Here is a 101,289-nt window from a genome sequence, read left to right on the forward strand (position 1 = left end):
CAGTGGGGGTTATTAGCAAACGGGACGAGGTAGAGTAACCTCATCCCAGCTGAAACGCCAAGACCCTACCCTGCTCCAGAAAGAGCCTTGCAATCCTTCCTCCAGTTCTTATAGTTTATTCGGGGATTCAGACTTAGCGGCTCTGTTGAGGGGGGGTGGGGGGCAGGGGGGTGACCTCACTCTCTGGAAGGTGGAGCGCCTCCTTTGTGCGCTAAGCACACACAGATGGGGGAATACCCCGGGGGAGAGCAGGACCACACCGTCTGGCCAAACTTAAGACTCGGGCCAAAACCGAATCCAAACCCCCAACCCCCTGCGTGGACCAGCGATGGCTTTTCAAAGGGTAGAGCTGGGTCAGTACTCCGCCGGGAATCGCAGACTTCATCAGAAGGCCCGTAAAACAAAAACAATCCCGCAGTGTCAATAGTCATCGTGTTCTGTATACCCCTGCTTTTTAAGCAAACGTGAACTTGGCAGCACAGTTATATAACAGCAGAGGGCCAGAGTAAAACAAACCATGGAAAACAGGGGGTTATTATATAAGATGTACAGCGGAAAAATGTCTTGTTTCCTCTTTATTTTCTCCCTTGGAATCTTCGGTTGTGTCTCTCAAACCAGTCTTCGGCCTGAACCTGTGTGTGTGGGGCAGTGGAGATATAAAGAGCAGGCATTGCTCCAAATCACTCAACCGACTCAACCCAGGATTTAGTGCTGTTCAGAGGATTCATATATTTAGCGCTTGCTTACGAGAGCTGTTGATCTGAGGACATCTGTTGACTCGTAGGCAGGAACTGCAGTGGTAACCCAAGAAAACCCTGGGCCAACGTATATACAACATAGCCATGACCAGGCCAATTACCCCACACTGTTGTGAGCTACCAAGTTTTAAGTAGCCAATGACTTGGTAGGGGATTGAACCTGTGAATATGGGACCTGAACTTGTGCTCATAGCTAGTGCCTGTATTGAAGTGTCTTATGTACTGTAAAACACATCTACAGTAAAGGCAAGGGGACGTGACCTTTACCGCAGATGTGTTTCACGGTACGTAAGAGGTAGCCCCTCTACAAAGGATGAAAAACAAACAAACGCACAAGAGAGGAAATGACTTCATGCGCTGTCCTCAGTACGCGTTTTTCAAAACCGCCCCTTGAAGTCTGCAGATGGAGGGTTCATTACTCCCTCTTATAATGGAAATGCCCCAGATACCCCACAGTTACTCAGAAAGTGCCTCTTTCATCCACAGCCCGGTAACAATGGAACAGGAAAAAACATTCTTCCCTTTCAACTTGTTCCCATTGTGCTGGTCCATTGTATCAGCGTCACCAGAATAAAAACGTCCAGAAAACCAAACGAGATTTCAGAATTTCCCCATGAGCTGGTGGAACTGGTCCGCTCTTTAACAGCGGACGTTCAAGCACATGTCAGTGACTCAGAAAGCCTGTCCGGCTGTCCGTTTGTGAACCTGACTGGTCTTGGAACGCAGCTGGTTTTTGCATTCCTGATTCTTCTTTAAAAAAAAAGTAATCAGAACCACTGAAGCCATGACCTGTAATGATGACAAGCAACAACAAAAAAAATAATTAAATTCTGTGCAATGGACCGGAAAATAAACTTCAATAACCCTGATTCTCCAAAAATCAAAAAAAAAAAGGAATTTCTTTTCCTGGCATTCTATTTGGAGATTCATGCCAAATAATGCTAGTGTGTGACAGCCAAAGCACTTTTTAACTCCTGCTTGCTAACCAACAGCAGATGCTGCATCTTGACATCAAGTGTGTACAGTTAGAGGGCATCCCTCTGAGGCTACGGAGGGAACAACAGATCAACAAACTCAGTTATGTCTAAATAGGCAAAAGTCATTTGTATGTGCGCTCGTTTCTAAATAGAATTGCACAGACAGTTTGCACCCGGTCTATTTTGAATAGCATAGCTGTCCCTTGTTTGACTGTTTGTGTCTTTTTGGGGAGAAGCAAAACTGCAAATGTTGCTGCTCACCCCATCTCCCTCCTGATCTGATTTTAAAGAAAGAAAGACTGACTTTGTGCATTGATTACGCAATCTGTTCCCTGATGGGGGGAAAGTGGGAAATGAGCTGATTTTGAAAAAAAATTTGACTTGCATTGAAATTGTCTTGCTTTTGCTCTGCTGTGCGTGGTGTGCAAGGACCTTTGGGGTACGGTCTGGGTTAAATGTCCAAATAACAGATTGTCAAAACCCTAACTCTCTCCTCTCTCCCCCCCCCTCCCCCCTCCCCCAGGACTTCTTCCTCCAGCACTGCTGCTGTGGGGCGGCCAGCCTGGCCTTCCAGGAGCTGAAGAGACACTCCAGGAGCGAGTTCTACAACATAAGCGCCTCCAACGCCACGTTGTCCGACCTGTCCACCATCCCGGAGGTCACCAGGCATCCCGGCGCCAGGCATCCCGGCAGCAGGACCGGAACGCCAGGTGTGTGCACAACGGACCAATCCCCAGCTCATCTGTATACCTCTAACCTGCTAATTCATTCCGCTTAAACTTGCACTGATTCGGGTCAACAATGTTTGTCTCTAAGTCTGGATTAAGAATAAATGCCAAAGTTGTTCAATAGAGAGAGTATGGTGAGTTAATCAATCCAACACGTTGTTGTCACCCATGTTTTGGTGCCTGTGGTTACCCTAATTATTTGTCTTAAATACTACCTGCTACTAACTAGCTTAAACTAAGGCTGAGCTGAATAACCCCAATCCTATTCCATCACCATGCCTGCATTTCAATATTAGGTATACACAAGCATGGGATACTATTCACTGATTGCTTTCCTTCATTTATGAAACTTCCATATTTAAATATCTCCACTACCCCTCAGTCTCTGATAACAAAATTGTACCATGAGAGGTTGTTCAGCAGGGGCGACGTGCCCATTTGAACAGATTTGTTGACCCCACTTTAGGTCTACCATCACTCCAGCTACCCTAATACCACCCCTCTCCCCATTTTATCAAAACTGTATGCATTTTCTTGTAGTTATACAACAGCCATTTACATATCTGTGTGTATATGTATGTGTATATGTGAATGTACACATACACATGTTTGTGTGTGTGTGTGTGTGTGTATTTGCTTCTAAATGAACCATAGTAACACACCAAGCTCACTTTCACAGAAACATATTAATAATGCCCTCCGGAGAGCCTTAGGTGTTATTTCACCTCACTTTCACCTTTGGATTCACATTCTTCACACCAGGTAGTCCCACCAGTGTTCCCACTGCTCCCCCGTCATTCCCCCCCCCCCAAACAAAACGCTTTCTCGCCCGCTTGTTTTCGAAAGCGGCTCGTGTTCTCCTCAGGTGGGTGGACCAGGGCAGCCGGTCCCGCGGGACGGAGAATATTACCTTAGCGAGAGGGGAATTCCTGGTATTCCGTTTATTGAAGCAACACGCAGCGTCCCACGGATTCAGGAATTCCTTGCCCCCTCAGATTGGCAGGAAACCGGAGCTGGAGGGAGGGAAGCGGCCGTCCTCGCGCTAAGATAACAGCAACAGGGGGGGGGGGGGGTGAAGGGGTGGGGGGAATGGCACAAGGAGAGGGGGGGGAGGGGTAGACGAGTGCAGGAGGTGATTGAGGTCCCCAGCTCCGGGTGATTCATATCGCTGCATAAATTCCCCCCCCCCCCCAAAACAAAAAAAAAAAAAAAAAAACGGGAATTTCCATATTTCCGTGTGCTGGTCTTCGGAGGCTAACAAGATGCTATCTTCAACATTTGGGCATTTCAGAGGGGGAGAACGGATGCCACCCCGTCGTCCCGCTGTGGAGGAAAGGCTTGAATCGGAGGAGCTACACGGAGGGGGAGGCGCGGTACCTCAGCGACAGCACGGAGGCGCTCTCCGTTCCGCACAGGAGGGTGAGTAACACACCTCCCCCCCAGGCTACACTGCACTACACCCCTGATAAGCCAGAGCACACACAGGGCCAAAAACAGCTACTCCCAAGAACATCCACTTCCAGTTCCCAAAACAGATACCACTTTTAATTTTCTTACAAGAGCAAAAACATTGGAGCGGCCATGGCTTGTGATTGAACCAATTCTAATGATCGACAAGAAAATATTACCCCATATTCCATTATAATGTGGTGCAGTAAATCTACATCATTTGAATTATTGGACATAATTTATTAAGTTTAGCAAGAGTGATGTATGGCATATCTCCTACAAGAACTAATTTGGAACTCCACTGGAAAAGGCTATATTTCCCAGAATCCACTCAGTGATGTCTCTCTTCAGGCTGTTGAATGATGGAATTTGTCACTTTTTTCTTGGGTTTCTCCAGCTGAGTGAGAACTACACGTGGGGCAGAGTGAAGGAGCTGGTGAAGAAGACCAGGCTGAAGAACCAGAACAGGCTGGGCCTGACGTCCAACTCCCTCAAGAGGTCCTGCCCCCAGCTCTACCAGTGAGTTCCTCAGCCAATTATAGCAGTTGTATTCCTCATGAAGCCCCGCCCCCCCAGCTCTACTGAAACACACTCCCAACCAATACAAAACGCTCATTCCACCAGGGAATTTAAACATCACATTTCAGGGTATTTTCTTGGCTGAGAAAACAGTATGCTCTCAATACATCGTTGTAATGTTGTTTGTCTTCAACAAGCACAACAAATAAATAAAACAGGGCACCACAGAGATTATAGCAATTTTTCTGTGCAGCTGAGACATCGCACTTTGACACCATTGGAAGGGGAGGTTTCTTCGGTGAGGGTTTTTTTTGGAATTACATGGGCAGCGCGTGCCCGGATCCAAGCGGACGGGCCGCCTCTCCCATTGTTTGAGGTTTTTGGGAGTGGGTGAAATCCTGTGGGAGTCGAGGGGCTGATCGCAGAAACAGCCATCCCTCAATCCTCCGCCTCTCTCCGACCGCTGAGATACGGCCTGGCCTTCTCGCGCGGGGAGAGCTTGGCTGGAGGCCCAGAGAGGGATAGCGAAGGGGGCTGTTGTGTCAGCTTGGGAGGGGTTCGGGAGAGTTCCTGAGGTGCTTTAGAGCAATCAGCGCAGATATGGCAGCTATGCGGGGCTCTCTGTCGAAGGAAGAGCCCCTCCCTCCCCAACAGAACAGCGGGGGAGGAAATCCTCAGAGACCTTTCCGCGAGCTCGTCGTGCCGCCCCACATTTTTCACCTCCCTTCCCTCGCCCCGACTCGACAGGTTACTGTATGGATCTTTTGTTTGGCTTGAGCTTAGGCAACGTCATCATCATCATTCAAAGAAGGGGGAATTTGCGGCTGTGCTCGATAGCGCTGAGCTAAGCTCCCTGCCCTGAGATGTGGCCACGCCCCTTTTTTTTTTTTTGGACGGCAAAACCCCCTAGCGCTGTCCGTGATCTCTGATCGAGCTCTCGGACGGGAACACATTGACTTTGTTTACAGTAGGCAGGAATGCGAACCAAGCCCCATTTTACACATCCATGGGACACTCTGCAGTCCAGAACACTCAGCACTGAAGGGAACAGGTGCATGCCTCACTGACAACAACTCATGTCCCCGTGGCCACCCAGCCTTTCCTTGCAGAGATGAAGTACGGCGGTCGTCCAAGAAATAATGTTAGCCTGTCGAGCAATGAGATCCGGTTTGTACAGTTCATGAGTTCAATGAGATCCGGTCCACACAGTTCATCAAGAGTTCATGCCTACCTCTGCTCTTTATTTCATTACTTATTCAACAATATTTTACTTTATTGGACATTTTGATAAGGTCATGATTCATGACTAATACATGTAGACATGTTTTTCTGGATGTACCATTGGAGCCACTAGGAAGCCCAGTTGCATTTTAGTTTAGTGATCCTTAACACAGAACTACATGGGCCTCAAATGCCACCACAAGTTCAAAAACAAAAAGCAGGGTCCATAGGCCACATATTAATGGCAATTACTGTCAATATTTCATATTGTTTGCAGAATTTCAATTCTGTTTCATTTCTGTACAGCATACTTCGCACAGAGGTGTCCATTTGCATTCTCCCTGCCCCCTCTCATAACCAGCCAATCAGATTTCTCTCTCTCTCTTCCACAGGCCTGACCTGGGACCAGTGGACCTGCCCAAGAGAGACAGGAACTCCATGATAGCGCTGGGCCACCAAACCAAAGCCGAATTCAGTTGGCCTCAGTAGCCCCTAAACAGGTGAGTTACACCACATGACCACAACTCTCATAGTGTCTGTGAGGCATGGTGGTGTGAAGGCGTTGTCATGGGCTGTGAATCCTGAGCTAGAGGGTTCACACCCCTTGAGCAAGGTACTCAACCTGCGTTGCTTCAGTATATATCCAGCTGTATAAATGGATACAATGTAAATGCTATGTAAAGAAAAGTTGTGTAAGTCACTCTGGATAAGAGCGTCTGCTAAATGTCTGTAATGTAATGTAATGTAATGTAATGTAACACCTGCTTCACTCAGATCCTCTTTGTAGCTGTTTATTATGCGTTATGATGCTCCCTATGCCACAGTGACTTTCAAAACGTCAGAGTGAAAGATTCGCATTTTCAGCTTTGCAAAAATGTTCTTCATTCAGAGCAATCGGGAAAATGAAAGGAAGGCCAAGTAATACATTTTGGAAAGTATTCCAAGTGACATGAAGGATATTAAGCCACTGTTTGAGATATAAATAAAGCATAACTCTACAAGTATTACATCACATAATATTATATCGCAGTATTATCATTGGCAGTACATTCATGTATCCAACATAGTGTTAAGGGGGGTCATTACTGAGAGCATATATGACAGCTATTGCACATTTGAGATCCTTCTATATTGACCCTAATTGAGCAACCTTAGCACCCCCAGAAATGTATTTAATTTTTCTGAACTTTCAGTTTCCTCCATTCTGAGAGAACCATCTCCTGCACCTAAAATGGATGTGGTTTTTCTATCTTTATTGCCTTTTTCATATACATAAATTCTCTTTATTATTATATACATTTATAAATTATCCAAGAAAGCGGACTTTCGCAGCAAAAGGGTGTGAGCAGTTATAAGACTATAAGACAGCTATAAAAACTGATAAGAGCCATTCTTATCTTACTCCTAGATTTACCTTTTTTTTCCTTCGAAAAATATACTGCTTGACCTTTATATTCCCCATCAGACAACGAAACAAAGTGCAGCATTATCCTTTAATCGACTCGTGGAAGCAGTAACTCGCAGCCGGAGCGATGCACCGCACGCTGCGCTTTGAACCAGTGTTTACCTTAGCCGCGAGGAGCGGATTTATAGTCGCGGGGTCGTGTTTTAAAGGTCTGGGGAAATAAAGCGGTGATACGATTTGGGCGAAGCTCATAACCTCTGCCTTATTTTTTTTTCTCAGTCGCACGCAGAGCGGATGGGCCGCGAGGGAGAGAAGGGAGTCCAGAAGACACGGACCAAGTCAAGTCGTACGGAGGAAGGAAAGAAAAGAAAGGACGGAATGTGGGAACGATGGGAAACCGTGTAAAGTAACACGTTTTAGAGTGTGAAAAAATGTGTAAAGTCTACGAAGAAGAGTTGCCTTAAAGCCAAGCACGAAGAGGGGAAGGGGGGCTTTTAAAAACGAAGACCAGTTCATCAGAGGTTTTATTGTTTTATATAAACAGGGAAATGATGATGGTTTATTCCAAATGTAGAAGGTATACATACATGTATTACAGTTTTTTTTTAATGACTTCTTGTTTCTAAACTTCAACCAGTATTTCCGGACACCCTGTATCGCACCACAGCAACATCCAGTCCTCAATATCGAGTTCATGTTTTTTTAAAAAGATTTTTATTCAAACTGCTGTGTTGTGTTATACAAATATAAAATAAGCCATAGAGCACACGATCTCTTTTACGTCTGAGCCATTTATTTTTTATATAGTCATACTTACAGCCGTGTGTATATAGTGTGAATGTGTTGAGGCATCACCTGAGTGGAGTCCTCTTCAAAACTCTCACGTCCAGTTTATGATATGCATGCACTTACCCTCTCAGTTGTCATTTCCTAAACACCGTCTGGCTTTGGTAAAACAAAACAACGACGGGTCCACTACATCCTACCACATTTGTTGGTAATTAGAGAGGCATGTGGATCTGATTCTATATTGGTCTTTAAGAAGCTTCCATACCACTATTTGGATCATGCACTTTATTCTGTGGATCTTTTTTTTTTTTTTAACACATCTGGGAGCATATTATTTCTGCAATCTGATGTTCTGATTATAAGATCAATGAGCTTTTCTTCTCAAATTCTGTCTGGCTCGGTTACACACTCATCTTTTGGATCGACTGCAAAAAAAAAAAACAGTAATAAATGTGTGTCCTACAAAACAAATGTAAAATCACACCAATGTATGATATGCTAATATGTGCATCCTTTATAAACGTATCATTTTTTATAAATTTGTATTTGGAGAATGAAAAGCCTGTCTGTTTAAGTGTACTGTCTCTTCAGAGTGATGCAAATCTGCTTTCCCAAATGTTTTTTTCTTTTTTTTGCCATTTTCCAGTTTGATACAAACATACATTCACACCAGCATGAAACGAGGCAAGGAAAAAAACACCTCTCAAAGCTCCTTCGTCACAGGAAACTTAAAGAACGGAAACTGAGATCACATGTTTACGCCTTTGCCTCTTTAAAAATCGTGGTCACCTTTCTGGGACAAATACCCTTAATGTGACCTTCTAGTCTCAAACGCAATACATTTTTTTCTGAAACGGTTTTGGTTTACAATTGAAGTGAAGCTAGTAGAAGGGGATTTTTTTATTTCAAGAATGAGAGGTGACAGTGCTTAAGAATGTATAAAACTCCAATTCAAACGATGAAACTGGTAATGACTGAGAACAGAGCAAAGCCCATGGCCTGTTGCATTCAGACAAGCCCACTTGTCAGCATCATATTTTTTGCGGGATTTGGTTTCGACAGGTCTACATCTGCAGTTCAAAAAGTGCATTTTTATTTTAATTTTTTTAAAAGTAGAAGCCACATCACATTCAGAGGGACTGCAGATGTTTAAAGTTGGTCCCAAATGGCTACCACTATCATTGCTGCCTCCTGTCCCTTTATGCATATCTTGAAGTTGGACAGGAGTCATCCATCCAGATAAGATTTTTTTCTTAAAATCATTTACACCCTAAAAGGCATTCCTCTCAGCAGTCTGAGTCGAAGATTAGCATCAGAATGGTTTACATGTCGGCTCGCCGCAGGAAGTGCATTAAGTTCCGCTAAATCCTGTTTAATCAAGCGTGAAATAATCCCTGTTTGCTTGAGCACAATATTGGAAACCAGCCTCGTTTAAGCTGTCAATACAACGGCCAGAGAAAATGACTTATTAGATAACATGGAAGAAGAATGTCTTCATTTGCATGGGCTACATTTACCAAATAATTCTGCTTCTTCTTTTGTCTGGAAAACTCAGTTTACATATTTCAGGTACAATGTAATTTAATGAACTGAACCTTCAGTAATATATATATGATTTGAAACCATCATTTAGAGTAGAGGGAGTATATATTGACGTTGTCCCCCAAGCACTCAAAAACAAAATTACGTTCAGAAAATTTTGAGCATTTCTCCAGCGTGAGTTTTATTTAAGATATGTGGCATCAGCGGGAGAAATGCTGGGTGTATTATGGAAATAATGAAACAAAGAAATGGTTTGCAGGGCACAGCAGGCTAAATGCTCTAAGAGGAGATTTTGACTGTTATCCAGATTTCACTTTTTCACTGCTTTTTTTTTTTTTTTTTTGTCTTGTGTAATGACTTGAGTTTAATTACGGGCCAATACTAAAAGTTGCCTAGGAGCTAAATCTCCTCAAATGCATTCGACGAATTATGCCAGTCTCAATAACCCAGCAGCGAGAACCCTGGTACAGTAGTCTAGGATATAGTGAATGAGTACATACCATTATCCAGGGCTGATGGAGCCATCAGCGAATGCTGCAGAAATGCACTTTGAGCCTTAAGCCCTGTTAATCAAGGCTTGGATAACAAGGCCGTAGGGTTACACGCCCTTGTGTAATATTTCACACCATACCATATCAAGAACCGAGAGAAAGGGTAAATGAGAATGAAAGTGAACAGAGATCATTTTTAAACTGTAAAATTGTATCCCTTATATACGAAGCAGGTATGTATTGTTAGCCTGAGTGCATTGTAACACTAAGTTTAAAAGACATAATTCATACTGCATATTGTCATATTACATTCATATTGTATATTTATCTGTGGCATCTGAGTTTTTTTTTCTTTTTTGTCCAGTTGAAGGATGAAAATGCAACTGTCCTGTTTTTTTACGCAATGTACACTCGAGCTAAAGAATGGAACATTACTATGTGCATATCACTACTCCAGAATTATTTTTCAAAAATAAAGTAGAAATATTTCTAAACTGCATCTGCTCTTGCATATTTTGCAAATCCTGCTATTGAAGCACGCCTTCAACATCCATGCTAAAGATGACACAACAGGACCAAGGGCACTGTGTGGCCGAGTAGTGATCCGATAGCAGTCACCCAGGGAGGGAGGGTTTCAGTATGAACGGTTGCACCGTTACGGTCTCATTGTGCAAATGTGACTCCTACAGTCAGTCAAACGGCAGTTATTTCGCCTCTGCCAGGTGTGAACTAAGATTAAATCTCACGTACAATGACTGTGCATATTGCAGATGGTGGGCCGCTGAGTGACTGGAATTGGCCCCATTCAGAATGCAACTCAGAGTCAGCTCTACTTGAATGCTCTTTTTCCCCACACTTGTCAATTCCAGCTGCATTTCTGCTTCAGATGACACTCCCATGTGCGTATGTACATTTTCACATAATTTCATCTCAGTCAAATTAAGCGTCAGTACGTATAGTACGTACTTGGATAAAAATGGCTTCTTCGACTGTGGAGAAAGCATCAAGTTGTAAGAAGGGGGGGGGGGAGTCGAAGAGGAGTGCAAGCTGATCTCATATTGGGGAGTCATGAATAACGTACGTAAACAGCATTCTGTGACCTCAACCTGATGGTCCAGGGGAGACATATTCCTGCTCACACAGTGGTTCACATTTTGCAGCCGTAAGTGACGTCTACTTGATGTTTACCACCAACCTGCTGCAGTCCAATGAGATGAAGCTAAAGAATGCTGGGCCTGAAATCACAGAGCTGCTTCTGGAGTTCACCTGTACGACCCTAATTTCCCTCAAAAGGGCAGTAATGGTCAAACCTTACTGGATGCTGCTAATCAGGGATGCCTAGGAGGAGCTGGGCTTGTAACCTAAAGGTCACAGGTTCGATTCCCAGGTAGGACACTGCCGTTGTACCCTTGAGCAAGGTACTTAACCTGCATTGCTTCAGCATAGATCCAGCTGTATAAATGGATACAATGTAAATGCTATGTAAAAAGTTGTGTAAGTCGCTCTGCTAAATGCCTGTAATGTAATGGGATGAGTGTACTGGCAGTTCCTAGACCAGGGGTGCACAGCTCTGGTCCTGAAGGGCCAGTCTGCTTGCTGACTTTTTGTTCCAACCAATTATCTTAGGTCTACCTTTGACAGCTCAAGCACATGCTGGTTCACTCCTGTACGTGAACGCAGTAAAACCCTTTGGGATACACTTGCAGTCAACAGCTGCAGATGTTTGCTCGTAGAAATGCCAGATCAAGATATAATTCAGCTAACTAAATAAGAGCAGAAGCTAGAACAAATCCTGAAGTGGATCAGTGGTTTAAAAAGCAACATTCTCCATTAAGGATGCTTAAAATGACCTACTCCCCAAAACTACTCTCCGTCACCCCAAGACTTGGAACATTCTCCCGGGAACCCCTCTATATCAGGACTTGGAACGTGCCATGTCTGGTTCCGCAGTTCGGGGTCTAAAACAGAAGGACGACGTGAATAATAAGTGCAGCAGAGAAAGAGATGTAGCTGAGCTAACAAACAATCACACGACGCGTTTACATATATCCCCAATAAATAAAAATGTGGAGGAAAAACTGCTTTCACGTCAAAAAAATATATGTACCTAAGTGTGCTAACGCTGTACGCTATTGCTCATGTTATTGTCGGTAGGCCTGCCACTACCTGAAGTGTACCGTGCCGGCCAAGTGGGGCCTTGAAAGTTTAATTCTCAGTAGGCTACTCACTCTAGTTGTTTGTCTCTTGAAGTTTATTCAACAGTTTCAACCAGATTCTTACTCCTTCAATTGCTCTAGACTCATAGCCTCTTCGGCTACTGTAGGAGTCTTACAGACGGGTACAATAACAGCCCTGTGGACATTTTAGCCCGGCTAGCGAGAGACGTGGCGCACAGGCCTAGGCTAACCGGCTTCAGGAAGAGAAACGAAACCGTATGAAAAGCAAAACTGCGGCGTACAGGACAGATGACGACCAGTCTTCATGACAAATAAGACAACATGACCCTGAAAAGAAGTACTTCTTTTTAATCAAAGGGAGACGACAGCATCGACGGAGTGTTTGAACCAGCCGTAAGTATTCCTTCCACTAACTGCAATTTGTTGTTGTAAAAACTGTATGAGAGCGAGGCATATTTTGAAAATAATTAATGGAGATTAATGGGGATTTAAGCGAATATTTTATTATTCGTTATTGTCATTTATCCTTGACTGCTACAACATTTGGATAGTTCATTTAAAACTGTTACTTCATGATAAATATTACATCCATTGGTCACTCTGCTTACTAACATCTTTTTAGTTGGGCTGGTTTCAAAAAAACTTTGAGCTCTGGACAGTGGTGTTGTAGCCTAGTTAACACATTTGGTTTGTAATCATTGGGCTAGGGGTCTGCGTGAACTGGACTTGATGTGCATGGCTATGGACAACTGATACTTTATGAGAATTGTGTGTTTTGTGGTTGTTCCAATGACCTTCGGTGTGCACTTATTGTACATTGCCTTGGACAAAAGGATCCGCCAAATAAAATGTAATACAGGAGTAATGTGGGAGCACAGTGTAAAAACCTTTTTAAATTATTGTGAATATTTTTTTCTATAATTGCTTTGGTCTAGTCTATATCATATTTAAAAGTCATTATTTAGGTCTGTGTATCATGTGGATTTTTTTTTCCAGCTGTAAAAATGCATGGGTTTATTTTTGCCTTTGTGCTAAAGCATGAATATTGTCCATGTCAAATAAACGTAGCGATAAACAAATAGATAGATGCTTGGTAGAAACCCCCCAAGCGGGCAGTCACACTCTTTGGTCCTGCTCTGTGGTCTGAAAGGCCACCCACAACTCTACACATCACTGGACTTGTGTGGCTAGACGCTTTGTACAGATGGCAGCAGGATCCACGGGGGGTTCCTGGAGAGCAGCTCAGGACTAAACTTAGACTCAGGAATGCGTGCAGGACTCACGGGTCCAGACATAGGAAAGGCACGCCAAAATCTCCAAAATCACAGAATTAATCATGAATTAATTTTTTTTTAAAAGCGTTGATAATTGAGGCGTCGATGTGAGCGTCCACAAGAGTTTCATTTTGGGCTCTCCTAGCCCCTTGTAAATGTTTCCTGCTTCTAGAATGTGCAACGTTCGAGCCACTTTACCTTCGCGCAGAATCGATCAATCAACCTTTGTTTAATTCTTTGAAGACACGTTGAGGGAACGAGCCCTTGTTTTACAATCGTGAAGAAGCTACGGAATACATTAAAACATACAACAGTAATAAAAACAGTAAAACATATTTTTAAATAAAATAATAAATTAAACAGTGTTATTACTATTTTGTTATTTCTAACAATGAATACATATCAAAGAAATACCTTAGTAAAAGTTCACAACGGACAATTAAATAGAGAAATAAAAATAATTTATGAAAGCCGTTACACTCAATTGTGACTAAGGTTGAGACTTTAAATGAACAAGTGTTTAAACGGAGTGAAGTTTCAGTTCCTTATGCAATATGAAATAATGTTCATCATGAAGTTTTCAATCAGTTATTTCTGATGATGTTTTGATGGTTGGTCAGCCATTTTGATCTTTAGTGACACCTTCTGGGAAGAAGTGGTATCACACCATTGCAGGTGTTGGAATCAGGGCATCCTAACCTTAACCAGGTACTTCTTTAAACCTTGGCCTCGATCCACATGGCACCCCTCAACCCCTTATCTCCTACTCTGTAACAGCCAAGGATGCATAATAGATGTTTATCAGATCCAGAATGGTAGTGAATTATTTTACATGAATAGCAAAGTAAATTGCATTCAAACGATTAACTGGAAGCACTGCTCTGGTACACCTGTCATAACCTGTCACAACATTGTATTACAGCTTGCAAACAGATATAACAATCATAATATGTGGCGTGAGAATTTATTTTGAAATGTCTCTTGTAAAATTCATTGCAATACTTGCATTATGGTGCTGTTTTTTTTTTTACATTTGCCCTGAGCAGTATGACTGTTTACGACAGATGTTGGACATGTCTTGGCTGTGTTGTATAGGCTGTATTGGGCACAGTTCCAAGTACTGCAAGTTATTTGGAACACATAGGTTATGTAAGCATAAAAACATAAACATAAAATATAGCCTGCTGCGATTGTCAAAAGTATGTTTCAGGCTAAAACTATCTTGTTTTATTATCATGAGTATCAGTACCCTTCAGTTTCTCAGTCATTATTGTACATTGAAATGTTGGACACACGGAAGAGGACATGTTTGTTTTTTTTTTTTGTTTTTTTAAACCTGCGGTTGTGCCTTTGCTTCACGCTCTCCGTAGTCCGAGGGGTCGGTTAGGAGGCTAGCAGAACGTGCTCGCCGCCCCCCCGTCTTCAGCACAATGAGCCCATTAAACATGTCACAGGAGCCCAGCGCCTGCATCTGGAGATAAAAAATGAAAAAAAAAAACGGCCAGGATCTCTGCGCTCCGGGGTTGACATACGGGGGGGGGGGCATTGTTCTGATGGGTGATTTACAGCCGGGCCCCTCAGGACCCGGGTCCAGTTGGGTCGCAGTGCGGCCAGTTTTCTGGAACCCGCCTTCGTAACCGCCGGCAGTTGGGAAATCGGGGGAGAAGCGGGAGATGGATGACTTGAACGGGGGGGGTGGGGGGGTGGACGCTGGCTGGGGGGGGTGGGGGGGAGGGCTAAGGGGCCCAGGTGTGGTGCTTTCCTGATCGTGTGCCAGAGTCTCTCACTTACAGGGCCCCTCCAGGGGGGGACGGTGTCACTGAGGACTCGACAGGCGTCTACAGGAAGTGCGCAATCAGTGATTGATTTTTCACAAAGACGGAACGAAATGTGAGAACATTTTTCTCTTCCTCGACCTGTACGTACGCTGAGGTGACCTTAATGTGAACGGGAAGTATGCAGCAAGGAATCATTTTTTTCTTCCCCCCCCAAAAAAAAACAACAGAACACAATGTGCAAGGAGTTGTTTGCTTTTACGTGTGCAAAATAAGTTCCCCTCTGGACAAAGCTGATCTTGAGACCGCTATTAATTATTGACTGTCATCCCTGTCATTAGTCATATAAATGCGCAGAACTGTTTGTATGGGGAACACACAGAACCGCTGGCATCATTGCGGATGTTAGGGTGGACATTTGAAGTCCGGTTTTTCAAGAAAGCAGTCGAGTGCAGTCGTAGCCCTGAGGCTCCCTGTGGACCTCCAGGAGCGGGGTGTTTTGGTCCTGACCATAGAGCGAGGACTATAGAGCGGACCCAGAAGTTCCATAAAAGAAGAAAGCCCATTAGACTCACATAGGAGACCCTCAGATACGGGCTGGGATGGCTACCAGCCGGGTAAAGAAAATGATGAAGAGGAGAGGTGGAAGAAGAGTGCCAGAAGAAGCAGTGACAGGAAAGCAGCGCAGTTTATATTTATGGTTTGCTCTTGAACTGCAGTTATAGAACTTTCACCATATGAACAATGCTACATTTTGTGAACTGGTTTTAATCAGTATTTACTCCCATGTATTACCCAGTCAGAATAGAGATACGCAATTCACTCCATCTATTACCCATTTAGAATGAAGAAGTGCCATTTGCTCCGTGTATTACCCAATCAGAATAAAGATAAGCCATTCACTCTATGTATTACCCAATCAGAATAGACATGCCATTCTCTGTATCTATTACCCATATTAGGGTAGCATAGTGTGAGCCCTCTTTGTGTAAAAATCCTGTGTCCCATAGGATTAAAGCAGTCCTTACATTACATTACAGGCATTTAGCAGGTGCTCTTATCCAGAGCGACTTACCCAACATAGCATTTACATTGCATCCATTTATACAGCTGGATATATAACTGAAGCAATGCAGGTTAAGTACCTTGCCCAAGGGTACAACGGCAGTGGCCTACCCGGGAATCAAACTTGCAACCTTGAGGTTACAAGACCAGCTCCTTACGCATTATACTACCCTGTCACCCAGTCCTCTGTGCAAGGTTATTATCCCTCCCTGCCGGATCCAGACGGATCTTTCCTGTGCTGTTCAGGAAGCCTCTAGTCCCCGTGCGTCCGATGATAAGCCGGGGCAGGCTTTCGTAAGAGGAGCGAGGCTCTGGGATGCCTTCGTCAGCCTTGGCCCGCGGTCACAACTTGGGACGACCGCTTACTGGCAGCCTGGAGCTCGACCTTGACCTTGACCTTGAGGTCTGCTTCCTTCCTGTACTCTACCTGGCAGGCTGTTTTTGGGCAGAAGTGGTACCGGGAGCAAACGGTCACAGGAAGTCGGCTGCAGCTACTGCTGAGGCTCAGTGATCACAAAACCTACAATAGCAGACACTTACTATTCATAAGGGAAATTACATACAGATATTGGTGTGCCATAAATTATTGACTAATAAATATTTTTAAAGCTGAACACAAACATTGTGGGTTTTTTTTCAGAATTGCTTTCACATACCTGTTCCAATTCATTTAATGTAAAAAAATAATTGGCTGTAAGGTTGAATTGATGTATGTAGATTTGAGAGGGCATTCTGTGTTCCTTTCCCTCATCATATTTGCTCTAGAAACGGCATCCAGACTTCAATTCAATTCAATGTAAATGTAAATCTTTCAAGTCATATGACAAGGGCTTGGTGGATTGCATTCATTGTTGAAAGCGTTTAGGGGAGTAAGAATATTTAACAGCATATCATTATGCACTAGCACCTCCTGCTGGTGAGTTGGGTGCCTGCAAGTCTGCCTGTTAAGCTGTGTTAAGATCATGTCTTCCTATGACACTTCTCAGTGTGAGCCAAAGTCGTGGATTTTTTTTTTTTTTTTTTTTTTTTTGCTGTAAAAAGCAGGGTCATTGGTAAATACCAATGGAATTCATTCTGTTTGCAAAATTGAAAAATGCTCATAATATTCTATGAGGAATTCACAAATTGAATTAGAATTGACTCCAACCCCGGTTTTCTTTATGTTGTGTGTATGTCCCATGAATTACCACAAGAGGGTGTCCTCACTCCAATAAACAGGAGGACTGAGTGACTGTTCTTTAAAGGTAATCTTGTTTATAGGGACATTTCTGCTTGTAACCACATCTAGGAGTGATGTTGAGTAGGAGAAAGTAAGTAAAATACATATATACTGTAAAAATATTAAACGTCAAATGAAAAATAACAAAATTCACATTACCTTCTTTGAAAGGGGCATATAAAAAATATTTTCTGAAAGTATTCATAAAATACCTTGATACAGAAAATAGTTTACACTCGTATATTAAAATACTTTAAATGTTTATGCTGACATTATTTCTATGACTGTGGGAGTACCATCAGTAGATAAAAGCAAAAAAAAACGTAATCACCTGGGTCCACTTTAGTAAAAGCTTTGGTTCTTTTATTATAAATACAAAATATTAACAATTAAGGACATGATGTTGATGAACATCTCATATTTACAAAAGCACGGCCTAATGCTACAGTAATTTGGAGAATTTCTCCAGTACCTTAACACTGTATCATAATATTGTTCCTTTCTCATGTAAATTCAGTGTAAACCAATCAGTATAGGCGTTTAAGGGAATTCAATGACAGTTCAAAAGGCCAAGTTGAGATTGTAAGGCCACTGAAAATCCTCCATTAAGATGAACGTGCAAGAGCGTTTATTATTAATAAAGTATTATTCAGGATTAGATTCCATGGTCTAGAAGTCCCATTACCCAGATCCCAATCCACTTCCTTATAATTTTGATCATCCGGGGGAATAGGAGAAAATAGGGTTAGGCTCCAGAAGTGGTTGGTAAATGGCTTTGATTTGTTTGAATCTGTAACACCGCATGTACTGTTTTGGTGCATTGGGGTGAGTGCTGGAGCTCACAGGTTGTACATGAGAACACAACATGCTATTCAGTCCACCATGGCTTGTCCTTTTTCCTGCAGTCTAGAGAGTACCCAGATAATGATTAGCCATTCAGTGCATTCCCTACTACATGTGGAAAAGTCCAAAATTGGTCCTACTGAAAAGCCTGAAATTTCTATTATGCACATCTAATTAATTATTAAAACTGCTGTACATGGTAGTGGTTTCTGAAGAGCCAAGTGTTCCAGGTCTGGATAAGAAAATCAGTCCGCATAATAAACAGGTAATATGCCAAATTTAAAATCAACCAGAGGTTCAGATTCAGCTTTGAACATAGATTAACAGATATATGACAGCTAGCTTTGATTGTTACAAAAAATAGTCGCACTATATTGCTAAACATGAAGCATATGCACATGTAAGCCTGCATCCAAGAATAAAATATTCACTGAATTCAAGGAATTATGCCAACAAGGAAATAAAGCCATTGCAATAATATAACATTAAAAAAATATGAACACCAATAAGTGCCAGTGGTGGGTTCTGGGCCATACATATGCTAAAGAAGTCAATGACTTCTGTACACATATAAATGTGTGCCCATATGTTAAAGAATACAAATGCATTTGAGGACGAACTCTCTTTTTTGATCTGGATGCAGTTATAGATGCATTTGCGTCAGATTTACAGAGCTGAGACCATATGAAATGACAAACGACACGGATGCAGAAATGTTCCGATGCTGCTGATGCAGGGCCTGAGATTCAGGATCGGTACTATGCTGATAACTCTGCGATACAGATCATGGGTTACTATGCGATACGATATGTGGTACAGCTGCAGTAACTATGCTGATACAGATTAATGTGGTTACTATGCCGATACAGATTAATGTGGTAACTATGCTGCAGTAACTACGCCGATACAGATTAATGCGGTAACTATGCTGCAGTAACTATGCCGATACAGATTAATGTGGTAACTATGCTGCAGTAACTATGCCGATACAGATTAATGCAGTAACCATGCCGATGCAGATTAATACTTACCCTCTGTGTCCTGAGGCTAGGTATTTTGATACAAACATATTGTGTGAAAGCTTTCACTAAGAGGGTCGTCCCTGTCACTGTGGTGCTTGGAGTGATATTCTGTTACCCTTTTCCCCGTCACTCCCACTTCTGCTCTGAACGAAAGTATCAAAAGACGTCTCCTCAAATCCTTGTGTGTTGTCCTCCCAGACACAGTTTAGGTCTCTCATTGTCTCATCCATGTTGGTTGATAGTTGTCCTCATCCAATGAGATGTTGCTGAGAGAAGTGCTGGATTGGAAGGTAAAAGCTCCTCCTTGGGGTCGGACTGTATGTGTGTGTCCAGGGGTCTCAGAAGTCCTTATCCCAGCCAGACAGTTCATCTGGGGGTTCCTCTGCTTCAGGGGGGAAGATATCAAAATGGCTGTGGTCCAATGGGCCCTTCAGCTAGAAAGAACACCACAGCCGACTTGAAGTTAAAAAGCTAGCTAAATAAGTTATTCATATAATAAAATAAAACATTCCTTGAAATAATACGCGCTCACATTTAGATTTGATAGTATGAACCGAGGAAAAATAGTTTTTGTTTTTATATTGAACTTGATATGGTTTTATGTTTGTATATGTAGTTTCGCTGATAAGATCAATGTTGAGATAAAGCAAGCTTATGTAGCTTACTGTCACTGCATAACTGATACGGAAGCTGCTGATGCCCTGTCCCTTCTTAACATGAACATGGCATCTATCATTACTCATAACAATTAACATTAACTGTCTCATAAACAATTTTTCATATTCATGAATTATGAATGGCATGAACACCGCTAATGAAGCTACCATCAAGTGTCTCTGCACGTAGTTACCCAGTTAATATATCTGTTTAACTGAACTTGAGTTCCACTTATCTTTATGTGATATGGGGTGTTTCTGTTCCAGGAGCTGGGTAAGAAATCCTCTCTATGCAGAATGAAAATACTTCACCTCTCTCTTTAGAGGGGATGTCAGCTTCTGGCGTCTCAGTCCTTCCCAGTTGAATCCCTGGAACCACCTAGATAAATGGTAAATGGTAAATGGACTGCATTTATATAGCGCTTTTATCCAAAGCGCTTTACAATTGATGCCTGTCATTCGCCAGAGCAGTTAGGGGTTAGGTGTCTTGCTCAAGGACACTTCGACACGCCCAGAGCGGGGTTTGAACCGGCAACCCTCCGACTGCCAGATAATCGGTCTTACCTCCTGAGCTATGTCACCCCATAAGGCAAAGAAAGTATCAGGACCCCGGTCTTTAGCCCTGACCCAACCCGTCAAAGTGCAACATCCCCCCGTGACCTCAGTCAACCTCCTGAGCACTATTTAACCACAGCTGAGCTGGCTACAAATTAAAAATGGCAAACTGCAAAAACCCTTAACTACTGCGCGTGACTGGAAGGAGACAGCACTGTGTGTATTTAGCAATGGACGCTAACACGTGTGCCATTAGTTTAAAAGCAGCGTCATTAGCGAGAGACAAACGGGTATTGAAAAAGACAGAGCGCTTTCGCGTCGTTAAGTGACCTGAAAGCAGACGACGGGAAGTGTCTGCATGAAGTGTCCTTGTCTCGGAAACATCCGGGTTTTCCGTTGTTGTGTCTGCGTATTGTTCGGCGATGAGGACGGTGTGTTTGTAGCCTTCTCTCTGTTTTGTATTCTGCCCATTAAACCCTCTCAACACATCCTGTCTCATCCCTCCTCTGCCATTTCAATTCAGTTTCATTCAGAGGAAACATCACAGCTGCTGTGTTGCGTACAAAGCCCTTTAATACAACCAGTGTGTCATTGTTTCTGAGATTTCAAAACCCACGTTAAACTGAATGAAACACCCTTTGCACATGGTCAGGAGCTGACCATGAAAACAAAAAAATATTTCATTTATTTTCACTCAGCAGCCCAGCTAACATTAGGTCATTTACCACTTGATAAATGATTAAAAATGCATATGCCTCCTGTTTTTTTTTTTTGCTACAGTTAAGAGTAGCCCAAAGTTTTGCATTTGCACTGTCTGGTATCTGAACCTTTTCTGTAAAACAGGCTATACAGTCTCACTAGGCATGGAGTTGTGGGGCTGATGGCGGCTTGAAGCAGGACTTCCAATCGAGGGGAGCCTCTAGTCATTCTGTACTGTACAAATAGTACTACATGGCTGGATGTTTTATATAGACTGGTAATAATAAGACATCACAATTTACGACGTGCGTCCATGTTCAAGTGCCTTAAATACAGCTGTATAGCAGCCTGTAGTGGGTGTTGGATGTAGGTGTGGACAGAAATCCGTTTCTGGGGATCTATTGATTGGGGGGTCCTCAGCCACAGGCGTGTGCATTTTAGGAGGCCTTGAGGGAAGAGTTTGGGGGGTCCTCAGCCACAGGCGTGTGCATTTTAGGAAGCCTTGAGGTAAGAGTTTGGGGAGCCATGGCGCTTGGCTGTTTGGGTGATGCGGGACATTACTTGTGCTTCTTGATGTCGATGATCCCGTTCTTCTTGTTCCCCAGCCTCTCTGCTGGGTTGAGCCTGTGTGTGGGAGCGGAGAAACGCATCAGACACTTTAAACCAGCTCTCAGATCTTATCTGAAAAGGGCCGGTGTGGGTGCAGGTGTGTGTTTCAGCCCAGCACTACGACACCTCATTCAACTAATTGACCAATCATGGTCTTCAGTCAAGACCTTGATAAGTAGAATCAGGTGTCACAGTGCGGATAAGAGTGGACACCCCTGCACCACAGCCACATGACATCAGCGTAGGGTGCTGACCAGCCAGCAATTTCTGACAAAACTGCCTGTTTATGTAGGCTACACTTTTATGTACTCTGTAAATTAAGTTACTGGGGCTAATATGATGCACAAAGCAAGCTGCACAATCCTGGCACAATACATAATAACACACATTAGAATGACACATAAAACCATGTGAAAAAAGCTTGAAAGTATTCTGGAATGCAGTCTGTCACCAGCTAACATTGCAGAACCACAGAACCATGGAAATTGAAGGAGCAAGGTTCTGAAAGATGGATAAACAGATACTAAAAGAGAGAGAGAGAGAGAGAGAGACATGCAGACCTACTTCCTTTTACCTCAGCTAAATTTAGTTAGTCACACAACACTGTTGAGTCATCAAGGAAAACTGAATGGCATTTGTGGAGAAACGCACTTGCACAGTCTTCTGATAAGGTCCTCCGGTCGCTTGCTGATGCGCTTGGGAAAGTCAACTTTCTCAATCCCGTGTAGCACCGTGGTGTAGATTTTAATGGGGTCTGATCCAGAGAAAGGGGGGCTGAGGGGGGAAAAAATGGAAAAGAAAAAAACGGTTCAGGTTTTAAATCAGTTTTATCCCCCTGATTTTTTCTCATTTCCTTGCGATTCTAAATGCCCGTTCACATTTGGAGGCCCATCTCTCATCTTAGATCTTTCTCAGTTCTGGAGAGTTTAGTAATTTTAACAGTCTACCTGCTGAGTTGTGCAGTCACTGCACTGGATGCGAGGCTGGTGCAGGCAGAACGCAGTACCCTAATCGCCCACAGGGGTCACTCTTGTGCAATGAGATGGGGACAGTCCCCCCTCCTTGTGGAACGTTATGACTGATGCGCCATAAACCATCATAATTTTTATGGTGATTGCCACTAAAATTATGGGATCGCACAATGGCAAAATATCTGGAAAGATTTATTTCAGATTATATAATCATCATGGGTCGTTGCTTGATTGGGTTCTCGACCTAAACTGTGAATTCAAAACAGCCAAAACAGACTTAGAAAATATCATGGCGAAAAGAGGCCTAGGTGTTTAATGAGGAGTACATCTATGAATAATTTATTATCAAAACTGCGGAGTTGTGAAACGTGGTCATATAGTCAGCCAGATGGATGCACAGAGAAGACGGTAAAGTCCAGTACTCTTCACCGTCTTCCCTCCACACTTTTCAACCCTGTTACCTTGGCAACCTCCTGTGATCTCAGCTGCATCGGTCGTGAATGGTGTCTTGATGGCTCATTCCAATTGGCTCATTTGGACTGAAGGGCCTGTACAGGCCACTGTCGAGAGCCTCTGTCATGCATGCAATTTCAGAGCATTGCCCACGCTGCTCCCAAGTCCCTCTGTTGACTTTACACCGCCCTTGAAATTTGCCATAAAAACCGGCGTTGCTTGTTTATTCTTAACTGTGTTATTGCTACACATAAGAGTCTCTAGCATTAATTCATCATTTGTTCCTGTACTTCCTCACTAGAACGACAGTGAAATATCTCATGATTTTAGGACCCGTGTGTCTGTGCTGAGGGGGTGCTTTCCTACCTGCCCGTGAGCAGCTCAAAGATGAGGATCCCCAGGGACCAGCAGTCGGCCCCAAAGTCGTGGCCCTTGTTCATGATCACCTCAGGGGCCACGTACTCGGGCGTGCCGCAGAAGGTCCAGGTTTTCTTCCCCAGGCCGATCTTCTTGGCGAAGCCGAAATCCGCCTGGAAACACAGACCAACACGATCAACTGCTTTCTGATGATGTCACAGTGAGAATTCTCACGGGCTGCCTTAGCAGACCTTATTCCCCTTTACGCACGTAAACCACAAACTCTAGCAAAGGTCTGTTTTACTTAATGGCCTAACATATCTGTGCATTTTGGAAATGACAATTCTTGCAAGTTAAATATTCCGATAGTTGATTGCAATTATCCAGTAATTAAAGATTCATTGGGTTCCCTGATCTGAGAAAACACTGAGAATAAATTAAGTTAAAATTGGATATGAGACATGAATTAAATTCTATGAAAGTCTCCCCCCGCAGTCCGTATCTGCCGTGGTACCATTTTCACGTAGCCGTGACTGTCCAGTAGCAGGTTCTCTGGCTTGAGGTCACGGTACACCACCCCCCGTCCGTGCAGGTAGTCGAAGGCCTCCAGGACACAGCCGATGCAGAACCGAGCGACGGACTCCTCGAAGAAACTCCTGCAAGACACACAGCAGGACAAACAGGCCGTAAGCTACATCCCTTCACATACAGCTCACTGTTGCGGTCAGCAAAGCCATGCACCCTGGAAGCCCTTATCACAGGGATCCCCCAACCTGACCTTGAAAACTACATGCTCTGGCTGGTGTTCTTGTTGAATTTTTACAATTAATCTGCCTCCTATCTAGCACTAAGAAACCACGTACGGTGAGTTACCTGTGCAGTCAGACACATCCATTCATCAAGTAAGTACTGAACAATCAGGAAAAGTAGCACACATTACAGCGGTTCTAGGTTGGAGATATTTTGGGCATATAGCAGACATTCTTATCCAGAGCAACTTGAATACATTACATTTCTACAGCTGTATATTTTTACTGAGGCAATTCAGGGTGCAAAAAGCAGTGTCCCAAATGGAAATCAAGTCCGCAAGCTTGCTGAGACGGGCCTCAAAAAGGCATCCGTCCGTATGCATGCTGTATTTTAACTTAGGTAAATGTTTATGAACGGGGGGTTTTAAATTCAAGACGTTTTAGGTAGCAAGCAGGTGAAAAAAGAATTGTGGGAAATTTTGTTCTTACACGACTCTGTACTGAGGACAGCAGTACTATGGTTAAGCGAAGTGGGCCCAAAGCAATCACCTAATGGGCCGTCTTTGGCTAAATCTGCCGGCACTCCAGCGTCTTGCAATTGGGCACTCCAGTGGTCGGGCTAGCGGCCGGACCATTAGCAGGCTATTTTCTGCCTTCGACAGCCTCAATTTGACCCGTCTATTTGTAGCCCTAACTGTAGTGCAGAGTGCAAAAAAGCTGGTTGGGTCGACAGCTGATGGAACAGCCGGTTTCTAATTGGGCCCCACTGCGTGCTTGCTAGCTGGGGTTTGTCATTTTGAGGAAAGCAAGAGAGTGCAGAGAATTAATGCTCTCTATAAAGTGTTCAACAGGGCTATCTGTCAATCAAAACAAAAACAAAAAAAGTCAGTTAATTTTTTAAAATTCATTCAGTTAACACATCAGTTAATTGGTGTATTCATCAGATGTTGACCTTTCTCCGTGGTGTTTTATTCTGGTTGTTCCTAGGAAATTCCTAAGTTAAAAGAGGGCGGCCTTCAGTGTGCAGATACACAGATTGAATTGCTCAGAACATGGAACAGTTGTAAATCCAAATGGAATATGTGACAAAAGATTTCGTCAGAAGTGGACACTTAATGTGCAGCATACACAGGCAGACGGTGGGTGCTGTGTTGACCAGAAGGGGGCGCTGGTGTGCGATGAAATGAAAATCGAAGACCCACAGAGATGCAATGCCCAGTAACACACCCACTGTGACACTGTTGGCCTCAGCCTGGACACACTGGAATCATGGGCCCCATCAACATTCTAGAACAGTGTTTTAATGGAATGTGAGGTACCTAGCAGCCCACACCATGCTTGACTTCAACTGTCCTATGTTCTTCTAAATCTAAATATTTATTAAGTACTTATATTTAATGCCATTTTCAATCAAGTTTGTCGTTTTCAATCAAGTTCAGTAAAGTTTCCTTTTTTCTATCATTCCGACGCTGCACTTGTTAAAAAAACAGACTTTGTGACAGACCTGGGTCAAATACGTATTAGTTTTGGATTCAAATACTTTTCTACGCTTACTGATCTTGTCTGGTGTATTGGAACCAATGAAATACTAATAATAATATTAGCAGGCTCAGTTACGCCAGGCAAGATCAATAGAGCACAGAAAAGTATTTGAATCCAAAACAAATTCTTTTTTTACGTATTTGACCCAGGTCTGCTTTGTAATACTCTTGCTGTAACAGAAAGAAATCCATGTCCCCACTACGTGTGCAGTAGTTTTGAGGTGCAGCGCTTTTTTTATTTATTTAAAAAAGAGACCTACACTCACATGTCCCTGAGCGTGCTCCACAGCTCCCCCCCGAGGCAGGCCTCCAGCAGCATGTACACGTACCGGGCGTCCCGGAACGTCCGGAATAACCTGGAACGGGAGCCGGAACGTCGTGTTAATAACGGGAGCAGGGCACTGAGGGGATGCCGCACACAGATAGAGAGAGAGAGCGCAGGGATTCAAACGTCAGAAGGGAAAATAAACAATTAAATTAACAATCAAAAAGTAATCCAGTAAAAAAAAATAAAAAAATAAACATAAATGGAAAAACAACCCGGCAAATCTAAACCTAAAATTGAAAATGGCGTACTCTCTGGAAAGGTGCCATCATGATGTGAATGCCTGAAAGTAGGCAGAGTCATTGGTGTGTATTAGGACTCTGACTTTGTAAGGAATTTAGACTGTGAATCAAGGACTACTTTATACAGTAGATGTGTATATATTTATGAAATATAGGCATGCAAGTATTTCCACTTATTATAAAGGCACTGATGCCCTTTAAAAGTGTTGCTCACAGGACTAGATGTTGAGTTTAGCCTCTCTGTACAGGCTCTTTATTGCCACAGGATGAGCATGCGTTAAGCCTTGCATCCAGCTTATTTAACACCTTGAGCTCACCGATGTAATCGGCCGCAAGCTCATCCTACGCTGCTCGCTCGTAGATCAATCAAAGCTTGTTGTACATTTGATGTTCTGAGGCACTTTAACTAAGATGGTGACTCTTAAAACAATTTCTGTTGTGGCTCTCAGTTCCTTTGGGCAAGTTTGAGCCAGCTGGTGCCCCCTGGAATGCTTTCGATATATATGAGAGAGAGAGAGAGAGAGAGAGAGAGAGAGGTTGGGATGGGAGTACTCTTTGCCCCTGAGAGCCTTAGGAGTAGCTGTGGGGCGCTCTTTGTCCTCGAATGTCACCTGTCAGATAAATCACGGATGTGAGAGTGTGACATCACCGCCTTCTAAACTGCCTAGCAACACCCGTCTGGTTAGGAAGACGCATGAAAGGAACCCCTTGGGTAAGGGAGAAGTAATTCCTACTTTGTGGTGAATGCCCTTTCTCAGTGCTTGACGTTGTGTCAACATCACTGTGAAATTGTAGCCGAAACGTATAACCCATTTCCCTTCCGGAATGATACAGATGGTGAAAGTGCCCTGTTTACTGGGTAAAAAAAAAAAAACCAAAATCGTGTGCTAACTGCTTCCCTGGTGGATTGTCAGGTCCTTACATGGCATGCTTGGGTGGGCAAGGGCCCTAGCGCCCAAGTCAACCACATCTCTGCTTCAGTTAGAATGAGCCTATGGGAACACACATCTGTCTGTTACTATGCCAACATACTAATCAATTAGAGAGCTCGCAGCTTGGGGAGGTATCTTTGTTGATCCGTCCCGTAGCATTTCTATGTAGCAAAATCTGACACAGATCACCAAACATGTGCTATGTGTATGTTATTTCTTCTGTGAACAATATTCAATCTAGTAACTTGCCACATAATTAAGAACAGTTATAAACCCATTGTGGGAGGTAAGGAGAAAAAGAAAACGTAAAGACAGCTGAAACTATCCGCTACAAATACTGTAAGGTATTGAATGTGCTACCTGCGTACACATCACTCACCAGAACATGGTCTCCGCACCTCTATCAATAGTAGCTGCCGCTTAGCAAGCCGTGGGACACAATCTTGTCATGGCGGCTGTAAATATGAGTCTAAAACAGAGTGCCAGACCGAGAGCAATGCCCGATGCAGCAATAGACATGAGGATAAGGACTGTTATTTCTGGTGTGAATAAAACTGAATGTTACCCTGCCAAGGACTGATTCATTAGCGTATTTTCAAAAGGGAAACTGAAAGGGATGCAAAGTGTTCGGCTACGTCCGTCACCTCCATTCGCTCCGCCATTGTGCGAAACAGTTGGAGGTCACTCTTTTAGACAATGTATTATTCATTTGTTCCAACGTTACAATAAATATCAATTTTCATAATAACCACATGATGACATCCTCATCACAGCCTCAGCAATCCACAATTGAGTCCTCCTTGCCTCAAATGCTCTTTTGTGCATTGTATGGATATTAATGAAAACGTGTTCATTCGACAATGCACAATACATAAATTATTTGTACCATTTTATATAACAGCGTATTCATACAAATCAACACTTAGTCTTCACAAAGGTGAAGTTTATCGTATATACCCACCCCACCCCATCAATACCTGATGAGGACCTTCTCTAAAAACATTTACCAAGGTGCTGAATGTGATTCAGTTGAATTAACCACAAAAATCTACTTTCACTCTTTTTAATTTTTTTTTTCTGATTTATCATTCACTCTCACTCCTTAATATTGACTTTAAAATGGAGGGTACAGGACTTAGTCATTTGCAGATTCAGCTTGGCAAGGTCTTCAATCCTGATTGCTTCACTAAATATCCAGGGACATACAGTAAGAGAAAATATGCACAGCTGATAAACCGGTCTGACCTGATGATGAAGTGAGAATTAGTCTGCTGCAGGATGTTCTTCTCAGAGTAGATGTGCTCCTGCTGTCTGGTCTCCACTATGTGCTTCTTTTTGATGCACTTCAAGGCAAATGTCGTGTCCTCGTCCTTCAGTTTCACCTAAAGGTGAAATGGGAACTTTGATAAGCAACAGGCACTTTCCCAAAGTCTGCCTCTTTGTCCTCTGGCATATTACATAAAATTTCACGTAGCGCTACTTTCCGAAATCTTTTACATTTTATGTCCAAAAAGTAGTTTAACTTTCAGTTGTCATGTATAAGTACATCTATTGAGAAGCCGAGGATATTTCTGTGCAAGAACTCCGTACTATTTTAAGTATTTGAATATAAACCTCTGGGTAAGTGAAATTACAAGTTTGTTACCCAAGAAAACACTTTCCTGGAAGATCACAGAAACAGCCCTGAAAAGACGTATTTGTAAATAATGGGCAATATCGAAAATTATAAATTTAATATTTAAAAAATTTAAATTTTTAGTTTGTGCACTACCCAAGTTGTGTGTCTTCAGACATTTAAAAAAAAAAATTCAGCTTTATTTGGCAGGACAGTGTAGAGAGACAGGAAGAACAGGGGAAAGAGAGAGGGAGAGACGCGCGACAAAGCTCGCGTTGCCTGATTGAAACTGCTCGTAATGAGCATGTGGACAGTGCTCTACAGGCTACGCCATGAGTCACCTGTCTGCAGACATTTAACCGAACCACAAAAAAAGCATTCCTTTAAGAACACGTGCGGTAGCAGAGCACAAGGGACAAGCTCACCAGCTCCACCCGGCCAAAGCCTCCCATGCCCAGGGTGGCCACCACCTGCAGCTCCTGGAACGGCGAGCCGGCCGGCAGGTGGCGCACCTTCTCCCGCAGCCTGTGAAGCTCCCGGCCCTCAGGAGAGGTGTCCACCTGCGGGGACTGGGGCCTGTTAACACAACCCAGCAAAAGAAATGCAGTGTCAATTAGGGTCGGTCAACGTATCATTCATTTAGCTTTACATTTACATCACATTACAGGCATTTAGCAGACGCTCTTATCCAGAGCGACTTACGCAACTTTTACATTGCATCCATTTATACAGCTGGATATAAACTGAAGCAATACCGGTTAAGTACCTTTCTCAAGGGTTCAATTTCCTACCCGGGAATCGAACCTGTGACCTTCAGGTTACAAGACCAGCTCCTTACCCATTATACTACACTGCTGCCCACAAAGCTTTAAGTCTTTTAGTCTCAGGCTGGATAATAGATGTAGCCCTGTTGCATTTGTATTATTACTGAATGTTAGCAAGTTCGGTAGAATATACTTAGGGCTTATTGGTCATAAAAAACCTTTGTTGGGATAGTGTGGAGCAATGGCCAATAATTCAAGACAAAGAATATAAGAAAACCTTTTATTTTCATTCATGACAACTATGTCCTAAAGTCCCTGTGTATTTGTACAAGGCACAAATTTCACAGGAGACTTAAGTTATGATCTACGGCTAAACAGACAAGATGTGCACAGTGCGCCTTGTGCACTTGATAATATTTTGCCACAGAATGACGAAGCCCGTCACCGTGGGATCTAGAACGTTCCGCCTCCGAGCTGCACTCACATCGCGTTCCTCTGTTCGTCGCCGCGGGAGAGCTGCTCCACGTACTCCCTCAGGTAGGCCTGCAGCTCCTCGTACGTCCCCACCATCTGGTTGAAGTTGCTGAAAAAAATAATAAAAAATAGCCCATCACGTGTGAAACTATTACAAATTACAGGCATTTTTAGGAGACGCTCTTATCCAGAGCGACTTACACAACATTTTACGTAGCATTTACGTAGCATTATTGTTTTACGTGTCCATTTATACAGCTGGATCTATACTGAAGCAATGCAGGTTATGTACCTTTCTCAAGGGTACAACGGCAGTGTCCTACCTGGGAATTGAACCTGTGAACTTTAGGTTAAAAGACCAATGCTTTAGCCATTATACTACACTGCCACCTAACTAAGAATGCCTTGGTCCTAAAATAGAAACTTCACTCCAGCTCCTTTATTCAAAAATAAACTAAATAGTGATTTTTTCCCCTTAATTCTGAGACCGCAACTGTGGATTATTTATATTGCTAATTGTAATTATTAACATATGTACCTTTGGGGGAAAAAACTGACATTGTGAAAGTCCTTTTACTGACATTGTGCATAGGTTGATTTAGGGCTACGTTCAGTGTTGAGAGTCGTGCCAAGGTACACATTGCAGGAAGGTGACAGAAGCACTCACTCTCTGTCCACCACTAGGCACTGCGTGTCGTTCTCCTTGGAGATGATGTTTGCCGAGCGGACATCCTCGCTGCAAAGCAGAATTGTAATCCCAAAGTCACATTTACATAAATAAATAGCAGGCTTGGCCATCCGCTGGTATGCCAACTGTGGGTGGTAATGTGGCCAAGTTGCTAAGGAGCTGCACTGTATGGCCCTAAAAATCCATCTGCCTACATGGTTAAGGGATAAGGGCCTCTGATGTTCTATAGTAAACATATTATATAGTATGTTAAGTCTCACTGGTGTATCTACCATTGCAGTAAGACTGTGGTCTAAAACGATGTTTTGCCAATGCTTCTTTTTTACATCGTAAACAGGACACATTTGCACTCTTGCTATTAACTTTATATACCTCTCCGCCATTGGTGCAGAAACAGAATCAGTCGTTAGCTGTGACTTCCCATAAGGCTGAAGTTACGGTACCTGATGAGCGCTTTCTCCCCAAAGTAGTCCCCTACGCCCAGAGTCTTTATCTCCTGGGGCTCCAGGCAGCCCTCTGTGGTTTGTGTGACAGACACCTGCCAAAAGAACCGAGACCAGGTTTTATAACTCGCACGTAGCAGGAACAAATCCCAGCTGTGGCTCTACTATTGTACCTTTTTTATAAAAAACATCTGAGGAGACTGCGTTAGTAAAATACCCTGCTGTTTCTCACTTCACAAAGGTGTCCGTTAAACCAAGGAGAAATATCATTTAATTACATTCCCTCAGGCAAATTTCTATGGCATTTTTACTGAAGGGAACTATTCTGTTGGGTGTACCCAGGGGCGCCTAATGTGCGTGGTGGTGGGTGGTGGGGGGGGGTAGTTAGGACAATTCCGAGGCCCCTGACTGACAAGGGGCCTCAAAAATATTACAACATAGGATTTTCTGGGGCGGTGGGGCCCAATGTGGTGCCCCTGGATGCATAAGTGGCCAAAAATCAGTCTGGTAAGGGCAACTGATTTGTGCTTTTGTTGTGCCCTGTTGCCTTACCTGTCCTTTGGCTATAATGAAGAATGTGTTCCCTTCTTCTCCCTCGCGGATGATGTATTCCCCTTCATCAAAGTAGTCCTGACAGTAATGTATGGTAATCATTATCATGTAGTATACACTTGTGCTCACAGACGTGCACACACACACACACACGCACACACATTGATTTTCTCAAGACCAAAAAGAGTGAATAATTTTATTGAAATTTTTTTTTTAAGTCAATCATTATATATTTTCTTAGATGAAAAAACACTTACCACTTCCAGACAGTCAACAATCTTTGAAAGCTTCTCCTCTGGCAAGTCTTTTAGTAGAGACACACTATAGGATCGGGCAACAGAAAATAGCAATTTATTACATAGTCACTCTAGATAAAGAAATATATTCAGAAAAAGAATGAAAAAGCATGCTTAAAAGGCATCAAGCATTGTACTGCAAGAAACCAAGGAATGTATTTTGTACCAATATACTATAAATCAGCGTTGTAAAGGCTATTGATTTGATATGTGCTTAATAATCTCAAACAAACATGGCGACCACTCTCCCTGGTACAGAGTAAGTATCTCCGGGTGGATTTACCTGCGCAGGAAGCTGAAGTATTCTTCATTTCGGGCCTGTGTGGACCTCATCATGATGCTCTGAAACATCTGTCGGTCCAGGGCCCAGATATGGGACTGGTAAACGGCTGTTCAGAGAGAGAGAGAGTTCAGCATGCCAAAGACCTCATACACCACCAACTCTGCAGTACATGCAGTACATAGTAACAGAGCACGATACATGATATACAATTAAACCATCAACCTGCCCAGGGACTACAGATGAAAATTAGCCTGTACGGCTAAATCTGGCACATTTACATGGTGCATCTAAGTTCTCATGTTCATTAATGTGCACTGTCCCTTTCTTAAATAAAATAAACCTTAAACCTTAATATGCTTTACCCGGAAAAATGATTTATTCTATTTTAAATCATTTCGGAGAAATATAGAAACCAAAGAATGGCCTCTTAATATCCTCTGTTCATAAAATATTTTGGACACATAAAATATTAAGCTTTTGCCACATCATTACTTTGTACATAATGTAGAATTTCTATATTGTTTTCCCAGTACCTTGATTCAATATTTGAACATAGCTGATGCACCATACAAATACAAACTGAAAATATTAATAGCAAAATGAAAATGACTCTGAAGACAATTCAGTGCATCAAAACTATATTCACCAACTGTGCTTATAGATGAAGGGAAAAAAGCAGTTTTAAAATATGGTTAAATTCTAAGCAAAGCATATGCAGGTATGGACTGAACACTCTTGAGATAAACTTCTCTGCTCATTGTACTTTGAAATGTAAATTGTAGTATTCATTAGTGGGTCTTCAAATATCCATATGACTGCTTTGATGAGCTGTGTGCTTGTGTTTCACACATGGATAAGCCACAAAAATCAAATGCCTCAATTCCCCTACACAGAATACACAACACGGGGGATTCCTTGCTTATAAATTCTCGCAGACAGACAGGCCACAGCTTGAGTTTAACCCTTAGTGTTTTAAGAGGAAACAACAGATCTGTTCTTCCAGGCATTCTATGGTGATAGGAAGAAGGCAAAACACTTGCTGCACATTTGCATGTATTCCTGTACCGGACACATGTTAAAACCAATGTACACAGCCATTATCACAAACAACACTGAGAGCAAATGCCCTTTAAATATTCCTTTCAATTAGCAGGAAATGTAGGCCATGATTTGTGGACTGAATTGGTGAAATACCCCAAAAAATCAAGACACTTTAGCCCTCCAGGACTGCAGTCTCCTGCACTTATGTAGTTGTGTCAATGGCGGGGGGGGAGGGGGGGGAGGGATTATGTTACAATTAAAAACTATGGGTGCATGGCAGGTCCCTCTCACCTTTGACTGAGGCGGTCCTCTTGCAGTTGTACAGTATGGCCAACTCCCCAAATGCTGTCCCCGTACGCATCTGCCCAAGTAACTTGCCATTCTGTATGACTTCCAGCAAGCCATCTACAGCATGACACAGCGATGTCCGTCAGGAATTCAACAGCACAAAGCATACAGTGACTTATATTATAAATCATACAATACAGGCCTTTAACAGTAACTCAGCAAGAGTAAACAATAACTGCAACAGTAAAATAGTAGTGAGAGCAATAGCAAATATCAGTAATATTAAACAGTAATAGAAGCAGAAACAGTAAACATGCTAACCATGGCAGAATCCTTGTCTAAGTGCATTTTTTTCTAATTAAATATTCACCAGCTCCCTGCCATTTGGTGCTGCTGCATTATACTGATCTGTCTTTTCTGAGGAATGCAGACGATATAAACAGAAATGTGAAAGGCTAAAGAAGCCTTTTGAAAGTTAAAACCATCAAAAGTTGTATTTTATTAAATTGAGCATTCGTATACTGTGGTAAACATAGCGCAAAATGGCAGCTACTTCACAGTTTTAATGCACAGCGTGAACATAGTGTGTGAGGGCTTTTTTTTTTCTTCTTCTTTTAAATACACGGTGTCCACCTTCCAGCAAGCAAAGCACCTATAGGACTGCTGTCAGAAACAGCAGTTGCCACGACAGCTGGTGGACCAACGGTCTAATAGGTGGTTGCTGGCTAGCACCACGCCGACCCAAAGCACCATTACATTTTGCACGCATTTTATAAGCGCAGGCATGGAGAGAGAGAGAGAGAGAGAGAGAGGCGTGAGAGAAGAATAAGAGCTCTGTATATGACCTGCCAGCACGTAGAGGTGGTTCCCCGGCTCCCCTTCCTGGATGACCAGCTGGTCCTCGGTGTAGATCTTCTCGTACATGCAGTCCACCATCTCCCGCATGTGCTGGGGCTCCAGCTTCTTCAGGAAGTCGTTGTTCATGATGGCATCGTTGATCAGCTTTTTGGTGCTGGTAGTAGCAGGGGAGAGAGGAAAAGGAAAAGGACCACAATTTGTCAGTCCATGACTGTACAAAATGAGACACGCCTGCCCAAAACAGAATGGGAGAGACGCGTGAGCATCTTGAATTTGCTTTCTGACATTTACTGCATAATGTGTATTCTGTAAATAAATCAACTTCTCATAATCAAGGGAATGCTGTACACTGGAGTTTGTGATGGGTTTGTTACTGAAGTGATCTAGCAGCTTTAGGTGTTCACCTTTGAAAGGCCCCATTTCCCAATACCCCATTTTGTTATGCTTTGAAAAAACTGTGTAGTGTCAAAGTTGGGAAAATAATGGAAACCATTACGGTTTCAAAATTCATCTTTCTCCTGGGAAATCCAAATACATCTTCAAGAATTGCCTGATTAAACTGCCATTTTGTGAAAATGAAATTGTTGCAATTGCGTTTCCCTGCTTTCACATTCCTTGTGGTAATAGGCACTTAAAATATGCATAAAACATATGCACACATACAGTATTGGGGGGGGGGGGCTGGTTTTTACAAGCTTGCCTATACCGTGCTGCACGCAGTTAAAACTGATGAGCTCGTATGAAACTGAGACCGCCATCTTTAAGGTGGCTTGTTTTTACGCGGCGGTTCTCCGGAACAGGAGGCTTCTCATTTGCACATCTGAAAGAATGGGGAGAAATCCGCCAAGCTGGCACTTGTGAATGCATTAGTCTATAAGAGTAGCAGCAGGGCAGCGAATGCCTTGTTAATTAAAGCTGTAATTATCTACCCTATGCATATACATGGGACTGGCTTTTGTCGTCCCCTTCTACCGTTTCATTTCTCCGGGTGTATTATGTTAATGTGAGCTTTTAATTCTTCTTCTGGTTGCTGCCACTACAAAGGCTTGCTGGGACCTTCTTTTTTTACCCAGAAAAGGCAGTCACCCCAGTTACCCCAGTTACCCCAGCAGAAAGTTACTGTTGTAAAAGGGAAAAACCCCAAACATCATATCTACTCTGTGGGCATACCCCTTAAAGAATGGAATATGCATATGCATATAGGTTTGAGGTGCAGACCACCACAGGGAACATACGTTTAAACAGAACCACCATAGCAAAAATAATAATAATAAAACAGAAACCACCATTTTCAAAAAATTCATTTTTTTTCCGCATTTTTTGTTATTTGCTGAACTCCTTGTTTGTAAATTCAATGGATCAATACTATGACATTGCTGGCTCAAAAATATGTCTTCCCTTAGTGTGTGCCATTGGCATATTTGTCATATTGAATACATGAGCTTCAGAATACAGTCACGTCAAACAGCAAGTACAGATTAAAGAATGTGGTTTAAATTGTTGCTCATAATGACTGTCAACAGGTGGACTCTCCCTTTAAAATAAGTCTGCACACACTTATTAACCCCTAAAATATACATTTGACACATTGCGAACCCTGATTCAGCCTTGGAGATGTGGGCAAAAATGTTTTTTTGTTTTTTTTTCTACACATAAATTAAACTAATTAACTTTTGGGGTGAATAATTGTGCTGCCTTATTTTAACTTCTTCGATTGTCCTGAGCAGAAAATAATTTTGTCAATATATGGCGACACTTCACAGTATGTGGCCAAATATAGCATGAGTAATGTAATGGTTTTTTTCTTTGAGGGGGGTTGGGGGGGGTCCTGTCTTTAGTGTCATTTTGTTATACAATGGACCTACACGGGGTTGAAGTTAGTGAGGTCCAAAGACGCATTTTACAAATCATTGCCACTTTATATATTGCAATGCATGTTATTTTAAATACATATCAATATATGTTCGAATTTTCTATGCGTGAAAAAAAATCCATATGTTTCCGATATATCATACAGGTGATTTCCGTTAGCCACGCCCCCTCACCTGGAGTCCTTGCGGACGCGCGCCCGCTCGAAGGACAGGTGCTGGGCCTTGAACCCGCCGCAGTAGCGGGCGGAGGTGGGCTCGGCGGACACGCCCTCCTTGGCCTTGAGCCGGCGGTGCACCTCCACGGCCACGCGGTGGAAGCGGCTGGGGCCCTGGTTGATGACGCTCAGCAGCCGGCGGCTGGGCCGCAGCGGGGCCGGCGGCGACCGGCCCAGGCTGTTGTAGCCGATGGCGTCCTGGAGCTTGTCGATCTGCGACACCTTGGCGGCGAGCTCCTTCCGCAGGGCGCGCAGCTCCTGCTCCCGCGCTCGCAGCTGCTCCTCCCGCTGGCTCAGCTCATCCTCCAGGCGCGCCACGCGAGCTTTCAGGGGCTCCGCCGCCGCCTCTGCCTCCCAGGCCGCCGGTTCCTTCAGGCTGGAGGCCATGCAGCTCTCCTCCAGTCGCGGGGTTTTGATCGAACCGTTGCCCATGGCGTGCCGTTGGCTGGACACCATAGGAAAGCCCTTTAAAAAATAAAAGGCACATCGTTAAAAAGGCATGTTATGTACTGCAGGTATCAAGCAGTACTGTTGCCAGCAATGATGCTTTTTATTTGTGCAGTGAAAATCTCAAAGTGGTTTCCATGGACAACGTAATTGGTTTAAAATATATATTAATTTGTAGCCTATTCATTGTATCTATAGTGCTAAAGCTAAAATAGTACGTTGTGTTTAGACAGAGATTAAAATGAATGTTAATACGCTAAATTTTGAAGCGAGAAAAATAAATAAGTAAATAAATAAATAAAAATTCAGATCATCTTACTAGGAAGCCTTCTAGCTTGTGGAGGACACCCAAAGGTTTTTATCATGGAATAGGCTATCAATGATTATGTAATGTGATCTAATGTAATAATTATCTAAATTTGCATGTGAGGAAGCGCACAAAATTTGCAATATTTTACCGAAACGTCCCGTACACTCAGTGTGTGTGAGAACTCTATAAGCAGGTCCCCCCCTTCACAGCGCGCTCTCTCAAACACTGCACTGTCGTAGTCACGCACAATTCATATAGACTGTGAGGAGAGAACAGCCTATATGTTGCCCCATTGCTCTAAATGGAAAACTCTACAGGAGCATATGTCCACTGGTTTTAATTCCAGCCGTTCACCTTAATTAAGTTGGTTCAGTTAATTGTTTAAATACATTAGCGAATGTGCAGTTAATTTTAAGATAACGCTGTTCGGCACAGAAACGGAAACCAGTACATTTTCAGTTCTACGAAATATGCTCTTTTTTTTTGGAAATTCTGAAAAGTTGTAAGACCCGCGATAATAATTTGTCCAATCGATGGCATGGCAAAGATTTTGGGTGGAACAAAAACTAGGGGAACCCCTTACCTTCTAGGAACGGAGTTTCCTACCCATATAATAGGCAGTGTTATGAAAATTACCGATGCGTTTTTTTTTTACAATCTTAAATCCCAAATTCCACAAATCTGAGCCCAATGTTGATGTAGCCACTGCGTATATACTCATTGTTCAAAGAAGAGTTTACATTTTTTTAAATCGATATAGCTACTTACGTCCTGCCGCTGTCGTTCACAAATTCTGTTTTATAAATCCATCCGGCACTGCTGCGATATGATGTAGTCGACACAATAGTCAATGAAGGGTCAAGTTTTTTTTTTTGAGAGTTTCTGGTAAGGAGCCTGTTTCCACTATTCCAACAAGCGTTAGCGAAGCTGTGAAAGCAGGTGCAAAAAAAAAAACCAACTCATGTCCTTCTCAAGCAGGCGATTTTCTACGGGTTTGTCGCCTGGCAGGGAACAAAACCTGCGTGTGCTATCTAGCACCCCCTAGAGGAGTGAAAAGGAATATCAAATATATTCATCTCCGGTGTTCTGCTCAAATCCGATTCTTATATTTTGCCACTCCAGACTGGTACTTTAAAGTAAATTAAACGTCCTCTAATCTATAGTTTAGAAAACTTTTTTCAAGCAAAAGACGTAGGCCTAATAAATGTTCTGTATTGGGCTTCAAAATAGCATACCCATATTACACTCAGTGGAGTAACTTGAGCTAAAAACATTGTCTTTTTATTAGGCAACATTAGAATAATTAAAATTCAAATACATTGTCAACCCTTTTGGAATTATTGATATGATTTTCTCATTGCACATTGCATTTTCATATTTATTTGTTTCAGAACTTGGCATTCAGTGATTTACTCAGCTGCCTTCTCTGGTTAAAAAACACATTGGTAAAGAAAATACATTTCTGGAAAGGAAATAAAAATATTTCTATGTATATATTTACATTGGATTTGTTAAATTCTACATGCATCTAACAAAGATACATTTACACTGATTGAATTCAGAATTTTACATTCTTACTGATCCTCTGTCCTACCACTGAATTTGAATTGCTTTTTTTTTTTTAATCTAGAAGAAAAGTTCCATTTGAACTTATTTTCCAGTACTGAAGAATCAGCAAGGCCAAAAAAGAAAGCAACTAACAATTAAATAGTTGTGGTTGTGTTGACAGGGCTTATAAAACATGTACCTTTTGAAATACTTTGGTTAAAAAATAAAAATGGCACCGTCTGAAATATGACAGTTTAAAAAAAATGTAAATATAATGAATAGTGCACTGTTTTAAACAACATAACAACAACATGCAAGTGATCGGCTGATCAAGAAATTGTCATCAAATGCATTGAAATAAATGCCCTCATTGTTTCTCAGTCAGTAATACTGAAAATTACAGTAATACAAATCATCACACAAACATTCAGAATATTACACATCTTCATCACAACACACATATTGTGTATTCGACTGATATTTAAGATCTAACAAAATACATACTTAGACAGTGGATGTCCTATAGAGTATTTAAATGCTTTGTTTTTTAAATAATTTACTCTATAGCTCTTTATATTATAGTAAAAATACAATAAATGTTTTTAATATACAAAATCAACAGCTAATTCCATTACAAATTAGAATGCATTGAACAGACTGGCTTATAAAACACATTTCAGACGGGAGAAATATTTCCTATCATAAAGTTTACATAAATGATTTAATTAATATCGCATGATAGTAATTATTATACATAAAGTTGTTTTTTTTTTCTGAAGAAAACCAGTGTGTTCATCATAAAACAGAGTAAGCACACGTATAATGGCTACTGGTACCCAATGAAGCAAGACACTACTGCAGTCTTTTTCGACTGTAAATCATTGCTTTTCAAGTTCAACATCCAAATTCTAGAAGTGTAATTTTGTCATTTCAATGCAATGCTAGTGTCTTTTCAATGGAATTTAGGCAGCAGACACACAAACTGACCTCTGCCCAAATGAACAATTTGCTAAATATTAAATCAAAAATCTAGAGTAAATAGATCAAACCAGATTTGAATTCAGATTGTCTGATAAAGAATTACATGAAAAACATATTGTACATACAAACAATAATTAGACAGAGACAATATCTCTTGTCCACAGTACATTATTTACAAAAGAAAATAGAATCTACATATCTAATGTCATACGATCTTCTATAGAGTCTTGGCAAGATACCAAATACTGCAATCGATGTGCAAATATCAATATCAGTAATAAGCAAACACGCCTTTATGCTTTCTGAAATTACAAAGATGTCCCTATATAAACTGCGCTAAGGCAATAGGTGACTGCTCATCTAGCTAAAGACATTTAAAAAATGATAAATCCAAATGGATCGTTTGGACTTGGGAACATCTTCAGTAAGTTAAATGTGTTTGCATGTAAAAGGAGTGCTCACTCAAAATGTGTGGGCAGAAATTAAAAACATTTTTGCAGAGAAGAACAGTGCTTCATACTGCATGCACCGTTCGATGAGGTCTGCACTGGGATAATATAAATTAAAATTAAATTAAATTATAGTCAAAACATTATATTATGCACCTGTTTGCACAGTTTTCAAAGCACCAGTTATATATTGCATTAGTACAAATCAAGTGATTGCTCACTGTTGTACTTTGACTAAAGAAATGCAATAAATAACCATTTTGGATGGTTGAACACATGCCATATCCAGTAGGATTATGTTGGATACAGGAATTATAAATTAATTGTACATAGAATACTGATGTTTATCCTCTAACCACTTCTCCATAACATTGAAGCCCTTGTTATACTTTAAGGTTTTCAAAGAAATCTACAAAAATATGTAAATAAATTCTCAAAAGATATACCTCAAAAATGAACACCTACTTAAGGTTATTTTGTTCTTAAAATCATGTGTTGACTTTCATTGAAACATACAGTAGTATATACTGCATATATATACTGGAGGAATTGGGGGGGGGGGGGGGGTTGGCAAATGAACTATAAAAGCAAAAGTGAAGCTTTGAGATTTTTCTGTAAATTAACTCTTCTGACCATGTTGGCAGCTTGCAGCTCTCGCTAGGGGGCTGGCAGTGTACAATTACTCGAAAAAGGGCATTTGAATTTGTGACATGAAAATATGCTTCAAATACATGCACTTGCAAAGCTGCCCCACCAAGCTGTGTAGAGCTCTTTCTCTGTTAACATGCGTCCATGCGGGTCCCTTGAAAATTGTGGAAATTAATGCCAAAAAAAAAGTGCATCACAACTTTGATATCAGTCTTCAAACCATATATACATAGACAGTGTTATCAGTTGCATAGTTGTATGTGCATTTGAGTATTCAACATTGCTTTGGCAGATAGTGAGCTTGCGCAATCGCAGATCAATTTCTGCCATTGGCTACGCTGCACACCTGTGAGAACTGAACTTCCATTAGAACCAACATTAGTGATTACAAATGATGTAAAGGTCTTAATTTATCATCACTTATGCATCATATGACAAATATATTTTTTCTTTCTTTGTCTACCTTTGAAAATTATGTATGTGCTTTTATGTTCTACTGTACAAGTTGTAGTTGTATGAAAATATTTCATTGAGGAAACGGACAATCCGAGAACGTGATTCTTACTATTTACAATTTTCCTTGTTTTTATGAATACTGTCGATGCGCATTGTGATAAGTTATAGAGATTCACGATTAAATTATCATGAGATGAGGAATGCTTGAGTGGACATTGTTAATGCATTGCCTTTTAAACAAAAACCAAGTCAAGAAATTAAAACTGGTGAGAGTGATTGCCATGGGATATGAGGGTTTGGTGTGTCATTCTCTAGACCTCTCCTTGCTGAAGCATATTATTTCTCTGAGAGACATGACTAGATGCTCGCATAAGTTATATTTTGGTTAGATTGTTGCATATAGAAAGTGTCACACACACAAACAGGCCTTATGGTGTCTATTTTGATCTTTTCGTTTAGTTAAGGAAAGCCCTAAATCTAATTGTTACAGTCTCAGATGTGTATTGTAAGGTAAAGCACAACTTTAAAACATGTCTCTCTCTTCCAGCTGATAGCTTATCCCTTGCTGCGATAAGGTAGTTATTTTACTGGTTTATAAATATAGCTATGTCTATGCCTTCCCTGGTAAAGGACCATAATTCTCCCCTGGAATGGTCATGGGCAAGGCCAGCTAGTAGAGTTCCGGTACTAGGAGGTGGGGTGTTAGATTGTTAGTTAAAATATATATTTGGTGTTATTAATTTGGATAAGCTGCATATAGCTGTATTTTGGATAATCGCATATTGTTCTTAATGTTGTGGTTGATGTCACTCATAGGATTACTCCCGATTATAATGATATACAAATTCAAAAAGCAAATAAATATGTGAGTAAAAAATATGTTTCTGATGAGAAAACTGGTTACTGAAATGAAATCCAAATATACTATATGAGTGCCACATCACAGGAACATCTGACACATTCTTAGTGTTAGTAAGCACAGGCAGACAAATGCATGGTCTCTATATGAATTAGTGTTGTAAAAAAAAAAAACAGCACAGTGGCTGTACTTTTATGACTTGTTTACTTAAATGTAAAGCCCTTAAAATTAAACTAATTCAATGACTTTCAAAATGAGCTTTGATAATGCAAAAATATCCGACCAAGCCCGCATGCGATTACTTGGCTAATTTGTAAATTTGTGATTACCAAAAATAATTGTAATATATGAGGTCTATCCCTCAGACACATACATATGTGTTTATGTGTAGGCTACAGTATGTGCATTCAGTTCCCATGCATAGTAGCTGCCGTTGATATAAATTCACAACATTCCAGAACACTCTTTTCATAATGGAATCATTGGGGGTCCAAACACAGGGAAGCTACTATTTTCTTAAATACTAAAAAATGCTCGTTAACTTAATGGAGCTGGTAAACTCATTTAGCTATAGCGCGGTACAATCACCGCAAGTTAAAACCATAATTACGCTGGAGTGACACCTAAGAAGTTATTCTCCATTGCCCTGCAGCGAGTTTCCAAAAGTATATAATTTTCACTGTTACTACCGCAAGGGAAACGACTGGACACAAGCATGTGTGCATATGATACATCATACATAAACAAACAAACAACTCAACTGTATTTTTATGCAAACAGCGGAAGTGTCGTAGTGCACATTTTAAATACCTACGTATATATGTATTAATTCCTCAGTCATGTACACATTTGCAATTATGTTGGTAATTCCTTGGCCATGTGTATATGCATTTATGTTGATGTTACGTCACGTCCGGAGATAAAGGCACAGAGTTACGGCCTGATATCCCGGGTCAGTAACGGTCGGCAGTGAGAGAATCAAGTCAGGAATCATCAAAATCAGTGTCTGGTGGAAAAACCCCACGCACGCCATGAAGGCGCTTCAGTTCAGTGAGCTGCGCAGAATTCCGGGATCGCAGCCGTTAGCGTCGAAGAAAAACAAACAGGAAGTACGCTATAAAAAAGTTCATGTTTCTTTCACATAGTGAATAAAAAATTTAAAAAGGCATACAAAAACTCAAGAAATGTATCTGTAACCCCGGTCCTCGATCCCTTTTCATTTGTGATGTCTTCAACAGCCAAATGAATATAAGAAAAGAAAAGAAAAAAAAATGTCTTGTTGAAGTCAATCTGCCCACTGCTGCCCCCCTCTGGAGAGTCCAGAATTACAGGGTTGTACATCCACTGGGTACATTTGAAAATCTTCAAAAGGGAGATAACTCAAAGATATCTCAGAATTTCTTCAAGTTTCCTCGCGCAGCATCAAACGGCTCCTTTCCAATCGATTCTTCCCGTGCCGTTACCTCTTGGCCAGGGAAATGGAGGCTCAGTGTCCCCCTTTTGAGGATAAAAACAAAGTTTATTTTTCAACGCCATCAACACTTTCCAAATGACCATCCTTTGGGGAAAAGCTTAAAGCAAATGATTTTCGCGTTTATTTTTTCTTCATATGTGTGGGCCCGTAAGGATGAATGGCGATTGAGATATCAGTCTCTAACAGTGAGGTCCACCACTGCTTACTGTATGATGAAAACAAAGCCTAGTGGTAGGTATATAGCCTGAAGCAATGTGTAAGAAAGAAACACCATGAACTGAACATTGACAAGTTAGTACCAAAAAATACATGTATTTGGCTATTTTATATTTAACTGTATTTTTTCAATGACTTGCCCAAATTCATCATCTTGCTATAAGCGTTGCCCCTCAGTTCACACCTTAATGATTATTTTTTAGATTCATCACATGCTGTTTAAGAAGTGGGACAAAAAATAAAAATAATAATTTTGCAGGCCATATGTAATAATATACCCAATACATTTTATGGGAGATACAGTGTATAGCTTGTTATATAGGTAGCTTTTGCTAGGGCATGTCAGAATGTTTGTTACAAAGTAAAAATGCAATTAATGTTGAATTAAGACATCAAGCTTTAACTGTGTAATATAAAAATATAAAAATAATGAATTAATGTTCCTAATCTTTTGTGAACTATTTCTGACTTCATGCCATGCCATTGTTAACTTTCCACATATACATGCTAGTTATGGTGGTCAAATATCACACACGTGTTATGCAAAATGATTAAAAAGGGTTTCAAGGCTGTGTTGATTTAAATGATTGTTGAGTTACATGAAGCCGTCTTTTTTTACAGACATGGTAAAATTTTAATAGAGTGATTCTGAAAACATGAACAACAAGGCAGGTAAAGGCACTCGATGGTACATGACATTAAAGCACTCGTAAACAGCACACAGTGATAGTCTGACATCGTCATTAATGGCACTTTTCACAAGCTAAATTAAACACTGGATGGCAAGCTTAACTTTCCAAAACAATCAGCATTACTGCATTTCTGGAATATCTCAGCAAGGGACAACAAATCAAACAAATTCCAACAAACATTTAGTAATTTTCTGAAGCATTAACACAAGGAACCATGTCTACTACCGTTCCCTGGAAGTATCAATAGCTGTGAATAAGAAGTCTGAACGTTTTTTTTACGAGATCAGCGTGTCCATAAATAGTTTTTTAAATCTGCTATTTCTAACATTTAAATAAGTGAATGAGGTACATTTGCAGCAAAGTAGCAAAACAACTGTCTCCACAGCTGGCCTGACAGTGAGCAGCAATTCCTGTTTTTATTTTTATTTTTTATTAAAAGTTCAGATTTCTTGTTACAATAGGTTAAATTCATTACATTACTTCAAAAACAAAACAAAACAGCAAAACATAGCAGTGCGAGAGCTTGATTGTTAAAAAGCAATACGTGCGCAGTATTTACATTAGACCACAACATGAGAGTAGTATCTAAAAAATGATTAGATATCAAGCCAGAGCTTATATGATTTGCATTAACGAGAATTGACTTTACTGTCTTGGTGAAAGAACAATAACCTCCAGATTTTTCTTATGTTAAATCCCTCTTGGTCAGATTACAGAAAAAAAAAACAGTCCAAGAAAGAGAACACAACTGCTTAAATAAATCCAGATTAAAAACTACTGATAATAAAGGACTTTGGGCTGATTTAATGCAAACAAACAGGCCATTAGAGACCTCTACTGTGTGGCATCCTATGTGAGACAGGAGGAATTACTTCCTGTATACAGTGCGCACACTTCAGAGTACGTGTGAGGAATTGGTGTGGTAGAGCTCGCCAAGTAGGCATCAGCTGCTCAACTAGCATCCAGAACAATGAGCCATTTCTAAAGGCAGCAGGCAGAAATGCGGGTCTCCTGTGCTTAGGCTGAGCGCGTCACGTCCCAACGCCACAGAAGATTTAAGCTGAGCGCGTCACGTCCCAACGCCACAGAAGATTTAAGCTGACCGTCGCCAACGCAAGAAGAGTTCCGCGTAGCCAGCCCATATGTTTTGGGGAGAACGTGACACCGAGTCGACCTTCGTTTGTCCTTCAGCGAGGGTTTTAACAGAGAAAAACTGAACCTTCATCTTTCCAGCCCCACAATTCAGTGCAGCGTGGTCCACAAAACAAAAAGAAACAAACCAAAAAAAAAAAAAACACTATGATACAATAAGTTAATAGGCAATGTCCCTTCACATTATGCACAAATATCATGCAAATGCAGTAACAGCATAGTTCTTCCTTTAAACAGACATATTAAAATAATGTATAGGAATATAAAAATCCATTACACAGTAAGAAAAACATTACCAGTAATAAAAAATAAACAGTCTGTACAAAAAGTCCTGCGCATTTTTTTTTTTTTAAATGTTGTTTTTTTTCTTTCTTTCTTTTTATTATCCGTAACAAGGGAGCACAATATAAAAAGTACAAAAATAAATATTCTATGTACAATCACTCATGCTTCTCCAGAATTAGAGTCACTGCAAAAGAAACAAGGCGAGAACAAAAGACATGTTAGTTCGTGCAATTCACACAATAGTGAGGGCTGTACAGCTTTCAAATAAGCACAATCTGAAATGAACTTCCCCTTACGTTGTTCCTGAAGCAAATACAAAACGATCTCAACAAATAATTGATAATTGCTTTAGGAATGTTCTATATAGCACTGTCGATGTAGATAATGACAATATCGATAAACAATTATAGGTACTTTTTTTATCTTGTATGCTTTTATTGAGTAACTTTACCAAATTAATTTAAATTATTTACACATTGTAACCTCAAGTGTCTGACCGGGCAAAAATGCATCGTAGAAATTCCATTAGTACGTTGAAATATGATGAAAAGTGCAGCAATTTGAATGTTGGCTTGGGTTAGGCCAAGCAAATCGAAATGCTGGTCTTTTAGGCACTTGTCAACACAAGATGCACATAAGTACACAGCAGAAGGTTTAAACATGCAGGTGTGACTTACTTTATTCCAACAGCCAGGTACAGGTAACCCATCCTCCCCCTGTGGAAAGAGAGAGGGCCACAATCAATACGCAGTTACCACCAATCAACACCAGGGGCCACTCAACACTGTTTTCTCAATCGGTATTGATTAAATTGTTTGTGTGTGTGTGTGCGCACACGTGTTTGTATGCATGCGAGTGTGTGTGTGTGCGCACGTGCATGTGCGTGTGTATGCATGCGAGTGTGTGTGTGTGCACGTGCATGTGCGTGTGAGTGTGTGTGTGTGCGCGCACGTGTGTATGCATGCGAGTGTGTGTGTGTGCGCGTGCATGTGCGTGTGAGTGTGTGTGTGCGCATGTGCGTGTGTGTGCATGTGTGTGTTGTGTGTGTGTGCATGTGTGTGTGTGTGATTCTACAGTACATTTGAGGTACGGTATGTGAGGATGTGACTGTATGTGTAAACATATATTAGAGACTCAAATCCACTTTTGCTCAAGCAAAGCAGTGGTCACCATGCGTTATGACATGATATGATAACAGACACGAAAAAGCAATGCAGTTTTGAGAAAACATTCCAGCCTTTGGTTTCATATAACGCTTAGCGGCATTATATATTGGAGTGAGATGAAATGAGATGAATCCCAAAGAAAATTATACATACTAGTGTCAGCCTTGCTGTGGACTAGGCCTGCATTTGGCCTATCCAGTAAGGCCATTTCCCTGGGATTCATTTCATTTTTATTTTCATTTTCAACTGCTACATAGTTTGATAATTATTCAGATTCGACCAGACGGATTTAGTCACCACTTGGTCTGCTCCTTACCTGACCTAAGAGGTCATACAGGGGAAGCCTCCAGCTTCATCTACACCTGGGTTAATGTACTGTAACAGGGTGTGATATATTCTCCTATTGGTGTCAAAAAAACTCCACATGTCTAAATGGACACTTTACAAATGGTTTGTCACCAAAGTTTGGACATTTCAGTTGTTTTAACCCTGGTATTGAGGTCCAGACCAAATGACTGTGACCAAGACTGATGGGTTTCACTATGCACACCGCGGCCCATGTACACTTTAGGCCTTTAACAAAACCCAGCCTAGACTACAGGCGGGCACACCCGGTCCTGAAGGACCAGTGAGTATGTAGGATTCCCCTGGCTCAATGTGCAAATTAGCCATATTACACCAATGCCGGTTCATTTGCAAATTAGATCACAGTAAAACATTTCACATCGGGAAACAATACTAGTCTTTAACCGTCATTCTTGTGCTCGTCAAGAATGTCAGAGGCTGTAAATGGTTGGGCTAATTAGCCAAGAGGTAACTGTGGCATGAAATACAGAAACGGATACAGCTCTCCTTGCAATGTGTGCCCCTACAGTACATACTTAAATGACCTGTGCAAAAGTACACTCAAGAGTATTAGGAGAAGGAAAATTGGAATAAGGAAATTCTAGCAGAGATAGTCACTTTGACCCAGCTGAAGGAAGCATACACCCTTCCACACAAATATGGCATGGATACTCACTCAACCTTGCCCTTGAGGCCAGTAGTGCTGCTGGTTTTCTTTACTACCTGATAGTTCATTGATTGATTAATGCCACTGATCAACCAGAGATTGAACTCATCAGGTGTCCCAGGTTTGGAGGGGAAGAATGAAAAGCAGCAGTACTGCTGGCCTCGAGGGCCAGATTTCGAGTATCCCTGGAATTGGGTATGGAGTGGTTGTTAGGGTTACAGTTTCATCCAAGGTTAGGGCGGGATGCTTTGCCACTTGCGTCTTTAACGTAACGATGGTTACACGGCATTTTAGCATGCAGCTGTGGCACGCCTCTGTGTTCACTGGCTGCCATGGTGCCAAGAACATGGTGTTAAATTAACCATTAAAATGCAATGAAACTATGTGAAAGGTGTTGCTATATATTCATTGATTGTTTGAAGCGTAAGTAGTTCTACTGTTAGAGTTAGCAAAGGCGTGACTCATGGTTAAAAAAAGCATGTGTTATTTTGTATTCTTTCAAGCCTATTCAACAGCTTTCCAAAGAGTCAGGACAAACTGAGAAAAAGTTCAAGCAGATCTGCAACAGCAAAGCAATGTCTACATTCTTTGGGGGAATAATTTTATGTATTATTAATGTCAAGCTCCATTTAGGTATAAATGTTAAATGATAATTACAGATATGAGCTAGTTAAATCATCAGAAATTTAAATTCTTAATGTAAGGGATTCAATGTTATATTTCTAATGAAAACAATGAGTAGTTCCAACACTGTCCATTCCTCCTAGCCTCTGGGTGGCGGTAGAGCGAGTGAGATGTTAGGGAAGCCATGCTTGCGAGAGACAGAGAGAGAGAGGGAAGGGAGAGAGCACCATACCACAGGGCAAGGAGCATCCAGCCCGTCCAGGCCTGGCATGCCCGGATCACCTTTCTCCCCCTTAAATCCACGGAAGCCCTGTTCGTAAAATCAACCTGTATCAAAATCCACCTGCAGCCCTCTGCAGCCAAAACTGCAGTCCACAGGGAGGAGCTAAAACTGCTCGGGGGGCAGGGCCTGCGGTCGGTGCATGCTCAGACGTGTGGGCCCGAGTTGCCCCCCCCCTGACTGACAGGAAAGAGGCTCACTGGGACCGGGGAGTGGGGATGTCAAGGAGAGAAGGCCAAGTCAAGGCCAGGCTTTGGAAAAGGAAATGGCCAGCACTCTGAAGTCAAGGGCTTGGGGCGTGGGAAGAATAATCGGTTATTTTGAATTCGTCATTTCAACCCAAACTCAGCTTCTGGTCTGCAGTGAATCCCAAGTTCCTATCAGTTTTTGTCCTGAAAAGGAATCCCTCAGGCAAGTCGTGGTCCCTGGTGCTGATGTACAGTTTTCAGTACAATCCAGTATAACTAAAGAGTTAATAATCATAATAATAATAATAATAATATCTAAATTGGCATAGAGATTTATGTATTTATTTAGAATAATTCAAATAAGTATTTGGTATCATTTGTTCTTTCTTTCTTCCGGAATATGGCACTGAAAAATACACAATACAGCACACTCTGGCACCGTGACCTTCTGGGGTTTAATTAGTTCCACATCAGACACAAAAGGAAGGAGACTTCAGTAGGGAGCTTTTCAACAATATATGATATGTTTCAATAAATAAGATTTATCCAAATTATGCCTTAACAGGCTGTTTAACTGCAATGAAATGATATGCAAATTTGTGCGGTATCTAAAAAACCATCAAATGAAAAATGAGATTATATTTCAAAAACTGACACGCCAATTATATTGATATAATGGCATCTGAATTACAAAATAGCGCAGTAGTGTCCCTGCTCCCCCCTAAATAAACAGAAATCCAAACACAACTGTTTTTAGATACCACTGTTTCGGATGCTAATAACCGTTTGTTTTTTTCGTCGCGTGCGTCTTTGGGCCAGCGAACAGCCAGACCGCCAATAACGACGAGACCCACTGACTCTCCTTCCTTTTGTCTCCGCAGCTGCACATTGAACGAATGACATACCAACGGACAGGGTGCATCTAATCCAGGCGCTCCTTGGTCTCCCTTATCCCCCTTGGCCCCCCTGTTGCCTTTCTTGCCCCTCTCCCCCTGCAAACAGTGCATTCAAAAAGACAGGGTTAAGTCCTCCTCGCTCACGAACACATACGCAAATTAATTCTATTTTTTTTTGTCGTCGAGAAAACAGAGATCCATCAGATCAACTCAATATCTGAATAGAATTTCAATGTCTTTATTGGGAGATACAAAAAAAGAAGGATGTACTTTTCTTTTGGGCTGAATAAAAACATTAGAAGGATAGCTAAAGAGAGGAAGGGGAGGTGACATTTAAAGAAATACCGTAAGAATTTAGTGATCAGGAGGATTAAGTGGTGGGAAGCAAAGATGGTTTACCCGTTAGAAGTTGGGGGATACAGACCAATGCTATTGGTGAGTGGATACTTGTGATGTCATTGTGATTTTGACAAATAATATCTGATAACGGAATCATAAATCAAATAATAGGATCTTTTAGGAGTTCAAAAAATAACGTTAAAAAATTAAAACATTATGCAAATACTTACTGTTTCTTAGACATTTCTGTGGTACACACTCTGTAGCATATTGAAATGTTGTCTATGTCTGATTAAAGGGATATTTCACTTTGGCATAGACCTAACACAAGTAATTTTATGGAGCTTACCCCAGTCTATCTGCATTTCACAAAATTACTTGTGTTTTACCGAAGTGAAATATCCCATTAACATCAGCCTATGTTGAAGTGATCCATAAATATTGTGTTTGGAACACCTAACTCATTTTCATGTTAGACACTATGGTCCTCCAGGATTTTAGTCTGTAGGAACACATCAAAACCTTCTGGAAAAAAAATTATTTTGTTGCATAAAATATGAACTTACACTTCAAAAGCCAGCCAGCCTTTAACATTTTCTTCCCTCTCTTTTATATAGAGCACAATATAATTACAATATGGGAATGCCAAACAGCTGTAACCACTGGTTGGATCTGATTGTGCAATATATTATATAATTTCTTTGTAAAACGGTACTTTCCTTGGTCAAATTACAGGAGAGTCATTGCTTTACATACTTTCGATTATTGTATAAATTTCATATGTGGAATCTTCTAAGCTGAGACTAAGCTGTCAAATCTATTGGGATTCTTGTATTAAAGCTATTTGGGCATGTTTTCAAATTTAAATGTTTAAAATGTGTTCATTATAGTCACATGCATAGTGCCTATGCTCTGCAGGATGACTTGCCTATGGTATAAGGTGTGAGATATGTAAGGAATAAACCACGACGGGCTGTCCCGTTATTGGAAATTAACGTACGATGGGGGTTAACCAGCCCCGAAGTGCATTATTTCCCAATAACAGAACAGCCGGAGGGGTTTATTCCACTTATACGACAGGTTGTATAAAGAAAAATACACAAATTTTCGCTAAATAAGTGAACAGATCCTTACATAGTTCTCAAAATGCATTCTCTTTGAAAACCAATAAATAAATACAAATGCAATCTGAGAAAACACACAAATAGGAAAGATGTACGGTCAAAAACAAGAGTTCCCTCATTCAACTGTCAGACAGTAAGAGATCCACTCATCAAGGGCAAAGGTTTCTTTTGGGGTCCAGATTAATACTGAAAAGAAACTAAGAGGAATTGGGAGTATAATAAACCCAGCTCACGTGTAATGCTCTTACAACGTCAATTCAATGCTTTTTTTAATGTATTTATTTTTTAGGGAAAGTTTCTTTTTTTCCCCAGATAATGCGAGGAGAACATTACACGTCAGCTGGGGTAGGAGATTAAAGCAGGCGGAGTGGGAAGGGAGGTTTTTTTTAGGGAGAGGAACGGGAAGGAGGAGAAGGAGAGGAGAGGAGAGGAGGATTAACCCGGACTACACATTAGAATGCAGAGGAGCAGGACACCAGAGGGGTGAGGGGGAGAGAGAGGGCGACCCCGGAAAGAGCCAGGTGACACACAGCAAGGCTGAGGGGAGGAAAAGGGGATAGGAAGACCTGCGGAAACAAAGGGAAACAGGAAACAGGAAAAAGGAAACAGGAAGTAAAAACAGCACTGCAGCGCCACACCCTGCATTCAGCAACAGCATCTATGCCTGGAGGCCATTTCCTCAACATTAAGAGCACTAGCTCTTAATGACTAGCCTGTTCTCTTAGTCTTCTCTTTTCTTATTAAACATTTTTCCATTGAGGGAAGGTCTTTTTGGACCACTAGAGATTCTTTCTCAAATTTTGGAACACTACCTGGTGCAACTCTCTTGTTTTATTTAATTTATTTATATGCTGTTTTGCCTGCTTTATATACAGTACACAGACACTTTTTAGCTGTAAGGGATTTGTAAAGTGCACTTCAAAATGAAGGTGAATTAAATGAAAGTTGCATTATAGAGTTGTATTACGCTAGAGTAATACAACATTATAGTTTATTGCAGATCAGAGTAAATGTGAAAGGTGAGGCCAGTTGAAACTACTGACATATTCCGACTTTTTTGAGGTGGGAGCAGCACGATGAAACCGATTAAATATGTTAATAGGGATGGGAAAACACACAGGCTTCAGGGAGAAGTGAGTTTCTCAATCCATCAAATCAATAAAAAAAGAGTCCAGCATCTTGTCCAAAGCACACACTTTTTATTTTGCAGGACCATTTTACCCAATGCAGTATCGGTGAAAATTCAGTCATAGAGAATAAATTTGAGTGTGAAATCAAATTATTTCCATAATCCAGTAAGCAGGTGTTCTGTTGCGCATTTTACTTGCAAAATACAAAGCGGCGTAAATGGTCACTGCAAAGCCAAGAGCTTCAACATGAAAATAAATGACATAACATAAAGTCCACTATTATTTATTTATTTATTTATTAAAAAGTTCTTCATTTAAAACAAAAACAGAACTAATAAGACCACTGATGAATTACTAAATTTGTCACTCTTGTGCACATGCTATAAAAAAGCATATTTTCAATGGAGTAACTTGACATCAGGTTAAAATATGTCTTCAAGTTGAGATCACATGAGGATGTAGGGTGGGCTGCAACTCCTTAAAAAAGGCTCTACTATTTGTACTCCTACACACAACTAGTAGATCCTTTTCTGGGAATTGGAGACCATCCCATATCTTCATATGATCTCAGGACCAGAACTACAATTTACCAATAAAGGAATGGCTCCTACTGATGTCATCAGTCCTCTTTAATTAAAATAAATTCAGATTTATTACTTGTTACTGAATAAAATAGTCAAATCCACTATGCTCCCATTCATTTCTCAAGACCTATGCCAAAATGCTGAACAGAGCAAATTAATGTACAAAAGATGTACACAGATATTAATTTCAAACGAAGCCAATCATAAACTGACTTTAGGCAGTCCCTAAAGGTGAACAAGTGAATAAAAATAATGATCTACAAGTAACAGCTAAAGCAAAAAATGAAAAGTATGCAGTAAGTATTAAATTCTTACTTTAAAATGTCTTTCAGATATGTCAGACCTTAACTTTAAAATCAAGAACCTATTCCATATAAATGTACAAATAAGCCTCTCATAAAATGCAATATTAGGAGCATGGGGGATTAACTGTATTTCAGTTGTCATTTTTTAGTTACCACGTTATTGATTCACTTGAATGAACAATAACATTGCTCTCCAGGAAAGAGTTAAATTTTAAAGAAGAATGCATGTTTTATCTTACCCGGTTTCCTTTCAGTCCATGTGGTCCTTCTATACCCTTGAAGAAAACAACAATAACACATCTGTAACTGTAATTACGTTTAAATATGAACACAACAGTAGACTTTGTGGCTGTTGCTAATAAAAGTTGCATTACTGCTATTTGTGACCCCTGAAGCCTCATTTAGCCATTTGCACTGGAATAATGTGTGCGGTATCTTGCAGAAATCATGCGTTGCATGCATTGATTTAAAAAAACAATTCTTCTGTGTTGTTATAATGTCTAATATTCAGGTGTTTCTGGTCATTACGATAATGAGGCGGGACTTACAGGGAGGCCTTGTGGCCCGATTGGTCCTGGAAATCCTGTATCACCTTTGATACCCTACATCAGAGATAAGAGGACAGTATAACGTGTCTATTGAGAATGTACAAAAATAATAGATAGTAATATATATATATATATATATAGGGATGGCAGTATGCCATCCGCAGTACGCCTGGGGCATGCCCATCTATACGCACAGAGTTGCATATATATATACAGTATATATGTGTGTGTGTGCGTGTGTGTGTACGTGCAAGTGAAGTGTGCTCTACTGACGATTAACTTTAAACAGTTGTGCAAGTAATGGAATCTAGCAGCTGTAAATATGGGGACAGGACCGAGGCCCTTGTGCACAGTTCTGTATGTTGACAGAAGAAGAAACGCTGAGATGCAACACGTCTTCAGTGCTGCGTCAGCCATCTTGTTCTCACCCTCTCCCCCTTTGGTCCTGCTGGCCCTGGAACCCCAACCGGTCCTACAAGACCCTGTGAAAATCAAGAGAGAGAACACCCGAAAAATGACCTCGGCAGAAATGGTAGCATCTGAACAGTGGAGCTTTAGAGGGAAATATATAAATATATGGAGGAATATTTCAGTATAAAAAAACTATACTGCAGGTTAACAAGCCTCAGTTTGGGTTCTGCCAAGTGTTTTTGATTCATACTGCAGGCGCTTTTCCTGTGATCCACAGCAGTTTGAGCTGCACCACAGTTAATCTCCTAATACCCCCCCCCCCCAGATTGGTAGATTTATATTTTGCGACATTTTTGTTTGCTGTACGCTTATACAGGCTGGAGGAAGATTTACTGGGGTTTTTCAAACTTGTTGACCTTAAGCCAAACATTAATTAAATAAAACTTGCCCTGGTTTCTCCTTGCTGTTGACAGAAATCAATGACAGAAAAGTAACATTTCACCACTGTTGTTAACATTGCTCCTCAGGCGTATATTTGGCATGGTGTTAACACAACGTATACTTTGAACATGCAGACGTATCCCAGCATGCTCCGCTTATGGGTCATCGCAAAGGTCAGAGGTCAAAAGCTTTAAACTGCTGATGTCAAGTAAATAACAAAAGAGACACACACATCTTGAATGGACCTGCAAAGGCAAAGAGTTCCAACTTTGGGAACACCAAATTAGGCTACTGGATTCGATTTAAATAATTTGCTTTTATGAGCTAATTGAGTACATCGTGTTTCCAGCTTTTTGTTATGAGGAACTGGAAACCACTCATTGCTTATGTTCAACATAAACGTAGAGTACAGATGTCATTTTCTACAAACTAATAGATACCAAGGTGCTCCCAGAGCTGGAAGTAGACCATGCCATTGCATCTCCATAGAGAGTGTGTTCATAGAGTCAGACGTATAGAGTCCCCCCAGTGAACAGGGACTCGGGCAGACCAAGCTGTCGGGAAGACAGGCAGACTGACATGCACGCAGACAGACAGGCAGCCAGGCAGCAGAGGGAGGGGGTGGAGGAGAGGAAAGAGAGAGAGAGAGGTTTTGGTTGGGGGAGGGGAGTGGGCGTGCGAGGTATGGGATTGTGAGCCACTCACCACTGGACCCGGCCTGCCGTCTAGACCATGAGCCCCCTGGACAGCGTGTACACAGTTAGGGAGCGGAGAGGAGAGATGGGCGGGGGGAGTGGGGGGTGGGGGGGTGTTGGGGGTGGGGGTTGAGATGGAGGTGAGTGAAGCAGTGACTTGTGGGACTCCAAAAAAAAATCCAGTTTTGATGAGGAGGAGGAAGGGGGTGATGGCATTGTGATGGTATGGGAAATCGACAGTAACTCCTTTCAAAACACACAGCTGATTTGTTCGTGTATTTCCACACGGCTGGACGGGTGGATCATATCGATTTGTACTCTGATCCAGTGGTCAAATTTTTAGTTTTTTTTTGTGTGTTTTCAACATGAAAGCTGCAACAATTTTAAGCCCAAGAAACCAGGTGAGGTGGGTAAACTGTGTAATCCACTGCTTTAAATTCACCAATGAGTAGAAAAAAAAAACATTCCTATGCTCATTCTGACCCATTTAAAAGGAGTTACTGTGCCACTGATGATGTGGCTAGTACATGTTTATCAAAGACCTTTGACACCACAATGATAAAACCAGAAGTTAGGAAAGGAAAATCCCTTAGATTCACCTTTAGCTCCTCTCATAGCATGCTACTACACACTACATCACACACACAAATACAGGACCCTCCCCCCAAACCCAAACACACACACACACACACACACACACACAAACCATTCATCATAGTTATAAATTTACACACAGAGATTCAAAGCTATTACAGTTATTTTAATAGTATTAATTTGCTTCACACTACACAGATGACATCCTCTTCGCTGGACATGAACACTGACATTGAAGCCAATCGAAATTAAGTACCCTGTTAAAGAGAGCAACAGCACTATACGTCCTGGGTTTCAAACCAGTAGCCTTATTGCTGCAAGTCTAATCTTAGTTTCCCAGGGACTATACCTGGAAATTAGTCTGTCAGCTAAGTAATAATAGTAATAAAAAAATAATAACAGTAATGATAATTGCTAGAATGCTACACGTCAGCAGCTTCGGTTCTGCTGCTCTCTCAGCCTTATGCCGTGCCTTAGTGCAGCAGCACAGCAGATCTAGAACTTTTTAAATGGCGGATGTGTGTGAATATTCAATACTGGGAAAGTGTTCGTAACATGCATGTTACATTGAACTCTGAAAACGTTCCCTGTGGTTCATCTTTAAATGCTTTGTTAGGGTTTCTGGGAACCCTAACAAACTCAGCTTTGTTTCCAAGCACATTAAATAATTGCCTCAGGTTCCTTGCCTCATCTTTTAGGTGAAATCTCCCTGGTATTCTCAAAAATAATTGAAGCATGAGAGAGAATTAGTCCAAAAAATAAAATAAAATAAATAACACCAAGAAAAAATGTAAATAAAACAAACATGATTTTTCCCCCCAGAATGTCCCTTGCAAAAGACCTTCAAAATCGAAATGGCTAATCCTGGGATTTGTCAAAAGCACTCTTTGCTGTTGAGATTGTGACAGCAGTGCTTCACAAGACTTTGGCCTGTATTTGATCTTGCAGCAAATCAGCGATACATTAAGTAGAGGCCCTATTGTGAGGTGGGGCCAACTGAAAGCTGGGATGAAGAACAAAATGGATACTCACGGGCAGCCCAAGATGGCCCCTATCTCCTTTTTCTCCCTTCAGTCCAAGTCCTCCTTTCTCCCCCTTGATGCCAATACCTGGCTCCCCCTGAAACAAATGAGGAGCAGTTTTTTACGATAGCTTTTCAATTCAATACAGCTTTTCAATTCAATGACAAATGTGGCACAAATTAATCTTTGCAGCACCTAAATTGTTGCTGCTACTCCAAATACTGGGGTTCTCAGTAAAACTGTATTTTTTAGTGAACTGCCACTGAAAGTGCATAAAATAACTTGGAAACCTGTGTGTCCACCATTTTTGTAGTTCTTCCATTTTCACGTAGGCATGTTTTAAACATAGGCATCTGTCCCATCATGGCAACTTCCTCCATGAATCAGAGAGGGTACAGACTAGCATGTCGCTTCTATTCGCTCTGCAGTCCAGCAGCTGTGCTGCACCATTACTGCTGTAGCCAGCTGCAGGCCCACTGCAGGTACCTCACGGACCAGAGGGACTGCTGACACTGTGCTTTCTCTCATTTTGGGAAATGCTTATTCATCTTAAGAAGGGAGTGCTCTCGGTTTAACAGTTGAGATGATTCATCCATTGCTCTGGAGCAAAAGTGGCTCTTGTAACTTCTTACCTTTGGCCCTGGTAGTCCTGGAGATCCCTGAGAATCACATGAATAAGTTTAGTTAGGTACTATCCAAGCAGCTTAGCACCAGGGTTACTCTGTGTATCACAACACTGTGAAATGCAAACATTTAGCCTATTAAAACAGGTGCTGATCTCCGATATCTGGTCCCTTGGTCTAGAAACGCTACAGTGACTGGGAAGTGACTTTAAGATTGTCCACCTCATATAGGCCAATTGTATAGCTTTCAGATATGCGAAAACTTGAGCATGCTGGGAAACGTGAGGTCCTCCACCAAACACCACCTCCAGTTTGCACTTACCACGGGGCCAGCTGGTCCTAGTGGTCCTGGGGGCCCAGGGGGCCCATGGACCTGCACAAAACAGAAGATGAGATCCTTAATATTAACAGATGAACCTTCCATATCTGTTTCAGTACTCTAAAAGATTTAGCATCAAGCTAATCGGTACCATTGTCTTTTTAAAGGTCTGTACTGCCAGTGGATTTGGGTCCTACCAGAACAGTCAATTGTACAATATCATAATTAATTATGATTGCACCAATGAGTCCCCTCAGTTATGAAGTAAATGGTTATGGTGTCATAAATTTAGGCGCTTACAATATGTACATGGGATGTGGCATCCCAGGTCAATTGATACACTAACATTCTTTGGGTACCAATATGAATGAATATCATTGATGAATGTCATTATTATCATAATAAAACTGGGATAGCCTCTTGCTTTTCCCATTAGCAAGCATTTGAATGATGATGAAAACAATTTTTTTTTTTTTACATCATGGCCAGATATTCGAATGATCCTCTATGCAGTGCCATCCCTAGGCACAAGGCCGTGTTTCATTGCCAACCAAAAAAAAACAAAAAAAACCCCAAAAGGCCAAAAGATCCTCACCATGTCTGGCCTCCCACCCTTCTCTCCAGCTTCCCCCTTTTGACCCTGAGGTAGGGAGAGTCACATGGGCAAAATGTTACAACAACGTTCGGCTCGCAATTCCAAAAAAGAGAACTAATTCCAGCGAAGGTGAAAATGTACGTCGTTCCTCCTTGCGGAACACAAATGAGGACAACACGAGACAACCCTTCTCTGGCACAGACAGCATCACAGAGGGGCACCATTGCGTACCATTGAGCCTGGTAATCCAATGGGACCAGGTGGGCCCGCCACGCCCTTTTCACCAGTAGGGCCATCTAATCCCTACAGACACAAGGAAGTGGGAAATGCGGATTACACATATGGGCAGTGTCGCTCAATTTGGAAACTTGCACGGTTGATTCAAATAACAGTAATTTGTATAATTGGGACATTCACATGTCAAAACGAGCAGTTGGTTTCCGAATTCACAAGGCAGTGGAAGAAATGTTAATGATCCAATCACAACTTCAGTCCATCCAGGCATTAAATGTTTTTTTGCATCTCAAACTCCCTCAAGGGACTGAAGAATAAAAATGATGAAAAATGGAAATATCTTAAATTAAAGGACGCAATGTTGCCCGACCCTCTCATAGTCATACAGTACACAGTTCTGCATATAATACGGTATAATAAAACCTTTGCACACAAGACCACGTCATGTCTGAAACACTGCGGACGGTTTCTGTTTCATGTTTCTTTTTGGTGCCGAAATCCAAATGGTTTTTCGTTCATAAAATAAAACCATTCCATTTAAAGTGAATGAACGATCTGCGCACTCGTGTGGATTAGTGCATGCGTGAGGATATCCATTATTTACTTATTTTAGATTCAAAGTTAATACTGGTAAGTGTGCGAGTGCGTAATTCCAGAGCTCTCAAGACTTGGAACCCCGTCAAAGATCAAAAGGACTGAGCAAAAGCTTGGGCTGTTCATCAAAAACTACATATCCCACGTTAAATCCCCCTCAGGACTTCTGACGTGCTCCAGGTCACCGCCGATGCCGGGTCTGTAATTTGAGGGCGGTTCAAAGTGCTCGACGCGCTCAGCCCCGTCTCGGTGTTTAATTACAGTGCCGCGGCGCTCTTTGGGCAGAGAGCGGCGCGGTGCTACCGCGGTACGGTGCGTTTCCCGAAACCACTCACGGGCGATCCAGCGGGGCCCGCGTCCCCCTTGTCGCCCTTCGGCCCGGGGAAGCCCGTGACGCCTCCTTCCCCTCTGGGCCCCTCGGGGCCCCTCGGACCCGCTGGCCCCGTGTCTCCCGGCTTTCCGCGGGGACCCTGGTGGAAGAAGGAATAAACAAACTCTTTGTTTCCACGGTTACCACACGTCACCATTCCCACCAGCTATCACTCCTGTGATAAAGAACACTGTCATCATCATCATAATCATCATCATCACAAGAACACTTAGAGCACTGGAAACCACACTAATTCTGAGCAAAGGAAAAAAAACCTAAACAATACCCAAGATTGCTACCATAAAAGATAGAAGCCAGTGTTCTACACCAAAACTACGGGACTTTGCCAATTAACCAATTAACTGTAGATATAGGAGACCATTAGATCATGAGTCTCTCAAAAGCGCATTACTGGAGTGAATCCTTTTTCATAGAAACATCCCGGAGAATAAATAATATACCTTTTCACCATCATGACCGGGGGGGCCTGGCAATCCAACTTCACCCTAGAGGGAACAAATATTTTAAGCGGGAATTTACCAATTGGGGTACAAATAGCAACCTAAACTACAAATAACCTGGACAATATCGCAGTTGAATGATTGCAGGTTGTTTAAGGGGCATCTATTTGTAAGGATAAGCACAATGTTGTTCCACAGGTATGCCATTTAAGAAGGAACCTGTATTTTCCTTGGAGTCCAATTCTTAGAGATGCTCCCACAGCAATATTTGTACTCAGCTTGGGGTTCAGTTATATGTTATACAAAGCATGGAAAAATACAATTAACCAGCATAGAAACAGCTGTTGAGTGCACACATGCAAGGATGTAAATATTCAGACGCCCATACCTTTGTTCCAGGTGTCCCAGGAGGCCCAGGTAGTCCAGGGGGACCCTTGGCAGACGAGCAAAAGGAGAGTCATATTATTAACAATGTGGCACAACAGCAGAGGTGGCACTGGCAAGACCATTCACCAACTAATTAGCTTTCTCTTATAATGCTTTGGAGCGCCTTTGTAAAGCACTGGCAGATCATCAGCCATGGCAGTTGGACTGCTAGTGGGCTGCTGTGTGGTTTCTAGATGGACCTTTGCTGCGTTTGCATTGTTTTCATTGCAATGCATCACCACTGCCACATTGTTAAAAGGCTAACCAGTGAACTCATGTCATATTGCTGCTATATTTATGTATTGCTATATTTAGAATTGAACTGCATGTGCAGGCAGGCTAATTCTTACCATCAGAGGCACGTTGTGAATATCCTGAAAAGAAAAATGACCAAAAATATTAATGAAAATCCATATGCAAACTGTATTTAAAATATTCTACAGTGGGAAAAAAAGTAATAAAAATTCAACAAACCAAGAATTTGTCATTGAAATTGCCATTGTAGTCGATAGTTTCAGATTTCCCTGGTTCGCCCATTGGACCAGGAGGACCCTGCAAAGGTGAAAAGAAATGTCAGTGTGATTATATATTGGAATGATATTTATTTTTAAAATACGTATATACTGTATATATGGACTTCACTTACTCTTGGCCCAGCTGGCCCCTCTGGTCCTGTCTCCCCCTACCAACCAATCAAAGAGAAAACCGTTTCTTGCATCTGAGTTTTATATTTCAATAATTATGAGCGATGTTCGCTCACAACAGCAACAATAAAAAGACCATACATTTCTTCATATTGAACATAAACATAAAGACTGCTGCTCAATAGAAGGGGCCGTCCAATAGGACGGCGCGTAATCTAGAATGACAAAATGGCAAAAGTCCATTGCTTACCGTTACACCTGAATCTCCTTTGTCACCCTGGGAATTGAAAAGGAGATATTTGTTACATCTGGGTTACGTCCCTATAAGGCGTTTTGGCCCTGTAGGCCAGGCCTGGTTAGGGCCCTGTAGGCCAGGCCTGCTTTAGGGCCCTGTAGGCCAGGCCTGGGTTATGGCCCTGTAGGCCAGGCCTGCTTTAGGGCCCTGTAAGTCAGAGTTGTGGTGCTTTAGGGCCCTGTAAGTCAGAGTTGTGGTGCTTTAGGGCCCTGTAAGTCAGAGTTTGGGCTTTAGGCCCTGTAAGTCAGAGTTGTGTGCTTTAGCCTGTAAGTCAGAGTTGTGTGCTTTAGGCCTGTAAGTCAGAGTTGTGGTGCTTTAGGGCCTGTAAGTCAGAGTTGTGGTGCTTTAGGGCCCTGTAAGTCAGAGTTGTGGTGCTTTAGGGTCCTGTAAGTCAGAGTTGTGTGCTTTAGGGTCCTGTAAGTCAGAGTTGTGGTGCTTTAGGGCCCGTAAGTCAAGTTGTGGCTTTAGGCTGGTCAGATTGTGGTGCTTTAGGGTCCTGTAAGTCAGAGTTGTGGTGCTTTAGGGCCGTAAGTCAGAGTTGTGGTGCTTTAGGGCTCTGTAAGTCAGAGTTGTGGTGCTTTAGGGCTCTGTAAGTCAGAGTTGTGGTGCTTTAGGGCTCTGTAAGTCAGAGTTGTGGTGCTTTAGGGCCCTGTAAGTCAGAGTTGTGGTGCTTTAGGGCCCTGTAAGTCAGAGTTGTGGTGCTTTAGGGCCCTGTAAGTCAGAGTTGTGGTGCTTTAGGGTCCTGTAAGTCAGAGTTGTGGTGCTTTAGGGCCCTGTAAGTCAGAGTTGTGGTGCTTTAGGGTCCCGTAAGTCAGAGTTGTGGTGCTTTAGGGCCCTGTAAGTCAGAGTTGTGGTGCTTTAGGGCCCTGTAAGTCAGAGATGTGGTGCTTGAGGCCCGTAGTCAGGTTGTGGTGCTTTAGGGGCCTGTAAGTCAGAGATGTGGTGCTTTAGGGCCCCGTAAGTCAGAGTTGTGGTGCTTTAGGGCCCTGTAAGTCAGAGTTGTGGTGCTTTAGGACCCTGTAAGTCAGAGTTGTGGTGCTTTAGGGCCCTGTAAGTCAGAGTTGTGGTGCTTTAGGGTCCTGTAAGTCAGAGTTGTGGTGAGCACACTGAAGGCCGTGCAGTGTACCTTGGGCCCCAGGGGTCCTGTAGGCCCGGGCAGGCCCGGTTCTCCTTTGATTCCAGCTCCTCCTGTACTGGGCTCCCCCTTGTCACCCTGTGACAATAAGAAATTAGATCAAATTTTTTAACTTCTAATTCCCAATGTTAGTGCAGCATGTGTAGCATGTAGTATGGCATAGAGAAGGCCACAATATATCCACAGAAAACATTCTCCATATTTTGGTATAGATGACAAAAATCCTGAAGTTGATCACTGCTTTAGCTAATAGCTAAAATGATGTAATTATTCACGAATATGCAGACACACACTTTTAGGTTTAACGCATCACTTAATGCACAAAGTAATCAAGTGAAACACTCCAGCACAACAGCAATCAAAAGAAGCGTCAACTCAGGTGTATTATACAGGGTTTCTAACAAATACACCATTGAAAATTCAAAGCAATCCAAATTATACATTTCAGATTATTCTGAAACACACTGAGTCCCATGACACATGACAAGCAACAGGAAAGGACATTTTTATGCAGTCTGAATCCATTTTATGTAGTCTGAACAGGGCTGAAGAGACTCCCTGCACAAAAATATCCACGTTCCTGCAGACCCTGAAACCTCCATATTTCTCAGTACACAGACGTGAGTCACATGACTGGCACCAGATTTTCAGAGAAATGAAAGCATTGAACTTTGAGCCAAACAAAACTCAGAAGCAGCTGAAGAAGTCTGAAGAGTCTGAGTTTTGTACAGAGGTCTTGGACTCATTCGGTTTTTAATGTCCTTTCTCTTAATGCAAAGCACTTTGGAAAATTAAATGCAACAGGATTATAATTATAGAATCCAATTTTCAGTGTTTGCTGAAATTAATTTCATCACAAAGAATTACAAAGTGTACTGTGGTCTGGATCTTAATTTGGCCAATGATGAAGATTTAGCCTATTTCCACCGACGCACCTGTATGCATTATCACGGTCATGTTGTGATGGGTAAAGCAAATGGGAAACGTGGTCGTATTTATCACAAACGTGCGATGGAAGCGGAAACAACATGCCCAAACCAGGCCTACCCTGTATCCCCTCTTTCCAGGAATACCGGGAATACCAGCTTGACCCTTAACAAAAGGAGGAATGGTTAAGGCGTTACACCTGCAATGGTGCAGTTATGATAAAACCGTATTCAAAGCACTTTTCATATAACCGCGATCCTCACACCAAGCTCTTTACCTTTCGACCAGGAATACCGGGAAATCCTGGGTGTCCCTACGGTGGCCCAGAGGGCAAAACACAGATGGGGAGGACAAGAAAGAAAGAGACAGAAACACGCAAAGAGAATGAAAGCCCTTTCACAAAGTACTTATGTTATATGTGTTGTATGTACACGCACTAGCATGCAACACAGTCCCATATATAAAGAAATAGTGGGCAAGGATACAGAACGGTAAATTAACATAAAAACAGGAACTCTTTAATGTTTTCCTTAGCTTTTGATGGCTAAAAAAGAACACTAGTCAGTCTGGCTGCCTGCACGCATGCTACAATTGACTAGAACTCATGATCATGCCTCCTTTTCAAAGACATCTGTTTAAAAAAAGGCAAGCGTGCTGTACACAAAATACAGAAATCTAGGGCCTGCATCTGAAAAATGACTCTTTAGAAAGGACACTTGTACACACATGCTCTGGAACAGATTTCATTTGGTATACAGTAAATAAACAACATGCTGAGAAAACAATATTTAGACAGCACAAGACATTTCAGCTTTCAGCCAGAAGTGCAACGACGCAATAAACCAGCGCCCATTTTGAAAAAACGCTTTTGACGACATTAGGAACAGATGGTAATCACTTGAACACGGAACTAAACAGACTATCATCCCATCAAGGGCCCTGAACTGGCTGCCGGCTGATTAACTGCCCAAATTGGTTTCTAAGAATAGCAAAGAATGCAAGGCAGCCGTTTAATTCAGGTTTCTGTGCTGCCTCCAGTTAAACTGCAGACATTATTAAGGGGCAGACTGATGTACGGTCACAGCTGCGGCAACGGCAGGCGACATGCTGTCTTCGCAACGTTCTCGGTCGGACGTTTATTGAGACGCAGATGCGCCACACCATATAAATTTCAAAATGGATAACTGCTAAAAAAAAAAAAAGAGTCAGCAATGTTTCCATTTCCAATCCGGGCCTATTAAATCAAATGGCAAGACCTTTCATCTCAGGTGTGCTACGTTCTGAGATAAATAGGAACTGATTTTGGAATAACCGCGATTGCCAACGTGAACATATTTAACTCAGACAATGAACATCATGCAACATAAAGCATGAATTGTTTTCGCACGTAAGGTGAGCAGTAATTAGGTCAGACCAGTCAAAAGCCAAAAACACAACTGTGAATATAAAGGGGTACAACCATCTATACACACTCCACACACAAGCCATGCACGTGTAATTCAGTCTATGCGACTCTGATTTCAAAGCCAACTGCTAAGTTACTTGGCAATTGTAGGAGATGAGATTAAGAATAATCTTAGTAGGTTGGTCAACACTCACTTGTTTTACTACATTCATATTTATGGAAAAATGATTGCTTTCTGGGAAAAAGATCTGCATAAGCAGGAAAATCTAATTTGTGTGCCAATACCTATACAGCATGAAGACTTTCCTCTCTTTCAGGAGCTCCCAAAAAAAAAGACCACAGTGACTTCTCAGTCCTTACAACCGTTTACAGTAGGGGAATGGAACTTCAGAGAGTTCCTGGCTCCTCCCTGCTCTGGCAAAAGGGGGCGGGTCAACCGGAATGCTGACGCCCACAGGCAGCTGGTCAGGGCAGCTCAGGGGCAAACGATCAGGGCAGCTGCCAGGATCCGACGCGCAGCAAGTGGATTTTTTTTAAATGCTGCGACAGGTGCCGCATTTGTGCCACTCAGAGGGTAGAGTGGTGCCCGCTTGCCCCCCGGGCATTTTAAATCGGGGCGTCAGCTCAGCAGCCCCCCCCCCCCCATCCCATTGGGGTGGATCATGTGTCACAGGTTCCCGGAAGATGAAAGGGGTTTTGGCCCCCGCCCGTCCCAAAGCAGGGATCAGGAGATGCGGGGATGGCCGCTGTTCAATCGCAACGCCATTCTGCCTGAATGCGGAAAACAGGAAGAGGAAGAGGAACCCTTTGATCCTCTCATTACCCGACGGCTCTCGCCATTCCGCACATCCACCATATCTGTCGTCACTGCCCTGTTTGCTATTTTGATGCTGGCAGTCCTCCCGTTCTGTAGTGGGCGCCCTTACATAACCGTTGTGCTAACGTACAGTACCATTCGGTTGCCTGAATCTTGACTGAAATCAAGATGGATTCACCCTGAGGTTTGTGATGAGGACACTAATGAGCACAGAAAAATGCCCATCGCCAGCCATGGCATGAAACCATCGCAGTCTTTAAAAACAGTCAATTTGATGAGATTAAAAACATAGCTGGACTCTGGAAATCTGAAGATTTCTCTTGAGGACTCATCTAGACTTGCTGAGAGAAGTGGCAAGGATATATGCAGAAAGAAAATAATGCTACTGGTCAGAATAGTGCATCATCCTTAAAATTAATATATGAATTCTACAGATGCACCCAGCGAACCTTCACATGCTATTACTATAACAAACTATTACATCAGCTCAAAGGCACGTTAAATCTACTTCCCAGAACAGACCTCCTAAACTGTACACTGTCATCAATACCCCTTTCTGTCTCCTGCACACTCCTACCCAATCAGAGGGAGTGCTCACAGAGCCATCGTCCACGGCAACACGCAGTAAAGTGAGTTTTAAAAGGTTTCGTTAAAACGCTGACCATTCAATCCTGGCCAAGGGGAGTTCGCCATTGACAGTTAATGCTGATGCATAACATCAAAATATTTCACAAGCACAAACCGACCAACCGGCGGCCACTAACTCACAAAACTCTAAGGTGTCGCTTGTCTAGTAATACTGAAATATAACAGGCCCTAAAATGCTGTTGTGCTGAAGCAGGAACAATGGCAGCGTTTAAAAGGAAATTAAAAGGGCATTGGCGAACCATGGCTATTACTCTTACTTGAATAGCATTAAAAGTCTCGTCTGTGAAAGCCCTCTTTCTTTATTAAAAAGCGTTCACAAAGTCCCTGTCGCCGTGGGTACGGCTCCCGTGACACACCGCTCCTTAACGCTGTATTTACCCCGGTCCCGACGGGATAAACCCGCGGTCACCTCCGCTCACCATGGCGACAGGCCGAGCTCGCGGTCGCTCCGCTCTGGCTGGCGGGAAACTTGCGGGAACAGGAAGTGAACGCAAGCGCTCCGCTGGCTCGCCAAATAACGGTCCCGCCATTGTACCCGCACTCTGAGTCCGGCGGGGGTGGGGGGGGGGGTCTGGGGACCGCACTCTCTGCTGGTGTATTAGTCACTAATTAAAAAACCAGACCCTTGTTTCCATACTTGCCCCAGTACTGTGTGTGGCATGGGACATTTCCACATGTCTCCTTCCTCAAATAACATGACATTTCAACACTACCACTATATGGGTGTAAGTTAACCTGCGTGTATATGCATATTCCACAAAATATCAATTTTTTTTTTTTTTTTAACTGGGTGCTTTTTAGCTTCAAGTGAATGCTATTACTAATGCACTTGAGCTGTAAAAATGATTAAACAACACACGTTGCAATTTATTAATATATTTGCAAACGGGGCCTGGAAAATTTGACCAATGTCCTACGAGGGCAAACTCTTTAAAGGTTTAGTATAACGACAACTAAACATTCAAAAATGACTACCCCAGATGAGCCAAGATCTACAATGTTGAGATGCATTCTGCTTTACTCATTTACAGCACATCCATGCAAGTAGTGACACACACCAAATCCACACACAGAAAACAGGGCACCACTCACAGCACATAGACTCTACCTTTTCTCCTCTCTCTCCTTTCAGACCCATTTCCCCTTCACTTCCCTGCAGGAACACAGTGATTTGGAGACACCCTTGGAATACGACGGAATATATTGCAATATATTGTAGACATAAGGATTTACATCTTATTTGAATATTTGCCCATATATTGTGAAATTCAGCTGCTTTTTTTTTCTTTTGACAAACATAATTTATTTCAGTATTTTGCAGTATAATCCATTTCCCGCCTAAGCAGCAGATGAGGCGGGTTTTAAAGAACAGAGATGAAATCAAAGGAGGGAAGGAATCTCTGATTCTTGTCACAACATGGAACAGTCAGGGACTCGTAATTCTCCCTGAGGTGACCCCCCCTACCTCCACCCTTCCCGCCCAAAAAAAGAAGTCCTGCACCGCTTAAACTTTGGCCTCTCTGCTGAGGAGCCGGACTTTCTAGGTGGTCCAGAGAACGGGTGGAAGAAGGAAAATGAATCTAACATCGGAGCTGAGCCGGAGGGAATTGAGCGAGGCCACAGTGCTTTCTGCTGGGCTGAAGTCAGGCCCAGACACAGGAACTGCGCGCGAACTTTTCCCCATTGCACCCCAACTGAAGATAAGGGCTCTGGCTTTCGTTTCACATATTTTTTTTTTTTCTTTTTGCAAGTGGACGTCTGCGCAAATATTTTCAGAAGCCGTTCTGTGTGGATTTAGAAACACAAAGAAACCCGATTCATAAAAAGATCATATCTGATGTTTTAAGTGCTTTGTTTTTGTCTTGCTTTTTTTTAGAGGGCTACAGCAGGTGTAAATTTAACGGGCGGCCAACATTACCGACGTACGATCTGATTATTCTGTAAATGAAAATATTCCCTTTGAGTAAAACAGGAATAGGACTGTGAAGTTCTCTCCGGTATTTTGATTGGCACTGCACTACAAACATTCATCGAGATAAAGTGATTACTGGTTCTTAATGAGTGATTCCACAAAGCACCTTTCAACTGCTGGTGGAAGCATTCCATGAAAAGTACTGCTCTGAAGGAAATAACCTGAGGACTTGAAAGCAAATGATTCTTCACACTTCACACAAAGTGACAGGAGGAGATATGTGCTTCATACTTTACGCATCAGACATTAAGGAAGAAATAATTCATACACTAAACAAAAGAGGGCACACGTGCTACTTAGAATCGAGCAAGTGTCTTAGCGCCTTAGTGGAGGTTAGCCAAGGTCTAATCACACAGCCAAACAGCTGAGAATCAAAGGATGCGGCATTGTTTCCAAAACACCAAATTATACTTTCTAGAGCTAAGCTTGTTTACTATAAAAGTGATTCAACTATCCATACTAGCTGGAACACTGTGCAGTAGAAATTAAGACTACAGTGGCGTATTGTCTTCAGGGACTTCACAATGCCGTCTGAACAAAAGTAATTCCGATCCAGGCCAGTGCCAGTGCCAGTGCCAAAGTTTAGCCAAAGTTGAGTTCTCTGTGCTGTAATTTTGTAGTTTACTTTCAAGAGCGTAAACACACACTGCAGGAAGCAAGAGGGTGCTCTTACCTTGAACCCCTGATCTCCCTTTGGTCCCTATCAAAGGGAGAAGAGAAAACACAAACATTGAGCATTAGTCACACACCATCAATCAAAGGAGCTTTCAACCACTGCTTAGCACCAAAGACCGGACTCTAAGCCCCACACCCATACCAAGTAACTCTGCACCTTCAGGTCTTTAACATTCAGAAAGGCTCATCTGAAGCACTGATTTCTTTATTAACGCAGCACAGCATTGTAACATCACTGTAACCCACCCAGCTCTCATTGCTTTAAAAAAAATAAAAAAATAAAAAAATGAACATAAAACTGAGAAATGTCACAGCGCCCTGACTCTCATTTCTCATTTCGTCAGTTGGAGTTCTCTGTTCTAGCTTCTATAGAAATTTGTTGTCAGATCAACTATAAAACTACTGACCTGAAGCCAAAGCAGGGGAATTCTCAACTCTGTGAAAATCATACTGATCCCCTTAGGAGGAAATGAACTGTTGACGTTACCTTCTTCAGTCAGGTTCTCATAGATTTATTTTCAACGAATATGTGTCGGTTGCCAATTCAACTAAATAGTTTGGAAGCTGATTTGTCCTTTTTTACTTACAGTACAAGGACTAAACTGCAACTCACTGGATTTCCACCAGGTGATGCCATAAACACTTTCTTTGATGCAAGACTGCTGAAATAGTAATTACATACACTCTTGATTTTCTACAGTTCTTTTAAGATAGAAAATAGTTGCGTTTGAAATTTAAGTTTAGATTTCATGCACAGCTCATGAACTGTGAAGTAGCTGTAATAAAAGATCCCATAACATGTATAGAGTGGTAGTGCAAGTTGGAACTACAGCTGAAAACAAATACAATGTTTGCCTTATAATGAATAAAAATTTTAAATCAGGGAAGGAGCATTTTCCTATGTGAATCACAAACAACTGATTTTTTTTCAGACAACAAAAATGTTAGGTGATAATCAAAACGTCATCAACTGAGCACATTTTCCAGTCAATCATTCAACAGGATCGCCACTCTTGCAACTATACGTGACACGCTCGCTCAATCATTAATTGTTAAACAGATTGACTGTCTTGTTACTTTTTTAAAAAAATGCAGCTCTCGTTTGTTCACCTTGTGAACAGTGCACACCATCATCAACTCGACATGTCACAAACTGCAAGAAGCAGATTGCCTCCGAATATAAAATGACCCACAGCTCTAAAAGAAATGCGGCATCCATCTTCTATTGTTAGGGCAGAACCAAGATCACTCATACTATCATCGGACACTACAGCACCTGCTCAGCTTCTAATAAATCCGTTAGGCTAAAGTTTTACAGGAAGCCTTTACAGCAGAAACAGTTCCGAAATAGTTGGACAGAGGAAACCTCAAGTTAAAAAGACCAGATTTCTGAGAGATTGGAAAAAGGTAGAGAATTCCCAGGGTCTAAAGAAAATAGGAAACCAGCAGGAATGGCTTTAGCTATTAAATCTGAAAATGACCTGTTGCTAAATTTGTTATTCGTTATTCAAAACGGTGGGCTGTCATCGTGATAAGCTAGGCTATTTAGTGAGCACATCAATAACGAATCACTTATATTTTTAGAGCCGTGGAAAAATAAGCTACGGGCAGTTGACACAGCTATTTATTCATTTTACGGAAGCACGTATTTTCACGGGGCGGTCTGGTTCAAATGACTAGTGCCAAAAATTCGACATCGCACAGATGGCGAAGACATTAACCTGTTGGGTTGGGAGTCTCGCCGAGAGCCGACCTGCTTTTCTTGGAACTGCACCGTTAAGTTGATGAGGGGACTTGCCTTTCCAACGCCGCCCGCACCCCATTGAGCTAGGAGGACTGAACCTCGGGAGCAGCGGACAGCTCTCGTGAGTCGCCGCTTCAGAGGAAATACATTAGCCTGAGCTATTGAGCACTGAGCCGGTTGACAGCCGGAGAGTTTAAGAGCGCTTTCCCGCTGTGCTTCAAGGCAAAAGGCTGAGCTGCGTCTGTGACCGATGATGGACGAGAGGCTGCGTTACGGCTTGGCTCACTGGACCAATTAGGACTACTTTAGATTAGATTTTTAGATAAAATAGGATTACTCGTCAAAAGGAATAAGAAGGACGGTTGTAGCAAATAAATAAATAAATAGTTTTGGCTACTTCCATCAGCATAGAAGCTTATATAGAAATACACTTGGGTCTGCATCAGAGTGGCGAGGGCTGGGCTAGTGGGCTACTGACCTTTTTTCTAAAGTAATTAATTATTTAATTTCAATATATTACTAGGCTACTGTTTCACGTCGAACATTAGGCTATACTAAGATGTATGTAGCCTACCCATAGACCGTAGAGCCCAGAGCCTACCCCACCCAATAAAGTACCTTTCAGTGACGTCACTGACGTCTCCACGAGCCCTCTGTGCAATTCAGTTACGTAACGTTGAATGGTTAACGGTTAACTGACAAAAAAGTTATTTAGAAGTTTTGCGATAGTGGGCAAGCGTGCATTCTAACGAATTTTTTTTCTATGAGGTCGAACCTGGGTCGAACATATCGGTCGAATGCACTGTGTTCATAAAACTTTAAAATAGCTATTTAAACATAGGTAACTCGCATGTTAATTAGTTAGCAGCTATTAAAGTTAGCTACCTGGCGGTGAGAACCTACACAACAAGCCTTCCTTTTTGCCAATGCAATGGTAACGTTAGCAATTACAAACTTCGAGGTCCTACTATCGAAACTGCGTATCTAGCTAGTGTCCACTAGAATGTATTCCATTATGTTTGGATAAACAATGTTACCATTACAATTGCAATTTAGCCCTCTTGCTGTATTAGTGCTAGTCTGATAAAGGTGTTTGCTGCTTCCTGGCCTAACCATGTTGGTAGGTTGTCGGCTAACATTGCCCTGATTGTGATTGGGGGGGAATGATAATTATTAATCGATTTGTAAAAAGGTGTTAATGTAATTCATTGCACATGGTAAGTGTTTGCAATTTATCCTCAAGTTTAAAGCAATACATTTTGTTCTAGATGGATATGACAGTTTTTCAAACGTCAGCAACAGCAAGGAAGAGCCACCTCGAAAATAAGGTAGGATAGCTATGTTTGTCTTATTAGTTTATATATCCGAACACGATTGGAAAATATGGCTGCTTTATGCCAGAGAGGTATGCAGTGATTTATGGTCAGACTGTTGCATTTTTTACATGTAACATCTATGTGGCTGGCTGCTTTGTGAATAACATGATGGTTTATGCCAGTGAATCACTGAGCCTGGGGCAGAAAAGTCACTCCCATGCCAGAAAACATTTGATAACTGACAGAGGACAACATATACAATCTTGTGCTTTTCTGAATTGATAATGGAGTTTGCAGCAAAATGAGGAGAAAAGGGCATTTAACCAGGTATACAGCCAGGTGTGCAGGCAGGTCTTACCTGAGGACCTGGGGGACCTAGGGGGCCAGCTTCGCCACGATCTCCCTATGACAGAGGAGCAGAGATGGATAGATGAGCAGAGAGGAGAGGCAGAGACAGAGGGAGAAAGAAAGGAGGTAGAAGCTACTGAGAAACAGAAAGTCCTGGGTGATTTTACTAAACTCTGCAATCCTCCTATTTTTCCTGACAGAACACACATGCTAAGTTACCACACATTTTTTATTTTATCATAGTAAACACCATCTTCTGAGGCAGAAAATGGATGACCAGAGTATTAATCTGGGGGGGGGGGGCTCATTAAAACCAGAAAATGTGGATCATTCAGGCCATTGAATGCCCAACATCTCTTATGCTATGCAAGGACTAATTTAAAAATGTAATCCTCTGCAGATGTGTTTTTGTGAAATGTTGTAATGAATGAAGTGGCCACTGCTTGCATAAATTAGTCGATTTGAATTCAGTCTGAGGAGTTTCCTCCAGGGGGCAGAATGCAGCCGGGTTATTCTTACAAACGGTGACCACATCAGGAAATGCTCGTAGTGACCTCCGAAACTTACCTTCAGCCCTGGGGTGCCCGGCTCACCCTGAAATCACAGAGGAGGAAGAAAACCATCATTAGCACAGAGGCTGTGAAAAGGCACATCCACCTTCTCAAGCCCTGCTCTGTCCAGCTAGCGAGGATGTAGCGGCTGACTAGCGCCCTGCCGTTGACACAGCTGTAGGTCTACCAGTCTTTCTGCAAATCGGCACAACAGCGGCTCGCTAGCTAGTGGTAATGTAGCCGAGATGTGAATCAGCTGTTAAGAGAAGGCAGAGTAGTTGGTGAATGGGACTGCCATTACTGTTGTGCAGATCTGAAAAAATGCTGGCGTGTGTGGGCAGCTGCAGCTGACAGAGGTCAAGTGGGAGATTGTGCGCTGGGCAGTTAGCTCAAACCTACCAGAAAAACTGAGCAGTCATTCAAAGTGTCTTTTTCCTGCGGTTATTATCCTTAATTACTTCCTTATCAGTTTCTCTGTGCCCAGGCCATACAGTGCCGATGTAATGAACATTGTAATACTGCATACTCCTGCATGCTGTATGTATGAAACATACTATGGAACGTTAATTGAACATCCATACATTTCAATGCATCAGCAATATGTCATGATCAGTTGGTATTCTGTGATTTTAAAAAATATGTGCTTTTATTTTAGTTTTATGGTATGTTTTGACCTCAATGGCTATATCTCAACACAACCCATTTGAGGGAAGTAATTGCTATTTTTGGAGCTGACCAACCCTCCGCTCCCCTCCACCCCAGCCCCCAATTACTGAACTCACTTTCATGTTCGTCCTGTGATACAACCTTGTTTTTGCTTTTTATCTCAGCCTGGGTGTGCTAATTTACTCCTGTTTAGTGTTTTTATGTTGAATGATTAAAATTCCACACACTAAATAATGCATTGCAGTTGAATTTGGGGAAAATCCTTCTGTCCCTAAGCAACATGGAAAACAAAGTCCGTAGCTTTTCCGGCTTTTGTTCTAAAGGTGAAATAGACACGTTCACTGGAGTTAAAATAAAAATCTATATTAATCTCTAAATTTAAACGAAGGAACCACACACTATAGTTATCCCAATGTGAGGGGTTCAAAGCTTTTCCATGAACCCCTAATTGGACAATTGTGAGGTACAAAAAGCTCCCTCGTACAAACCGAAAGCTTCACTGCTGTCTAATTGTAATAGTAATAATCATCCAAATGAATGTTTTGGCTTTATCATAGAAAGGAGCAGCTGGTCACCGCTGTATACAGAGCTCCGGCTTTGATAAGTACTGAGAGCAGCAAAGGTTTAATCAGGGGTTCCCAAATGACAGCCTACATTATCCTTTGTGTGGCAAATATGAACAAGTAATGTCAATTTGACAGAAACAGAAGCACACGTTTCACTTCTCTCCTTATGTTTAAATAATATGCAATCTAGTCTTTTGTGAACAGTGAGAAATAAGATAGAATAGTCAAAATAAGAGATAACATCTCAATTTTACCTTCATTCCAGGTAACATCTGAAAATAAACAGAATTAAAAATGTGATTCAGTGTATAGAAATTTCCATTTAAAATCTGAAACCCGTATTTGAATAATAATGATATCACCTTTGTGTTCATTGCAGACTGACACCTGAATTCAGCAAGCATTTTTCCTTCATTATGACTCAAAAAATGAATGCTTGTGTTAAACTTTCATCTAAGTTGTATAAGCCTCACCGAACTGTGTTCACAAGGAAAAAAAAACTCAAGCATTTGCATTTAATTATGAATAAGTGATGACTGGGCCTAAGCTTGGATTCCAATTTTCAACTTGGCACGCCATTATTCATGGCAGCGTCGCATAATTGTTAGGAAACGGCCGCGTAACTCAGAAGTGATTTAAATTCCAAGATGGGGCAGTGCTGTTGTACCCTTGAGCAAGGTACTTAAGCTGAATTGCTTCAATAAAGTATCCAGCTGTATAAATGGTTTGGATGCTAAAAAAAAGAAAAAGGAAGCTATGTGAGCTGCTCTAGCTAAGACGGTTTGCTAAATGCCCATATGTAAATGTAAACCAGAAGCAAGCTGGACACCATTTTGTGCTCCAATTTCACTTACCCTTGGGTCCTTTCCTGGCTTTCCAGGTTCACCTGGTTTTCCCTAAGAAAAAATAAAAATCAGAAAGACACACACACACACACACACACACACTGTCAGCCTGTCCGTACAAACATACTTATGAAGTAGTACATCAGTAAGCTATAAGTCATTTTATCAGTAATATTAAGCTGGGTGATGAGGCCTCCAAAAGTAAAACGCTAAAGGAAATGTCAGCGTTGAATCCTTCCCTGGCAGCATGAAAGCTGCACCATACTGTTACTGGAACATACCGGTAATCCATTAGTGCCGGCCGGCCCTGGGGTCCCTGGAGCCCCCGGAGGTCCTGGAGGACCTTGCAATCCGGGCTCGCCCTGCTAAGAAATCCAAAGTTACCAACTGCCATGATTTTTATTATTTTTTTCACGCACATGAGCATTTGAATGATGTATGTTAATGAATGGCAGTATTAGCAAGATTTAATAAGGGGGGACGGAGGGGGGTGGTTAGAAGGCCGGGTCAGTTTTTTTTTGTTTCTGGAGTACCATGTTTGGAGTAGTGAGCTGTAGGCTGCATTATTTAATCCCTAAGTAGCGTGTCACGTGAGCAGTCAACCATATACTATGAGAACACTGCAGTGGGTCTGTTTATCAGAATCATTTCTGCAGTTGATAAGCCTTATACAAAATTTAATTGATGTCTTTTTTTTGCAGTGTCAATTGTGGATGTTTTTGGTTGTCGTTTAACAATTGTTTTTTTTGGCACACTGAAACGATACCACGATCATACATTAGTCTGGAGATGCATAGGCGCCAGTGTGTGAGTTTTAGATTTTGTGAGTGTAGGTGCTGTCTCTGAGGCTATTGTGATGTGATTGTAGGATAAAATATCACGTCTCTCGCTTCCCGTGCTCTTTCAGAGATACTTAACCTTTGCAACGACAAGAAACACAAAGATCAAGATCAAAGGCCCTTTCATAAACCCTATCCATGAATACCTTTCAGTATTACCCTAAGGTAACAACCATATGCAACCAGGAGACTAAACACAGTCAGAACACAGGCAGAGCTCAAAGAACAACAAAGAGAGGGTGACAAGAAAGTAGAAGACACAATTTAAATATAAAAATAAGTAATAATAAATAACAAATCTGTTAAAGGGCACCAACTTAGGACCACAAATTGGGGAAATACATTAAGTACATTATAATTTTGAAACTATCTTAAAACAATTTGTTACTTTTTGTACACTGACATCATCTTAGTATCTGAGTTGACATAGCCTAACAGTGGGGGAACCAGTCTTATTTTCTAATTTCATATTTTCAGAACCATATCTTTTCTAAGGACTGCTGGGCTGCAATATTACCCAGATCCTCTAATGAGGATCAATGCAATGTTTCTTACAATATTCAGTATGTAATACGGGAAAGGTCTCAAACAAATGCTATGACCTCAATTTTTGTTTTAAAGACCCTTCACAGACAAAGTATAATATTACAGTAATTTTGTGGCACCTGGTTCATCATAATTCTGCTGCAAGCGATGCAAGCCCAGGTGACACTGAACTTAAATATCCTTAATTCCATATTTATTCATTTTTTTCCTTGGCTGGATGTGTCTAGGCATCATGTATCTTCCTGGATTCAGGTTTTTTTATGGGTATGCATTTCACAATGCTATCCTGAACTGTGTCCAGGGGGAAAAAAAAGTCAACTAGAACAACCTTTTTAAATTTTTGCTACAGTATGTACCATTGTCTCCAAACATGATATCCTATTCTGGCAAAAAAAGACTGCACACCTGGAGAAATAAGATGGAGGGTGGATGCCAACAGAGTCAACCTGTGCCAATAGGCCATTTCTCTTAGCAGGCAGAGTGCATTCTGGGTACCAGGGACACTGAGGCTCTTTCAGAAAGTGAGGGAGAAGGGGTCAAATGGAACATGGCGACCATCCATTTCTATTGGAATAGTCTATTCATTCGTCGTCATTATCAAAATCATAAAGATCCAGCCAATTTTATGTTCACATCAGGGCTCACAATTCAAGAAAAAAAACCCTGACCCCATCGCTTTGTGTGCCAAACAAACAGAAGCTTGTGGGGCTTAACTCAACAAGATCTGCCTGAAACCTTTGGAAAATGTTGCTACCTCCAGTGGAATTTAAATGGAGTGCATTGTAATGGATTCCATCTCGTTCTCCCCAGTTTCTTTTAAACCCCTGTAGTCCATTGTGCATTCAAAACCTTTCTCCATCTAAGATCACGAAGGTGAGCATTCCATTTCAAGAACATCCATGATGATCACCAGTTCAGTCGGCTTTGCTGTTCCATACTCATTGCAGTTTGAATAAAGTCGGCAATGTGCCTGACATGGCCTCAGTTTAACGTACTGCAAAGAGAACTTGGTGGCATGAATCTGTTGAGTCGTGTTGGATGTTAAGAGGCCTGCTTCAACAATTTTTGCAAAATCCTTCAGTGCAGAGTGCAGGTGTCAGAATACAAGGGAGTCACCAGCCTCATCTTGGTTAAAACAGAGGAAGGTGTGCACATTGCAGATTTGTGTATCTGCCACAGCAATCAAATCACACTGGCTGCACCCTATTCCTGCATTGTGACATATAGCAAAACTGGCCATCTTTGGCACAGGAACTATTGCACTGGTTGACATTGCCACAGTATGTAATGATGTGCAAATATGTGTAATATATTGTGGCCCTGAGTGATGCAATTTTACACTGCATTAGCATGCTGTTAAGCCATTTTAACAGCAGGTCTGTGTGTCTGTGGCCACAACCAGTCCATGTTCTGAATGCAGCGGGACCATATAGACTACATGTAGTCATTTACTGTAATACATACAGTGGTTCAACCCATGACAGCATCCTGCCCACTTAAGTCAGCATGTTTCCTTTTGCTGTGCGTGAGAATATAGTGTGTTTACATTTGGTCTTCCACTTTCCATGGATGCGACGCTGGTTTTTAGAAAACACGCAGGTGCAATAGGGGAGGTTAAACGGGACTCTTTGTCAACAACAGTTGGCATCCAGGAAAAGGCAGGTAGAGAGAAATGTACCTTGAGCTGGTGCTTTAGCATTAGATGGTTTATTGGGGGCATGTTGCGTACGGTGATGGGCAGCATCTGCTGCGGTCACACAGCACAGGTGGCCGGCGGGGCAAAAGTCACGGGGGGGCAACAAGGTCCCCGGGGAGGCCAGGGGGGAGCCAAGGGGGCAGGAAGGGGGGGGTTCGGGGACAGGGTGGAAAAAATAAGGGAAAGGGTTTGGAAAGAGAAGGGAGAAAAAGAAATAGAAAACAAGTGAGAGTGAACAGCAGGGAAGTGGCAAAGCAGGCAGAGAAAGGCGAGAGAGAGAGAGAGAGAGGTAACAACACCCCCGACCAGGTTTTAGGGAAGACATTTGCATGGGGACAACAGAGCCCTTACGGCATTTACGGCATTATGTGATATATAGGCTACATCCATTGGCCGTTAAGTTATGGCTTTGATGTTCAACTCCTAAACTAAACAAATTCTGGGACTCACTGGCCTTTTTAGCCACAGTGTTGTATAATAATTAAAACTTTAATATAACGTTTAATGTTAAAATGAAGCAATGTGCTTAGACAAATTGCTGAAGGACTTGGTGCTAAACAGTAGTCTCCAGGTGCTAGTATTCCAATCATGAAAGCAATGTATGAAAATATTACACAAAAAATGAAACTGGGAGCTTGGTTTATGTATGTAACATTCTGCAAATAAACCCAGCAACAAAAGTGTATAAAGTGAGATAATTTCTATATCGTGCTTACTCAGCAGTGACCGAATTCCCCATGCGAATGTACGTCCGCTGCCCCTGATTCAGCGGTGCAGAGATCAGGTCGGATTCAGTCTTGCCACAAAGAGAGCGCACAATGAACGACTTACTGTGGCCAATCCTCCAGCACAGCTGTGTACAATGCGCCGTTTCTGTTGAAATCACCAGCATTATCAGATACAGCTTACGGGAGCCTTCCAAGCAAGGGGTCCTTTTTGCTTAGCCATCGAATAGCATTAGCTCTGTAGTACCTGCCAACTAGACCTGGCCTACCGATGGCCTACCTAAGCAGAGTTTACTCTTGTGACTACAAATGAAATATTGAACATCCATGGGAATCTTGCATTTTGCGATAATGATAAAGGCATATGACTGGACTCTCAACTCAGTTGCCAAAAGAGCAGCACTGCTTTTTTGGCACTCAGTCAGCCTTGAATTCCTGTGATCAAATCGAAAAAACGATATGGCATTTTCACATTTATTGGCAGGTTGGTTCGACTAAACGGCTGCAGATGTTAACAGTAGGTAAGCCTGTTTTGTTTTTCTATAGCTGACCTCTCACTGTCCCCCAGATTCAGGATTTCCTATGCCACAATGTGCACCTTGTAGGAGGAAGAGGAAGGTTGCAGAACCCAGAACTTGAACCCAATACCAAGAATTTAAAAATGTAAGCATTAAATCGGGGGAAAGGGGGGGGGGGGTGTTGATGAGAGAGCACGATACTCTGAAAAACCCCGTAGGTCATACGTCTGAGCATGTAGCCTTCCCATGTTTTTGTTAAGGCATCCCTGTCTCATGCGGTTAAGCTAGCCCGACATAACAGGTAATGTGTGGCATAGGAAACGGCGATGAATCGAAGGGCCATTTAAAGCAGTCTTGGTAAAGGTGTGCAGACAGACTGCCAGGAGAAAGATCCTTCCCTGTCTCAGAACAGTCATATGACATCTGAAATTCTCCGGACGACGGGCCCTAGCGTGGTCAGTGCGTTTTCCTGCTCCTCAGTAGCCTGCTCACACATCTGCGCTGCACTGCTCTGGGAAGCTCGGGGTTATCCGAGCTTGGGGTATTGCTTCTCTTTGCGGCACGACTGGTTGGGAAGGGAGGGCGGAGGGTGGGGGACCGCGATTTTTGGGAGGATGGGGGCACCCACAAACCTTGAGCATCAGGACCTGACTGGAGCGCAACGCGGCCAGAGTTTTCAATGGGAGGTCCTGCATAAAGCGGCCCCAGTCACGCGCACACACACACAAACACACACACCCGTGCGTACACGTACACACGCACACAGGTACACGCACGCACACACAGAGCAGGGGATGACTGCCTGACCCATTCCAAAAAACCGATGCTATTACACAGGAGGTCCAGCGGTCTCCCTCTCAATTGCACAGCCCTCTCTAAAATAGTGCTGCTACCTGCTGTGTGCTGTCCAGGTACACTTTCTAATACTTCCGTATTTTTTAAGGAAAAAAACTTTTCTGCCTAGTGTTCATGAGGAAAATAGGGGGGTTATGAAATAAATCCAGGAAAATACCCTTTCTGTACATATTCTACCAAGTGCACTTTAATCTACAAAGTCAGTGATTCCTGCTTTTCTTGCTTTTGTCAAAGTCTGGACTTTCACGATTGTTAGTCTGTTCCATTTTTTTAAAACTTTCAACTGTCTCCGTCGGCTCAGGAGAGCGTAGGAAGGCAAGTGGGTCCTCCGCAGTACAAGGAGCCGCTGCTTTTTCACTCCGCAGTCCACCAGCCGAGCTGCAGTGCCACATCGCCAGAGGACCATGACTGTTACTTTTTGAAATTCTCCATAGGTGGCGACAGGCCCGGCCACCACCAGCGCTGGCACTGTCAGATTTCAGGTTTTAGACTGTGGGGAAGCATCAGTTCACCAGGGGCTAGTGCTTTCTCTGGACAGGACAATATGGGAGGCCCAGTAGAAATACTTTAAGTGTACCGTATGGCTGTAAAGCTTACAGAAGAGTTTCATAAGCATGACTCATATCTGTTACAACCAGACATGACAGAATATCACAGCTTATGACCAATGCCATAAAATTCCAAAAAGATATATACTGATAAATTTACAACAAAGATTCAACATATTCAAAATAATGGGTGCATACATGATCATTGGTCATAAACTGTAAACAACTGTCCTGACTGTTCATCACTGGTGTTATGTCATACTTGTGCCTGTGTTATATTCGCAATTATGGCAAATATTTGAAGGAAACTGTTGCCAAAATAACACAGGTTTGCTGGACATGAATGCTCCATTGACAGAAACAATATCAACAAGTAATTCTGACGTTGTCAGAATTATCAATATATCACCCAGAACAGAATTTACCTACCTCGCATGCATTGCTACGTCTGCATTATATTCTGTGTTTACAGGGTGTTTAGTGCTGCCCATGCCCCTTACTGTTGCAGGAGTGCACTATGCTTTCTGCTTATTTTCATCATGCTATTTCTCCTTTTGTATTGGCTGATACAATACATGCACTGGTTTGTATTTCATGTCTTGGCACGCTAAGCAATGTATCAATAACTGTTCATTGTTATTCAAATTTGTTTTTCAATAATGCAAGTATAACAGTGATCATGACATATTGGCTGGCTACTACTTTGATGCCTTGCTAAAAAAAAAGTGTAATCATCAATAAATTGTAACTTATGTCAGGCCAAGATTTAAATTAAAACGCAACATTACAATGCACAGATTTGTTAATGTGTTCTAGAATTTAAAAATAATTTCAGCCACATTATAAAGGCATAGCATTTTATGATACAATGTGACATGTAAGAAATTAATTCACCTACCCTGTGAGAATAATCTCCACAAACACCCTAGAGGAAGAGACAAGGATTGTGTGATTAGTTTTTTCAGTTCTCAAAATGATATTGCATTAATAAAAATAATACTCAGTCCACACAATACTACTGTTCTTTCAGAAATATTGGGCTTTTGTAGACAAAGAAACTGGCAATGTAAAACATTGAAGCTTTAAAACCATTTTTGACTTCCCTCTAGAGGTAATTAAACATGGCCCAACCAGTGAACACAACCTGTGCTGAGACGTGCTGTAAATTTATGGAAGAAAAGTACAAGTGCTAGCATTTATTTTTCGTGTGTTTACTAGAATGGATCTGAAAATTTGCTAAGTGATATTGGACTGAACTTCCTTTCAGCTTTTAGGGGTTTTTCCCCAACTATTTAAAACTGAAATCTTAAAGCTGACATGCACAAATGGTTCAATAAGGTAATTGGGAACCAGAGAAAGTGATCTCACCTTTTCCCCCTTAGGGCCTGGTTCACCCTACAGTGCAGAAATACAGCGGGTAATTAATCACAGAGAAAGAGCAGCAAATACAAATGCAATAACAAAAGAAATAAAAAAAAGAGTCTTACTGGAACTCCTTTCGGACCTCGTGGACCCTTCCAAATAAAAGGAAAAAGATGGAAAAGGTGAATCTAATGTCTGAAGTGTTAAGACATTTTGTGACCATACAACTTAAGTGTATTACAAATGTCAGAAACAAGCAACATTATTATGCGATCTTGGATTAATGCCTCGCAAAATCGGGAATGGTGTTTTTCCCATCACAGTGTGTTGATAAGGGTTACAGAAGGCATGTCATGAATGGTCAGGTGGAAGATTATTTAAGTTGATGAGAGAGAATGTTTCCACTTCAGCAGTTTGGAAGCTTCAATTAGGGACGTGTTCTCTGCCACTCTTCCAATTAGGAGAGCTTTCATAGCGCTTGCGGTGCCCTTGCTATCCCTTCCAAGCTTCCTTGAAAGTTGGCGCCCATTTGTTTAGCTTCGTCGGGGGAAGAGCTGAAGCGTGTTCATTGCAGGAACATTAATCTTAATTCGGAAACAGCCGAGCCGTGCACTGCGCGCCGTGCCGCGCCGGACCCCCGCGTAATTGGGGTTGGGGGTTGGCCCTCCCCCCGGCTCCCTTTCGCGTGAACTTTGGCGAGCGAGAGCAGCGCCATTCCAGAAGGCCGTCTCCCACACGCCTCAGTGACATACGGTGTTAATCAGACGCCGCTACGAAACGCATGGCCCCCGTGTGACAGACGAGACGGAACAAAGAGCCGATGTGTTTTAAGAACAGACACGAAGGACTCAAAAAAAAAAAATCAGCAACCGGGGCTGGTAAAAATTCAGATTGCTCGGACCCTGTGAAGGTGCGGGAGAAATGTGGAATCGCTTTTCGAGCCACTGTAAATTTCATCTCCACGGAAGAAAAAAAGATGAGGCTCGTATCGGGCAGGAAGCTAATCAATAAAACGGTAACCCATAAACCCCAGACGAGGTGTGCTTGTGGTCAGTGGCCCAGAGGCAGCATTCGACTGTCAGGGTGTCTCCATTGATGGTCCATCTGGGACTACTTGTGATTGAAGTAGGGCCATAAATGTGTCCGAATGATGGACTGAATCTGAAACTAACTTTTTCACGCTGGTTCTCGGTAGAGGGAGTAAATGTCTGTTTGTGTAGCTTTGGCCATTTAGTCTGTATATAATACTCAGCTTCTCACTTGAAATTTTTCCCCCCTATAGAGAAAAAAGTCTTAAAGTGTTCCTTATTGTCTATGCCCCCAAAATTGTGTTCTTTAGAATTGAAAAGAAATGTTCTTTTCAAATTCAACAACAAAACAAAACAAAACACAGGCAGGGCAAATTTATTTAAAACATGCACCATGATAGTTGTTAATTTATGACATCCAAAACAGCTGTTTTAGAAATTAAAGTGCTAGAAAATGTCAGCATTTCCCCACAGACCACGTGAAAACATGCATCCCGTGGATATGTTATTGTTTCTTTTGGAATATATCGCTCAGTCGACATGAGAAAATGTTTTCTCGTATTTTGTCAGGTCCCAAGAACAATCCCATTGCTTGCCAGTAAATAAAACGGTAGCATTATGCGCTTAACCCAGTGCAACCAGAAAGCATGGTACTGTGTCAGCAGGACCTGCTGAAAGCAAATGGCACCATTTAATATATGACATCATTTTCATGAGAAATGCATGCATGTAGCCTATTTAGTGAATAGCGCAGCAAAGAAACAGCGAAGAAGTGTGAAGCACAGGATGCATTTGTGTGTTTTTGTTATTCTCACCAGGTCTCCCTTCAGTCCACTTTGGCCCTGCGATCGAGGGATGAAACAAATTGCAAAGTTAAACGCGAGTGGCAGAACATACACCACACAAAATTAATCTTGTCCAGCTCTAGCACTACTGCCGCTAATGCCTCCATTTACTAAGGATAACATTTATAAATGTCAGTAACACCAATGTTATTTTCATCTTAGCGTAATAATAATTGCCTTGTTACCATAATTACAATAATTACCGGCATCATAATTATCCTCATCACGGTAATTATCACCATCATCTCCAATTACAGCTCAATAATTTTACAATTGAAGGTCTGGGCTCTTGAAACTGTCAATTGCGCCTATTCTGCATTTGTCGGGAACTGGTCTGGAACTCACCGGCTTTCCGTCCAATCCGATCGGACCCTTCAGGAAGAGAAAGAGAGGGATTAAACATGGAGTTCAGGATGCCCGTATTGCCTTACTGACAGCTAGCCTGATGGAGGGGGAAAGGGTATTTCCTGGATAGCTGAGAGCCGAGAGCTACACGTGTCCCGGCACACTGCGGGGTACTGAGAAAACACCATGCCCGCCGGATTCAGACGGGCCTCCAGACGGCACGTTTCCTGGCCAACGGGGAAGCCTGCTAGTCTTACAAGAAGCTTGTGCGGTACGGAATCCTGAAAATGGGTTTGAGCAAAATCCCAGACTAGGAGAGGATGCCTTGTTCTCATGGAGATGGCTAATGTGATTTTGTCCAGTGCTGATTTATTGTGATAAAGGACATTGATAGATTGCAATTACATATAGCACCTTTCACTTTATTGTGGGTGGGGGAGACAGCGGATATGCATCAGAAAACTCGCCTCACGTTAGCTTATAAGGGAGAAATCTGCAAGCAAGATGGCAATCTTGAGAGTTCCAAATTGGGCAAGGATTTGGGGGAAAAGCCTACTCTTTGCAGAAAGTGCCATGGGATCATAAATGATTGTAGTGAGTCGGGAGCAGGATTTTTAGTCTCATCTAAATAACCCCTTCTGTGTGTGCTTGGTGGATGCTAAGAATCCCCTCCGGGGATCGAAATGCAGTCTTAATTTGAAGGAGCTCCAGGACACTTTTGCGCAACACAGCCTCCCTTGATTGTATTTATATGAACTCATACACTGCATTTGTACAGCCTTTAGCTGGGATTAACTGGGTAAAGATGCAGCAACTTACCGGGAATCCAGGAAATCCTCTTGTTCCAGGCTGTCCCTAAAGAGGAGGGGGAAAATGACAGATTTTCTATCGAATGATTTTCTAAAGAGACCTGACAGGGATCTGCTGAAAGGAGGTCACAGTTAAGGCCCAATTTTCCCTGCTAATAGGTGATACATTGGGGCAGCTCTGTAATTGGGTCTGACAGACAGGAGTGATACTGTATGGGAGACTGGAGGGAGCACCTTTTGTGTGGGTTTACAAGGAAACCTGAGCCCCGCTTTCCCAAACAGAGGAAAGAGGGAGGCGAAATGCACAGACAGGGAGAAACATCGGTCCTCCTTTTGCTAATAAAAATAGGCTGTTGGGGGGGGAAAAAAAGTGTTTGGTTCTAATGAACACAAATGCACCTCTTCCATGTAAATGTTCCATAGCCTCTGGGCCAAGAGGACGTCATTACCTAGATGTAAAAGTATGGGCAATGGAGCGTCAAACAAAAGAAATCGATATGCAGCCAACGAAAAAAAAAAATTGTATGTCTGGCTCTCCGGTAGTTTTTTGGGAATTCTGCGTATCTTTTCTCATAAGGGAGCCGAATGGTTGGAGGAGGAAGCAGGAGTCGCGGTGCCAGAATATGTTGATATTTCTGAAAAGTACACCCTGTTACAAGCCATTCAAACAGCCCATTTACAGTAAGAGGTCTGCATGTCTGAGTACGTGGTCTAATAGAACGTAAATTGTGACAAGCCCATCAAGGCTAGTGTTTTCTGAAAGCCTTCATTTAGTCTTGTTCTTTTGTAACTTATTTTCTGTTTTTAACAATGGCTTGCAGTAACCATATTTTTTCAGATTCATGCTTGCACGTTTTTTAAAAGATGATATGATTTTTTTTGGCATTAGATTCTATTTCGGCTGAGGCCCTGTGCATTTATACTGTATCTTTAGCCCCATTTCCATCGGGCTGTAGGAACTAATAGCAGGCAGGAACTATCCACAGTGGAGACTAAAATGGTTCCTGGAGCGTGTTTGTGTTTGCTTTCCCACCGTACCTCAGGAACTGTGAGGGTCTAGCCAAGAACTGTATCCATTGTGTGAAACCATTTACTGGTCCATTTGTTTGAGGCACTCCTGTTATTGTCTTTATAATTTTTTTTTTTTGTAATCCTGCTTCGGTTTTGTATTTTTCCTGGAGCCTTTTTGCCTGAGTGGTCGATGCCCAGATCAGCCTAAAGGCAAAGAAATGTTTTAGTACGCATTTTTGCCGACTCAAATTCCCTCTGAACATTGTCCTCCAACCAGATACTGGTCATAGCTTGCACCTCCTCGTTAGGCCACGGTTTTATCTGATTTTCTGACATTGAATAAATCTTTTCCACTCCAACAGAAAAAAGGGGGGTAATGCCAAGATGCCAAGTTTGAGATGACAGGCTGTATTCTGCCTTCTTGTTTGGTGACAGGGTGTGACGAAGTAGACAGCCTATCTGACCGCCCCCTGTGCTGTCCATTCCACCACGCTTCCGCCCCCCCCTCGAAGCTGACCTCTGGAAGGTTGCAGTTAAGCCCCTCTTGTCATCCTCACCTGTCCTAAAAGATCACCTTGAAAGAGCCCTTGCTTGGCGATCCCTCCATATATCACACTGTAACAGGCCTTAGCATCCTTTTGGGTCTGGTGTTCATTAGTGATGCCTTATTACGGGGGAGTTGGATGGAGTATTAGAGGGGGATGTTATGCGATCGTCAATTTGAAAAACAGATGTCAGGTCAGTTTAAGTGGGTTATTGGACCTGTCACTAGGTAACCTCCACCGGCTGAGAAACCGACCGTGGAAAAGGAACTTGAATGAAACGCTGCCCGTTCTTCGCAGTGTAATCAGAAAGGAAATTGCATTTCATAGGTTGGAAACACTACGTCTTTGTCTCGCTGTTACTTGGCGGGAGAAAAAAAATGGCTTAAAAATCCCCCCAAAAAAACAGTGTGGTCCATTCGTCTTGGTTCATGATCCCTTGTTTAAAGTCAATCCAGTCTGGGCGAATTTGTGGTTGGGTAATCTTTGTGGTCTGGGATGATGTTGATGCAAACAAAAGATTTTTCATGACGAAAATGCCATGTGAGATGACTAATTGTGGCTGGAGCAAGTTTGGCCTTTTCAGTAATCCAAAATGGCAACCATATACGAACTTTATAATTACAAATGAAGTGATTACTTTCAGTGAAAAGGTTTAATGTTTTACTCTAAGAAAAAGGCTGGTTCACTTATAACCATGCGTTGATGGTAATAAATTATTACCAGTTTGAAAACCATGACAGAGCCACCGTTAAGGCTCTGCTGGAACAAAAAAACTCTCTGGACTTTTTGCTGTACATTATCTGGATTGGATAATGTACCATAAAATATGATATTGTGTTCCAAGCGCCCCTGTGCCTTTTGTCACCCATCATCTTTTAAACACCAGAATACTGTGAAGACACTTTTATGATACAATGGAAATGAAAGGCACTTACAGGGGGTCCTCGTGGGCCAATGATAGACAGGCCTGGCTCGCCTGGCGCCCCCTGTGGACAAAGTGAGAAAGAGGAGATTACATACTTGGAGCAGCTTCATAATTCCCTTGCCCACAAGAGGAACCACATTCTGTGTCAGACGGCAAGTTTATAAGCAATGTAATACACGAAACCCACCACTCCTAAAGACAGCATACATATGTTCCGCCAAGTAGCCACATATATATTTTTAAGTATTTATATGTATTGCACTCACTCAAAAAGCATTTCACTATTTCAAAAGCAGTAAGTAAATTGACTGAAAGTTGGATGCTCTCTGAAGACACTAGCACTCCAAAATATTGTTTGATGTATCAGTTAAATAACAGAAGCTGACACCACAAATTTTCATTTTTCAGCCGCTAAATGAGGAGTACACATACACGGAGGATGCACCTTTTTATTTGCATTAAAATCTTTTTTGTGACACTTGTGGACAAGCACCCAAAAGACGAAAATATAAACACAATTTATTTGACTAAGTTATTTTGTTGCTGCCATCGGCACTATTTGATGAAGAAAAAAACAAAAAAGAATTCTCTGTTTCGGGCTTGTACGTTGAGGCACTCACTAGGTCTGAATTCTACAGTGTTTGCAACCGCAGCCTTTAGACCGCATCTCTTGGTCTAAGTGGGTGATTTACATGGTGTCTGCCTTTCCATAGCTCTCAGTGGACCCTCTAAACCACAATCAAAAACACAGGAGTCAGACGGGCTGGGTTCAGGTTACTGCCACTTTTCCTGATTGGCTTTTTTTCCCCCCCTGAAACTCTACCTTCTCTCTGTCTTTGATAGGCAACGATCCATCAAAACTCTGGCGATTTTGAGCGCTGTGAACAGGGGAGCTTGGTATTTGTTTTCACGCGAGCACATATGTCCCTCTGCCTCAGCTACTGGGAAAAGCCGACTGGTGATTTCGCTGCTAAGAATTGCAGCGGTCTGATTCTGAGTTTGGAGTTAACCCCCCCCCCCCCCCAAAGTGGTTGGATGACAGATCATGTCCAGATATCCTCCACCAAGTGCTCAATTACAACCGCTGGACTGTGGGATGATGGTGGTGTAGAGGTATACAAGGATGGAACAACCTCATGCACGTAAAGCTCAAATCAGACAGGGAGAAAACCGCTCCCCCCAAAAAAAAGACCCAAAACAAACAAGCCAAAATTCCTGGATATGAAACATGGGAGGAATAGAGGTCTGTAGATTTCATTTCCTCCCAGTGCAACCCATTTATCCCCCTCCTTCCAAAAAGAAAAAAACAGCAGTGTTGAGCTAGCAGTCCTCCTTGGACTTGAATCATTCATCCATCCATCACGGGTTTTTGTGTTTTTGCTCTTCACTTGGCTCTCATTGCACACGCTTCCCACCACCAGCCACAGAGTTTTATTTGCGTAAAAGAGGAAATGTTCAAAAATCATCTGCCGCCAGGTCTTCTACATTATTTCTTGCCGGTGTTTTCTCCTCATTGTTCCTCTGTGGTTGCTTTCATATTTAATTAAGAAATTTAGTCTTTTTCAATCACCATTTTCCGTTTGTCCTGTACTTGTATTAAAAATTACAGTCGCCATAACGAGCAAGTTAGCGGCTTGTCTAATGATGTTAAAGGGTCCAGTTGAACATGAACAGCGACCACTGGTTTGGTTCTTGAAGAAAATTTGCTGTCTTGCCTGGTACTACCAATGGCATCATTATTCTCATAAGCATATTGTACATTAAGCCACAGAAAGCCACAAAAAATGATGGATGCCTCTGCTGCATTGTAAACACCACGTCATGAAGCAACATGACCAAGTTATTCTAATTTTGTAGGAAGTGTAGGCAGTCAACAAGACTGGGTAGTTGAAAATACAAAGGAATCAACGAGGTTACTTTTGCAATTGATATAATAATTGACACCAATTTGTCATTGCAGAAGAACTGATTTTCAGCTCATGCTTTTGCTCTACAGTTGTATACCAGTAGAACTTGCATAGACCCATGATATAATCATGTGATGTAGACATACTTAATATTGTGGGTGTTGAGTATAGGTGTGACATGTTAACCATTTCATGGGGGAGGAAGGTTCTCGGCCACAGACTGGTCACATGAAATATTCAGAAGTTTGCAATCTTCTGGTGTACCACATGTGGATATCCTGTCCTACCGCTAGAAACCATAAAGCTTTACAATCCTATTAAACCGTCAAATTTTGAACAGTTATGAAAACAAGTAGAATAACCTCCTGTTAGCCTAAAATAGCTGAACTCTTTGGGGACTGTTGAAGTACCTCATATGACATTTTACTGTGCCGTTTTGTTAGAAATTGACTCATGTAATCTAAGCATGGTGGGAAATGTGACTATAACCGTAATCATAACCTTCAAGGACCATTCTGATATAACGGCTCAGGCTTCTGCGTAAATCACATTACCTGTGCAGTGGGCAAGGATTCCCCAAACCCTTTCCCTAGACTCCGCCCCCATCCCTACCCCCTGCTAACGGGTCTCAACTTTAGCCCCGCCTCCCATGGCCCAGCAGTGCGAAAGCCCTAGACTTACCTTTTCCCCAGCGTCGCCCTTTAACCCCTGGTCAGTCACAGCAGACACAGTCACATGCAAGGTGTGAAGGAGAGAGACACAGAGAGAGGAGAAGGGGTTAGAGAGGAGGACGGAGCATGCGGCGACCTCGCACAAGCTCGAAGGGTGGGGGGGTGGGGGGTAGTGGTGGGGGGGTGGGGTGGGGTGGGGTGTGAGGCCGCTAAACCGTGGGACCGTGTGCACTGGCAGACGTTCAGTACTGTTTTCTCGCAGATGGTTTTGTGAGGGGAGAGGATGGGTGGGGTGGAGGGAGGAGGGAGGCAGGGAGAGAGGGAGGAGTGCTGGGTTGGGGGATCATCTACAAAATCTTTCTGTGTGTCTCTGCACTTCCTCTGTGTCTCTGCACTTCCTGTCTGTCTCTGTACTTCCTCTGTTTCTCTGCAATTCCTGTGTGTCTCTTTACTTTGTGTGGCTGTGCCACAGGACCCAATAGTAACTGTTCTCTTTACAATGAGTGACTGTGCTACCGGTCTCTTAAAGTTAAAAAGAAAAAGAAAAAACTCAAGTCAGCAATGTCAATACGAAACATTGTGCAGGCTCCTCACATTAAAGTTCCTCAAGACATTTTGCAGTATTCTGACGACGTGATTTAGCGCAATAAAAAATCTAATCTAGCATAATTGAATGTGAAAGGGAATAATTTTATCTGTATGAAGCTTAATCCTGTTGTGCTGTAATATACTGCCCCTTTAAAAGTACATCAGTCTTAACAAATGACAAAACAAAATTCACTATACAGCAAGGGAATATGCTGTAAAGGCACAACCTGTCTTTCTCATTTTATACGCTGACTGTGTATAAGGTATGTGTTCCCTCTGTAGCCTTTTTTTTTGGTTGAGGTCCAGGGCTTTCACTCCAAAAAGCAGTAAAGCAGCCATTAACCTCTCTCTTCTGGGTATTTAGAGGACGATATGATTTCTGAAGTAAATTTAATACCTCAGACACAGTTTCACACTTTAGTTCTCATAGAATCACAAGAGGCCAAACAGTGAACAAATCCCCAGATTTGAAACAAGAAAACATACTGTGGACTACGGTCTTTTTCATCCTCAACAGAATTGAGCATTTTCATATATTCACTGATAACACAGCAATAAATAAAACAGCTTTATCCAGACAGAATACTGCCAAAAATTCAGTATTAAATAAGCATTTTTAGAATCAGTTCAACTGTAGTGTGATTTGTCATTAACTTTGAGAAATGTACCCAAGAAAATGTTGTCTTCTTCTCGTGGAACAATTTATATTTCTGTAAGTGAGTGCCAAATTCATATTTGTTATCAAAAATATTTAAAAAGCAAAACCTGCTTAACTGTGTTACTCAAAGTTACAGCCAAAGAGCACCACAACTGTTTGGATATACAATGAAAGTTACAACTTTGACCAACCCAACAGTCCCCTGTATATGGGCATATGTTGAAAATCTTTCCTTCTTACAGCTTGGGCTGAATTGCCCTGTTCTTTTTGATTGGTGGGTCAGTCAAAGATTTGAAATTTGACCGTAATTATTACTGGTTACAATCATAACATGCCTCGAAAATATTACAATATTAACCCACTATTAGATCTACTTTTTCTACACACTAGGTTTTCTTTGTGTGCACATTCCCAATTCACTCACCATTCTTCCAGGAATCCCCATTGTTCCTTTGTCACCCTATTGATCAATGTACAGTAAAGTCAAAAGGAGGGTAGTAAACAATATTTTTTAGGATTTACTTCTACTGCTAGGTTAATACAATCAGCTTAACTTTACAAACATAAACTGCACTTGTTTTCTTTGTATAAACATTCCCCATATCATTTCCCCCAAATAAATCTGAGCTTTGGAACTACTTTAGTAGTGATTCATACTTTTTTTATTTACGTATTTTTTGGCACAGATGATGGTTGGTCTGGCCAAAGTCAGTAAAGTTAAGCTGACCATCAGGTGACTATTTCCAAACTAACTACGGCCAACTAGGGATTCCCAAGCATTTCACATGATTGGTTTAAATACTGCCAATGCAGACATGCTAAAAAGCTTGGGCATCTCAAGGCTGACTACCATCTACACAAGACCTTGAGAGAGGGTGCAAGGAAGAATTAAGTTGTAGTCATACAGTGAGCTCCAGAAAGGATTATTGTGAACCCACTGTGAATGCAAGGCAGCAATTCCAATTCCCCTGGCATACCTGTGAAATTATTTGCCTATAGCACAAGCACTAGAGCAGATTGCATACCGGTAAAGAATACCTAAGGAGTATTAATTAGAAAGTAGTGAAGTTTAATTACATTTTAACCTGCATTTAAAATTTGTGTTAAGAATTCAATTTATCCATTTGAATTTTTTGGAAAAGTCAGTAGTTACCTTAAAAAGAAGCCTTGAAAAGGTTTTAGTTGGTTATTTTGAGCACATGTTATCTATACCTCTACAGTACTGATTCATATATTTGTAATTATTTATTCTATAAGTGTGTATGCTCGACCAGACACATTCCCTGAGTTATAATTTCTCTCCCAACCATTCCTTGTCCTTGTCCTTGTCCTGTCCTACCGGTGTCAAAGCAAACATTAGGGTAGAGGCCTTCTACCCCAGCACTCTGGGTGACCTTGGGAAAGGAGCTAAAAATGACTTTGCATGAATATGCCTTCCTCATTTAGAGAATGCATGACACCGAAGACGAACGGGGAGGAACTTGATGAAAGCTTAGCTATCTACACATGCCAGAAACAATCCACAATGTAAATAAAATTCCACTCTAGATCCCTGTACGGGCCCACAGGCCCCCACACCCCCACACGGTGAGTTCTTAGCAGTTTCTCACTGTTCAAGAAAGCCATAAACTCCTGCGGTGTTGAAAAGACTTGCCGTACGGAGGCGTTCATTCCTCCTCCGCACTTTTTTTTTTTTTTTTTTTTAAAGTCCCTCGTACCTCGCCGTCGAGTCTGGCGATCTCACAACCCGCCGCGTCAGAGCGCCGGAGTGGGCAGCCGATGACAGCTCTTTTGACGGCTCACTCCGCGCCGCGGAGACGACACGGAGGGGGCGGGGCTTTTGGGGGCTCAGGCCAGACCCATAAGTCAAGGTGACATATCTACTAAAACGTGACCCATTAAGGAGTCTGCAGAGGACTGTCCAGGCTTAAAACGTAAGAGGAAGAGAAGGAGGAGGGCCAGGTCTAGTGCACAGAACGCAGTTGGCTGTGCTGCCTGCAGGCCCAGGATGTATTTAAAATCTGTTGTTTCGGAAATGCCAAGAGAGATTATCTTAAGCAGTGAGTTTGAAGTATCCGTGCACTAACACTGGACGGGTCAAGGGCTGGTCTAGCTAAAGCAATGTCATTTTGACCCTAGCACTAGTGAGATTATTCATCTGTCCATTTTTCCTGGGGGAAATGATGTCACCACAGCAGCGGGTCTAAAATGTGAGATTTCCACTTGCTTCTGGCCCAGGATATGGCCAGAACACTAACACATCTGACCTTCCGAACACATCACTCTGGCCTCCTGGAACAACGCTCAAAGAACATCACTGATAAGCCCTGTCCAAGGTGCTGATCCCATCCAAGCCGTCATAGGTTTATAGTCACACATATAGATATATTGCCCTTAGTTCTTCTCTCCTATGGTATAGTGCTACTGATGATACCAGGAAGTTCAAACTGTCACTGAGTTGTCCCCCACACCTCAGCAAAACCGTTCCCCAACGTCTGCCCCTTCGCCCCCACAGTGCCCTCTAGCTCGCGCAGTGTGCTGGCCAGGTCTGTTATTGTGCTCCGGAACATTCCGGGAGATCTCAGACGGAAACCTGATCATTCCAGGTGCTTTGCCACACTATGTGTCTCCTTTAATACCTCTTTTGTTGAGCCTTGCACCACAAAAAAAAAGAAAGGAAGAAAAAAAAACGGAATTCCGTGGCCCTGTTTTGAGTTCCCTTTCTCTGCAGACGTTGACGCTACAGCCTGGCGCTCAGTTACGGGGGCTTTGACGCTCTAAAATTTGTCAGCGCCCGACCTTGGCCCTCAGTGTACGGGGCTCTGTCCAGTCTGGGAGATTTATGCCCATGCACTGGGGCTATCCAGCCCCCTCAGGTGTATTTACAGGGGTAATAAGATTCGGCTTGTCCAGGCTCACTTTTCAACCGACTGCAGTGAAACTGGCCTGTGTCGCTAGTGCAGCTTTAAAGCCCTACTGATTTTTGAATATATTGGCGGCAACCACTGTATTTCCATGGATGTAGCATGTTCAGGGGCAGTGTTAGGTCTACACCGATGACAGTGTGTATAAAAACGCAGGACATGCTCATAGATGCTCTTGACAGCTGCAGCAATTGGTAGCTGAATATGATTTGTTAAAAAAAAAAAAAAAAAAGTACTCTACCTAATTTCTATAATTTCTTATCTGACAAAGAAGTCTATCCTGCAAAAACACATTCTTCTCCTTTCAGAAAAAAAAATTTGGCTTCCCCGTGCAGTACCCTTAAAAACGCGATCGTAAACCTTGGCAAGGATTATATCCCGGCTTTGACCCGCCAGCTAAACTCAGATAAAAAAAAGAGCCATTTCACACAGGTGGAAAGAGTCAGCCAAGAACCATGAGCTTGCGAGCTGTGATTGACAGCTGGGTCAAAGTACACGGATTGGGGTGGGGGGGGGGGTGCTCCGGCCCGCTTGCCATGCAGGGCAGCTTGGGTATGGTGCTCAGTTAGTAACATTAGAATCAGGTTGAGAGTAAACAGAAAGCACAGCCAGACAGCAACAGGACAAGGGAGATGGCCAAATTGAACACTGCGTTCAGTTCTGAATATAAATAATAAAAAATGTCTTAAAAGATATGACCAATTACAATATTTAACAGACAATTCAAAGGCATTTTGATTTTCTAAAATATTATGCCTGTTAATATATAGGTAGGTATCCTTACAACATGATGCAGAATTTGAGTCTGACATAATCTGTTGCAGTACCATTTCAAATTTAATACGGTAAAATTACCCAGTTGTTTTTGTGTCAACTGAATCTCCCCTGTCCTTTTGTTAGTGCCTCAGAGGTCATTTTCATCTAAGAAGCCGTTATTCCGGTAGTCAGTAGTTCTGTCTTCAATTCAAATCCTGTACTTCTGTCTGAGACTGAACCTGTTACTGAAAACATTATCGTGTGCCAGGAAATATTGTTTTATAATTCTTTAATCCATATTAGAAGCTGATTTGACAACCTTTGAGAAATGAGATGGGTGTGAATCTGGCTTACGGACGCCAAGACAAGCAATCACGGCTTCTCAGTAAGAAAGGCCCGAGAGAGGCAGAAAGGAAACCACTGAAACAGACGTGACACACGTTACAGGACAGTTACCGGAAAGCCAGCTCGTCCAGGAGGGCCCTGAAAAAAAGGGTGAGAGAAACGGGCAGAAAATAGAGAGAGTGAACTTTACAGCAAAAAAGGAGAAAAAAAACGTATATAACACATCGCACGGAAAGCTGACGCAGAGCCTGTCTGTAATAAACACTGGAAAGGGCTGTCTGTCTTATGAATCGTCTTGTGTAAAAAAAATTGGCATTTATTCCAGTTTTATTATGGTCAGGCTTTCATTGACACACACAGGCACACAAAGGAAAAAAACCGCATTTGGCACAAAAACCCCGACGCACTGCACCCCATCCTTGCAATGCATTCAGTAATTAAGTAGCATAAATTAATTTAAAAGTGACCACAAATAAAGTGCCATACTTCTTACCAGTGTACAGGAAGCCCTTTTACTATTCTGGTTTTAATAAGACATTTTGGAAGTGGTGGTTATATAAACAGGGTTTTCGCCTCTGTTTTTCATCACTGTCAGTAAAGACAGATTTACTTGATTTTCCATAAGCGTTTGGGAAACCTATCCTAATATTTTACAGTATATTATGGTTTCACTGCAGTTTAAAAATAAGTGTTTAATAAAAGATGGTGCTGAAATTGTCCACAATTAGGTTCTTTTGACCTACTGGGATGCGCACCATAGAAATGTCTGTTATATCTGACTTTTGGTGACTTACTATGCACCAGATATATAATGGCTCTTTGTCTTTGTTTTTTTTTAAAAATTAGGTCTAGATAGAAAATGCTTTACTATTATGACAATAGAGAGGATAGGAAATCCATGTCGTACAAGTTTGGCTACAAGCAGAAAAGGGCATGAGGCAAATTTCCTAATTTATACAAGTGAGCAAAAGTTTTCAGTGTGAAACAGGGTCATAGAAATAGAATCAATGGGCCTTTGTTTATGACCTGCTCTGAAAGCCTGATGCTAATTGCTGGTCAGGAACCTAAACAGGAACCCTTGAAAGCCTTTCCAAAGCAGTCTACCTCTGACCACGTCTGTCCACAATCTCATGGGTAGAACTTGGATGAGTGCATTGAAAGTCTGACACTTAGTCTCCTTTGAAACCCAAGTGGCAGGGAGTTATGCAGTTTTCTTCCATGCGAGTGCGTAGGCTATTCTTGGCCCACAGTCACGAAAAGGAAGTCATTAATCCCACAGCAATCCACAACCGGCAAAGGATGTTATGCAGTAAAAGAATAAACGTGCTTTCCCCCTAATCCTGCGTTACTTTGATCATTTAAAAATTATTTGGAACACAAGATTGCTGACTGAATCCCTGGTCTGTCTTATCCTTATGCTGTATTTCGTGAAAAATACACAGTGGCCAGATTGCATCGCTGGAATTCTTTAAACTGAATGACACGCATAACTGTAGCTGGTAAATATGACCACAGAAAAATTCAGATCTAAATCAGATGTACCAAAGTTATCACGCTTCCGTATTAAGTTCACGGGAAACAAATTGATGACATGCTTTTAATGAACCCCTTCTCTGCCATGCTCCATGGAACCTTTGAAAGATGACCTGCATGCTGGGGGACCAGATAGCCAGACACACCCTCGGGTGCTGAGTGAGAAAAAACTGTGCTGGGTGTCTTCAGGTTTCTACGGTTACCTGACCTTCGGCTGTCTGGATGGGTCAGAGGGCCCCGTCCTGACCCCACGGACGGATGATACCCTTCACCCGAATTACACAGTGGTGATCCCAGGTCGACACATCTGGGTCCCATTAGGCAGACTGCCCCTGAATTAATGAAGGGTTCCCCCTAGGGGTGGACCACTTTGTCCTCTGTGACCCCTCCCTTGGAGTAGGGGCGGGAGATCTCGCTGATGCGTTTTGATTCCTCTCTCGGAGCCTGCTATCGATACTGTTGAGCTCTCCTCTGATTGGTTAGCTGAGTACGAAATCAAAAGAACATGGAATGGGGTGTGAGTTTGACCCCATTAGATGTTCTTTTATGACTGATTACTCAAAAGGGCATCTTAAGAATAAATAATAAAATTTAATGGCTTTTAAATCCTTGTTTAACCTTGTTCAATCTTCTCCATACTGGTCAAGCTATGGCACGATCATTGCAGTGCTGACACTGAGCAGACAAACAGCTTTTGCTTCATTACACTGGACCGTGAAGCAGGCATGTGTATTTTAGGTTGCCTGCCAGTTCAGAGTGGCATGGAATTAGCAAACGGTGAAGTTCAAAGGTACCCCTCCTTACTGGCTCCTTACTGGAGGGACGTGTTAAACTCACAGAAAGGTCAGTCAGACAGACTGAAAGGGGCAAAACCCTGCTACTTGACCTTGGAGGAATTATGCACTATTATGCTTTAAAAAGGCTAGACTCACAGTCTCAGGAGAACAGGAAAGGGCCAATTTGATGTAGTTTTACAGTTGCAATTACACACATAATTAGGCTGTCTTAGCTTGCCTATGTAAATAAGGGAACGGAATAATTTATACGAATCACTTCTTCCCTGCTCACGGACCTGTCCGCAGTCCATTTAACGTCCCGGCGCAAAAAGCGTACCAGCGCCATCCATCATGGTGAAAGGGGTCATCTCATTGCTTCTAACCACCAAAAACCAAACAGCGGTGTTTAGTTTAAGTGTGATTAATCGCAAATAAACCCTTGATCTTGATTAAATAATGAGGTGCATAATGCGTATGTTCTGAAAATAGATCTCCCATTACCTCTGTTGCGCATTATGTGCACATGTGGAAGAACTAATGACCATTTACCATGGCTCTCCTTAGCAAAAATAATAACCGGTAGAAAAATGAGAAGAAACGTGATCTGCTGGCCAATTCATCTTTGGTTTCGGGATGCAGACAGTTAGCAGGTGTTGAAATAAACCAATTTAAGAAAGTCAACATTGGGAAGCAGAATTTTCTGATTTCTGTTGTAATATTTACAGTGGTATATTGACCTTGAAAGAATATTTCATATGTAATGGATGGATGTAGCTACTGACTCCCCCCATAAAAAGAAAATTAGTGACTAGAACTAAATTTTATCTAAATGGAAATCAGAAATACTCGCACACACTGAATTTCTGGCAGGTTTCACTTATTTTTTTAGTGCCTTTTCGGCACTTTGTAATGCTCCGTCATGCTCACACTGCAGTCCTCATCTTAACCTCTATTTGTCAGTTTGTGAGAGCGCAGACCACCCTTGTGCTCTCCTCTGAAGCATGGAGTGACCCTTACGGGGGGGTGGGGGGGGGGGGGGTTGGGGGGTTCTGGTGCACAATGAGATGCTGTTATCCTGGCTGACTGCAACCCACCCATCCCAGGGTGATTCTACAACTAATTTTGGGGTATCAGACCATGGGGCCTATCCTTGCACTGGAGCACTCCGCCAAGTTAAATTTGCCTGTTACTGCCTCATAGAAACGTGCTAACAGCCAGAAAGACTGTGAAGGAGGCCTGTTGAAGCATTACCACTTTCAGGCAATAAACTCAGACTTGTTTTTGGGTGGGTGTTTGTCTTCTCCATAGGTGTGCAAACGTCCTCACCCAAGGATAAAGGTGTTCCAAAAAAAGTCACATTTTTATTTTTTTGTACGTAATGTACATTTTTGTACATACAGTGTTTTGTACATATCCATATTTGTGGGCCATGGGATGGTCTATGCAGGTGAGCCGTGCACCCGTTTCTGCTCCCGTCCCGAGCCCGCTTCCTGCTCCGGCTGTCCCGGGCCGCTGTCGGATAATTAATCACATTCGCGGCCCGGAGTGGGGCGCTGACCTTCACCCTCTTAGCACGGGCCACAGCTCTGGCAGCTGCTCCCAATTTTAGCCCTCCAGGGGGCATCGTTCCCGCAAGGGGGGCGTCATTCCCGCGAAAAGAACAGCGGCCGAGCCAGGTCGCCCCCACGAGGCAGCGGATCACTGGGGGTTCTGGGCACCGTCCCAAAATCTGCAGGGAGAGAGGGAGGGAGGGGCAGGCGCGTCCCATCCCCGGCACTTTTTACGCCCCTGCGGGGCTCTCCAGTTGTCGAGTGGAAGCTTGACAGACCGGGGGCGTCTCGAAACGAAAACGGAAGTTCGCCCGGTGTCACTGGTGAAGGGATATTCGACCCCTGGCTTCCTGCTGCTTTTAGCTCCTCTTTAAGGTCCTCTGTGGACGTACTCCGTATTTTTTTTTTTTTGAGAGGGGGGGATTTTGGCAGAACTGATCATGGTGTCACGTTCTGTATAAATGTCTTCTGCTATGCAGTGCATCTGTGCTATCTGACTTTCATAATGTGTGCTGCTGTTTTTGGGTAACATCAAAATACAACACTGAGAATTAATTTCTCACTTGCATCACCCCCAAGGTTTCAAAATAAATGATCAAAGTTACCAATAGTCTGTTACTACCATTTCTAACAAAGGATGTTTTTAAATTCAGCCTGTAACAGATGTGCTATCAAAATTCCTAAGATTTTTCAATGCATGCAAAAGCAATCCACCAAAAGCTCACAAATACTCAAACAAAGCATGCATGTGCAGGTACACATGCACAAACACACGTGCACACACACACAAAGATGCTGTCACTTTACCACACTTCTGTCACCAACTGCAATTCTCAGGTACTTACAGGAGGACCTGAAAAAGAGAAAAGGGGAGAAAAAGTATTTAGAGTACTGTCAATATTTAATAATTTATGAAACAACAATATTGACAACAAGAGCACATATCACATTGTAAACACACTGTAAGCAGGATCTTGATTGATGCTTTTTTGGACATCGAAAAGAGAGAAAGAAATAAAAATCCACTTTATTTGCGATAATAATATATAATGCAATACAGTAGAGGTTTTCCCTGTCCTAGATTGTATAACTTGAGATGGAGAGTCAAATCCTGCCCATATTCCAGTCTGCTATAAAGTTTGGCCTCTCCATAAACTCCACTCCACTCCCTCTATCTGGTGTATAGTAAAAATCATGACTC

General features: G+C 42.2%; 3 protein-coding genes across 21 annotated transcripts in view; 1 reads left to right on the forward strand and 2 right to left on the reverse strand.

The window, feature by feature from the left end:
* Positions 1-8,406, forward strand: part of si:ch211-250c4.3 (uncharacterized protein LOC100535981 homolog) — a 45,415-nt gene extending 37,009 nt beyond the window's left edge. For both annotated transcript variants that reach the window (XM_064316798.1, XM_064316797.1), the window contains 5 exons: positions 2,259-2,445; positions 3,755-3,882; positions 4,310-4,431; positions 6,045-6,152; positions 7,337-8,406. In XM_064316798.1, coding sequence (XP_064172868.1) covers positions 2,259-2,445; positions 3,755-3,882; positions 4,310-4,431; positions 6,045-6,141 — 534 coding nt within the window. In that variant the 3' untranslated portion in view covers positions 6,142-6,152; positions 7,337-8,406. The remainder of the gene's footprint in view (positions 1-2,258; positions 2,446-3,754; positions 3,883-4,309; positions 4,432-6,044; positions 6,153-7,336) is intronic.
* A 10,650-nt stretch (positions 8,407-19,056) lies between these two features.
* Positions 19,057-37,320, reverse strand: LOC135244479 (cGMP-dependent protein kinase 2). The gene is made up of 18 exons (XM_064316800.1): positions 36,691-37,320; positions 34,633-34,799; positions 33,791-33,904; positions 32,459-32,564; positions 32,137-32,200; positions 31,880-31,957; positions 31,328-31,422; positions 30,864-30,932; positions 30,207-30,305; positions 29,384-29,534; positions 28,589-28,725; positions 26,111-26,200; positions 24,069-24,210; positions 23,564-23,727; positions 22,425-22,547; positions 21,726-21,788; positions 20,223-20,289; positions 19,057-19,688 (listed from the first exon to the last, which is right to left on the reverse strand). Exons 1-18 carry the CDS (start codon positions 37,185-37,187, stop codon positions 19,593-19,595), a joined length of 2,322 nt encoding a protein of 773 aa, XP_064172870.1. The 5' UTR covers positions 37,188-37,320; the 3' UTR covers positions 19,057-19,592.
* A 1,427-nt stretch (positions 37,321-38,747) lies between these two features.
* On the reverse strand, positions 38,748-99,582 carry col13a1 (collagen, type XIII, alpha 1). 18 transcript variants are annotated; one of them, XM_064316779.1, is made up of 40 exons: positions 96,341-99,574; positions 92,629-92,664; positions 90,969-90,995; positions 88,391-88,441; positions 85,910-85,945; positions 85,091-85,117; positions 84,716-84,742; positions 82,998-83,024; positions 82,879-82,905; positions 82,409-82,435; positions 78,847-78,912; positions 76,065-76,148; positions 75,793-75,834; positions 75,193-75,210; positions 73,723-73,749; positions 73,166-73,210; positions 69,746-69,772; positions 68,209-68,253; positions 64,508-64,543; positions 64,351-64,395; positions 63,295-63,381; positions 62,124-62,150; positions 61,876-61,911; positions 61,704-61,781; positions 61,580-61,603; positions 61,192-61,236; positions 60,804-60,848; positions 60,308-60,442; positions 59,376-59,447; positions 59,145-59,189; positions 58,553-58,603; positions 58,240-58,266; positions 57,618-57,704; positions 56,002-56,037; positions 54,873-54,926; positions 54,445-54,498; positions 54,136-54,171; positions 50,424-50,510; positions 46,926-46,964; positions 38,748-43,926 (listed from the first exon to the last, which is right to left on the reverse strand). In XM_064316779.1, the coding sequence occupies exons 2-40, from the start codon at positions 92,647-92,649 to the stop codon at positions 43,852-43,854; spliced, it is 1,845 nt and encodes a 614-aa protein (XP_064172849.1). In that variant the 5' UTR covers positions 92,650-92,664; positions 96,341-99,574; the 3' UTR covers positions 38,748-43,851. The 18 variants fall into 18 exon arrangements, with proteins under 18 accessions (XP_064172849.1, XP_064172850.1, XP_064172852.1 ...); XM_064316780.1 differs by having other exon boundaries at positions 76,065-76,145; positions 78,847-78,915; XM_064316782.1 differs by lacking the exon at positions 50,424-50,510 and adding an exon at positions 49,283-49,360 and having other exon boundaries at positions 78,847-78,915.
* Between the last annotated feature and the right edge of the window lie 1,707 nt (positions 99,583-101,289).

The sequence above is a fragment of the Anguilla rostrata genome, chromosome 18 (assembly GCF_018555375.3).
Source record: "Anguilla rostrata isolate EN2019 chromosome 18, ASM1855537v3, whole genome shotgun sequence".
NCBI lineage: Eukaryota > Metazoa > Chordata > Actinopteri > Anguilliformes > Anguillidae > Anguilla > Anguilla rostrata.

What these genes read in the sequence shown, in the direction of transcription:
- LOC135244479 (XM_064316800.1), bottom strand. Translation starts at nt 37,187, where the DNA reads ATGGTGTCCAGCCAACGGCACGCCATGGGCAACGGTTCGATCAAAACC. An exon ending in AATTCTCACTTCATCATCAG is followed by an intron (nt 26,201 to 28,588) that starts GTCAGACCGGTT and finishes CTCCCGTTCCAG; the next exon opens with GTTATTCCGGACGTTCCGGG. An exon ending in CTTATCAGAAGACTGTGCAA is followed by an intron (nt 21,789 to 22,424) that starts GTGCGTTTCTCC and finishes TCCCACACACAG; the next exon opens with GCTCAACCCAGCAGAGAGGC.
- col13a1 (XM_064316777.1), bottom strand. Translation starts at nt 92,649, where the DNA reads ATGGGGATTCCTGGAAGAATG. An exon ending in TGGGGATTCCTGGAAGAATG is followed by an intron (nt 90,996 to 92,628) that starts GTGAGTGAATTG and finishes GTGACTGACCAG; the next exon opens with GGGTTAAAGGGCGACGCTGG. An exon ending in AAGGAGATTCAGGTGTAACG is followed by an intron (nt 61,912 to 62,123) that starts GTAAGCAATGGA and finishes ATTGGTTGGTAG; the next exon opens with GGGGAGACAGGACCAGAGGG.